The following is a 121,101-nucleotide window of genomic DNA, read 5'->3' on the forward strand; positions in this document are numbered from 1 at the left end:
AATAAAAAATTAACTAAAATTATTTTATAAGAATTTAAAAAAGTTAGTTATAATTTAATAATATTGTATACTATTCAAAGTAACTCACTATAATATACAAGTAGTAGTCATCCAATTTAAATGTTGTTTCTTATAGAAATTGTATTATTATTATTATTATTATTATTTAAGTACTAGTAAATTATGAAATAATATTAAATGACAAATATTTAATTTTAGATTAATTGCTCAAATTTGTCTTTATTTTTTTTTTTTTTTTTTCTATAGTAAATATAATTTATTTTAATATTTTATTTTGTAACATTTATTCATGAGAACAAAATGACACAGTATATATTAATTTAGATATTTGTAATGTATTTAATATACTTAATTAATATATATAACTAACAGGAATTACACCAATTTCAATCAAAAAATTAAAAACCAAGCATATTTTACCTCAATAACAATATTGTATACCATTACAGAAAACTATGTTGTTTGCCTTTCGGTAATAAATTCAAAATTATTTTTTCATAGAAAAGAAAAAAACTAAATAAAAGAAAAATGTAGTACATGCTGTTAATTGTCTTAATTATTCAGAATTCTGCTTTCATTGCTTTTAACTAGAAAATTCACGTATAAATTCTAACATTTTAACTAACATAAATTATGAATAGAACAACCCATTTGATCAGTTTGTATAAGTATCTACTGTTAAACAAATATTTACAAAATAGTGTATCTAGCAAAGTAACAACAAGCTTTTAAACAGTTCTAATAGACTATATAAAGTTAAAAGTAAAAAATCGCTGCTTAAAAGAGTAAAAATCAAATTGGTATCATAAACTATTGGATACTTTTAGAATTTTGGTGATAAAGAAACTATTACTTTAAAAAAATCAAGAAATTAAGATATTTTAACTTCAAAGGAATACATAGACAGTAAATAATAATAATTTTTTAACCAGCCTTAACATACGAAACTAAACTATTGATGTCAACAACAAAAGCAATCATTACATTCTGTCTTATAAATTTAACAATATAAAATCAAAGGGGTCTGCAGATGACATTTTTGAATAGCCCTGGCTTAATTAATATAATTCATATTCAAAAACAATTTTACCTTACTCTGTATCATATAAGTTGCGCTCATACACAAAGAGGTATATTGATTTAGTTTAAATAATTTATATTTTTATAATCATGTATTAGACAAAATTGACAATAATATAAGCAAAATTCATATCCTCAAAATAATCAAAATTCACTAATATTATTTAATGAAAACATTGGACTTCAATCTGATGATGATCAAATTGTATGTTGTTTGCCAGATTCTGAACCCCAGAAATTGAATAGTGTGATAAATCTATTAGTAAGGAAAGTTTATTTGAAGAATTTTATCATACTTTATGTATGTCTTTTGATACATCAAACCATAAACATGATATTTCAAATATTTTTTTTTCTATTTTACAAAATTCATCTAGTTTGGAACAAGACATTGTTATTTATAAGCAAAATTGTACAGATGTATTTTATAAAATAGAAAATGCTGATTTTGATTTATTATTAATTAAAAAAAAATGTGTTGAGTTTAAAACATCCAGTATATGTTATTCTAAAAAGTATTGAGGTATAATACTATAATTCTAAGTACTATATCTAATTATTATCTTATGTTCTAGAAGATAATTTAACTAGATAATAAAAAAATTAAAAAGTAAACCACAATTTAAATGATGAAATTATTGCGCATTGTGCAACATCAATTATTATTGTGGATATATATCAACACTTTATTATTTGAAATAGTATTAACTTAACGTAAGAACTTCGCAATTCGCATGTACGTAATACTATACAAGACTACAAAGCACTAACTATAATAATATTATTGTTAGTAAAAGTTTTTACCTGATTAAAGTTGATATTTTCGTTGTAGTGTATACTAACTAGTAACTATATAGATTATGTAAAACCATGCTGAGTGCACGCGAATAGTGTACAACTGTACAAGTTGCAAACGAATTCCTAATTTCGGTACTCGAGTCGGTACGCTACCTATTCGAGTTCACCGTGTTGGATGTTATACCTATTCAGTGGTTATTATACGGTGTCATCGGTTATTGTGATCGGCGGGGTTGAGAGGACGCCCGACTCGCAACTGCCACAGAGTACAGACACACGTGCAGACGTACCGTAAAGAAACAACGGTCAACGAGTGCATCACGGTCCGCGGAGGAACACTCGTCAACGATGGTTTTGGTGATGAACAAAGGGGTGAACAAGAGCGTTCGACTTGTAGATAAACAAATAACAAAATAATATATTATGATAGGTTTGTTCGTTTTGAAAACTTATGTTAACACTATAGTGTGGTAAAAGTGTTGGGTGTGGACGGTGTGGTGTGTGGTGTGCCAATTCAAAAACAAACGTGGGAATTCGTTTAAATCAGAAATGAATACATTAATGTCGGCATGTAGCGAGTGATAAGGAAATATATTTATGATAACTGGCTCCACACCGAAAATCCAATACGACACCTGTACTTTAGTTGGTATGGAATGTATGGATAGTGTACGCACTAAACCCACACTTTTCCAAAACAAACGCTTCAGTGTACACTTTTATTGAAAAAGTGTACACTTTTTGTCAAAATGAACAAAGCTATTATATTATATTTTAATATTTCAATGATTTCTCCTAGTATAATATTATATAATATCAAAATGTTGAAATAAAATATACTAGTTTCCTCGTGCTCTACGTATATTATACAGGGGGAGGGGGGTGAAGTCTCGCACGGCACTCTGTTCTGTCATCTAACAGTTCTAACTTCTATGTTTCACGCTATCAGACATCAATTATAATATATATAACACCTTATTTGACTTTGTTAACTCATTAACCCCGAGAACTCACATATACTAACCCACCCATTTGAAGTGAAGCGATCGCTTCACGTCACATATGAGTTCGGCGCCACTGATCTAAGCATACAGAATACTGAGAATATTATACATGCAAATCCGAAAAACAGTACATTTAGTTAACTATAGCCGTCGATTCCCAAGCACTTTCATACAGAGTTATTAATAGGTTAGTAAATAGTAGGTGAATAAGTATTCACATTATTGTTTGTAGTATCTTTGAAATTGTGTTTTTGTTTTTTAAATATTATTATTTTAATTCATCTTTACATTTTCTATTATTAATTTACAACTATTGCTATAAACTACTAACTATAACTACCTTAACTTTTTTGTACAAATTCTATCGTCATCATATGCCATTATTGTTTGAACATGTTTGTAATGAGTTAAAATAATATAATAGACAGGATAATGGTGAATGGTGAGTTAATTTATGAATAAGCTATTACTATAAAAATATTGTTAAATTATTGTTTGAATGATACATAATATATAGCATTAACTAAATTTTAGAAAGAACATGATTTTTAAAGTGTACAATAATTGCGTGGAAATTGGAAAACTGGACGAACATTTTTTATGTGTCGTATGGGTTTTTATAGATGATGTTGTGAGATACCGCCTTTGCTCGTAATCAAGGCACAGATTGCGGCATCTCTCAGAGAATCTGTGTGTTGTATGTGTGACATAATACTATGCTATTGGGTATTTTATTAAGTGTCACGTCATTTCATCGCGGCTAAATGCATCGTGCGTCAATTCACCGTGGTCATTATATCTCAACGTCAATTTATCGCGTTATAAATAAGTCACGCGTCAATTTATCGCGTGTTATCGTTTTTATGATTTATGAACTCAGTTTACATCTTATTGCCTAATAAAAAAGAAAACACCTATAAACGTATGTTTCAAACACTAAAAACAATTGTGTCTGATCTAAGTCCTAAGACAATTATGGTCGACTTTGAAAAGGTGCAATGAATGCAATAAGTTCTGAATTTTCTGAAGCAAAATTGAAAGGTTGTTTCTTTCATTTGTCGCAATGTATTTGGCGACAAATTCAAGCTGCAAGCCTCCAAAAAAAATTTATACAGATGACGTAACTTTTGCGCTACGGGTTCGTAAATTATCAAGCTTAGCTTATGTACCAGAAAATATGGTTATTGAGTCTTATGAAAAATTGTTGGCTACCAAATACTTTATTGAAAATTATGAACTACTATCAGCAGTTCTTAATTATTTTGACGATACTTGGATAGGACGTACTGACAGGTGACAAAAAAGGCGATTGCCTACTTTTAAAATTTCGATTTGGAACTGCTATTCGTTGGTTTATGAAGATTTACCAAGAACAAATAATGCTGTTGAAGGATGACACAATTGTTTTACATCGGTTTCAAATCAATGTCATCCAAGTATATGGAAATTTATATTAGCATTGAAAAAAGAGAAAAACATGAATAAAATAAAAATCGAAAGATATATAGCTGGAATGTTCACCAGCAAAAAAAAATTATCACGATAAAGCTCAACGTCTGAAGCAAATATGCTATGATTTTAAAAATAGATCTATCGACGACTATTTACAAGGAATAGCTCATAATTTTCAATTGCAATTGTAAATTTTGTAAATAATGTATACTATGTAAACGACAAACAATATTTATTGTGATTAATGTTTTTGTGATTTTTTGTGATTATTTAAATAATAAAATTTAGCGATACATTGACGTGCGATGAATTGATGTATATCCACTTTATTATGATTGAATTATAACGATATATTATAATGTATATCATTACATCTACCCCAATTTTTTTTTTCGTGTGTACTCGCATCTATGCTTATTATATATTATGTAATATATAATGTTGAAAAAGAGAAAGATAAAACAATAAGAATATATAGGTACATAGATAGATAGATAGATCAATATATCTATTAATTACAAAGCTACGTTTTAATATAACTAAACTAAATATATGACTTTAACCTATGATTCAACGATTTTGTAAAAGTTAAATTTTGTTTTATTATTTCATTATTATTTGCATGCGACTAAGTTGTAAATTATGTATTTGTTAGATTGATAATCTTTTAATAATTGGATACAGTTTAATTTATTTGTGATGGTTAGTTGTATTGTCTGTGTTGAGTATCTGTATATTTCTAGTTGTATCATGGTTGGAAATCAACAATTTTTGTAACTACTAACTTTACTGTTCTTAGTTTTTCTGTGCTTGTTCTAGTTCTTTTTAGTGCATGCTGTATGCATTATATAATGTGTGATGATACTAAAAATGTTAGCTACTAGTTTTATGCTTCATCCAAAGGTCTGATATAATAAATGTATATTTAAATTAGTATTAATGCATGTCAAAATTATTCACCCTGTAAAAAATATTCCTAGAATACCAGAAATAAATTTAAACCGTGAACCAGTGCCGCGTCTTTTTTAGTTTGTTCTCTGCCAATCTGTTTTTGGTGTTTTCATCAATTAAAGTATCTAATTTTAATCTCTGATCTATAATTGATAAGCCCATGGTTTGTCTTCGCAGATTTTCTTGAGAAGCTTCTCTTTCGTGAGGGAGTAATAGATACTGTTGAAAGGCCTTCATAGGTACTAATGTACTATCATGTATTCATATGTATAAATTCCGGCTGTTATTCGGTGTTCAAAGCTTGTATTAGTCCAGATCAATTATGTTGATGATTTTAGGGTTGGGGTGTTTTTATTTCGTTCATTTTTTATGTAATATTATGAACCAATCTCAATCAAAGTAAAAGGTAGATGGTAATAGGTGATTATTGGTGTTAAGTACATATTGATACAACTAAATTTTAATATATTTAACATAATCTTGTGTTAGATACAATTACAAATAATATATTATTCACGATACAATACATATTTTTAGATAAAGTGAATTTCTTAAAAATTGTTCTACTTAAAATATTCATATATTGATTTGTTTTGCATAAAATATTTATATTACATAGTAACATTTATAATAATGACTATTTAAATATTGTTAGATGATTAGTTTGAATAATACATATAGCATTAACTTAAATTTACAAAGAACATGAGTTTTGAAAGTGTACAATAATTGAGTGAAAACTGGGTGAGCGGCAGAGCCGCTAAGCCACTGAAAAACTGAGTGGTAATTTATATTTATAATGATATATTATAAATTATAATGTATGTCTATAATTTATTTTCTCAAGTCTAAATGTCATCTAATAAGTATGTAATCTATAATGATATATCGTTACGTATTATTATATATAGAGCATGCTGCATTGCCACTACTACATAATAATACATTTTTAATAAAATATTATGTAAAATAATTATTCACTAATTTAGTTCTAGAATAAAAGGAAATTAAAATAAAGTTTAATTATAATAACCATATAAGAAACGGTTAAGACTGATCTCGCAAATCAAATGCACTTGAAACCACGATGTTTACATGAGCCTCTGATATCAAATGTTCTTATGATATTAGTTTTTGTAGGTTATATGTTATAAAAAAACTACCATTTATGTAAAAATAAAATATATTCAATAATATATCTAAACAAACTATTAATTCAAATTGTCAAATAGAATATTGAAAAGTAAACTTCGATGAGTGTACAGTGTAAACATCAATTATATCTAACTCGCGTCATTATCTGCTTTGAATTATTTAAAACCATTTGAACCCGATTGTTATTCATCAGCATGATATTTTAGAACGTAATTAATAACTCTAAAAAATATAGACTGTGGCTAATTTTTAACATAATATTGTCGTTAATTTCATATATTTTTGAAACTTTTTGACCTTTGTTAAGCGAACGCTTGATATACAAGTTATTAGACATAAATATTGTTATCTCTTTCGTTGCCCTATAAAGAATATTAACAACTTATATACATATATTCAATAATACACAATTAAAATAACCGATAATGATAGACTGATAATAGTCTATGTATTTAGATTGCTATAAGAATGTGTTTTCAGTTCTCGACTATTGCTCCAGCATTTCACATTAATATTTAATATTTACATAAATACTGAAAAGTGTATCTCTGACAGTTATTAGTAATTACTGTATTGAATAAAAAGGTTCATTTATTGTTATAATTTTATTTTTTCTAATATGGCGAGTATTGATGCTTGTTTATCAGTTACACAAAAAATACTTAAACAAAAAAAGGTAATCAAATATATTATTATTTGTAATTCATAAATAATTTTTATTAACTTATATAATATGATATATTTAATTTATATATATATTATATTATGAGACTTGTATAATATAATTCATTTTAGTGCACTTATTATAAATTAACTTACTCTAACATATATTTTTAAATATGTAATGTCAGAAAGATACAAATTTCGTCTCGTATATTTGACTTTTTTATTTTAATTATTTACATTTTAACGGAATATATACTTCAAAGATGTTGGTAACTCACGTACCTACTTAAAATATAAATTGATACTTAAAACTTAGATAGCAATCAATTAATGTGCTAAGAAAAATTTTAATTGTTAGCCATTTTTCCCTTAAATGTGGTTTTTAAATAATAAATAAATTATAGTAGACGAATTTTGATGCAATAATTTATCATTAATATTTTTCACATTTCAAACGAAATAACCGTCCAATGACACACATTTATATATGGTCTCAACGTTTAAAGTACTTGCATTAAAATATCGTTAAATAGTGAATACATACTTCCCCGATCCCTACATCATTATTAGGATTAATCTGAATATATATTTCATACATATTTTTAATTTGATGAATATTTTCTTACAGACTTGCAGAAAATTGTATAGTATTCAACATTTGTTGTCTAAAAGAAACCAGTCGTCGGTATCACAAAATGATCTCGAAAAGGTAAATTTTTAAATTAATATCACCTAGATACTTATCATCTAACACTGCTATATATAGCTTAGATAGGTATAACCATAATACCATAATACATTTCATTATCGGTACCATAAATAATTAATAAAAAAATTAGCATAGAAAAGAAAAAAATTGTTTTCTTTACACGTAGCCACATACTCAGTAATGCAGTATGATTATAAAATTAATTTAATTAATTAACCTTCACATTAAATTCTAGATATTACTTCTTCTTGCGTGAAATAAAATATTTTGTTCAATCAAAACCAAAATTTAAAAAAATCATTAAATTGATTAAAAAAACCTAAGATATTTTCTAATTGTGTATATTTTTAATAGTTATTATTATATTTATCTTCCTCTTCTTTATATTCTTAAAAACAGTAAAACTTTGAATTTTAAATTTTAGAGAAAAAATTTTTTTAATGTTTTCTATATTTAATTGTATTACATCCAACATCTAATTTATAAATTATAATTATTTAAAGTCTCCATAAGAGATTATATACATTTCGAATGTTTCCTGATATACTGACTGATTCAAAATAAAAAAAAAATCTACTAATTTTTATAAAAAAAAACCAGTGTCCTGCAAATAAGAAGATATATTCATAATTTTTAATAGTTACCAATAAACTAACAAATCATAAATTATATAACTCAAATTGTAGTTAATTTTCATCATTATCATAATGAATATAGTGTTAATTATTATTCTAATATAATACATTACTTATTTCCCCAGTTTTTGATTGGACACTGCATACACTGTTTGCAATGCTCAGGACCAATAAGAATTATTAAACTATTTGAACTAAATTTAATTTATTCGACTTAATATGGTATTAAAATGTAGACTGTATATTGTCTTACCTTGACAGATTTTATACTTGGCCCTTCATATCATATTATATTTCAATACTTAGCTAATATTAATATTATGATAATTATATTGGTTAAACATTTTGTACGTTTATTTAAATTCAAATTTCAGCGTATGAAGTTGATATTTTTCTATAAATACCCTAAAAACCCATCATTTATAGTATAAATTATAATGGTTAAGTAAAATAATGATTAAATAATAAATGAGAATTATAACACTGTAACCTGAAGTAAGGATTTATGTTTTTTTGAAAAGAAACCAGAATGTATATACCTAATTTTTAAATATCAACAAATATTTAATATTTTAGGCATTTAAACAAATATCGTTTAATATATAGTGTAAATTAAAAATTGATATAATTGATTTAATCATATCATATTATAAATAGAAAAGATATAACTAACTAATGATAAGTTCTTAAAATACTAAAATAAAATCTCTGTACGTACTTAAACAAAAAAAAAAATCTATAATTCATTAAAAATTAAATAAATAATCCCAATTGATGAATGTTTATCAAAAATGAATTATATAAATACTTACTATATTATTATATATTATTTCAGTTAAATGACGTGCATTATTTTTATTAGTGTATTTATTGTTCATTTAAACGTTTTATTTGTTGTAAGTGGAGTTAAAAAGAATTAGCATGTATCCATTATTTTGGATAAAATCTTAGCCGTTTTTTTAAAACAATATTGTGCGATCGAAAATAATCTGCACTAATATTCAGTAAATGATAAAATTACAATTGCTTATTTCAACAGCATATATATCAGTTAGGTTTAACGAATATAAATGCATTATATATAGAAGCATTTTTATTGCATTGATAATTACATAATTCATATTTCAATGAACTCTAGAAATCAATAATTAAATTAATTATTACAAATATATATATATGTACACAAATGTATGATAATTGTGTATAATGGTACTAAAACAATATGAAATTGATTAACAAATTAAATATACAAATATAAATTAGATTACTAATACTAAATTATACTTTATTGAATCATAATTTAAATATTTTCTGTTATACGTAATAGTATTCTTTTGTTACAAATATATTTTTAAAGCATATGTGCATTATAATTTTATTTTTAGTGCGTGAAACCAGATATCGACATCACATTATGCAAATCCTCGAAGCTTAATGACAATGTCACCAATATTCTAAAAAGTGGCACCCAAATTAAGTTTGGTACTATTTTCACAGACCACATGCTCAAAATACACTACGACAAGCATGCAGGTGGCTGGCAGAAACCATACATCACGCCCATGGAACATCTCCACTTACATCCCGCAGCTAAAGTCCTTCATTATGCCACTGAGGTAAAATATATATTTAAATGAATAAATAAATATGTTTAATCTAAACAACTATAATGATGAATATCCAAAATCCAAACATACGTGCATTACTTGTTTAATAAGGTTTACAGAAACCTATTAAATTAAAGGTCAAAAAAGTAATCTACATGCTAATCAATTCGCTATAATTAGTACTCGCCGTCTACTAGTAACAAAATGGTGAAGTAGAGTTGCACTTGTTTTATTATTATTTCAAATTTTACAAAATCACCGAAATTAAAATAGTGGATATCGTGTTATTAAAATACATAATTACTTTCATCGTAATCAGTATTTGAATATATCTGACATAGCATAATATTATGGATTTGGCAGACAACCGCACTGGTTTTGACCATTATATCTTTTTTTTTAAACTATTTTTATGTACTTTTATTCTTAGTATTAACATTGTAATAACTGAGAAACTATTAATTCAAATTTTGAATTAGGTAAATAATTAGGAACAAAATATTCAAAACAAATTATCTACTCGAAAAAGGAGGGTTCTCGTTTGTAAAACAAAAGTTTGTATCGCCACACTCCTTGAGTAGACAAAAAAATCTCAATATTCAAATATATGGTCTTAAATCTTTAAACATATTAAAAAAAAATACGAAAATCATAATTTTCATTAATTCACTATTAAAAGGTAAATGAGGTTAAATATGCTTGGCAAATTACCCTGTATATAAAAAATTATTTCAAAAACAAAGTAATGCTACAAAGTAACACTTAGCTTCAGAAGTGAATGAATCGATGATACCTATATTAGACTATACACGTATATAGGCACCCACGAAGCTACAAATAGTAAATAAAATAAAATTATATAATAAATAATTATGTATGCTGTAAATATTGATAACATTGTGGTTATTAAATCTGATTTCACATAATTTCCATTTTTTTAAATGATAATAGTACAAAAATATTTTTTCTTCTGCTTGTAAAATTAATTTAAACCCATTCGTCAACGTTATACGTATTTTTATGAATGTCCAATGTTAATGTTTTTAATTCGCTTAGATTGTTTTATAATTCGGCACAATATTCAAGTACACACTAGGGGTAGATAACAATGCGTACACCTATTTATTACACTTATAGGCGCTAAAATTGCGCCGTTTATTAAGGAATACAATAAATAACATCCCATTATATGAGATTTACAATATAGCTTATCAATGACTATAGTCGCCGGACTATTAAATATTATATTATATTTCTTTTTTCCGTAAATATTATTTTAAATATCTTTAGGTATATTTTAATTTTAAATTCTCAATACAACGGTGAAATTCGCATTATTCTATTAATAGCATTCATACTGCATGATTGGTAAACACAAACTATTAGCTACAAAAGTAATATTCGTAGAATTGATTTTATAGTAACTAACAAATTATAATAATATGCATGTTTTAAATTAGTTTAAATAATAATAGTACAGTAATAATTTAGTATAACCTGATGTTGTAAGCCAAGTAAGAAGTTATTTTAAAATTTAATGATAACATAATAATATATACAACGAATATTCTAATCATAATTGAATACATATATAGACATTTAAACAATTGTTTAGGTAGTATAAAAATATATCAGTAGATAACAATCATTAGCAACTAAACATTAAAAATAAAGCACACACGATGAACATGCGTGCTCACTGCTCGCAGTATATAGGTACCTACGTCATATAGTTTTACACAATCAGACGATAAAAAATAAAACGAGCACACACAAACGGTGTAATAGCAAGATATCTGCAGAGTAAAATGTATACTCGATTGTGTATTCGACTTTCGAATTCAAATTCTATAAATTCTAGTACCGTACACTGTACACTACTTATATAATACAACATACAAACATTGTACGAGCATGAGTACGAAAAAATAGAAATCAAACCTATTTTAACATGTTTTATTTACTATAAAAATATCAAAAATAATAACGAGTAAATTCAAAGAATAGCCGAATTATTTATTCTCTGACCTTTGTGTAACATCATTTTCAAAACTCATATAGCGTCATTCTGTAAAAGATTTGTGCAAACCAATGGGTACAAGAGAAATTAATTTTAAAAAATGTCCAATTACTTTTAATTATTATTTTTCTCTTCGTATGGATATATTATAATATAATTATTTCAATTCAAATCTATACTTCATAATAATATGTGTATTTTTAATAAGTTATACGATTTTTATAATGTTTTTTCTGCCTCAATTTAACTTTTTTTCATTAGTTATTCTTGCAATAAGATCTAGCAATTATATCAGTGCAACTATACCACATTTAAACTCCATTGATAATATAAATATGCCCATGGTCACTGCATTATGCAAACATTAAAAAATCGATAACTAATACGTTATAACTTATAAGATACCTCATTATATTAATAACGTATTGTGCAAATAGCAAACATCAATACACCATATCATACTCGGAAATAAAACTTTCAACTTAATTATAGGTAAAATGAGTAATCGCGTTGAAATAAATCTCGTGCACTTTTAGTCTGAAAATTATATTGTTAATTAAGATAATCAATTACCGCATCACCTTGACATCCTTGAAACATTTAAAACTAATATGAGCATTACAATAATTAACGCCCGACAAAAAAGCGTATTCCTATTTTAATATTATGTTGTTTTGTTGGCGTAGGTATTCGAAGGAATGAAGGCATACAGATCAGAACATGGCCACATGAATCTGTTCAGACCAGAACTAAACTTGCAGCGGTTAAACAAATCAGCTAGAAGAGTAGGCCTACCATCAATAGATACTGACGTGTTACTCAAAGGCATTGAACGCCTAGTATCTATCGACAACGAGTGGTTACCTGTGTCGGCGCCGCTCAGTTTATACATTAGACCTAACCTCATAGGCACAGAAGTAAGTACCTGGCTCGTTAGAAAAATAAAATCTTTCCCGGCAAAAGCTAATCAAGTATATCTGATTATAATTTCACAAACAGGCCTAATTGGCAATTATTTATTGCCCTTCACATTGTACTCGAATGGCGTTATTAATTCGTAGTTTGTACCTACTCCTTCCCGTCGCTTTTTAGAAACTTATATTCCTGATATAAACATTCTGTGTGTTATTTTCATTATTAAGTTTATTTATACATATCAAACTCATTTTTAAATACAAATAAGAATCATGCTTAAAATAGTTATTATAAGCGATTTATTATAGACTATAGTTTCCTATAAAATATCGAAATCAACTGAAATAATTTTTCTACAATATTGACAGTGGTTTTGTCAGTAACCACTATTCACAATGAATCCTTTTAAAAACTTACAACACTACAAAAAATCTGCAAAAGATGATAATATAAAAAAAAAGCTTGTATTATATTATAAATTATAATAAAAATATTATTTTAATTACAATTTTAAGCCATACGCAAATAATTATTAATTTGCATAACTATAATGTTGGTGTGTAACTTAGGTGGTTTAAAAATTATTACCAAATAATTTGGCCAAGTACATTTTTGAAATTACTCCTATGTCAATGTATTATCTATCAAAAGTATTCGATAATCATACAACATATTTTATACAGATGTTATACATTTTTAGGGCACACTAGGTGTGGCACAAGCAGATACAGCCCTTCTCTACGTAATAATGTGCACAGTGGGATCATATTTCTCTAATAAATTCAAGTCAGTCCGACTGATGGCCAACCCGAAATTCACTAGAGCATGGCCTGGTGGTTGTGGTGACTTTAAAATAGGCGCTAACTACGCCACCACATTATACCCTCAGGTAAGGGACAAACGCATGCCGACATACGTTTTAATTTCTTAATAGCGTAAATTGATACATTTTTTATAAGATAAGGACAACTATAACATAATTTTATAAAATTATAATGATTCGTACACTAAAAATAATTTATAAATATTAATGTTCATTTTTTTATTAAATATTTAATTTTAATTATTTATATTATAGTTAGCTGACTAGTTTTTCTAAGAAAATATGTTTTATTAATCATTTTGTGAAACCCGTCGTTAAATCAAATAACTTTAATAAAAATATTATAAATTGAATAATGTCGACGATAGTACTTAGATCTAGTTTGTAACGAACAATTCATTTTTAATAACATAAATAGAAAATAATAAATAATTATAATTTATCTACACTAATTTAAAAATAAGTATCAAATAAATTGGAAAAATTTGTTAAAATAGAAACTTGAATCTCAGTGTTCATTTACAATTTGTTTAATATGTTAAGAACCGTGTTTTATAATTATTTAAGAATTTTTTTTTATTTTTTTTTTAGTTTTTCTATTTAACTGCATATAAAATGCAAGTTTCTGAACTTAGAAAATTTAGGTACCTATAATATTTTATGAAACATGATGTAGAGTTATCTATGTACTCACGAATTTATTGTTATTCAATATTAGTATTTTAATTTAAGCACACACACTATTTATTATTTTACACTATTTAGTATATACACTAATAATTTTATTATATTTCATAAATATAAATACACAACGATAAACTATTCACTATCACAATTAAATTTAACAGTTTAGAATATAAAAATGTTTGAACGTTTTAGAACTAATCACATATACTATATCTACTCATTTGAATACCTCCGATTAAAATATTAAATATAATTTAATTAGTTCACATGATACTGATAAAAAATTTACACACAAATCCCGGACATGAATATATTAGTTGATAAAAAAATACAATTATTTTATACTGACGCACTACCATTTAAACATTAATTTATGAATGATGAAATAACTATTTATCAAACAATTATCATATTATTATATCAGTCTTAGTAGATAATATCATTGATTATACATAGTATATAATAAGCTGTTTATAATCAATGGTAATGCCAAACTAATAATTAGGACTATTTCATAAATAATATTAGTTAAAAATGCCAAATCTCACTGATAATTATACTCAATACTCATATATTAGGAAGTAATACTAGCCACTATAGATAATATTGTATAATAAGTTTCTGTTCAAATTTTATACTTGGGTAGTTGGGTATTAACAATATGTACCTAACAATTGAATGTAACTATCATCACAATTCACATGCAATTATACCGAGTAAAATAAAATGTAAAACTAATAAGTATATAATGTATACTTATTTCAAAAACTCAAATCATACTCTCAATATTACATTTATAAATGCACGTTATATATTCAATTTTAAAATAAAATTTTTCAATTTACAAAAAAAAAGATGATGCTGTCCCAAATTTAAGCTTATAGTAGGATACAACTAATTAATTACAGTTAGGTACAATAATAGTTTAAAATATTAATAACGATCACTTTCAAATTTAACATGACATTACACAAGATCTGAGGCTGAACAAATTAGTAGATAATTACCTTAAAATCCAATATGTGTGGATGTGATAGAGCATAGAGATGTCTGTTTTTCCGCTCTTAATTATTAATAAAATCTATTTTCTCTAATGCCATACATACATTTATAAGAACTTAAGCCTTGACTTCTTTATAATATGTCTTAAGAGCCAATATGTTAGTGTATATACGCATATCTAATTTTTGAACCATTAATTCTAGGAATTAGCTTCAAAATTAGGTTGTCACCAAATGCTATGGTTATATGGTGAAGACCGACAAATCACAGAAGTTGGTGCGATGAACGTATTTATTTTTTACAAAAATCAAAATGGCGGTAAATAGACCAAAAATATATTATATTTTAATCCAACCTCAATAATTACTTTGTACATTTATTGAACATTTGTTGGTCATATTATGATACTCACCAATTGTTTATAAATATAATATTATGTTTTGTATGTAACTTACAGAAAAAGTATTAGCTACTCCACCATTAAACGGTATGATATTACCAGGCATCACTAGACAGTCGGTACTGGACTTGACTAAAGAATGGGACGAATTTCGTGTAGAGGAGAGAAACTTCACAATGGATGAATTAATTGAACTGAATAAAAATAACAAAGTAAGCAAATCAGGTTATATTAAAATGTATAGCATTTTGCGAAAAATTGATTTTATTTTTATTGCAAAGGCGGTTCTCACACACATTAATTAAATAAACTACGGAGGTATTTTTAATCAGAAAAAAAATAAGTTCCTTTATACAATAATTATTATGAACAATGTTCGGAATATTATCTTGCAAAAAAAAAAATGTATCTTAATAATATGTATCTAATATATTATGTGGGTACTCTTAGGTAGGCACACATTCGCGATTCTATCTATGTCCGTCGATAATTAATATGACAAATTTTACTACTATTGAAATATATTATATATATTATGTTACTAAATGTTACATTAGAATAGATAGATTGAGTAATTAAATTCAAAAGCATAGGTATTTCTCCAACGAACAAAAGAATGTAGGTACCTATAAGTACCTACTATAACGGTTGTAAAATTTAAATAACTGGCTGCATATTGCCCCTTATTATTCATCGTGTTGGAACATTCAAGCCACGTAGGCGCCTATTTAACATAATTTCTATTATAACGTAATTATCACCAGCTGTGTATTTATAATCGAATATGGAGGCATTTACACTTACCTACTTTAAAAACTGTTAACGAAAGTATAAAAGTATTATCTATCGTTCCGTCTTAAACTTTCTTTCGGTCGTTTCAGATACTTGAATTTTTCGGAACTGGTACAGCAGCAGTCATTAGTCCAGTATCGTCCATACTATACGAAGACGCAGACGTGCAATTGCCAACCATGGAACAGTCGAACCCGTTGTACGCGAGGCTGTTCAAAGCGATTACTGACATACAGTACGGCCGGGTAGCGCACCCGTGGACCAGAGTAGTGGACGAAAGACCGCATTTGTACGAATCTCAAAACTACAAATATGCTAACTAACGTCCAATTATTATAATAATATATCGATGGATCGCGCGGCACTCGATAGCGGTCAACAGATAATACAGTAAACGGCAATTATTTAATAGCGTTTGTTTAATTATTTAGTCACCTACGATATAGGCTCAGATTTTTAAGCAAAAAAAAAAATGTTTTTAATATTAATAATGAAATACACTCGTCTACTTCGATACCTAAGTACTTGAATCGGACAAGTAATAATTAGTAGAGCAGCAAAATAATTTTATTCAGTTCACTGTATAGGATATGTACTATGTAGAGCCATTTCATTATTGATGAACATATTCTGTCATCCACTCTACATTATCTATGCATTAAATTCATAAAAACAGTTATATACATATATATATATATATATATGTATAGTACATAAAGAGGAAATGGGAAATGTTTAGAAAATAGAAAAAATCATTTAAAAAAATTATTTCGCGTTACAAATTGTCATATTACCTACTATATAATATTGACCGCTATCTGTCGACGGTATAACTGTTAACTAATGTGAAGTTCGTTGATTTTGTTTTTAAAAAAATATATTTTTATATTTTATATATTTCAATTATTCGTAAAGAATAATTAACTATTAAACCATTAGGTACCTGCAACAACAAAACTATTTGTTCTATGTAACTTTATACACGTTTTTTATCTCAATAAAAATGAATATTTACCATAATTGTATTATTATTGTACACATAAATACGTATTTTTATTCATTAACAACTGTACCTAAACGAACGAGCCAAAATACTTTGTAGGTATATAAGTATTATTAATTGATCAGACCTCCACAAGTTTCAGAGTGAAAGTTAAACATGATTTCTAACCAAAACAGTTGACAATTATCCATAACACCTATCAAAAACTAATACAAAAGGCATTTTTCATCATTATTCATTGCTTTAAAAGTATGTCAACGCTCTGTTTTTTTCCCATCTCTCTATAGGCTCTAGTGACTAGAGTCTAGTCTACGCTTCACAATGTGTTTGAGTTTAGCTATAGAGTATAGTCGACCATTACAAACCTACATACCTAAACCTAACAGAGAATAATATTTGAAGGTATGGCATATCGATTTGTCTAAATATTATTTCAAAACTATTTTATAACCATTTAAATTTAAAAAAATTGTATTATTATTATTTAAGTCAATATAAGATTAATAAAAATATAAAATCAATATGTCAAACCTTCAAAAATTAATCCTTTGTAATTATTGTAAGCAATAGATGATTTTACTCTAAAATTAGATACTTCAGATATTGAACGTAAATCGAAAAAGTGTGGGTAAGTGAATATCGCTTTGGTAGGTATATATCCGGTATTATACGATTGAGATTTTTATTTTTTTATTACCTCAAAAGATGATAACAGTTGAGAGACACAAACAAACAAAAAATACACACACATCATTATAAAATTAATACATTCATCGCTCCGCTTAGATCTATAAAATGATTTGACGTCAATGTGTTTAATCTGTCTGAAAAAGAACACAAATATTGCGCTGACACCACCTTCAAAATGAATTAACTTATATGAAACTAAAATTATTGAAAACTTTTAGTCTTTATTATTGATAATTATATATATATATTAGTATATAAATGTATAGGTAACTATTTTTATATTATTTGCTAGTTGAAAAGTACCCTTTGAAAATCATTCATGGCGGGTGAAAAGTGAAAAATATCAACCCCCCATAGAAATATTAATTCTGCCTAAATGAACTTAATTAAGATACCTAGGTACTTAACTAAAGGAAATTAGTTCAGTTCATTAAACTGGGCAATTTTACCAACCAGCTTTGATATAATAGTTTTTAACGATACACTTGCGATTTGCGACTTGCTTACTGCAGAGTGTTTGATGTGTACAAATTGAATCGAATAACAGAAAAAAAAATTAAAAACTTCAACACAACTGTTATTAATATTAAATATGCATAATAATTACTTTTATAAGTCATCATAGATAATAATCATTTTAATTAAAAATGGATCTTCCATAACGTTACGGTTGTTACCCCAAAAAGCAAGATTCCGCCACTCCGGAACATTAACGAGTTAAAAAAATTAAGAGTTCATAGGCTATATCTACTTTTAACTATGTTACAAAACGATTTACTTTTTGTTAATTTAAATCTAAATTTCACTTTAACGAGTTAAATTTTTCTTCACAATAGCTTTTTCTATATATACCTATATTTTTTTGTAAACACAAAACACCTAAACGTCCAAAACAATTATAAGCTAGTTGACCCTTGAGCGTAGTTCAATACTTGAATGCGGTACTTTTAAATTTCGATAGGAATCAAAATAATGCATAAAAAAAAAATAGTTATATTAAAATATCCATGAAAAATTTCAATCTCATTCAAAAATATTAATTAAAATATCACAACGCAATAACAGTAGGTACTAAATAACCCAGTTGTTCCAAATCAGTGTTTAAACATTTAAAGAGTATTTAGTCCCGTGATATATTCAAAATTAACCTAAATAATTTAGAAATAACAATTAAATAATAAAATTCTATCATTTAAAATATTAGATATGGACCGAGGGCGTGTTTGAAGGGTGGTGGGGCGAAGGGGGCATTCGCTCATATGTTTTTCTATATAATACATTAATTAATTATTAATTTCTTTAAACAATTTTCCGTTTGATAAAGATCGTAAATCGTAATACCATACTTAACACTATAAGAATTTTATGCCTTTATAGATAATCAAATGCAAATTATTTTTAGTTTGTATAGACAAAAAATTAATTCTTCTCCCCCCCCATGGACTCAACTCAAATACGCCCTTGATATAGGCTCACTTTCTGATATTTTTTCAATCAATCACACTAACATAGTAACATGTGTTATTTTTACTATATATCTCTGTTTTTATGTAAACTTATTATCCTATATTTTTATAAAATTTGAATGTTGCACTTTGGAGATTTTGCATAGATTGTAAATAACCAGTTTTAAAAAAAAATTGCAACCGATTTTTAATTCAGCCGTTACTTTTTTTTAATTCAACTTGTAACTTTCTCAAGCTAATAATAAAAATAAATAGTTTTTAGCTCGACAACATTTCTCTACAACAATTATTGACTTAATGTGTTAAAATGATTATTTAACTTGTCCGGCTTGGCCAAAAAATAGATATGTAACCGTAAAATACCCGTGTGTATGCTGTGTCTATATCATACAATCGAAGTTAAATCCAGATAGGTAGGTATGCATTTGTAAATCGGATTAGTCGATATCTCTCGTGGAAAATACAGGAATCAAATTTATTTTTTACCTGCTAAGAATGGTCTAAATCTAAAACCTTAAAGTGTATAAACAGTATCCTGGATACGTACATGATACAAATATTCATAATGCATGCGTTCTTTTTTGTATGAACAATCAATTTACTAATAATGTAAAATTAAAGCCATGCCAAGAGATAATATAATATTAAGGTACTATATAGGTATATCTGTTTTTAGGCTACGTAATAATTGTTAATTAAAATAGGTCTAACGTATAAACACTATAAACATGTCTTTTTTAGCATGCTCTGTAATTATACAATTTAAAATGTTTTTTTCTATGGTAATTTAAATATGGGATAACACAACGAGGTGTGAGAGAAAAAGTACTTAATTTCATATTCTACGTAGTATCACGAGAAAAATGGTTGTAGATAGATAAACGCAAAAAAAAAGTAATAATAAATAAATTAAATAATTTAATTTCTATACCTTCCAGTTAGACTTAATGGAAAATACATCTTATCGTATATTAATTAATTTAAAATTCGATTGCATATTTTATACATTGTAAGTGCCTACGTGTACAGCATACCAACACATTTTAATGAGGAACATTCTTCTAACTCTATATATTGATAATTATTCCTTTTTAAGTTTTAATATACAACACAATAATATTATACCTTACATTAATTGGTTAAAAATTAACGGACTAACAGTAAAGTACCTACCTTACGTCATAACCAAATAATGTACCTAGTACAACAAAATTTATAATCATTTGTTCATAAACTATGAAAATACACATCACTATAGTCTATAATCGATAATATTATATAAATAATAGAATACATTCACTTCGCCAAATTTATTACTGAGCGCAGGTTATCGATAACAAGTGAAATATTTTACCTGTACAATATTACGTACCTATATTAATATAAGTACCAGACCTGTGCGCAAGGGGTCCATGAAGAAATCCTGGGTTCGGAGAACAAATTATTAGTAACATATCTGCTGATATAAAATGTTCTTTATTTTGATTAATTTTTAAGATTTGTATTATAACAAGGCTTAAAAAAAATGTTTCTGTATTTTTAATCATTCTAAATTGCTGTACAACTTAATACCTAATACAACCTAATATTAATTATAATTCAAGCTTTTTGGTCAAATTCCAAATATCTATAAATACCTTAAAATTAGTCTTGATATAACAATATAATTACATTTACTCACACACATTTTCATTAGAAAACCGAAAAAAAAGAATTGTAACTGTTAACTATATATAAATAGGCAACATCATAAAGAGCTAAAATATTTTGATATTTATACCATTACCATATCTAAAAAATGCTGATTATTTATTTTTAAATTACTAATATTTATTCTCCAATCATTTTGAAAAGTACCGAGAACTTTTGATCTTCCAAAAATGTATTCTCCCACATTTTTTTCAGTGGTATGTATATAGGAATTAATATATTATTTTAGAATTTATAGGTATTCAATTATTTTTAATCATGACTTAAATAAGTATTATTAAAACAGATATGTTATAAATTCACACACTGGTTTTAAAATACTTGAACTCAAAATAAAATTTATTATCTATAAAATATATATATAGTCGATTGACTATCTTATTAATAAGGATTGCATTGATATTAACAATAAATTGCATTTGCACAACAAAAATAAGTTATTACAAAATCACAAAAGCTATCTTGCTTTTCTTTTATTAAAATGTATAAAATATTAATATTAATAACAAAATTAATAATTATAAAATAGTTAATGAATAAAAATGTATAAAATAAAAAGCATCTTTCTTTTTAATAAGAAAAAATTAAAAAATAAAACTGGATACACAATGTATTTAATAACAATAATTTATAACTTATAACAGTCTTCGTGCAGGGTAAGGAAATATGCCAGGAGATGAAGTTTGTTGTTCTGTATTTTTATTTTGCCCTGAAAATAAATTTATAATAATATGTTTTTATTATATGTACTGAAATAATGATTAATAATTGATATAATAATATTATTATAATAAAACCAATGGTTATATTTTTTATAAAAGATTTAAGATTATGATACAATTATTTAAAAAATACTCCAAGTGACGACTTCATAGAATCACAAATAAAATACTTCTATAATTTATAATCAGATTTTTTTATTGTAATACTTTAGTAATAAAATTAAAAATACTATGTTAACTATACTTATACCACATTTTTACCTGTTATTTTAATATTCAATGGTGGTGCATTTAGTAAGTCTCTAATATCCTCAACAATATCCTTTTTATAATACTCTGTCCTTAAAACAACATCATCAAGACCTTTTGGATTGAACTCATTAAATTCCTATCAATTATAAGTAAATATTAAAAAAATTATTAATTAAAACAAACAATTCTTTAATTTTATAGAAAACATTTTAATGAAAAAAAAAACAATAATAAACACCAGCAAAACAGATTTCATCCTTCAACAGATAGTAATATGTTAAACAGAACACATTTTTAAAATAAATACTAACCAAAATGTTTAAAATTGAATACTAATAAAATTGTAATAAAATAAATTAATTACAAAACAATATTTAAATATACATTTATGACATGATAATTACTTACAATAGAAAGTGTTGCATTGGGTGTAATAAAATTTTTTTTGAAATGATTTTTGATAATTTGAATTTCATTGTTGGTATTCAATGGTGGCATGTTTTGTAGTTGAACTTTTATGACAAAATCTTGGAACTAAAAATGTCATGAATTTAAAATTAGAATATAAACATAGATAGGTTAGGTTCAAAACAAACCTTTTTATCTATTATAATATAATCAACATAATATAAACAGAGTATTTTAGATTTTTACATACAAACTAAGAATATTATAATAATGAATGGGTGTATAAATCTATTTCAAGTCTTGTAAGAGTGGCATTTTTAAAGACATTAGAATAGTGCCCATTTTAAATTTTAAAACATAATGCAATATTAAATAAATCATGGAATTTTAGTTTCAAATACAGCTACTAATTTGATGTCAATCAATTTTTTAGAATTTCAGATCATGCCCAACAATTGAAAGGTGGACGGGAATAACATCCTATGAAGCAATCTCGATATATTTTAAGAATCAAAAAATTCCCAGAATGTTTTTATCGTACATAATCATTGTGTATAAACTTAGAAACCGGCGATTAGTTAACTATTAAAACGTGTTATGTGCATTAAACGTTTACTATTCACAGTAAGTCAACGTGACACGAGACGTGCGAATATCACTATTGTGTTACCTATTTAACTATGACAAGTTTAAACAATTTATCTAGTAGTGATGTTAACCATCTAAATAAGGTACCTACAAAAAAAAATAAAATAATGGTATAGTATTATAGTCGAATATGTAAAAACGTGCTACGTACGTTCCAGATAACATTAAAAAAAATGTATAATACAGTTTTCATTTTTAGTTGTTCCTGAACATTTACAAATTGCTACATATAACGTTATTCCTGCCCACCTTTCAATTATAGTAATTATAAAATTAAAAATAATAAATTCTTAAATCATTATTTAAATCAAAAATAAATTTTCTCGAGATTTTTTTCCCCCAAACTACAGGATCCAAAATTTATAAAAATCAAGTGACATATTAAAATATAAATTGCTGGATACAACAATTATTATTGTGGTGTATTTCAATAACTAACAACTTAAAAATTTAACAATATATTTACAAGTGCATACCCATAAAAATCCTATATTAGAAAAACTCAAAATAGGTTTTCAATTACAAAAAATTATATAACATACTTAAAACTTTAAAAAAAAAAAAATATATTCCTATAAATTACTTAACTACGTAAATACCTTTTCTAATTCTTCTGGCAAAGCCATTATATCTTCATCACTAACTAGTTCTGTATTTCCATAATCCAGATAAAAAACATTGTATTTGTTATCAATGATGTCGATTATAATAGCACGAGAATGCATTACTACATTTAATAATGACTGTACACATACTTTATCACCAATTTTCAAGTTTTCTTTGGCGATTTCATCATTAGCTAAAAAATTTAATTTATAGACTAAATATTTAAATATATATGCTTAATAAATAAGTTATAATATGAATATACATACCATTTCTATAATATTTTAACATTTTTTTATTAAATGCATTAAAGTTCTCAATAAATTCATATGATGCATCACGAATAAAAATTGAATTGAAGTTTTCAAAATTAGTTATGAAAACAGATGAACCACTTTTAATAGGATGAGATGGTTTTTCCAATGTACTTTCTTTTGGCTCGGGCAGGACTAATATGAAAATAAAATTTATGATTATTACAACTCAATTAAATAAATAGATAATAATAGTAAATGATTACTAATTTTTCTTTCTAATCGTCGCTGTTGAGATATAGGAACAGAAGAAGCATCATCAGAAAATAATTTTTGTATTTCATCATTAATGGACAAATTGCTTTGTATTTCTTTTAACACAACTTCTTGCTTATGCCATTGATCAGATTTCTTATCATATTCCTATAAAAACAAAATAGTTTAAAATTACTAAAAATGTGCCGGTATGGTATGCTATAAAAATTAAAATACCATAATATATGCTTTTCCTTTCAATGAAGATAAATATGGAGTTATCTTAGTATTAAAGATCTTATTTATACCGGCAAGTGTCACTCTACGAACCATATTTGGCACCTGAGAAAATATAATTTTATAAGTAATTAATATATTTAATTACTATAAAACAAATGTAATATTGTTTACAAAATAATGTTAACTTTTTATTTTTACAATCTTGTTTTGTATATTTTACTACACATAATTTACATTTTAATTGTGTGTGACATAAAATTATTTAAGTTTCAGTAAAATAATTGTGTTTTATTTCTCGTTTATTAATTAATTATAAATAAATATAATAACTAAACATTTAAGCATAGTTAATTCGGACAAAAAAAAACAGCATTGAATTTATGTATGTGAATACCATTCACCATTCCACATTGGTATCATAAGAAATGAAAAGGAAGACTTGTGCTGATCGTACTATGAAAACTATTCTAAGTCCAGTAAGTCCTTCAATAAACATACCCACTAATATAAAAGTTCTAATAAAAATAAAAGAATCCTTTTATCTTAGCTAAATCACTGGAAATCTATACCAATATCAAACAAACTTGAAAATATTTTTAAAAACATAGGCATTTCAACTGACGACGAGATATTACAACCACCTCAAAATGGCACTACTCCCTCACACGCTCATATTTAATTGATAAGGAGCCTCAACCAATATACAACATTGCTACAAACTATTAACCATAAAACACATAGTAGAGAAGTATACACCAATACAGCAACACACACCAAATTCACGCATGGGGGGCTAACGAGGCGCACATAGTTGTAGTTGCGCCCAGTCACGGAATGGCGTATTATTCTTGTTTCGACCGTCAAATCATTATCTTAATAATAATATATGATTGTGCAAGTTTGCGTGTGTGTGTGTGTGTGTGTGTGTGTGTGTGTCATCTGATTCACAATCTAATTCTTGACATGCCCAACAGACGAGCTCACATTGCGATCGATGGCAGACAATTTATTACAATTGCAAACAGAACATATTTTGATCGTTTGCGCAAGTCTTCTTATTTGGAACAGAGTATACAATGTAACATACAATTTTTATAAAACACACAATACTTATATTAAATTCAATAACAGGCTAATAACCTCCAATGTTGAAGCTTTAATATTTAAATTTAAAAAAAACTTGACTAACTTAAATTACAATACATCATAATCCACTGCCGTACTCTATAAACCGGTTAACACACACATTTAACAAAAAAAAAAAAGACATTACAATTAACGTAAAGTCAATGAAAAGCGTGTAGCATTGTGATGTGCATTAAGGTATGATTTCCCTGCAATATCTGGGCGTTATAACGTGGTGCTGTTCCACTGTTTGACACTGCAGGGAAACAATACCTTTAAGTCTGATCTTTTCTATTTGAGAATATTGTTAATAGACAGTGTGCTTTTATACAATTAGTTAGTGTTTTACAAGAAACAAAAATCATTCTCATAATTTCATTTGTGAAAATCCTTCAGGAAATCGTTATTAGAAGCAGTTCATTTTATGTTAACAATGTCAGGTAAATTTAATCTGTTAATCATTTTGTACATTTTTTACTCACTTTATTTAATAATACATAGTTGGGCAATGAAAATACATTTTTAGGTGATATCAAATCAATTTGACCAATATCAATCAAAAGACATTTAACCCTATTTGTATCATCAAAACATGGTATGTTGACTTTAGCTCTATAAATCCCATTAAATTTTGTAGAATACACTGCAACAATATCATTAGTCTTTGGGGTTATTGGTTTGTAATTTTTACCTATAAAAAAGAAAAAAATATTAGTATCTATAAGTTTAATTTAATATTAATCTAAAAGTTCATAAGCTGATCAACTAAAAACCAAAGGTTAATATTAGTAAAATGCTAATTTTATAATAACATATCTAATATACAGGACGTAACAGACAGAACTGACTTTTGGAATAACTTTTCTTAATTAATATTTTCAATTTTTTTTTTAATTATCATTAAGATACCCCAACGCTGCATGTATAATTTAATATTTTTTTGATGTTTATTTTTTAGTACTGAAAATAATAAATGAAACTTAAAATTGGATCTTACAATTTTCTTCTTTTAGTTGGTCTAAAACATTCTTAAATTCTTCATATAATTTTATTTTTCTTACAAAAATATTGTCAACATTATTTCCAAATAAAAATTCAACATGATCTCCACTTAAAATTTGCCAATTATTGATATTTGAACCTGAAAATTATTGAAAAATACACTATATTATTTTAAACACATTTGAGGATATGGTATAAACATATTAATTTAAAAATAATTCAAATTTTTTTTTTAAATTAGTAGACTATTATTAATAATTAGCTCAAAACAAAAAATACATGTAGAAAACCAATACACATATAAAATAATCTTAGAAGTCAAAAGTAATAATTACACGTATTACACAAAATTAAAGCTTATAACTTATAAGAAATTATGAATATTATCTTACCATTACTTTTTGTTACTTGAGCCGGTTTAGATTTATTAGACATGTCAGATATACTACACATCTTGATTAAATCATCAACAATATCATGTCCATTACTTTGTTTTATTAAATTTACTTCATTTAAATAATTGAAATTGCCCTCATCATATCTCTGTACAAAAATATAATAATTTCATATTCATAATTATATAAATGACAAGCGGACTAAGAGAAATAACAATTTTTATTTAGAATTAAGATGAACAAAATATCTAAATACATAATTTTTCTATACGAGATAATTAATATTAAAATTAAAATTAAACGTGTACCAACAAGGTAGACATATCACATCATTTTAAAATAAAAATTTATATAATCTTAATATTCATAAGCATGACTTAATCAAGTACATGATATTGACAGAATTTTATTTTTACAAAATCTTACTTCATAAATACACTTACAATACTTTGTGAAAACTTTTAAATAAATTGAATCAAGAATAATATTCATATATATAATTGATCCATTAAAAAAATGGAATGTAACAATATATTATATTTTGGTGATGAGTACAGTTTTTGAAAACATAGAGAAGCAAAGGTTCATGTAAAAGAAATTACAATATTTAAATTGTTGTAACCAACCAAAATTGTAATTGTTTTTTAAATGGATTAGCTGAGAGCAATATAAGTTTGCTTAGATTAAACTTGAAAAAATGAAAATATTACAATGAATAGTTCAAAATTAGAATTTTATAACTATATTTCAAATTAGGAATAATTAAAAAAACCATAATTTAATTATTCAGTATAATTTTAATGCCAATAAAATCCTACACAATCCAATAAGATATTATCAATATTAATGTGATACTATAACTACTAAAATTTATAAAAACTCTTGCAAAGAAAAAAGTATGCAAAAACTATTGTTTTCTGCTTTAACGTTTTAATGAAACATAAACTTTATAGCAATACATTTCAAAAATTAACATTTTCAAATAAATATATTTTTAACTCTATTTTAAACTGAAGAGTTTAGCTCATAATTTTCAACTAAATAACTAATAATATAAATTATTATGGAGTTATCTAACAATTAAAAAATAAAAGTAAATTTCTTCACAGCTCAGCTATTAATTATCAGATGTTTTAAAAGTTGACTTTGAAATAATATTAATTAATTTTTAGACTTAATGTATTACATTACTCAGTGTTCGACTTAGCAAAATTAAAGTAGGAGGACTCTGTTTACTTTTAAAAAAAGAGCATCCCCATTACTTATTTAACGTTATTGAACCTAAATTAAAATAAGATATGGTTAGACCTGTTATATACATTATATTTAAAAATAATAATGAACTTAAAAGGATAATAAAAGTAAATAAATAAAAAAAACATCAATTTTTAACTATTTATTTGTAGAGATGTGGTTTTGAAATAATCTATAAGAAAAATTATTATGGTATTTCGTGAGTTATGATAAGAAAAAAGCAAAATAATGAAGTGTCCCGTGCATTACCCTTAAAAATAATATAAGGAGTACGCTAAAATTTCTGAAAAATTAGCTGGGTTACTCTGCCCCCCTTCCACCCCTCCCAAGTAGAGCACTGACATTACTATATTTCTATGCGATTATGTCTTAAATTAATTTATGGTTTATTACTTTGTACCAGATTTTAGTACTTTAAGGCCAAATGTTAAATAAAATAATTATTAGTACATAAATACTAAAAATATTTTTATTTATTAAAATAAAATGGTTTTGTGGGCTGCTTAATTTATATAAAAATATTATAACCAAAACATAAGCAAATAAAAAAATAGTATATTAGGAACTGTCGAAGCAAATAACAATTAATCAATCAATATTCTATTAAAATGGTTAAAAAAAGAAATTTAGTTACATTCTTAAAAGAACGTTATACCCACGTGTATTATCTGTCTTTCTAACGTATATCATAGCACATTTGCGTTCAATAGAATACATTTTGTGATGTTGGCTTAATATTAGAGTAAATTTACCTATTATTAAATTTAAAGGTGTGAATATTATCCAGGAAATGTCATCCTTTTATTTATATTATCATTATAAAATTATATCAATAAAAGCATATAACATTTTCTAGATAATATTCTTAGCTTTAAATTTAATTATAGGTAAATTAACTCTAATATTAAAGTCAACATCATAAAAGATGTTCTGCTGAACACAAATTTGCTATGATGTGCGTTAGTAAGACAGAGACAACACATTCAGGTATAACGTCATATTAAGTTTTATAAGTATAGTTTTTCCAAGAAAAAAAATAAGATAACTTACTAAAATTAATGGAATTGGATCATTATGCCACAAGTTATAAAAATAATCTTTAACATCTGAAGTAATTATTAAATCTTGTGTTCCTTTAAGACCAACCTTTTGAGCTAAACCAGGAATCTATACATAAATATATTAAATAATAATGTTAATGCATAAATACAAAAAAAAAAACACATTAGCTTTAAAACTAAGGTATTACATTTTTTAAGGTACTTGGAAGTTCAAAGATATCATCAGCAAGCACATTTATATTCTTTCCAATATCCATTAAAAATACAGAATATTTATGTCCACATTTATCAAGTACTTTTGCACGGAAAATTTTCTCTTCAAACTTCACTCTTACTATATCCTTATATTTAAGATTCTTTTTTACAACAATATCTAAAATAAATAAAATATTATTTTATGTTAAGTGTAAACTATTGTTTTACAATATATCTAAACACAATTATAAGTTTACAATACGCAAATTACAACATACTCAATAATATATTTAAATTTAAATTAACTTATACATACAAAATAATCTTTATATTTATTCATAATTTCATATTTAAATTTTAAAAAAAGTAAAAAGATTGACAGGTGGTTACTACTCTAATTTACAAGAAGTAACAAGTGGATCACTATACTATGGCCCACAAGAACGCATTATGTTTCTAATATAAATAGGTACATTATAAAATGAATTAAAAACATTTCGAAAATTAAAATTTTAAAAACTTTTTTTTTAAACTCCACAATATTTGTAGCATCACAACAAATATTATACTAAAATATGATCCACATTTACATCTAGAATATAAAATAACCTTATTAAAATTTGAACTTAAAATACATATAAAACATAATTATGTTTACATAAATTTTACATGTTGAAGTTCCAATATGAATTTAAGAGAAATATTGTCTTTACATTTTCAAATTTGAGCAACAAAAATAAATAAAAATAAAAAAACTTTTTTTACAAAATATTTTAAGTATGTTAATTTCCAGGATTTTCAAATATTTTTGTACAGATACAAGAACAACTTACAAATACATGGGATTTTGTATTGAATATTCAGAAATTTTGACTCAATACATTTTTAATGACATTTATAGAAAAATCAAAAAAATCTCAATTGTCCATTAATAGCTCAGAATTAATATCTTTTAAAAATTATACAATTATAGGAAAATGCAAACATAAACATTTGGAGAAAATTTCTAATATTATGGTTATTCGTTTTTGACAACAAAAAAATAACAAAAATTGAGGAAAAGAGTTATTTTATGGGTGAATACTACAATGTTGTAAAATTTTTGAACTTCAAACACTTGTGAAAAGTTATTAGACTTTTCAGTAGAATCTTTTTTTAATATAAGTTGCAACACTTGTCAAGAACCTTGATTCAATTTTCAATTCTTAGGTTACTAAAAATGTTATGTATTTTTAAATACAAAATATGCTAGTTTTTGTGATTTTGACAAATTTTGTTAAAATTCTAAATTCAAACACTTAAAAGAAATGTTTGTGGATATACACTTAACTTTTTTTTATACCTATTAGAAAATGATAATAAAACACTTTTAAAGTGAAAATTTAAAGTTTCTAGTAATATTCATAGTTAAATTAAAATTAAGGGGCCGCTATACCATCATTTGTTTTCTTTGTCTTACTCCCAAATATTAAAGGAACAAAGATACTCCGTATTTCCACGATTACAACTCTCTGGTTTAATTTAAAGCAAAAAGCACCTATTATCATTTTATAAAAAAAGAGTATTTTCTGTGCATTTACCAGATAGATTTTTAATATTTACATTGTTTATAAATAAGGGTATGTTTTAATTTAAAATAATTTTGATTATTTTTAACCATTAATAATTTATTCAAAATTGTAAATATTAAAAACCTATCTGGAAAATGCACAGGAAATACTCTTCTTTATAAAATATAAAAAAGGTGTTTTAGCCTTAAACTGAACCAGAGTCGTATTTGTGGAAATACGAGTATCTTTATTTCTATAATATATGGGAAATAAACAGAGAAAACCAATGCTGGTGTAGCGGCCCTTTAACATACTAAAAAATAACACTAGTTAAAAACGTGTATTGCATAAAAATTATTATTTTTGACCTTAATCCCTCTCAGTGCCAACTAGATCCAATTTGTTACCAAAAACCACTTCCAAGGTTAAAAATCAAACTATTTTTACTCAAAGGTGATAAATGATAGAAATAAATAAAAATAATAATAACACAAGTCACTGTCAATTATTAAATTTTCATTTGAAATCTTTTGATATATTAGGTTTATTATGCATGCGAATACCAAAAAGGTTAACATTTTAAAAATTGGCTAAGAATACATATTTTAGTATCCTCTATCTTAATCAAAAATTCCCATTTCAATTGAAGGTTATCCAGCTAAAATATTTCATATTTCTAGTTTAACATTTTAATTAAACGTACTGTATATGTGCTTGTATGAATTTTTAAAAAGTACAAATAGTATACCTGACACAAATAGAAAAAGTATTAACCTATATTTATTAATAGATAACTTTAAAATCAACACAATTATTGTCTCCGACACACTCATACATCAATGTAATTAATAGAGTTAAAACTGATACCTCAAAAATAAAGTCCCCCTGTTTAAGTGTGTGTAGACTGTGGAGTATACCTCATCATTGAGTAGGTCACTATGATGGATCCAATATATAATTTGCATACAACAAATGGTACAGAGCAGCAACAAGTTTTGTTAAGGCTCTATTTTAAGGCTATTTAGTAACATAATTCAGAATTTAGAATAACTCACTTAGTTGTTTTTAATTTTAAAATTATCTATACAAATTTAGATAGAAAATACTAATAAACAAATATAATTTCTTACATTAAAATAGATATCTTGTATTATAAATAATTTATATAATTATTACTATTACCTTTTGCCATTTTAGAATCAATCATCATACTATAATTTTCTGGTATAGTATTATTTTTAGAACTTTTACAAAGGTATAGATGGTTAAAATCTTCAAAATGACTACAAAAAACAGTATCACCAGTTCTCAATTCAATATATATGATTTCTGGTTTAGGTGAACTTATTAACAATGTCTCATTTTTAGTATTGTTCTGTTCTTTTTTTATAGATTCTTCTGTAAAAAATATCATAATAAATAGTTAATATATTGACAATAATAATAATTTAAAACCAATAAGGGCTCATAAACACTCTCAGAGTAAGAGAATTTATATACATTTTGATTATAATAAAATATACCCCCAATAATAATTATGATATTATATTGCATAGTATCATATTATAGTTAAATTAAAAATATTCACTTTACTAAAATAGTCAATACATAGAAAGCACATTATAAATGTATTCTGTAGAGCACATTCAGTATAGCTAATTTATTGAAAAGATATTAGAAAATTTAAAAGCACCAATAATACAATATATTAAGGCACAATAATAAATAATAAGACATCTTACCAAAATAAAAAATGTTGTCATGTGTTAAAAATGTGAAATATGATTTAAAAAAAAAAAAATAAGTAGTTAAGCTTAAATAAAATTATAAGTAATTTAATATTAGAGTCGATAAATTGGTTATAAAAATAAGTAAATACTTAATTAATTTAAATAATATTAAGTATTTGTTGTTTAATAAAAATAATAATCAATAAGAAATGATCACCTTTAGTAACCATTGGTTTTCCCAAAATTTTATATAATTCGTCAAAAATATCAGAACCATTTTTTCTTTTTAAATTAGCTTCTTTTAATCCATTCGGGTTTTCTTCATCATATTCCTAAAATTTTAAAACTTATTAATAAACATATAAATTTAAAATTTAATAACTAACAAAATATATGTGTAAATCACATTAAAAGGAATTGTTTAACTAAAAGTATTTATACCAAAAAAAATTGCTTAATATAATCAATTAATTAATTTAAACACATCTGTAATAATAATTATAGATAACTGTATATCACATAAAAAAATTAATATAATACATATTATTTTATTTAAACTTTTTATGTTTTAATATTTTTTATTTAAATAAAATTATGAAAACTATTATAAATGGACAATTATATACATAGATAACAATAAAAGTAAAAATAAAGACTCACAATTTAAATGTATACATAACAAGAGTATTAATAGTAAATAGCAAACAATATGGTCCTTAATTAAAGCTGATAATGAAACAAACTTGGAATATTTTATAGGTTCAGATTGATGAAGATATAATAGGTAGTAGAGTATATAGAATTACACGAGGACAAGTTATACAAAAATATTTAGTCTTTGGTAATAAGAGCATTAAGAATTGGAGGAAATGTAATTAGCAAGATTAGATTAAAATAAAATTGTGACAAACTATATAGTTAAAATTGTGTATTTCTTGTAAAACACGAAAAAAAACAAACATTTGCATTTAACATTTTTAATTAAAAGTTTTTTTAAAAACTCAAGAGGTATTCAACTGTTAGGATTTATCATATAACATATTTTGTTAAAATTTAATATTTTGTTTTAAATCAATGTCATTTAAAAGTACAAATTAGCAAAATTACCAATTGTCTTTATTTAATCAAATTAAAGTTAATTATACAGATAATACTAGATAAATACTTGCTACTCTACAAATATAATATAGGCACCGATTTATGTTATAAATTTTACGAACTGTATTTACATTTTTAAACAAGATTAAAAATAATTTACTTTTTTGATAATAGGTCAAAATTTATTCTAACATTAAAGTTAACAATACAAAATGTCTTGTTTATTTGTACATGTATTGCTTTATTGCATATATTTTATAAGACAATAAAAATACATAAAGAAGTAATGTCTTAAAAATAATATTAAAATATACAAATAGTATTTTTATATACAGTGATTAGTACACATAAAAATAAGGTTTTAATTGATATGAAAAATAGTCTGCAAATAAAATGTTTTTTGGTATTTATTTAGTATGTGACCTACCGAGTGAAAATCGAGTTTAGTATGTGATCTACCAAAACAATTATTTATACCTATTATTATAGGTACGGACAATTGATGATGGACAACTTATGCTTGCTTATCTGTATAATTTTATTATATTAATATTATATAATATAACTATTTAAGTAATTTTTACCAATAGATTTTTCATTTTATCAACTATATTGTCAGTACATGTTCAGACGTTAATCTTAAATCGTGTATATTTAAAATTTAAAATGTTAGCAGTCAAATTGTATGCTATTATTTCTTCTGAAAAAACCGTGTTAGAATTTTTACAAAAAAATAAACTATTACTACAGAATGACAAAATTAATTTATGCCATAAATGTCACAGTGAAACAAAGATTTACATTAGAAAAAAACGATTAGCTACAGGTGAAATTCGAGAAATCAGCACTATACGATGTATTAAAAAAGGATGTCAGACATATAAATCAATACGATCAACAAATGGATTTTATACATATACTGATTTTAATGCAAGATGCAATTCAAATCTCAATTTGGATCAAATACTAGAACTCATTTATTATTGGTCACATGATTTACCCATTTAAACTGATTTAACAGGTCGTTCAAATGCAACTATAGTTGACTGGTTAAATTTGTGTAGACATGTGTTGTTCATTGTTTGAAAAACGTCAAAAAATGGGAGGACAAAATATAGAGGTATAAATTGATGAATCATTATTGAGAGGGAAAAGAAAGTATAACCGAGGAAGACTGTTGCTAGGTGATCGGCGTCATGCACAAGTACAAGATAACTCGGCAGACTCCAATTCTAACAGTGATCAAGAAAATCAAATAAATCTAGTTAATTCGCTTTCATCAAGCAGAAATTATGGTAGCAGACTAGAAGGACCTTGGATATTTGGATTATGTAGTAAAATTGGAGATGATTTGGAATGAAGGTTTTTTGTTAATTATAAATATTTTGTTGACTGATATTGAATGTAATCCGTAATCTGTAATAATAAAATAACTTAATTTTATGATTTTTAATACGACTGTTTTTCAATTATTTATCAATTAATTATCAGTTCGGTAGGTCATGCATACTAAACAAATACCGGTTTTTATATCATTATCACGGATAAATGTTGTACTTCATTTATGTTTACAAAGAACCGGCTATTATTAAAATAAATCTTAAATCCACCACTGATAACAAATATATAAATAATGCTTAAAAATACTTACAATGTATAAAGATTCGTCTTCTAAATCTTCTAAATATTTTGACACTAAATCATTTGATTTTTCAACTAATGGTGATCCTTTAATTCCAATTTTTACAATCAAACCAGGAATCTAAAAAATAAAATAATAATTATATAAATTTAATATACTATTGCCGAGTTACATGAACGTCCGTTAAACGTTTAACAAGCCGTTAGCGCGCTAACAAATGATTAAATTTTATTCATCCATTAAACAATTTTTAAACGTTCAATAATTTTATTGGGCCGTTAAAATATAGGTTACCAGCTCACTAAACTAATGGGCCGATTTCGGCTCTTTAAATTTTAATCATTCGATAAACCTACAGTTATCACGTGTAAGTATCAGTAATACATTGTCACCATAGAACTTAATATAGTACTTTTTCTGTAATAAGCTTAAACTTCTACACAAATCTTGGTATCATGTTTAATACCACTATATTTTTATTGAATGGTTTGTGCAACCCAAACACGTCTGTAAAAATAATTAACGGTTCAATAAAACTATTCATTAAATAAATTTTAAGTTCAGTTTCATGCAACCCGGCATAAATGTATTACTAAAATTATTAAACTTATAATAAACTAATTTTATCAATATAACAACATTAAATTATAAAATATAATAACCTTTTTTAGTTCTTCGGGTAATTCAAAAATTTCATCAGCATGAACTATCTCATCATTTCCAAAATCAATAAAAGAAATATAGAAACGATTATGATCAACTTTTTTAAGTATTTTTGCTCTATACATATTATCAAGAAATATTGCTTTAACAATATCTCCTACTTTAATTTCTATTTGTTTCCTTCTCGCTTTAATTAAAAAAAAAAATAGTTAATAGTTAGTTGATAGATAGATATGAACAATTGTATTATATTTATCTAAATACAATAACTAAGTGTTTACTTTTTATTATAAATTTGAGTAAGTCTAAAAGTGTTGTGTACAAACATATATGAAAAAAAATTAATTATACATTTTAAATTCGAACTTAAATACTAAAATATACATTTCATAGTAATCAAAAAACAATATTTTATAATGTTGAACAATCACAAGGTTGATTAATTTTGAAATCCAAATATCATACACTTTGAATTATACACAAACTTTTAAACATTTACTAATTATTATAGAAAGTAGATAAAAAGAACAAAGATATAAATTAAATATTCTATGTATCAAAGATCCCAAATTTTCAATTGTATGTTGCATAATTTACATAGGTACTATAGTTTTGGTATTATTTTCAAAGTTTTGATAACATTTATACAAATTTGCATTTACAGTCAAATTTATTTTATATTTAGAAGCTACATATAAAAAAAAAAACAAGTAATTGCTCTGCTACACTACAGAAATGTGTCTCATTGAATAGCACTGTAATGGATAATTGAAATGTTAAATTAGATATCATAAGATACAAAAGTTAAGCTTAATCTGAGTTCAAATTATCTTTATTAAATAGTTTATTTTATCATACATTTTCATTAATAAAATATTCATAAAATTAAGAAATATGATTGTTACCTAATCTAAGTATAAAAACTAATAAAAGCAAAATAAATAACTGAATTTTCTAATAAATATTTAACATCCTTATAAATCCTATGATAATTAGTTATTGATACTTACAGTTATCTTCTATTGTTCTTGTAGTTACATCATAAAACAGTTTTAAATGTTCTTCAGAACTTCGAGAAACAAATACAGAAGTTGAATCAAGAAAATACCTTAAATTAACTAAATCTCTATTCTTAAGTGGCCCAAATTTAAAGTCTAGTGACTTTTTTTCTTCTTCAATTTTTAAATCAACATTCTCATCAGCTAAAAATTAAAAAAAGTATTTAATATATTAGTTTTATGATTTAAAATATATTATATTGAGGTTAAGGGACAACCACAATAACCAAATTTTAAAAAACTTTATAATAATACAAAGTAAATAAAAATAGTTGGATAGTAGGACAAAAAATAATTCACTTTTATTTAAATATATATGTACTTTGTATTATATTAATAATATATTATTATACAGGGCGATTCTTTTAAGAACAACACTCTTTATTTCAAAATGTATTGATGTTTTTTTTTAAATATATTTTTAAAGTTTAAATTTATTAATACTTTTTACTGTAATAATTTTTAACTTTTTAACTTTTTTAATTTCATTTTCTGGAACAGAATGTTTTATTAAGTATTTCAGTACACAAAAATCAAAATTTAGACAATTTGTTTGTAAGTATTTGAAGTTATGACTTAAGCTACTCATCTAAATTTCAATTTTTAGGTAACAATTTTTTTTTATTATTATTTATTTAATTTCAAATAAATTCCATATTGTATATTGAACATATCTTATAGAATATAATAGATTACAATGAATAAGAAATACAAAAGATAAATGACAATAAAGTTGTTACAACTCTCCAATAAGCTCAAAAAGCTGGTGGGGTGAAGGGTTTATTTAAAGAGTTCACAAAAATAACAGTAATAATAGTAATAATAGTATAAAATATATAAATAAAAAATAATCAAATACTTGGAAAAAAATTTTGCTTTAAAATATAAAAAATAAAAATATGTTATCATACAAAAAAAAAAATAAAAAACTAAATTTTTTAAAATAGTTAATAGATTTTGAATTGAGTGTTATTCGATAAAAGACGTGCCCCTAGTATATTATTTTGTATTATTATAGAATGTTCTAGGACAATCAAACAAAAATAACCAATTTTTTTTTACTACATCAATATTTTAAATTTTTATTTCAAACCTAAATAAAATAATTAAAAAATTGCAATTTAATATCCCTCATAGTATATTTAATTTAAAATACTGACTTGTACAACTATCCACAGTTTTCTTTAATATTTTAACATTCTCTAAATCATGATTTTTGTCACATTTAGCATCTACAACATGTGTTTTATTAGAATTTTCAAAATTATTAATTGGTATCTTTTCAACAGGTAATAATTTCAATAATTCAGTGTTTACTAATCTACCAGATTTTAATTCTTTTAGAATAATGTTTTCTAAACCATCAATATTTTGTGTTTTGTTTTCCTGGAAAACATTTTTAATTAATAATCAATAATAATAAAAGCTTAAACAGTTAGAAACTTACAATACACAAAACTACACTAGCATTTATTAAATTATCAAAAAAGATTTGAATTTCATTTGTTGTTTTGGCATTTGGGGGAACTTCAATCGCTACTGGAGTTGGTAATTTGGTCTAAGGTAAAATAATTTTAATAAAATTTAATTACATATATATCATAACTTTTTGTTATACTTTTATTTTCAATTCATCTGAAAGTTCAAATATTTCATTTGAACTAACAATCTCTGTATTTCCAAAATCAATATAAGAAACATGGAATTGGTTATTGTCAATATCTAATATTTTAGCTCTATAAAAATCACTGAACAAATGTGAAAATACTTTGACAATATCTCCTATGGCTGGATTTACTTTAGCATTACGATCTAAAAGACATAATATTTTAATATAAATTGTAATAATTAGCAAATCATTATACACATTATTTTTGATACTAAAATAATTTAATTACGTATTAATAAATAGTTCATCCTAATACAAGTAAATTGTATACTTAATTCTTATAATTTTTAATTTTTAATAAACATAAGATTATACAATTTAGAATTAAATAATTAATATATTTGATACAATACATAGATGATTAAACATAACTAACCTTTACTATCCATGGTCTTTAAAATAATAGGCAAATTATGCATTTCATAATCATTTGCTTCATTTTTTACAGCTTTACATAAATAAATATTTTTAAAATCTTTGAAATAAGAAACAATACAATAATCCCCAGTTGTTAATGTAATGTTTTCAAAACTGTTGATAAAGCTTTCACTAGATTTGATTATTGTGTCATTGTTTTCACATTTGTTTGAAATTTCTATTAATAAAAAAAAAAAGGTTAACTTAACACATTTTGAATATTAAAAATTACAATTTTCTTACGATTACAAATTAATTGATTTTTATTTGATTTTAAAAACTCTTCAAAAATATTTTCAGAATTATCTTTTCTCCTTAAAATAATTTCTTGATATCTACTGGAATTTCCTTCTTCAAATTCCTAAAATTTACAAATTAAATTAATATTGTTGATTTTTCCAAATAACCAAGAATAATGTATAATTTTCTGCATTTCTATACATTAAATTGACATCTATACATTTAACAATTAACTGGAAATTCATTAGTTTTTTTACATAATATATCTAAAAAATATGACTTAAAGCTTACTAAATATAATGGAATTCTTTCGATTTTATCTATAAAAGCAGTTAAGTCAGGTGTCTTCTTTATTAAAGGTCCTTTAATTCCAATCTTTATAGCTAATCCAGGAATCTGCCAAAATAATCATATTATTTAAATAACAATACTAGATTCAATATACATAAGCCAATATCTATTAGGTTAAGTCATTAGCTTATCCATCAATTTAATATAATGTAAGTGTTCTTAATCTCTAAACATTTAAAACATAGTTAGATAGTGATAAAGCATAAAGAAATAAAATTATATTTAATGTAGATAACGAAATTAAAGTATTAATTTTTAGTTATAAATATAAAAGAATCGTGCTTTTCAGATAACACAAGAAAATCATATTTTTGAATATTCATAGAAACTATCATATTTTAAGTGTAACACTAAACACAAGATAATATTATTTTTTTTCCATATCATTGTCCTTCATACCTGACTTAATAGTCAGCCATCCTCATACTATACCTCTATAGGGATGTCCCATATATCTACTTTACTCACACCATTATATCATTTATACTATATTATTTTCTATTCTATCCGTCTTCTATTTGATTTTTCTCTTGCCTCTCTTTCTTTCTATATTAATTTCCATAACAACTCTCATTGCCTCCATAGTCACCTCTCATAATATGACCAAACCACCTCAACTTGTGTACTTCCTAATTTTTTCTATAGTAGGTAGCTTTAACCATACTACTCTCTTATTCCATCCTATCTAACACTCTTTCTAATAAACCGTTAACTTTAGCAAAACTCAAAAAATAAAAACATAATCTATAATATATTATATTTTACAAAATGCATTCAATATATGATGAAAACGACACAAAAATCACAGAAAGACCAATTTTAGAAATAATGAATAAGGAAAATGAACCTTAAAATACATCATACTCAATCATTGATAGAATTAAATAATAGAATTAAGTACCTTTAAAAGATAAATAATTGTAAACCTTTAATTTAAAAGTAATTAAATCTATACATAAGTAAAAATGGACAAGACACTGGCCAACAAGTGTCAACAACTATGAATAAATCATATATTATATATAATATGTAACATATATTAACAAAGATAATACAAAATTATAAATACACATATTCATATGTTTAAGAAATGCAATTAATTTTAATATCAAACCTTTAATAAATCATCTGATAGTTCACAAACAGAATTTGCCTCAACAAAATCACAGTATCCAAAATCAATATTTTTAACACAAATCAAATTAACATCAATTTTTTTAATTTTTCCACGATATTGAGATTTTTTAAGCATAATTTTAACAATATCTCCGACAATTAACTCTTTTTTACGGACAGCAGCTAAAAGTCCAAAAAATGGCAATTTCAATCATTTGTAAAATATTTAAGAAATTTTGTCAAAAAATAAACTCACTATTATCAGTCATCATTTTTAAAATCACATCATTTAATTGTTGTACATTCTTTACAATATATACACTATTCATATCTTCAAAATGTTTTAAAAAAACTATATCATTATTTTTTAAATCGCAGAGTTGACTATTATTACTATGAACTATTGAAATACTTTCATCAACTTGTACAGGCATAATTCCTGATTCATAAGACAATAATAAATTAAATACATATTATTATGCAGTTCACAAATAAAATAAAGTATTAATAATAGAGATAATAAGTATCATAATATTACTAGGTTGTATTGATGTGTATTTCATTATATATTTAGAATCAATACATGATCCATTATCTATATCTTTCAATTTCGCATTTTCTAGACAATTTTTAGATCTTTCATCCAACTCCTAAAAAAATAATAAATAACAGTTTAATTTAAAAACTATACTAAATATAAATAAATTATATATAATATTTGGAGATCAATATTTGTATTTTTATAAGTTTCTTACACTAAAAATTATGTAGCATTAATCAGTACAACTCGTTATTTAATGTAAACATAAATATGATTATTGATTATTAAAATTATTGCTATAATTACCTAATCTAAGAAATTATATGTTCTTATTGTTTGATTAATTATAAATATAGAAATATTCAAACATAGAAGAATTTCTAAAACTAATAACCCAATAATATTTAATATACTTATTATACATTACGTACAATCATAAACAGCTTTCCATTGTCACAAAACTGGTTAAACATATTTTTTATTTGTTCAGTAGTTTGAATATTTTTTAAATTACCAAGTCCTATTTTAACAGCTATTCCAGGCTGAAATTTTACACAAATAAGAATACATATAAATATAGATTAAATAATGTATGTATAAATAGTAATTGAATTATAATTTTGACTCTAAAACAGACTTAAAAACTATTTGATAAATATTGGTTCCATAAAAATCAATTATTTGCTTAATAGTTTATTTTTTGATTAAATTGCATTAGATTCTTCACATAAATTAAAGTATACAATCTACAAATTTAACATAATAAAATTAACTGGTTGTGATATCACGTTTATCAAATATTAATATTATATTAATAATTCATCTGAATACTATCTGGTCATTAAAATAGTCTTTGTAGTTTTTATAATTTGAACCAGTTAAATTTGAATTATGATAATGCAGAACACTCATTAAATGAAATGTGCCTGTTTTCCATTTATGCATAACTTATAAGAACACAATGGACAGCACTCAATGATAATGTGCATATTTTTTATGATGAAAATCAAGAAAAGCACATAATTTGAAAAATACTAGTTTTATTTCTGGTATCACATTTGAAATGTATAAAAGCAATAGAATTTTTGATTATAACAAAACCACTTTAATATTTAAAAATAAAATAATCAATTATATGTATAAAATAAATACCTTCTTTAATTCATCAGCCAATTCATAAATAACATTTGATGGGACAGTTTCAATGTTTCCATAATCAATGTAGAAAACATCATAACTTCCATTATAATTATTTTTTAGTATTTTTGCTCTGAATAAACCATCATTTTGAGGCGAAAAAACTTTGACAATATCTCCCACAATAGGATCATACTTAAGTATTTTATCTAATAATCAAAATATATAAATTAGTTAATTGATTTGCAGTTAATTAAAAATAAATAACAGTGAATAAACTTTAAATTAAGTACTTATTGGTTATCTCTAATATCTGTTATTACTATACAACTTAGTTAGTTTCACTACAATTTTGATTATTAACAATGGTGTTAAAGATCAGTGGTGCAAAGAGAAAAACAATTAGGGAGGGGGGTATATTATTAAATATTATATACATAGGTTATTATACTAGGCCTTGGAGAAATTTTGGGACCCCTCCCCCCTGGTTGAGCCACTGTTAAAGATTATACTTAAAAAAACATATTATAAATAATATTGACTGTCACTTTCAGTTATTTTTTAAAAAATCATTAATTTTTAGAACTATATACAACCTAAAAATACTTTCCATGAGAAAAAAAAACAGTATATAGTTGATACAAAAATAGAATTATAGATATAATAATAAATGAATGCATCAATTATTGTAGTTATATTCAATTATAAATTAAAAGTGAGCAGATAATATAGATTTATAAAAAAAAATAAATGTTTGCAATGAAAATTAGTTAGTAGTTGTTTATATAATTTGTAATAATAAAAATAAATAAATAATTAAGTTTATACTTATTCGAACTAAAGAAACAAGATTAAAGAAATGCTATAAAAAATTGTGTAAAACCTTCATCTTCAAACTTAGATTAAATTATGAGTATTACAATTTAAAATCTATAAAACATAAAGAACTAATATCACAGATAATCTTAAAGGATAAAACTATGATAGTCAAAAGTAAACTAATAAGTACCAAAAATAATAAAACTTAATTATTTTCAATTTACAAATTTCAGACATTTTAAAATACTTTGTTTTAATTATAAGACCAGCATGAAATATATTTTAAATATAATTTAATTTAACCTGTACTACAAGCAGTTTCGCATAAAATGTCAAAATCAAAGAAATTATAACTATCATCTGTGTCACTTTTAATAGCTTTTCCGACATATAAACAAGTGAAATCTTCAAAATAAGTCAAAATGCAATAATCCTCATTTTTTAATGGCATACTGTTAAGTTTTTCTTGACTAAAAATGCTACCTTTTCTGGAACTACTAGATAGATATAAGCTGTAGTAAATAAAAAATGTTCTATTAGCATATGAATCAAATATATGAAAATAATATAAATATATAACTATTAAATAGAAAATTATTAACATTTTTACCTCGATTCGCTATTATTGAGAGCATTGTTAATGTCGTGACCATTGCTAATGTTGTGGCCATTGCTCATGTTTTCAACAGTTATAATATTTGGATCATCAAAAGAGCTATTGGTAAAACAAATTTAAAAATTAATAACTAACTACAAAAATTATAATGAAAACAAGCATTATATGAACTTAAAATGAGTTGTAAGTTAAGAACATATTAATTAAATACATAATAGTCATTAAATATGGTGAAATGTCAAAATATCTATTTAAAAATATTACAAAACCAAACACCTCCAAAATTATTTCTATTTTTATATTCCATGTAAACATATATGTTAAACATAAATCTCTATTACTGCTATAAAAATCATGATAGTAAGTGATGTGTTAATTGTTATTATTAGAGCAAACAATTATATACCCTAAAAACCTATTAAAAATATACATGGTATGCCCTAAAAATAACCAAAATTTGCTTAAAAAAAAAAAAATAATATATCCAATACAATAATAATAATTTGTTTAATACTGCAAATGATTTAAATTATTGATAAAAATAAATAATGTAGTGTTATAGTATTTAAATTTATTTTATCTGAAAACAAACAAAAATATTTTGTTATCTATAACAAAATCTATACTTTGTAATCTATAATAAAGGAACATACTCAAATCCAACTTAAGGGGGGCTGCAGCCCTGGACCCTGATATTATATGAGGCCCCCATGGCCACTATTGATTAAATATTAAATTGGCACTGTGAAATTTGATATAATTACTTTTCTTAGACATTTACATAATGTATAATAGTAAATATGAATTAATATTTTTCATTTGTATTGATACTATTAAAACTAATACATAGTCAATAATTATATTTAAATATTATACAAGTATTAAAAATTAATTTATATTCAGTAAATAAAAATTTTGTTCACTAATGCAATTATGTTATTTTAATGTTCACTGTCTTTTTTTAAATTTCATTTAACAAATATTTAAGGCCCCTAAAATTATATTGCCCTGGGCCCATATTTTCTAAATTGGGCTCTGTACTACTATAGTATCAGCTTGCCTGCTAAATACTGATACTTATAAATTTAACATAAACAATAATAATATTAAATCATGATTTTATGATTCTTGATTAGTAAAGTTGAAAGTATTTAAAAATGTATGAAATATTAAAAATATGCACAAAATCTTAATATCCCATAAAAATGCAACAAATTTTTAAAATAAATAAACATTAGGTAACAAATGTTGATATAAGTCAACTATTTTTATCACCAACTGATAAAAATATGCAAATACATATCAAGTCAGCCTGTTATTAGGATATTAATGTGTAACAAAAATTAACCATTTTCTATTCATTTTTGTTTTTAATATACATTTTTAAATGGGAATTATTTACATAGAATGTTATTACTTAGCAACTAATTTAAACAATTAAAAATATTATTCAATTTAAAAGTAGACTAAATAAAACTTTTTTCATTGTTAATGTTATTACAATAATCAAAGAATATTTTTTAGGGATATTTTAACATACCACCACTAGATATAACAAAAAAAATTATTGTTTTACCTCAATTCACTATAATTGTGACCATTACTCATGTTTAGAACACTTATCATTTTTAAATCATCAATAGAGTTAATGCTAAAATAAATCTAAAAAATAATGAACTAAAAAAATCATAATAAAGGAATCATGTGAATTTAAAATAAATTTGTATGTTAAAAATCTTGAAAGCAGTGATAACAGACTATCTTATTTTCAGTAGGCTATATTCATAAAATATGGCCTCCATAACCAAATACAGTAAATTTCCATTACTAAGAATACCAATACAACAAAAAGTTCCGTTATAACAAGTCATAGAAGTCTCCTGCCGAAAAGCAGGACTTATAAAGAGCTTATTCAAATTTTCGTTACAACAAAAAAAAATTCGGTCCCCTAGAGTTCATTGTAACGGAATTTTACTGTATTATAAAAATTTATAAAAATACAGTCGTGTCGAATGAAGGGCAAGCGAAGAACTGCTCCTGACGACATAATTTTCATATTTTAAGAACAAGTCAACATATTTTTAGTACTAATAACCTATTATTTGGAAAATTTGTGTTTTGATCTTGGAGTCTTTAACACTTAATCCGTTACTGATGAAATATATATATTTTAAAACAGTACAGGCTAAAGCCCAATGAAACAAGAAGTTAAGAACTTACAGCTAATAATTTAAAATAGAAAAATAGGGATTCTCATTTGTAAAGCACATAATGATACAAGACCATGAAGAAAAGTGTAACAAAAAATTAGAAGAGGAAAAAACCACATAGAAAGGAAAATTGGTTATTGTTTGACAAGGGGATCTTTATTTTTAAGTTTCCTCAAGTTTAAGTAAGCAGGTTATCTTCAACATGAAATGGTAGATTTAAAGCTTTTTGGATTTTTAGTAAAATTAATTAACTTACTCTTTTTTTGATTTCAATAATTGATTATCTTGAACACCGTTTTCTAACTTTTTATCATTACAGTTAACATCAACAAGAACAATACCTTCATGTAGATTCTATGAATAACAAAATAATAATGATATTAATAAAATAATACAATTAAAACTAATTACTATACATAATATTATCTACAAGTTAAAAATCAATAATTACACTTTCTGACAGAAGAGGTTTTATAAATAACGTTGTTTTCTTCGGAATAAAATTCTTGAACATAATCGGTAAAGCCTATAATATAAAAATTATTAAGCATAGATGAATTAAATGTAAGCCTTTGAGTAACTTTTACTTACTAATGGTTCATACATAAAATAATATGGAAGAACAAACAGATTTTCTAACTTAGTTTGATAAATAGAGCCAATATCAATTAATTCAATTCTGGTATTGTCAGTTTGAAATTCATTGAAACTAATTAATTTACCTCTATACCTAAATAAACACATAACATAAATTATAAGTGCATATTTTGGATTTTATGTTAAGTAGAATTAAAATGAATTATTTCATATTTTATAATAAATAAATTACCATTCGCCTTTAATTTCAACAGCAACTATTTCAAGTACTTTAAATGTTGTAACTTTATCATAAGAGCCACTCTGTAATGAAATCGATTGCATATCTCTCAATCGCTTTTCCATTTTTTCCTTTGTTGTTGCTATATATACATTTTTAAAATCGCTTTGAAGCAAATGAATCTATGAAAATTAAATAAATATTAAAATCTTAAATATTTAAAAAAAATTAATCATTATTATTTGTAGATAAAAAGTATGAAATTTCTGATATTCAGTTCAGCTTTAGTTGTCTCTCACCCTAAGTTAAAACATTTATTTTAATACATATATACATACATGTGCATATAGCTGGTTTCTAGTTATTATGAGATATATTAGGTTTTAGAGCAGTTCAATAATAAACCAATAACTAAAGAACAGCAACCAAAAGAACTCTGATCTTAAAATACATAAAACACAGAATACCACTAATATTATATGTTTGAGCCAAGTTATCTTATAACTGCTACAATTTTTCTTTAACAAATAACAAGTGCAAAGACTGTATATTTGTATAAAAACAAGATATCGAAAATATCCATTATTTTCTACGGATCATCAAACAATACATTTGATTAGGGAAAATATTAATATACTATATAAAATGTTTAAGCTTTGTAAAAATTGTATTTTATATTTTTTATAATATGAAATATGTGGAATATGGCTCTTCAATTATTGAGACCAACTGCACGCCCATTGCACTTGAGAAAATCTGGATCTGCAAGTCACCATTTAAAAACTTAAGCGAGCATTTACATATTGACAATATGATATTGTACATTTACTAGTACTACAAAGTTTTCTTGTATAACGATAATGATAGCACAAAAAATAAGTACATAATGTTAATACCTACCCACTATAATATTATATTAAACATGAAAATCCACGATTATAATTTGTCAACATACCTCAGTCCACGTGTTCAAAGGCAAGAACTCCAAAACTTGTTTGGACGTAAGAGGACTCAAGACCATTTTTATATGCTTGAATACTAATTAAAATCAAAAATAATGATATTTTGAATAAAAGTAACCAGAAAAATCTACAATAATCGAGGAGTTAGATCATTAACAAATCAGCATGGAAAAGATGTAGATAGCCGACAAGTCACTAGTAACTTGTCAAACACAAAATGTCAAATAAACGGTAATTTCAGATACGCCGTTAGCCGTTGACATGACATAGAATAACGCACGCCGCATACCAAACGTAAATAAAGATAACCCTGAAATGTAAAAACCACGATTGACCAATTACCAGAAACCATATAGTTACTAGTTATATGTGCCGAAAAGAAATACTGAAATAACAATTCATTGTCATTATTTTAAGAATCAAAAAATCAAATGCTTTAAATTGTTATCAATAGTGTTACCGTTAACAAGACCACTTATATATATATATACACCTTGATCGCACCATAATAATATAGTTATCATATAGTTCAATGAGTCGCACCTTTAAGCATATATAAACAATAATAAGTCCCGATGAATCTTTCCCATATTAAACTTAACTAAACAAGATGTATTGATATCAATATATATTCTAGTAAGTATTAGGTAAAACTTTACTAAAGCACTAACGCAATGTTAAAAGTTAAGCCATGTAATTAATACTACAGAATAAATGAAATCTTAATTTATTCTATGATATAGAGCCTGCTATATATCCTTAGATCATAAGATACTTAGATGATCTAAGTATACATCTTAATTTTTAGTTCGTGATATCAAGCACGATTTAAGATAGTAATTTATTACTATATATAGTATATATAGTAATTTATTATAGATACTATCTCAAATCGTGATATCAAGTAAGCAAGGTCGTGATAATAATAACGAAGCTCTTGCCGCCATAGATAATAAAAGTTAAGTTAGGTTAGGTTAGGACTTGAATTTAAATTTATCTAAGGTTAACCTTCTTAAATTATCTATGAATATGGCCAACAGGCCAACGATCACGATTAAAGATATATTACAGATATATTAATCGTGGATAAAAGATATACGTGCCCACGATTTAAAATGTACCTAATAATCTGTGCTTATTTAAATATATCTTTAAATGTGATTTCAATTGACAGGTTTAGACTGATAATCAAGAATAGTCAATAACCTGTCAATTATCTGCAATGAAATAATAATAACACAGTTCATAGGTAGTAGTCATAAACTCATAACTATCTCCACCACAAGCTGTATTAACTTACAGGAGGTAGGTAGTAAAGACCTCCTGGGCCGGACCTATAAAATTCTAAGCTGGGCTGGGCCGGACTTAAATGTAGTTGAAGCCGGGCCAGACCGAGCTTCTATGAAAAATGGAAAATTTTTCTTCAAATTTAGTTATAATATATATTATTTAATTTTTTATTATAAATATATTGTTATAACTTATAAGTAAATTATAGTTATTGTTTATGAATACAATATTAAAAAAAAAAAACCATTAAAAATTGACTTATCCGGGCTAAGCTTACTTAAAAAATTACCGGGCTGAAAATTATCGGCCCGTGCAGACCTCTAGACTCTTGTAGGTAGGTAGGTTAATCAAATCTGTTACTAATTATAAAATAGTAGAAATAATAATAATAATATAATCTTTAATTTATGTTTGATTTAAACATCTTAAATAAATAATTATTTTTTTAGATTCTGAATGCAGTAAAGAATGTGTTCATTTTACAATGATATGTTTTTTTTTTGTGTATATCATCACGTTTTGAAGTAGAAATAATGCCTTTTTGGGGGGGGGGGGGCAAAAGACAAAAAATTTCAGTAGTTCAAAAGCGTCAGGTAAAACCCTGAAAAGGTAACGGAAAACAAGAATTTTTATGCATAACCTGCAGTTTTGGACAAATTATATTTTTTTATTTTGTTGTAAGCCTGTAACTCAAAAACTAATCATTGAAAATATTTGAAATGTTTATATTAGCATAAACTATTTACAATTAAATTTTCAATAATATTTTGACTTTTTTTAAGGTTTTTATAGACAATTGAAATTTTTGATTTTTCTAAGTTTTTTTTTTTTTTTGAAATGCCGATAGTTGAAAATTCATAAAATGTTTTTTATTTATACCTAAGGTTAAAAAACCCAACACAAGGTTCTCCATAACTTTTTCTTCAAATAGCTGTGAAAAAAAATCTTTAGCTTCAATATAGAAAAAATGTTATGACTTATGAGCGTATGAAATTTAATTTTTTTACGAAATTGCGTAAAATAACGATGTACGTAATATAATTTAAATATAGGTAGGTAATACTAATAAGTAATAATATAATATATCTTACTAATTATCCTAAACTGACAAATCATCTCTGTTCAGAGTCGTTTTTCGTATACAATGATACGTGTCATTGAGTAATTGCATTCAAATTTAACACATCCATTATAGTGACCTACTCTTCATCTCTACTATATAGCAGAGCGATACCCATTTTCCCACTCTTTTTTTTTATATAAAAATCAAAAATTTTTAAAGAACTTTGTATTAAATTTTTAAATCTTTGTATGAAAAAATATTGAAAATATTTTCGATTTTTTTTTAACTGAAAAATTAACAATTTATGAGGATCTTTTGTATTACATTTTCAAACATTTCCTCCAGTAAATAATTTTTAGTCAACATACTTAAATAAAATTTAAGATTTCTTATGCCTATAAATAGCTCAAAAATCGTCGAAATATTTTTAAAATTTCATTGTAAATAATTACCTATAGTCAAAGTACTTAAAAATGTAATAGTTATAAAGTATAAGGTTTTACATAAGTTTGTCTTATGACAATTTATAACAATTTTCAAACATGATGATAAAACAAAATACAGATATACTATAGAACAGGGGCGGCCAAACGGTCGATTGCTGATAATTTCAAAGTCAATCATGTTAGAATTAATTTTTAAGGCCACGCGCATGAAAATTAATCGAGGTTGTAGTGAACTAATTGTCGATAAGTTTTATCTGTATAATTTATACAATTTATTCAATAATAAAAAAATTGTCTATGGAAGTCAATCCTCAATGGTGAATTAGGTATATTTTTAGTAGATCGTGACCAAAAAAAGTTTGGCCACCCCTGGGTATAGAATGATTTATATTCATTTTAATTTTAGTATACCAGCAGTGCCGGATTAAGTGTTTCGTGGGCCTTGAGCAAATTAATAGACTGGTCTAATTGGTCATATGGAGAGAAAAAAGATGCTAACACTGCTAAATACAAATTAAAAAAATTTTATTTTTTTAAATTTTATTTATGAATATAATTAATAATCATGTCAAACACGTTTTTAAATTATAGTTGAATACTAAAATACATGTATTTTTAATATTTATTATAAAATTATTCACTGTCATCGTTGCAACTGTTCACTTGGTTCTCCTCTTCATCTATACTCTATACATAATTATTTTTTTCTGGAATTTTTTTTTGAAAAAGTTCAAATGACATCATACAAGTCTAGAGATTTTACAAATTCACTCTCGATGCTCAAAATTCCAAAATTATGCTAACTATTTTGTGATAGTGAAGATCGTAATACGGTTTTTAACAATTTTAATCGGGAAAAAGATGTTTCACCAGTACAGTTGCTACACATTAAAGATATAAGCGTAATAATCTTTCAACATTTAGAAAACTCTCAGTCACATTTAAATCAACTATCATTTTATACATAATATACATATTAAGCAAAATATTTTTATTCTTATTTTTGTTCGTAGTAACTAATAATAGACTCTGACGAAAATTTTAAAAACTGTTTGAACTCATTTGTAAAATCGTCCGAGAAATCTTTTTAACAAATTGTTTATTCCTTCTTGTATTTCTTCGATTTCTATATTCATTGAATTTTATGATAATAACTTAAAATTATTTCTCACTTAAGTATAATAAGCGTTAATTCTATATATATAGAAATAAATGTGTGTATAAACTGTATGATTTTGGCAAATTCAATGAAAATTCTGGTGTAGTCTGACCATTTACGTCGGCCAAATTTTGTCCCCAATAATAAACTGATGCCGGTTCTAGTCTGACCATCGACTTAGTGTGCAAATCTACAGATTTTAAATTTTTCAAATAAAAAAAAATTACGGGCCGAATTTTTTCATGAGCCTTAAGCAGTGCTTAATTTGCTTGTAGGTTAATCCGGCACTATATACCAAGTGTAATATTAATTATAAAATATTATAAAATTATTATTAAAATATGATTAAAAAACCCATATATAATTCTAATTTTTTACTTTCTATAGGTTCTTCTTTAGATAGTTTTATATTTTCTAATTTATAGTATTTTTCTATTTATTCTAAATAAAAGGAGATTTACAATAGTGTGTAATATATAAACATATAACATGTAAAATACAAAGCGAACTTAATTTTTTAATACGTTCCTGTCGTATATGTTTTAATTACCAAATACCAACCATCATTGGCGTATCCAAAATTTTTATTAAGGAGGGGGAGCACACACTGTCTAAAATGTTATAAGGCATATTGTAGTATGTATACAAATAAATATAAATCTTTAAAACAAAAAATAGTAAATACGGTCAATGAGGGGTGCATAGGCACTGGGGCCCCTCCCCTGGATACGCCATCACTGCCAACCATAATATTATATGTATGTAAAACTACCGGAAATTATTCGAATACCTAACTATGTTTGAAAATTTCGAATAATTGTGAAATAATCATTCGAATAAAATATTCTTTATAAATAGTTGTCTGATTACAATTTTATTCGAATGACGTTCTACACTTAAGTAAAGCCAGTATAGGTTAAGTAGGGTACAAAACTAGAAAATATGCGCTACTTTAGATTTGTATGACAGTCTATGACAGCAGTGTCGTCGTCCAACTATGACCCAGATTCCCAGAGTACATGCGAAAAATAAGCGCAATTTGAGGGGGCTTGGGAGGCTAACCCCACTCAAAATCAATCATAGCCCCTTCCCCCAAAAATGGTTTGTATATATTCCCTTCCACCTTCAGGGAGAATACACTCAGTACATATATGTAAATTATAATAGCCCCCAAATTTAAAACTCAAATTGCGCCTATGATACAAAGGTTAGGTAAAGCCTTTGAACTATATATCAAATAGTCATATAGGGTAAAACAGGCATAGATAATATATACATTATATATTATCTATAAGCGCAGGCAACCAAGGAAAGTCATGGAAAATTATGTACATTTCAACATTTTCAAAACAGAGAAGAGAATAAGTTACTCGATAGACAATGAGATATTATTTTGCGTTGTTAAATTTTTTTTTTAGTTTCCAACCCGAGTGATGTTTGTATTGATTCTATGATTTGTTTTTTTATAGTATTTAACACGATACCTTAACCTAACTGGCTAACTACCTAAGTGGGCAATTGGCTAAGTAGTCGATACAAATATAGTATATACAATACTTAAGTTATCAATTTGAGAGTAGTTTTAAATTTGGAATAGCAAATTGAATCTTGTTTGTATTTTAAAGAAGTCCAGTATTTTTCAATATAAACAGAAAAATTATAAAAAAATTAAGAGGTTGTCATACCCGTATGTGTTGTCTCCGTCTTATAAGTACGTAACATAGCAAATTTACGCTCAGCGAATCAGGTTTAACGTCATTAGTTAAAAAATTTAAGTAAATCGACCTATTATGAAACTTGATAGTAAGAAAATTATCTGTGTTCGTATGTTGGTTTTTTACGATTGTTCAATTTTTTAGTAATAATATACATATACCATAAACATACTATTTTTAACTGTATTTCACAATAAATGCCTATTTTTATAATAATTCATTATTAAATTGTTTTTTTCATAATATATTATTAGATCATAGAATATAGTGTGATTAATACATTATCTTTAAAATATAAATTATAACATTTTATTAGAAAAATAGGTAAATGTACAAAAAATAATAATTAATTGTATGTGTTAAACTAACATAAATAAACTAAGATACCTATAAGATTAAAAATAAAACAAAATTAATACTAATTTTAATATGAAACATATATCCAACTAAGATTAACCCACTTATAATGATTTTCATTTGGTAGTAATGTAGTACTGCCAGTAGCATTGATTTTATAAAATCAATGGTAGTAGTGTAATAGTTAAAACAGATTATTGTTTTAATCAAGAATATTGATTATAATTAAATATTAAATATATCTTATTTATATATATAATTAGAATATTTTAAGCAAACAAAAGTGACTAAACAATAAAAAAGTAATATGACACTTAATTAAAAGGTATTAAAATTAATAAATGAAAAGTAAAAAAATAAATTGCAGGTTAATATATAAAATATAAATAAAGTTTAGTCTTTAAAATCTATTTGTAACTAATTTAATTTAAATGATTTAGCATTTTTAAAAAGTATTGATTTAATATACTTAGTATATTATGTACTTAGTACTAAGTATATTTAATCAATGAAAAAAATTAAATATAAATAAAAATAATATTTTGAATGCAATAAATTTAACCAACCAATAAAATGTATGTAGGCTCTTCAGTAATATGCAATACATCGTGAATATAGTTATTAAAATGCACGTGTTTATTAATTCTATCTGAAAAAAAGTTAAGCTAATATTCAATTTATTATAGTATTAAATATAAGTAATATCCCTAAATTAATAATTTAATTTAGTGTTTATAGTAGTTATATATGATGTTAATAAAATAAATGTATACCTATAGTTGCAATACGATTCCAAAATGTTTGTTTATATGTCAATAAAATTGTATGACTTTTACTCAAACTATAAACATATCAATTAAATCATCTATAGGATATAAGTAAATCACGCATAGAATTATTAAGATTTTTAGATAATACTTCTTTCGTAGTATATTCAGTTTCAATAACAGTAATTCCTAAATCCCTAAATCCATGAATAAAAACATGTAATTTTCAACAATTTCAATCAAAATGTTATAGCTATTTAACAAAATGTACAAACCTTGATGTTTTTAATTAAATTTTTGGGGTTACAGAAAGACTCCAACATGTATTACTAATTTTTCAAAACTTATAGATTTAATTTCATGTTCATGCCATTTGTGTTTAAAGAGTTCAATTGAAGTATAACCACTAGAATCTCTAAAAGATATTAATGTTTAAAATCATTTTAAATATTAATTATAAATTTATTTTTATATTTATGTACTTTTCATCAATGATTCTCAGCCTTTTTGAGGTCGCGAACCGTTTAGGTTCATTTAGGGTATAATACAGTACCCTTTTAATCACAGACCAGCGGTTGAGAATCACTGCTTTACATGATATTAAATGAAAACTCATAGTATATTTTATGTCTTAAATGTTTAAATAATTAAATTCTTTTTTATTTTAGACAAATTGTTTATATCATATGATATACTTACATTTTAAATTTTGAAAATCATTTATTTAATTAATTATTTAAATAAATATATTATGAATAAAATGTCTTACATAGTTATAGATGAAGCTGTTAGATTGTAATCAATAAAAAATTGTAGGCAATATTTTGAACAACTAATACACTTTGAATATTCAAACTTTTTATTGTAATAATAATAATAGGGTGAATCTGAAAGAAAAGAAGTATGTATAATATATAAATATTTAACTGTAGACTGTAATAGGTATCAATAGAAATTCAAAAGATTAATTTAACCTTTTCCGTTAGTGTCGATTGACACACAACTGTAGAATAATATTTTATTAACAAACTCCAAGCCTTGTACACTAAAAATATCAATAAAATGCAATAAACTATTTATAGCATACTTAGATAATGTCCACATAGACTTCTGAAAATGTCTAAAATAACGCATAACCCTAAAAAAATGTAGGTATTTTAGTGCATGTAAATTATTTTGAAACTTCGACACCTAAAAGTACAGTTTGTTCCAAGAAAAATTTTACTTACTTGAGTACAAATCCACAAGCTAAATCTGCCACAACAATGTAAGGTAGGGTAAATAATTTTGCTAATAGCATTTCTTTAGATTTTAAGAATCCGTTCAAAATGTTATTATGTGAGTCAATATATCTGTCTAAAGTATATGTGATGAAATACGGCATTCCTTGTACTTTAGAAAACTAAAAATATATAATCAACTAATAATATAAAACAATAAGATATACGATATACATTCAATTAAAATATATGTCGGGTTTGATAAAAATATTCACAGCATTATTCCATTTGCAATCAATACATGAGGGGTTGTAGCCAGCCATCTCATAAATATTTTTCTTGGATAATATAAAAGAGTTTCGTCGAATTAAACACATTTTACAGTTAATTAGATTATATTTTTGTAAAAATATCAAAGCGTCATCAAAACCTTGATAACATAATTTAGCAAGCATCTAAAAATGATTTTGCAAGATTAATGAGAATAAAAACAATTTAATATCTACTATGAATTTTCATTATACCTCTGGTTCTGGTGGAAACATTATTCTAGCTACTCGGAAACAATTTGTTTTAGTCACTTCAAAGCTATTATTTGATATCTTTAACTAAAACAAAAATAAATATATTATATATTTTTTTTATAAATTGTACAATGATTATTGATTATTTATTTACCAATTACAAATAAATATATTTATAATATATATATATATATTTATGATTGTTCTTGTTTTTTTGTTTGTCCTTATAGATTAAAAAAATACTGAACTGTTTTCAATAAAAGTTATATCATTAGATTCATTCAGACTCACAAATGTTTAAAGCTTTTTTAAAAACACTTATAACCTGCTATATGTGGCTCACAGTCATGGGCGCCCAGAGAAGGGGAACAAGACGGGGAATTCCCCCCCCTGGAATTCAATAGAATTTTGAACATTTTAACTTTTATTTTGATTTATAAACATTTCATCGATATTTTTACTTTAGTGTGTGGGGTTGGTATTTGATTTCATGTAGTTCTAACACATTTTGTAGTTTACAAGGAATAAACTTTTTTTAATGTATTTTTTGGTGTTTGATTTCTTTATGCCCCACCCTGATAAATTTCCTGCAGGCGCCCATGCTCACAGTATACAAACATTATAATTTAGTTTTAGCACACAAAAGTATATTATTATTACAGATTGCTAATATAATTTATGATATTGATATAGGTAAAAAAAATTGACTTACTAAATACTTTTGAATCGGATTGTCACGAGGACAAATATCAGTAAGACCACTAAATGGTGAAATAGTTATAGTGTTCTTATCAAGTATAGGTAGATTGTCAGTAAATCCACCGTCAATATACCTATATTTACCAACTAAAGGTGGCACAAATCCAGAAAATACTGGAATAAAAGCACTAGCTAATAATACCTGAAAAATAAAATGCATCATTTAAAATATTTTAATTTACAGTTTAAAACTATCTAATTATTCAAATTTAAGACTAAATACATCTATTCTAACTAGCAATGGTAAATGCCATACGGTAATACGTAATAACTAGTAATTGCTAATCACAGTCAATAATAGTAATTTAGCATAGGTTATAGGTAAATAGTTTTTTTGGTTATACTTAGAAATTAAAATAACAATAAATAATAATTTTATTAAGTAGGTAGGTAATACAGTAGTTGTAGTAGGTATTGACAAGTATACACTATGCATAGCACCTTAAAATATAATACATTTTTATTTATTTATTATTAAAGTTTAGAGGAGTGACATAAAATGATATATCTATATGACAGCAGACAGCCTTACTAATCCCTATAATCTAATCTGGACGTTGATTTACTAGGAACTATTTTTGTTTTCACTCTACTTGACAATATTTAAGATACCTATTTGACTATTTATAAATTATGACTAAGTAACTACCTACTTATTAAATGTATTAAAATTCGCAGAAAAAATATCCTGCTTTAATATATGAAATAAAATATTTACACAATCATTCAACAAATAATTTTAAAAATTACAGCTACCTAATATTTGTTTTTATGTAAGACTTCAAATTATAAAAGAAAAAAAAGATTTTACCTAAAAGTATTATAAATCTTACTTAAGCAAACGTTACTTTGACGCCTGATCTAGAACAGAACCTTCTAGTATTTCCCCAATCATTGCAATGGTCACTCAAGGTGTAGTGTCATTTATTGCCGGATAAACCGCCGGTGCAAGCGGTGCATTGTACCGGAGCCCTGACTCTTTGAAATATTAGGGGGGTCCGGGGCCCCGATATTATGTACCTATATCAAATATCAAAGTATAGGTACCATAAAATAAAATAGATACTTTGTGAAATTTGTTTTGTTTTTTTCATATGGTGTATTGGATTTTGGTTTAAAACTATTTTTAATTTATTTCTATCGGATGTCACTACTCTGCAATGGCGTGTGAACAGTCATTTTTTGAGGCAGTTGCCCCAAGGAAAAAATTCGGGATGAATTATTAGGTGTGTCGTGTGCAACTCAGAACCTGTTATACTGTTATATAATCATAATGTTGATGGTTGATGTTTTTTATAAGAATATGGCCTATTTTATCGTATAGATACCTTAAAAAACATATTAATTATTAATATTTATAATTTTTAATAATCAAAAAAAAAAAAATAGCAAAAAAACTGATGGTAGTGGGGTGGGTGGTCAAATTGTATGGTTTGCCTTAAGTTTGAAAAATGTTTTGCACGCCACTGCCCACTGCAACTCTAAATTTATAAATACTTGCAAAATTATTCTAATCACCATATTCAAAATCTACTGTTTATCTTCTTACCAGAAAATCTCCCCTCCCCCCCAGGAGGTTCAACCGATAATGGCCTCATGACCTTCCTCATAGACTCAAGTAAAAAAATAAACCCATCATGTCAAAGTGCCATCACTGGATGATTCTTAGTGTTCTTACACTACGTCTACAACTTATGGATCATAAACCACTATAAATGTAATATCTTATATTTATTGCACTAAAGTGTGTACAAATTGTATAATTCTCTAAATAAAAATAATAAAAAAATAAAAAGTAAAAACGTTAAAACTATTTGATTGTTAGTCGACATAAAGAGCGCCTATTAAATTATAAAATAAATCGTCTTGTAAGTTGTATTAGATCTACCCAAGGAAAATGTAGTAAATTTTAATTTCTTACTTGTATTACTTCTTCCTTGCTAGAAAATTGAGATATGATGACATTTTTTCCATCTGGCACTCTTGTTAGCGATACAAATAATTTGCCACTCACTCGTTTGTGCGCATCATTAGGTAAATCCTACAAAGAAAAAATATATATATTATAATTTACATCTAATTTATTTAATAACAAAATATTTATAAAAAAAGTTATTTAACCTTATTTAGACGATTGTATAAATGTTCTGTTATGTTCATAGATGGGCTAAATGGGCCTAATGCTTTTGATCTTGATTCTTTTACAATATCTAACATTTGACTTGTCATCAATTCTAAAAATAAGAACACTTAACTAAGTACGTAGATTATTATTGGTATTTACATTACCCCAAGGAAGCTTTGCAGAGTGTGTGTATAATATGTGTAAAAATAACCTAACACAAAAAGATCTTAAAAGTACTTGTGTGGCTATGTATCATTTATATTATCTGGATAACAATAACTTATAACAGGGACACCCGCAGAAATGCAGCTCAGGGGGGAGGACAAAAAAAAATTGTAAGTACCTAAATACTTATAGAAAGATTTACCGCTACATTTTTCATAAACTCATATTTTGTAATACTATCATTAATGATTTTTTAAAAATCAAAACTTATTTAAGTTAATATAATATTATACTACAAGGTAGTTCTAATATTTATAAAAAAAAACATAATAAAGTTTAAACAAAAAACAACTTTATTTGATTGAATTTACATCATATTTTATTATTTTATTCAAAAAGTAATTGAAATCTTCTTTTGTTTGAAGTAAATTAATTAATTTAATTAATTACTTTGAGTTTTGACTCGTCCGCGCTAACGGACAAGGTGTATGAACTAGCCAAAAGTGACTCAGCGATTGAAAATAATCGTTATGTCTTTTTTTACGATTAAATATCTCATATATGACTTGTTAGATACAACTGATACAAGGATTGCCGATTAGTCGCTGAATACCTAAGATCAGCTTTATGTGAAAAACTTCCAATTTTGTAAGTGACACGAAAAATCTCAGAGGGGCAATTGCCCTCCCTCCGGGCGTCCCTGACTTATAATAAGATGAATAATTATTAAAATATTCAGTGGTGGCTCACTAGCTGGCTCGAAAGTAGGGATTTAAATATCTCAATGAGCTTCTAACTACTGAGGATTATGGTATAGAACTATAGACTATAGATGGTTGGGGTCCTCCCAACCGTTCTGGTCGTGGTTTAGTCATTAGTAACCACTAACCAGTAATATGTATAATAAATTAATAACTATAATCAATTGCTATTTTAGTTATAAGTATAATTAGGATTTATGAGAATTTTAAACGTCTCACATGAAATTATGTTATAGCTATCTTATTAATCATTTAATGGCGATTGATGCAACTTTTTGACACACTCATTAGTCATTATATTAAATAGATAACATTCGTTTCATCATAATTTAGGAAAATATAGTTAACCCCTACTAATACCAAGCATGTATTTGGACATTTATTACTATAATTCGTTATGAAAGTTGACTCTAAATATTATAAGGACCATGATAATATATTTAATCGCGTGATTTAAATTTAAATAAATTATATTATTACTTAACATATGTATATATCGATATATCTAATAATATAATATATAGGTGATGATTATTCGATTATAACATAAACCAAATAGTAGAACAAATGATTTTACAACGAAGAGAATTTTTTTTATCTAAGTATGTAAGTACACGTTTAAGGGAAAAAAGCTGCTTTTCTAAATTTCAAGGTTAGTAAGGTTAGTTCAGTTAACCTTCTTGTAGCCAATTTGATCTATATACTATACAGTATATAGTATTTTAGTTGACTAGTTATTACTTAAACTAATAATAACGAATAATAATTCAAACAAAAAAGTCATAACTATATACATAGATAATAGATAAATATAAAATACATAATATTTTGTCTGTTTATATTTAACATTTTCGTTGCTTCTATAGTAAAAAAAAAACTAGCTATTATTTATAGCCCATAGGTAATAAAATAAATAATAATATTAAAAAAGTAGGTAGATAATCGCTCTGCTGTTGCTGTATAGTATATTTTATAGGCGTTGAGTGTACCTTGTCATTGAGTAAGTACCTACTACCTAAGTTACTGTTAAAGATATGTTACATTTTAATTCAATTATAAAGTATTGCATACGAACAACATATGTCAGTCTATTAGGTATCAAAAAATAATATACGTCATTTTAAAATCAATACATTTATTGCTCCGCTCAAAATCTAAAATATGATTTTATTTATAATAGCCAATAGGTATCTAATCAAATGAACATACATTATATAGAGGAAGTTTGAAGTATTAAAAAAACAATATCAGAGATATTTTATGGGACAGTTGAAGAAAAGACAGGAGATATAAAAATTGTATATTATAAAATAATAATTATTAATGTAAAATTGTCATAGGTATTAGGTAGTACAATATTAGTATCATATTCACATTTCATAGTTCGTACCATAGTCCATAATATACAGCTTAGTATAATAAGTTCTATCACTGTATCGGTTAGGGACTAAGGTTATAGCCGTTATAGGAAACTAAAAATTAAACTTTTAAGTAAAATAACGAAATATTTAAAAACTTACCAAGAGGTATGTCACAAAGCAGACAGCACGCAGAAATGGCACCTGCAGACGAGCCACAAATGTTATTTTCCAAAAGGTACGGTGCGTAAGTTTTTAAACACGATGCCACCCCTATGTGATATATGCCTAAAAATCCACATCCAGAAAACGATATATTCATATTTTGATTGTTAACAATCACGGATAAATGAATAAATTGTACTAAGAAAGTATGAGAATTTCTTCTATATTGATTTGCAAATCCGTATTGAATATTATGTTATATTATTTAAATTATTTTAAAGTAATAAATTGGACAAGAACTAATACAATTTAATAACTATAAATTTTAAGAATTACAATTAATTATCGACCACAATTTAATATTACTGATTAATGTTTAACGATAGAGATTTTCTGGTTCTTTTTGAAGATCTCATAGATTCAAGATTGTATAATAACAATAGCCAACATTATTATGCCCCTCCCAAATAACTGAAATAACTATAATTAATATAATCATTTTATTTGTATACTGATAATTTATAGGTATATAATATTAATTAATGAGCGATACATTGTCGCAATAATAACACATATATAGTACTCCGGGTACTCGTTTAAATTTATTAAATTTAGTACGTGTGTGTGTGCGCGCGCGCGTTATGTGAGTTTTGGTCATGTGATATTCGTTTATATTACAAGTTATCACAATATTATGTCAATATCTATAAATGTATAATATCTAATGTTTAATTATAATATCATTATTACATTTCATTATAATTTGTAATAGTTTGAACTGCATGGAGCAATTTGAACTATTGTTGTTTTTATGTTACTATTTACTTCATTACCTAGTTAGTAGTTAGTAATAACTTACTATAGTTACTAACCAAATTCTATAAATATAAAAAGACTTATACTAAATCAGTGAAATTTTGAAATACTAATATATTATTGTAGTATATTGTCTATTAAATAGTAAATATACTATAGATATTATTGACTAAATACCTAAATACAACAATTGATTTTTCCACAATCATTATGTAGGACGTAGATGGTAGATATCTACGTATTCTGTGCCTACTGTAGTATAACGTAATAATAATATAATATACTAATATCTGAACTAAACGTTATACTATACATTTGTAATAAAAACTTATGTGTGTTTTTAAATTAACTATAAGGACCATATTCTTAAATATTTCAATTTTATACTATTTAAGAATCAGTGGTGGCTTTAAGGGAGGGGCCCAGGGGGCCATGCCCCCCTCAAAAAAAATCCAAAAAAAAAACAGGCGAATTTAATAATAATATAATATGTATAATATGATACGCTTATATTATTACGGTTTATAATATAATATTATATTAGTTTATTAATTATCATTTAACTGTAAATTATCGTTAGTCGTTATTTTCGCGTAGTACACTAGTATGTAGTATTGTAGTATGAAAATGGTTTTCCAATAGAAACTCTCGGATTTTCTATATATATTTCTAATTTGGTTGATTTCTTATTGTTAATATGTTTGACCGTTTGACGACTGTCGTGTTCAGACGTTCAGATTAATATCGTTTTAAATGTTTTAATTTTTGTAGTTTCATTTTACCTCAGCTATTTTACGCGAGCAGACGACCAAAATAGTTATCATTGTAAAAAATTTAACCTCTGGATTGCAATTTGCATTGTAATGATACGTATTATTTCAGCATATTAAATTTAAAATTATTTGATTTATTTCTTTACTCTAAACTCTTTATTTCATTTCAATAAGTGTTTACTATACTTTAACTTTAGAATTTAGGTTATTAATTTAAAAAAAAAAAAAATGTTTTTATAATTAATGTTTTCAATGATTACAATAAACCATATAGGTTATATACAATAAAAAACGATTGTCAACGGAATGAACAGAGACGGAATTAAGTCTCTATTATTAGTATGGAATTTTGACAAATTTTATAATAATTCTAACTTCAAACGCTAAAAAAATATAGTGCATATTATGTATTTTAAAGTTTTTTAAACTACTTTAGGCCATTTTACCTGCGATCTACAATAATTTTATATGGTAATATAATCGATTATATATATTTTTATTTTTAACATTAGGCATCATATAGTTATATAGATATAAATTTAAGTAAAACACCAATAACTGTAAATGTTTTTAATCTCACTTTAATGAACAATTTTAAAATAGCATCCCAATTCCCAATAGGTATTTTTATATTTTTGGAAGTTTTAGTCAAATTATATCAAACATAATATGGTCATATAAAAATCAATAACAGCAGTAATAACATAAAATCATTAACCATTAAAAAAAAAAATCATAATTTTATCTCAGTTTAGAAAAAATGTTAAAAGCAATAGATAATTATAACCTAACCTAACCTAACCTTGCTCTCATGTACATTCGTCGAGACATATCTATAGATATAAGTTATAGATAGATTTGTTAAAAATAAAAATCGAAAATTAGAATTCGTTTTAAAAAATATAATTATTATATATATATATATATATATATTTATTTATTTTATTTTGTATAATATTTTGCATTAATGATTAATGTGGGTAATATATGGCACTAATTTGAATAAATATATTATAAAATATTTTTAAAAAAATTATGTGATGTTTATGCCTCCCCCCCAGAATCAAACTCTAGAGCCGCCACTGTTAAAAATAAGTGTCTTATATGAGTTATGACGATAAAAACTTCTTTTTTCAAATAAATCAACCTATTTTATAACAAATTGTGAAGATGATTTTTTTTTTTTAAATATTGATGTAGGTATTTAAAAGTAAAAATTCAAAAAAGTAGTTTCAAAGGTTTCTCTTTTATTAAAATGTATATACCAAGGATAATATAGTCTTAAAAATTGTTTAACAAAGGTATTATAAAATACCTATATGTCCTACATAACTACACATGGCTGCATCCGAATTGCATGCAAAAAAAAAAATATGTCCGAATTTCATGCCGTGTATAACCAATGCTTATGAATCATACCATTCCAATTAAATAGCATATTTTACTCTCCAAGTACTAATATTTTTCAATTAGTCGATGTCTTTAAACAAGTACAATGTAATATATGTTTGAAAATGCGTAGTTAAAATTTAAATAATATACATAGAGAAGACGGGAAATATTAGATAAACAAAATTTATTAGCTCAGTGATGATGGAATTTCAAAATATTGAAATAAATAGTATTAAATATGTAGAAAAATTACATGGTGTTTCCGATAGTAAAATAAATAAAATAATACTTTTCCAAATTACTATTATTTGACTTTGAATATTTCAATATAGATGATATTACTATTATATGTATTTTATTATCATTTTTTTTTTTTTTTTTTTTTTGATTAATTATAATATTAAATATTAATATATTATTGTTATTTTATTGTAACGTAATTTTTCAGTGTAAATTAGGCCCCTAAATAATTTTTAACTATTCCTCCTTTAATATTAACTGTTTTACAAAATACTACTAATATTATTATTATATATTTTCCATATTGACATACTTAGGTATTATTATAAACTATCATATTTATTATTTTATTATATATATACTTAATACTTATACTAGTTATTATACTTATACTATATTGTATATTGTCAAAAAAAACATCAAATATTATAATATTATTTATTTGAAATGTCATGTAAAAATGTAAAATACATTCACATTACCTAAAGCTACAAGTACAATCGTTTTAGTTGATATTCACAGTGTCATCCTTCTCCAATTTGGTAAAATGTTACTCGATATACAGAAAAAAAGCCCCGTACCAACTAAATACATTAATCATTATTTTATTATGATTTACATAATTGAATATAATTATTACATTTATCTATATGTAACACTTCTTTAACATAACTAAAATTATAGCTGTAGTCTATGCTTAAGAGGGCGCCACACCCGCATGTGTTGTCTCTGTCTTACAAGTACGTAACATAGCAAATTTACGCTCAGCAGATTACGTTTAGCTCCGTCAGTTTAAAAATTAGAGTGAACCGACCTATTATAGGAAACTTGATGGTAAGAAAATTATCTGTGTTTGTATGTTGGTTTTTTACGATAGTTCAATTTTTTAGCAAGTTATGCGTATATAACATAGCATAAATTAAAAATGCTCATAACTCACTTAAAAACTTAATAATCGTAAAAAACCAACAAACAAACACAGATAATGTTCTTACCTTAAGTTTCATAATAGATCGATTCACTCTAATTTTTAAACTAACGGAGCTAAACATGATCTGCTGAGCATAAATTTGCTGTTACGTACTTGTAAGACGGAGACAATACATTCGGGTTTTGCGGCCTCTTAACATTGTCGATAATTGCCATTTGTCATTTGTACCTACATAATTTAAAAACCTTAAAGGATAAAAAATTAAAATAATTGTCATTTGTATATAATTTAAATAATTGATTTTTAATAATTAATTATTAAAAATTTTAATTTTACATTTTTTAATCTTATAATACAAATGATAAACAATTATTTTAAATTTTTATCCAGTGGCTGATTTAATGGGGAAAAATGGAAATTTGCCGCCTGGGCCCTTACACGAAAAGGCCCCCCGTACCCAAGTCTCAATCCTCAGTCCTCACTTATTTTCATTTTAATAAAAATTGTCAAATATAATTAGTTATTTCTTAAGTTTTTGAAGTTTTGAATTATAACACATCAAGTAATAATTGGGATAACAATAATACTGTGTAATATATTCGTACTCGTATACGTATTACCTATGTACAGTCAAATCCACACACAAGCATCATTATAACTATTTTTATTTATATTGTTTCATTACCTAACTAGTTTAATAGTTTTTTAAGATCTGAAAGAAGGTGGGGGTAAAGTTCTCCACGAGTTAGTATTCACGACAATTCAAAATTATTGGGTACTTTATATAATATGCTGAAGGGCTTTTTTCCTTAAATCCGCCACTGTAATATTATCCTCAAAATTGTTTTAGATTATGTAGATACAAATGACAATATTATCAACAATGTTAAATGCAAATTGCAACAATGTAGATATATACTTATACATGGGCGTAGAGAGAGTGGGGCAGGGGGAGCAAGTGTCCCCTTGCATTTCAAATTAAATTATATTTCTTATACTTTATAAATCAATTTTAATGATTTAAAATTGGCTACCTCCCAGTGGCGCAACTATGGAGGTGCTGAAGCACCCCCAGCTTTACTTTAAGCACCCCCTAGTTCCACGTCATTGTAATTTCAAGTATCTGTAGTTTTTACAATGTAGTTTATTCTATGATTTTATAACATAATAAATTCAAACACAGAGTTCTTAAAAACAGAAATGCATCAAAGAACAGTTTAAAAAACAGATTAGATGACATAAACAAAAAATTCTAAATAAAGAAGTATTTTCAAATTTATACAAATTAATGCAATTTCATTAATCATACCTCTTGTCAGTTCTGCAACATCCAAACGAAGTTTTTCCTCAATGAGGAAGTTAGAAAATTGGTTGCGAAGCAACATGTTACAGCAGTGCTTTTATGTATTTATGTATGTAAATATACGCTAAATATGTATTTTGTTTTTTTTACGTTAAGATTTTTTGTTTTTAGTAAAAATAATATTTAAAATACGGGGAAAAATATGTACAATTTCAATATGATATAATATATTAAGTATATTTACTTCAAGAATTAAAATTTACAACTAGATTTTGAACATTTTGATAGGTTTTCAATTACAAATGAACGACAATTATCAGCCCAACCATACAAAGATCTTTAATTTTTATCAGGTATTTATTTTATATTGGCAATATTTTTATAAGGACATATTTTTCAAGAAATGAATTTTGAAATATACTCAAAGTTTGACATTATCATGAAATATTAATAAAAAAATAACATTAAAATGTAATAAAATGCAATTTTATTTTAAAGTATACATATATTTTAAAAAACTTCAAAATATGCGAAAATATGTACATTCAAAATTAATTTTTAACTCATTAAATTGTGATTTGTTATCTCATTCAGCAACTTTTTAATGCACTCAGTAAAAACATGCAAATGCATGAACTTCCAGGCTCTAATCATAAATATTGAGAGAGACCTCGCAAATGACATTGTTCTTAAAGAAATATTTAACAAATTGACAAATATTGATAGAAAATGATGTTTGACACTTTATTCTGAAGTATGTAATATAATCAAAATAATCAAATACTATAGTAAAAAATTTAATTGTGTCATATTTTTTTCCAAGAATGATATTGCGAATATAATAGGTACAGTATAATCTAAATACTGGGATTATGTTAAGTTGAGGGGATGTGGGGGGCAAAGCCCCCCACGATTTTGTAAGCAATTCATAATTACAGCACCCCCAAGATTTGAACTCTAGTTGCACCACTGCTACCCCCCCCTGATTGAAATTCTAGCTACGCCCATATACTTATAGATATGCTAAAAAAGTGTTATTAAAATAAATGTAATGACTAATGATTATATTTAGTTATGTAAATCAAAATAAATTTTTTTTCCTATGATGGGACTTTATTTCCGGGACTTAATTTTTCTAGATTCGTTTACTCGAATATAAAAATATTTCAATCTAGAAACTAATCAGTTTCTTTAAACAAAAGGATTTTTTTTATTTTAATAAGGAAAGTGTATTCGGCTCGCACTGGATTCTGATTTTTTAATTAACTTTAAAAAAAGTCTTATAAAAATAAATATCAATACCTATATACAGACGTTATTTATTATAACTTTTGAAAAAAGAGTTTTCAAGTTTTCATAATTAGAGTCTAATTTTTTAGTCTAATCGACGTAGAGTTCATCTAAAAAATAATAAAAAAAATTATCAACATCGACAACGTCTAACTATTTCATGAGACGTGAATATTTCATATGAGGCAAGTTCTATCTCGTATTTAAAAAGTGCCAGTTCCAACATCTAACATCAATAAATTATTGCAATCACGACCATTAATTATTGCTTACATCGAAACTCTTTATATCGGGTCATTGGGACACCGAGAAAATAAATTTCATTTTTAAAACCAATATAGTCTATAAATTATGTACATAGGTACTTAATATTGACTCAGTTTTTATAATTGTTGTACTCTTGCACTACGACTCAATTCCTCGGATAACCGCCAAGGAATTAGTACCGGAAAATACTAAAAAATTAAGGTAATACTAAATGGCATAAGGATTGGACATCGAAGAACCCTGCAGATGGACAAAACATTGTTTACCAATCCAACAATCAAGCAACCCGGTTTCGATCTACCAAGAAAAATTTGGGCGACTTTAAATCGCTTGCCCATGGAAGGTATACACAGAACACAGCATAATGCACAAATGAAAATTATATCGATACCTACTACCCCTTTCTGTCAGGGCCTGATTTAGGCATTTTGTGGCTCCTTATTATCAACAGTAGCGTATATAGGCATATAGCCATAGCCCCCCACTCCACAAATGAGTTGTATAAAACAAAATAATAATTTATTACAATTTAGTATTTACCTACTTATACATTTTTACAAACATAATTATAATGTCATACATTTGTTTACCTTTACTGGTTACAGATTTCTTGTACCTATTATTTTCATTTACATTTTACGCTGATAAGGATTAATTATTTTATTTTTTTGAAGTATTATGTTTCTTATATTTATTTTATATGATGAAAGTAGCCCTCTAAAAAAAAAATAAGGTTCATAAAAATCCGAGGCCCTCTAATAATGGAGGCCATAGGCAGTTGCCTTCCTGGCCTAATGGTAAATATGACCCTGCTTCCTGTGACTATATACGAATCAAAATCTTTCAAATTACGCATTCAAAGGCACTTCAAATTTCAAATGATATTTACACTGCTATCTAGTAGGGATGTAGACGATGTAGTTAATTATACAAAACCTGGGCATTAATTTATAGTTCTAAATATCTCCAAGCTATAATAACTAGATACAATTATAGGATATAGATCATGCTAGTCTTTAAATCTTCAATATAATCCTATTAATCCTTATTGTTTACTTAATTTTTTTAATGTTTATTTAATTCATTTTATTCTCGATTTTATTTTATTTTGTTTTTATACTTACTTATTAATATTTATTTGATGGTGAATTTTATTCTATACAATCTGTTTTGTTGTTTTAACTTTAAACTTGTCACACCTACAAAATAAATATAATATCTAAATTCTATATTTTTTTCATTAGTGTACTTACTGATATAGTAATTATCATTGTTCAATGATGAATGATGATACTGATATAATATTTGTATATTTGTTTTTGTTTAATAATTTAATATAGACTACTTTTTTAGCTAAGCTTCTAAAAAATGTTTACAATTTACGTGTTAAGTGTCAACATTCATTACCCGTGACCTCAAACCTATCACATAATAATTATGTCAATACTCAATACTTAAACCAAATACCATACCTACCTATCAGATCTAATCTATATATACCTATAATTTATTAACTAAATGTATTATTTAATATCTATAATTCTTAATGACTAATGTGTATCCATCAACTAAATGTCATATTTTATGGTATACAAATATTTATATAAGGTAAAATTTATGTGTTAATAAGATTATGTATTATTAACTACCTATTGTTTAAATTAAATAAACTACAAGCTACTAGTAAACAAAACATCTATGAATTATGAGACATTTGATATCTTAATGTATTATCGTTATTATGTGTTGTACCTACACTTGTACCTAATTTAAGTAGGTGTAGAAATCTCAGGTTTAATATAAGCAAAAAACAGGGTTTGAATTACCATGTCTCAAGAGACTCAACAATTTGCTAATAGTTATTTGTAAAAAGGGAGTTCAAAAATCTCTGGTTGGTTGGGGCGGATAGTAGGTTTACTCAAGTTGTAGTCAGGGGATAGCGTTGTTACCGCTGTCAGTAATTGTTCCACTCTTCACATAGCTAACAAATATATTAAATTTTAACAAAATTTAAAGTTGGGAAAGGAATGGACATATGGATGTTCTATATACTAAACATGTTTTGATTATTGGTTGATTCTTTTGATGAAATTTCTAGCTAACTATTCGTCAGGTTTAGTATTACTACCAGTATATAAATATTTTTCATAGGTATTTCATATTACATCAGTGCCACTGCCTAAACTGTTCAATAGTAAACCATGTTATTAATTCTTTGTAGGTAATATGTAAACATATATACAATACCCTTTGATCATAGTTGTTTATATAATTTATATATATTTTCTTCAGTCAAATGTCCACTTTCGGTAAAAACAGATTGGTGACAAATGTATGAGTTTCCTATAAAAACTACATAATTATGATGGAACATAAGTTATATAAGAACTTAAAAATAGTATTAATAGTAGGCATGAATAAAATTAATATTCTTCAAATATGTATTATATTGATAAAAAAATTACAACAACACTTTAAACAAAAGATGTTAATTTTTAATTATTGACTTAGACCAGCTTTCTGTATTCTACTAATTATAAATTGTAGTTAAAAATAAATTTATAACTAAGTGTATAATTCTATATTTCATTAAATGTATTGGGATAGGAATACATTTTATTAAGTATCAATAATGGATAAATACTCAAATAAATAAAATAATCTTTGAAATTAAATTGTTAAGGTTTTTCCCAAATTAAACTCTTTAAATAAGATAATTTAGCTTCTGGTTCAGTCATAAACATAGAATTCCATACAGATTTTTTAATCCATATCACTCTATAGCCAAGTATTTCCAAATGTCTTTGCTTCAATTTAGAAAGGCCTTTCATTTCATTATCAGTCTTTCTCAAATCTTTTTCATTTAGAAGAAGTAAAGTCAACCTAGTAGAAAAAGTATTAAGTGTAATAGTCTGAATATATAAAAAATATAATCTTACTTCTCGTTTTTGCTTGCACTGTTTAATTGTTTTGAGTCATTTAGAATTAATTCAAAATCTAATTTGTATCCATATGGAGAAAATGAGTTTGATTTCAGATAACCTTTATTTTTAATTAATTGGTTTATTTTTTTTTCCACGTCCAAATAAAATGAACCAGTGTGTTTAGGAACTAAAAAATATATAGTTAAATAAATTATTATTTGTATATTGATATTGTAATATACTTTTTTGTACCTAATGATTGGATTTCTTCACAATATTTAGTATGAAACCACGGTACATCAAATTCTGGATAATCAATACAAACAGCTCTATTTAATATCATTAATAATTGTCTTATTTTTAATGGATATGTAGCCTAAAAAATATACGATTCAATGAAAGTGATGATTTAGTTATTTAATATAATAAATATTTATAATAAAGTTAACCTTAGCATAACAGTTATTTAATTCATCATCTAATTTTTCTAAAAATTCAACACTAAATAAATAATCTTTAATGGATGTAGATAGACTATAAAAATAACATAAAGCAAGTGAAGCTCTCATGAAATTTAAACCAGACATTTTAAATTTATCCCTAAAAATAAAAATAAATTATTAAATCAAGTGTAAATTAGGTCCTAAATATAAACGTAGTGTTGCTACCTATTAATGATTTCAGTTGCATGAGGTAGAAATTCTATAAATTTTTCACTATTAATTCCGTATAAAAAAAATAGTGTTAATATTTTTTCTACATTTTCAGCTAATAAATATTCGTGATTTTTTATGAAATATTCCAAGCATTTGTCTAAGAGCTCAGCATCATACCAATCAGATGTAACTAAATTGTAAGTAAGTTCTCTTATACTCCTAGATGAAAAATCTTCAGATGTATAGTTTTTATACCTGTAAAATATTTTGTTATTAAACACTTTATAAATATAATGTTATTTAAAAAAATACTTTATTTACCCTTCAAGTATTTTATAAAAAAGTCTCGGTTCTTTAACATTATATCGATGATTATATCCACGATATAAGGAATTTAGTTGACTTATACTTAAATTGGGTTCTTGATTAATTATTTCTAAACATCTTTTGTTAAGTGCAGTACAAAGTCTCACCTTAATAATAGTTTTAAAATTATTAAATTTTATTAAGTATAAATATATAGGTATTATAGTAATTAACATCTGAGCTGTTTATATAAAATATAAGTAATTATGTTTAAAAAAAATAATGTATTCAATTCAGTATTCTAAAGATATTGCAGTATAATTATGTTTGTATATCAGTGTTCAATTTTAAAGGTAACAGGAAATATTTCAAACTCATAACTTTGATTCGAAGTTTTTTTTGTGAACAGCACATATAAATATATCTGTTTTTGATAAATTCTAATTTTTAACAAATTTTATCTGCACATGCGCACTAAAATAAAAATTTCTTAAATAGGAACCACTATTGTTCCTACTGGATTTGGACTGATTTATTTTTTTCTGAGCAACTTTGATCTTTACAGTTTTTTGATATCTTAAAAATTGACAGTTGAAAGTTTAAAATTTGGTAATTTGTAATTATAGGTATTATTATAATAATTTATTTTGATTAAAACTACAAGGTGTATTTATTATTACATCAAATTTATAAAAAAATATGATTGGAATTTATCGATAAATTATACCTACAAATGTATGATTAAGATAGAGCGTTGAAAAATGCGATAATTACAATTTACCTAATTTAAAACTTTCAGCTGTCCTAAAAATATCAATTTTGAAGTTATCAAAAAACTGTAAAGATCAAAGTTGCTAAAAAACATAAATCAATCCAAATCTAGTATCAATAATAGTAGTTCCTATTTAAGAAATTTTTATTTTAGTGCACATGCGCAGATAAAATTTGTTAAAAATTAGAATTTATCAAAAACAGAAGTATTATATGTCCTGTAAGCAGTAAACAACTCTAAATCATACTCAAAGTCATGCTTTTGAAATATGTCCAGTTACCTTTAAAATTGAACTCACAGAATACATATATTAATTAACCTAAAGATATAAATGAACTATCTGAACTGCCTTAAAATATAACAAATAATGTACCAATTGCCCTCAATAAATTATAGGTTAATGTACTAATTAATAATTGCATTTTTTGTAATTTTACTGATTTCTTACAATTCTTGGTTATAATTAATTATATTATAACTGTGGATTGGAATATTAATCATTAAATTTAATAACTTATTGATTTAGTATTTACTATTTAGTTATACCTCATTATATTTTTTAGGAACAATTATTAGTTTAAGTCTTATTTTTTAGAAAAACAATTTTTAGAATACTATTTTTTAGAGTTCAGAAATAATTGAAGCCAAGTATATTTATGTAAGAAAAATTCTGAAATCTAAAGCATTTGGGAAGAAAGGGAATAAATATAAACATTTATTACCTTTGCTTCAAATATTGACAATATCCAATAGTCACCAACAACATATGAAAAACCACATAAGTTAAATATTATGTACCTGAAAGTAGGTAAAAAAAAATTAAATTAATCTTGAATGATACATTATAAAATAGTGCATTACATATTGCACCTATAAGCTATTAATTATTTTAGTATTTTAGTATATTAATTAATTATATAACTTTTGATTCCAAACAGGAAAATTAATAAAGAAAATATATTGAATGCAATTGGTACAAAAGAGGTATTTAATTAATACTACAAATCAAAATAAAATAAATAAATACTACTTACATATTGATCTAAGAACATTGGCAAAGATGTTTTACTCTTTCGGTTTATAAATGCTGTATTTAGACCTCTACTAATAATGTAACAATCATAAATATTATATTGACCAATAGTATCTAATACTTTTTTAACCATTACTTCAGGCATTTCATACCCAATATTTTTATTAGGATAACTTATAAAAAATGAAAATATTTTACTAAATTTGGATGGAATTATTGCTGATATTCCATAATCTAATTCATCATTTAACCAATTGATCATTTGATTTTCAAATTTATAGTATCTGTATGTTCCAGACATATTGTTATGAAAGTTCATGTACCTATATTTATATAAAAAAAATAATTATCAAGTTTTCTAAACTAATAAAATACAAAAACAATAATAATAATATAAATATAATTAATTCCTTTACTCATTTCAATCTATTTATGCCACTAAAGTTGTATATTAAATATATTAACCTGTTACATATTCGTAATAGCTTATGATGTTCACGGATTGAAGGTTTCCCAGATATTAGCCAATCCAATACACTTGACCAATACGCATTGCAAATTTGTAAATCAGATGTTTTAAGATTTCTAATAATATTGAACAGAGGTCCAATACATAATTGAGAAAAACTATTGTTTAACAAAAATTGTTTTCTTAGCAAAGATTCTATATGTTTTCGTTGAGATGCAGATGAAGATGGTACTATACAAGATAATAATCGAAGTAAAGTGATATCAGTATCAATATCTGTTTTAGATAGCCATTTAGATGTTTCGTTGTGTATTTCCTCAAATAATTGATATGGTTCTGATTGTTTCACGATAATCTTAAACAATTAATAATTTCAAAAATAACTAAAAATCAATTTTAGATGGAATGTCTGATCAAAATGTATTCCATACCATTTGTAGTTGTATCATATCATAAAGTGCTATGTGTTTAATAACACCTCGTAAATTGAGCAACAAAGATCTAGTAAGATTAATATTTTGATTAATCCAGTAAGGACTATTTATCAGTCTCAGCACTTTCACTATACATTTAATTTTTTCATCATTTTGAGGTTTGTTCAACAAATTGCGTTCAATTATTGTAACAAAATCATCCATGATAGATTTATTTAAAAACCATGGCAAATTGTACAAACATATAGAAATATGTTTAATATCTTCGTAAGTGTCACATAAATCTACGACAACAAAAAATAAAAGTAATAAGTAAAATTAAAAAACATTTTTTAAAGTTAGTAAATATATATACATATATATATTACTTAATTTTTTTAAAATTTTTGGCCAAATGTCTTTTAGAATATGCAGACCCACAAGGTCTCTATGACTCACAAGTGTTACTGTAAATCTGGATAGTATGCAAGATTCTATTTCTTCAACAGGAATAGTCATTAATATTTTTTGCAGTCTATGCGATAGTTTTGTACTTACTGTACAATTAATATCAACTCCTATTTTATGTAAACACAATAAACTGTAAGATAAACATTGGATGTTCATGAACTCATAATGTTTTTCCATCAAATTCATTAAATTCAAAAAATCATTATTTGTTAAAATGTTTTCAAAACTATCCTCAGAAGTGATATAAGAATTTAAGTTTTTTTCAAACATGCATACTCTGTAATATATTATTTGAAGTTCTCTAACCATGGCTATAGCCATAGAGATATTTTTCCAATTTAATTGATCATTGTTGTTTTGCAACAAATCAAAAATGTCTTGTAAAGATTTACATTCACTTATTTTTATTGCCAGTATATCATTATTATCTTGTAATATAACATTTTTAATATCTCGTTTTTGTTCAATATCTTCAGAATCACTGTCAGTTTCATCTCCTTTAAAGGAACGAAAACAGTATTTTCTTTGAAATTGCTGAAGTGGAAATACTAATTTTAAAGGATTTAATTCATACAATTTAGTATAAATAGCATTATAATTTTTGATTTTATATCTTGTTGTTGTGTGAATAATTTTGGTAGTTATTTTTAAATTTGTACCAAATAGTTTAAATAATGTCATTTTACCTGTTAAAAAAAAAAAAAATTACAATATATATTCAACATTTTACTGTAGGTTACATCTTGATATTTCTGACCGGAATGGCAAAAGGTAAATTTAAAATATAACTGATTTTATTAATACAAATCAATATTTAAAGTGGTTAGGTGTTACAATTTACAAACATGTTTATTCACATTTGTGATTGCAAAATGTATTTTTATACTTAAGAAATTATATTACTAGTTAATCTGTATATTTTGAGACCACAGTTTTCAAAAATTGTTGAAACATATAGCATTATACTAATTATTAAACTTAATAATACAAAAATATCAATACTTACTCATTTATGTATTTTTATAGAGCACATGATAGAAATTAAAATAAAATATAATATTTAATTTCTTTTTACATATATCATTTACGAAGTCTTTATTCTGGTATTACACAATGTCAATATGAAAACTTTAATTATTTTTTAGCTATAGCAATTTTTAATCAATACTCATACTACCTATTTAATTATTTTACCACTTTTACTATTTAAATTTTAAATTAATTTTATTAATTTAAATTTTTATTTTGTGATTATGATGTTGTGACATGTGTTTGATAACAACATTTGATAATGATCAATCGTACCAAATTTTCAATAAAAATTTAAGATACTCTGTTAATTGATGACATCATCATGGTAAACGTCATCTCCGGTCATACTGAATGTATTTAAGATTCAATTTCATCTTATCAACACAAATTATAATTTCTCACTTTCTTAGGTTTCTCTGCTTAATAGTTAATATTATTTATTAGTTAATAATTAGTGTCATAACATTTTACAACTTTTCAATTTCTCAAGGTTTAACATTTTATTAATATAATACAATATAGCAAATAATTATTTATTGCGTCTTTTATAAAGTGTATTTTTGTTTTAAAATTTTCTTACATTGTTACCATTTATATTCATTAACATAATTACAGGTAACAGAAGATCATTAATTATTAAATTGTTATTTGCATGTAGTATAAATTATAATAATACAACATTATACAACATTGTTATAGTTACCATTTTTAAATATCAACATGTCGGAAGCAAAAGTTAACAGTGAAGACATAGAAATTGTATTTCAACGTCTTAGAGCATTGCCAGTCAATAAAGTAAATATTTTAATATTACTAGAAAATAAATAAAACTATATATAATAATATTGAAGGTGGAAAATAAATATTTTATTACTTTACTACCTAATAAAGTTTAGGCACTTTAATGTGTACAATTATAATATGAGTATATAATAAAGTGTGTGCAATACATTAAAAATTGACTGATATTACAATAAAATCTGGTGATTGATTACTGTATGTAATATATATATATATATATATATATATGTATATAAATTTAAATAAAATAATATCAAAATTTACATTTTATGTAATGAAGATGTTATATGAAATTATGTGATTTTCACTAGAAAAATTTGTTTGATTCTATTAGTTTAATTTCAGTAATTGAATAGTTTCATAGATGCTTATGGTTACTGTTTTTATGTAGATTAAAAGTAAAATATTCAACATTTATTTGTATCTATTAGTAATAATCTAATGTGTACCAGTAGATTTATAGTATTGAATGAGAATACTTAATAAATTCAAATATCTTTAAATTAATTGAGTACAATCAATATTCTAATATTAAGTATAAATTTATTGTTATTGTTCTTTAACTTTTAGAGTAAATAATAATTTATACAAATTTCAAGATCAAATTATTTTGAATCTCAGCCACTCTAATGGGAACAAATGTATTGATGAAACAGTCAAAAATATAATTTCATTCACACAATCATCCTTCTTATAATTTTTTCAACAAAGATATTTTAACCTTGATTAATAATTAATGTATTCTTAAATGGCTCCAATAGTGGCTGTCTTAATCCACTATATTGCACAAAATCAAACAAAATATTTATTACTGGCCTTTCCTTCTTGAATTGTCCAGAAAATATCATAATTTCTATACTAAGGATTGGCCATATTAGTCATGCTTAATTCTTCAATGCCTGGAGAGGACATAAAAATATGTATTGTTTGTGGGATCCATGTCGGAATCAAACATATTTTTACTGGGTATCATAATTACGCCAAGAACAGAAAAAAATGTTAAGCTATCGGAATTACTCACTTTATCATTCAATCAAATTCTTAATCACCTCTAATTTACTCAATAAGATATAACCCTCACTGATTTATCATCTAATATTTAAGTAATTTTATTATTATGTTTTATGCATCATTATACTTCTATTATCTATGCATGTAATCTAATATTGTCAATATAACCCATTCATTGTTGCAGATGGTTTATTTTAATAAAAAATTAATATTAATAACTGTTTCAGACATGTTTTGACTGTAATTCAAAAAATCCAACATGGTCAAGTATAACATACGGTGTGTTTATTTGTTTGGATTGTTCTGCGGTACATAGAAGCTTAGGAGTTCATTTGACTTTTGTAAGGTCTACTCAGCTAGACACAAATTGGACATGGTTGCAAATGCGACAAATGCAATTGGGCGGAAATTCAAATGCTGTAATAATTATTTTTATTTTTATTTCTCAATTGATTTTAATATTACAGTGGAACCTCGATAACTTGAATCGGTCTGGGGGAAAACAAATTTGAGTTACACAAAATTCGACTCACAGAGATTCTAGTTATCAAGGTTAACAAGCTTCCACATATACTTATAGCTTCTATATATGTGTGTGTGTGTGTGTGATATTATAGACAGTTTTCTTCAGGCAACATAATTGCATGTCTAAAGATGCACAACAGAAATATAATTCTAGAGCTGCTCAATTATATAGAGATAAACTCTTACAAAGTGCTAAACAAGCAATGAAAACCTATGGAACACAGGTATTTTATATCCTTAAAGAAGTTGTATTAATGTATTGTTATATGTTTATTTTTTATGAAGAAATATTATTAATATCTAATAGTAAATTAGCTATTAAAGTTTAAACTTTAGTTTGATATTTGTACAATAATATTATAATTATTACACTGTAATGTTATATTGTTATATGGTAAATTCTTTATACTTATTTTAAATTTTCAAATATTCTAAATTTTTGTCTGGAATATAGCTACTTTACCTTAATAAATTGGTATTACATATTTTGATTTGCTTAAATTATAAATGCATTTCAATATAATATTTGTATACTAAATATCTGGTATGAGTTATTTTACTAAAAAGACAAATTAAGCAGTATCCATATTCATGAAAAGAATAGCATATACATAACATGTTTGCAAGGGCCTTATCATTAATGTTAATGTTTTGTTTAGTTATTTTTGGACCAATCGCACGAAACAATTGAAGTGAAACCAATAGATTTTTTTGAACAACATACTACTAATGTTAATTCAAGTAATGACAACTTTTTAAGTAACAATTTTATGCCCTTTAAACAAGTATGTGCATTTATAATTTATGATAATAATTTATATTGATAAGTTTTAAAAAATATATTAATTTTAGGACAATGGTGATACAACACTTGAAGGAGGTACTAAAATCTTAAATGATGCAGCACAAAAATCAATAGATCATAAAACTTTATTAGGTGGTCGTCAAGCACATAGTAAAAGATCTGGTGTAAGTAAACAGTATATCTAAGAATTCTCGTATCATCAATTTTTTTCAAAACAAATTTTATATGCAATTTAGTTTTTTTAAATTTTCAAGATAAAATAAAAAAAAAATATTAAAATTGAATAAAAATAGACCAAATTGTATAGATATTAGATAATGTAACGTTGAGTTATTTTATTGATTTTTTCAATTTTATTAAAAATTTAATTTCACCTTCCATTTAATGTTAATAAATAAAATAAGTGAGGTAGATCAAAGAGTAAAATAAATGTTGACTATACTATTAAAATTTTTAGAAGTGTAGTTATATTTCAAAAATTATCTGTATGTTATTGGTGCGTGGAGGCTGGAGTAAACAAATGTGTTCCTTTATAGAATATTACTCATAAACAAAATAAAGCAATAGAAAACCAAATTTGTTCAACAATGGTGGAAAACACATTTACAATTTTATGATTGAGTAGTGAATAGTGAGTACTAAATAGAATATGTCAGGATCCCATATTTAAAGATAAATAAATTTTCTAATGAATCTACTAAAAAAAATTTTACATTCCAATCAATCTTAATTAAATCACTTTTTTTTTTTAAACATGATAATAATTATTAAATAATAATTTTGAAAAATTAAAAAACTAAATTGAATAAAAAAAATTAAATTTATACTATTAAATTGGACCTTTCTTATTAATTGCTGAGATACTAATGGTTATGTCGGAACTCCTGTGACTTACTATACCAAATAAGTAAAGTAAATGATTTATTATTTACTTAATAATCAAGTGTTTTGTAATATTCTAAAGTTTGTTTCTTAAAAAAATGCTGCTAACAGACTCAAGTAAAAAATTTTCTAAGTTACATAACTAATGTATGATAAAAAGTACATAAATTAAATAAAAATATTCTATTTAAAAAAAAATTAAGAGTTAGAAAATTTAAACAAAATGTGTGTAATACTGTTTATTATTCAGCATGTATCACAAAGCACCAATAATTCAAATGCTATTTAAATGTTAGAAACTATTATATCCTCTTAAAGTCTTATACACTGTGTTACAATTTTTTAATATATACATTTTAAAAATGGACTATTATCGAACAATTTTATGGTAAAATAAAATTAATATATTTGATTTCAGTTGGGAGGAAAAAGATTAGGTATGGGTGCTCAGAAAGTACATGCTAATTTTACTGATATAGAAAAAGAAGCAGAATTAGCTGATAAAATGAAATTTAGCGAACCAGAAAAAAAAAATATAGAAAAATCTAATGAAGACCAAGAAACTCAGGTATATAAAACTAAATATATATATATTTAATTTTTATGATAACCAAACTTACAGTTTAAAAAATGGGTTAATGATTAACATAGATGTCATCAATGAGGTTAGCTTATCATGATTTGAGTTTAAAGAAGAGTAAAGAAGAAGAAAAATTAAAACAAGTTGATCCTAAAAAAGCTGCTCAATTAGAAAGACTTGGTATGGGATTTACTTCAAAAAAGTATGTTTGATGTTTTGACTGTAAGTAAATAAGAATTTTGTAAATGTTATCTGTTATTTTTTTATTTATAGTATTGTTAGTCATTCAGCGTTAAATGATATGATGACACTAGATAAAGAAGTAAAAAAACAAATTACATTAGACCATAATGAAGATCAATTTTATGATTGTTTTGATGAAGACAAAACTCCTGAAATGATTTTAAAAATGATGAACAAGTAAGATTTGTATATTTTTGTTGTAATAATAATAATAATAATGTGTTAAAAAAAAAGTAATTTGTACTTTTATTCAGAATCTTAAATATTTAACATTCCATATTATATTAATCGATATTTTATAATTTATTATTTAAAGCTTTAGTTGCAGGTAAATTGTTATTCATTTTTATTGTTCATAATTTTCGTAAAAAAATGATAACTTTATACCAATTCTATTTACTTTTTTTGTAATATATACCTTTGGTAAAAAGAGCACAAAATTGGTTTTAAATTTACAAAAAAGTTCTTGCCAAATAGATTGGTTAGAATTAATTTTTTTTTTTTTTCATTTTATTTGTTTGAACAGAAACCGTCAAATTACCAGTGATGATTTTTTGGACTTTGATGATTCTATTAAAAGTTTAAAATTATCATATACGCCTTCCACTATTGATGTCATAAAAAATGATTGGGATAATATAAAACCAGCAAAAAAAATAAACAAAGAAGCTGAAAATGATAATTGGGACTCTTTTTATGAAAACTCTAATAGAAGACAAGGTAGAAATAATAGATCAACAAATTTAGTCTCAAAACCCGCAGAAAATAATGAAGCTTTTAAAAAATTTGGTGGAGCTAAATCAATATCATCTACTCAATATTTTGGTGATAGTCAAACACAAGTAAGTTAAGTTTATATAACATGTAAGACTGAAGGGAAAATTTTTGAATTGCTTCAGTTTGGTACTAGTAATTTTATCAAAGTAATTGAAGTACAATTTGGTACTATTAATTACAATTAATAGGTATTTGATTGTGTTGTTAATTTTCTATTGTAATAAAAAATAATAAATGTTACAAAAGCAATAGAAGTATTTTATTTGATTTTAAATTACCAATAAAAGTTTTTGGAATGTTATTTCCTCGCCTATGGTAAAATGTTTAAAAAAGGATTCCACTGTCCTTATATTTCACGTAATATAATTAAATTATTTTAATAAGATATAATTTATTAAAATATTTTTTTGGATATTATTTTATGTTATTTAATATAAATACATAAAAACAATTAACAAATACCATGAAGTATTTAGTAATGTACTTCAAATTTATCAATTTAATATTATAATATAATTCATGGTGTTATATTATAGTAAATTCATGCAGTATGAGAAAATATTGTTATGTATATGAAACTATATGTACCTCTATCTATCGAGTATTCATTAAAACAAAATTACTGCAATATTTTTACCATATTTTTTAACTATAATTTATATTTCAATTTTAGGGTGAGAAATCAAATCTTTCACGTTTCGAAGGAAGTGATAGTATTTCATCTGCTGAACTATTTGGCAGAGAAGAAATGACAGGTGTCAATTCTACATACCAACCACCAGATTTAGATGATGTTAAAGAAAGCGTTAAACAAGGTGTAACAAAAGTAGCTGGTAAATTATCATCTTTGGCTAATGGCATGATGTCATCATTTCAGGTAAAGTAATAAACATTCAAATTTAATTGCATGAATATATATAACAACATATACATTTTATTATGCGAATTAATATGTATTTTATTTGCAGGAAAAATATGGAGGTTATTAAAATTGTTGATCCAACGCATACAATAAGATATATCTAATAAATTATATTATAGTATCAGTTTTATATAGAAACATTTTGTAAATAATTATTTCATATTATTGTTTAAGTAATTGAATCAGTTTATTACATTGTTACAGTAAACTATAAAGGTAGTATACTCATGTATAAAATGTGTAAATAAAGTGTTAGAAAGTTAATTTGTTCGAAAATTTGTGACAGCATAATAAAATAGAAATATTAATATAATAACAAGTAATGATATATCAATTTATTATATGAAATAATATGCATATTATTATTTAAAATGTAATATAATTATATTCTAAAAAATACATTCCTGCCATCTAAATTGTTTGGATAAATTTTAATTTCTAACACATTGTTTTCCATTACTTGAATTTCTGAATTCTTACATATATACCCTTGCCAAACATTAATTTTATAGTATTATTTATTTCAAGATTATAATTTATGGACTTCTAAAAAATATACTTTTATTGCAAAATGACAGTTTTTCTTTTATTTATAAAGTACATAAACATCTTTAATTACTAACAAACTAAGTCTTTTTCGACAATTTTTTGTTGAGTATTCTAGTGGCTTAGCCCTTTCTCCATACATAAGTTTATTAAGTAAAATTAATAGTTATTTTTTCTTAGATTCATAAAAAATATATTTCTGCTATTATTATTTATCAAAACCTTTATTATTATAAATGAACATTGCTACCTATTAATAAACATGATAAATATTATAGTAGGTAATTGAAGTTGTAGCTTATAAGCAGTATTAGGAAGTAACTTAATTCTAAGTTTCAAGATATTATAACATTATATAATTACTTATAGTGAGTTATATTATATAAAGGGGTATAGTCGAAGACTAAACAATTCATATAGTTTGTAGCAGGGCTTTGCATCCAAAAATCAAATTAACCCAAATTAATTGCAAAACCTAAACCTGTATTATACAACGTCTGATTGAAAAATAAACACCCAAATTTAATCAAAAACCAGAATTAATATTTTCATTAACCTGAAACCCAAATTATTATTAAAAAAATGAGTGGCATATCAGTAGAAAAATAACTGATTAATCGTAAGTGTATGTTTTTTTTTTATTATATTTGCTTAAAAATCAATTAAAATTACTATATCATATTCATATAGAAAATCTCATGTTAATTGATATGAAACAAGGTTTTTTTAACACCCTAATTAAACATAATTAACCAAAATAAATTTACATTTAACCATAAATAAAAAATTGATTTACCTGAAATGCCCAAATCTAATAAACTAAATTTTCATTTTTACAACTTTCTGTAACTACCGTAAAAACTATAATAGAATAAATATTACTAGGTGTTAGATTTTTTTTTTAATAGCTTTCAATATCTAAGTTAATACAGCTCAACAAAATACTATTGATTATATAATAAAACTTTTTACTATACCTTTAATTTATAATAATGCCTTAAATTAAATTAAAAATGTTGATGCATATAATAAAATTCATAAAAATTTATAATATAATTTTCATTTATGTCTTAAGTTTCCAAAAATAATGTTTTTAAGTTATAATAAGATAACTAACATCATTATTTGTTTAAATAAGTTATTTTGTTTAAATTTGAATTTATTATAAATTTAATTGCTTTTATATAAATTTTAAAATGTTATGGTTTCAGTAGAAACTACTTATGAGGAATCTTTATTAATTTTTCAAAACTGAGATACAAGTATACAATATTCAAATAAAAATTTTTTATGAATTTCTAACTACAAAATAGTTTGATAATTTGAAAGTTTTTGGGATTTTGATGAAATGTGGCCATCATTATTTATTATTTTATTTGTGAATTAGCCATTTTTTACCACTATTATTTTTGTATTTATTATAATTATTATTTAATTGTTTTTATTGACCGTACACCACATAAGTAGCGTGTGTTGTGTAATACATTACAAATGATTACTGGGTATTTAAATCCTTTTTTTATATATATAATTCGAATATAGCCATCTCAACAATACCTACTGATTAAAAAAATATTAATGAATTAATTATGCAGATGCATTATACAAATATGAATATTAAATAAAACTAAGGTAGTCTGTGATAATAGGAAAATGTGCAAATTTTGGTAGTCTTAGATAACAGGATAGTGGTGTTTCACAAAATAACCACGATAGTCTTATATAACGGAGGTAGTCGCGAAAATAGCCGGTAGTCTCGTATAACAGGAAAGTACCAAAACATGTTGAATGTTTATAGCACAGACCTTAGATCGAGGATAATATTATATTATTATTCAAGTATTCAATATCCATACTTTCGAATGATAATTTCGAGTGATGTCTCGATTACTAATGATTTGAATCATTCGATTATGTCCATGGCTAATCCATAGCCACAGTTCGTGTTTAAAACATTTAAAAAAATAGTAGAGATAGAGAGTAGTTCACTATGATGGATGTGTTAAATTTGAATGTAACGACTGTTATCATTGTATAGGAAAAACAATTCTGAACGGAGATGATTTGTCAGTTAATAATAATTAGTTGGATATATTATATTATTACCTATATTTAAATTGTAATATATCGTTATTTTACGCGATTTGGTAAAAAATTAAATTTCATACGCTCATAAATTGTTTTCTATATTGACGTAGGAATATTTTTTTACAGTTACTTGAAGGAAAACTTATGGATAACCTTGTATTGGATTTTTGAAACTAAAGTATAAATCACAAAAACTTTATGAATTTTCAACAAATTCCTTGCAAATTTTCGCGATTTTGATATATTTTGTAATTATTTGAACTTTAAATGCTTATAAACAAAAATTGTGACTAACGATTTTTGATTTTTTTTATTACGATAAGTACAACTTATAATAAACCTTGTATTAAATTTTAAAGATTTTTTTTTGGATAGCCAAATTTTGGATAGCTAAAAATTCCCGTTTTTTCGTCATTTTTTCAGGGTTTTTCTCGATGCTTTTGAAAACTACTGAAAACTTTTGACCCTCCCCCCCCCAAAGTACCAACTAGATGAATTTTCCTTTTCAAAGAGGGGCTGAAGTCAAAAATCGAAGCATTATTACTACTCCAAAACGTGATGACAGACACAAAAAAAAAACACAACATTGTAAAATCAATACATTCATCACGCCATTCAGAATCAAAAAACAGTAAATATTTTTGTTATTTTTATACCTATCTGTCATTGTTTGTTATCATTTCTAAAATCAACGATATCATTGATAACATTACAGTGCATTTGTTATCCGTGATTAAAACGGTCACACTGTACCCGTGATCATCGGTATAACACTAACCTCAAATGTTGAATTTCAATTTTCAACACAACTTTTCTACACAGGATCGTTCTTTTTAGTGCACTAGTATTTACAGTCTACTTGTTGTGTCGATAGTTTGGATCCCGTTCTGCAAAAATGGTTGATGACAAGTGAGTAATATTTTTCATCCATATTAATCCACTTTACGTTAAGCCGTATTCATAATTCGTTTATGAATTCTGAAAAAGTGTTATTTAAACATTTAAAATTTGTCAATTATTGGACACCGAAGACCAATGCAAACGATAATTTCGTCTTTATTATGTCAATAAGAAATATTAATTTTGACGTTAATATTATGTTTACAGTGCTCCAAAAAGGCTTCCGGCGGTGCCGGAGTCTGTACTCAAAAGACGTAAGGCTCGTACAGCGTTCAAACTTAAGTCATTGAAGAAAGCTATTGAGGTATGTAGCAATAACATTAAACTAATTCCAACATTTAAATTGTCAGAATCATCATTGCTTCTAAATCTTAAAATGTTATCCACTGAGGGTATAATAATATTTACTCTATCATAAAATATTTGTCTTTTATTATTTTAACTTATTATGCTTACGTTTATTTATTTTAATATTATACAATTTGAATTGCACCGATTTAATTTGTGATGAAAATACTCAAATGATATACTTAGTTTTACTTAAAATGGATTTTTTTATCATGATTGCTTACAAACTATTATTTTGATCAGAATCTGTTAAATCTCATAAACAATATTTCTGTCTTGAATGTAATAAATATACTCTTTCTTAAATTAATCAAATTTGTACTTAAATGACAAACCTCTTTCTAATTATATCATTTAGATAACTAAACTTGTTTATTATACTTTGTTGGACATATCTAAACTTCTTTTTATACACTGAAACACTCTTTGGTTTTCTTTAATCAAAATAATTTGTTTATATTATACATTCCTGAGAAAGATTAAGTATGGGTAGTAATATATTATTTAGAACTTGTGTATTAATACAATTTTATTCTTACGTTGATTAGGTACACTAAAGAAAGTGTAAATGTTTTATTTCAATAACAAATATTAATTTTATATTACATCTGAGATTCAATTATGTACACTTGTTTTTTGTATTTTTAAGTTAATTGTTATGTAAAATATTTTTTCAATGCCTATTTTATTTAGTTGTATAGATTGACATTTCTAATGTTATTATTTTTTTTTTTCATTAGGAACGTAAAGAACGCGTAAAGAAAACTAAGAAGTATTTTAAACGCGCCGAAGCTTATGTTAAGGAATTTAGAATGAAGGAAAGAGATGAAATCCGTTTAGCAAGAAATGCTAAGAAAGCTGGTGACTTTTATATTCCTCCCGAGCCAAAATTAGCATTCATTATGCGTATTCGTGGGTATGTTTGCATTTAAAATCTGTTGGATTGTATAACATTTCTAATACATTTTTTATAAATATTTTAGTGTGAATCAAGTAGCTCCTAAAGTGAAGAAAGTATTGCAACTGTTCAGATTACGCCAAATCAACAATGGAATTTTCATCAAATTAAACAAAGTAATGATATAATTAAATGTAAATACTATGTATTATTTCTTAACTTTATTATTATTATTTTTAGGCAACATTAAATATGTTGAGAATTTGTGAACCATATGTAACTTGGGGATACCCTAACTTGAAGAGTGTAAGAGAATTGGTCTACAAAAGAGGATTTGCCAAAATTAAGGGCCAACGCATTCCAATCACTAACAATGAAATGATTGAAAAGAAATTGGGAAAATATGGTATCATCTGTACTGAAGATTTAGTTCATTGTATTTATAGAGCTGATCGTCGGTTCAAGTATGCGATGAACTTCCTTTGGCCTTTCAAAGTAAGTGTAGATTTTCAATTACTTGTTGTTAATCGTAATTGACGCATCCATGGTGTGACATCATTTTAGCTGTTGCCCCTTCCAAGTCGTCATATAGCAAATGATGAAGTGATATGTTGTGTTTTTCAATATTTTTATTGTTTAAATAATAAATACCTTTTTCATATAGATAATACGTATTATGAAAAATTAAGTTTAATTTATGTGTTTACATAAAGTAGTAAATATTCTTAAATTGTATACTGAGTACTGACTGAATTTTATTATTTTTCTAGTTAAACACCCCAACTGGAGGCTGGCGTAAGAAGACCAATCACTACGTTGAAGGTGGAGATTTTGGAAACCGTGAAGATACCATTAACAAGCTATTGAGAAAAATGGTTTAAATACATTAAATGTTTTACAAAAGCTTTTTTTTATTTTTTATTTTAATAATATTATACCTGATCCTATTTCATAACAATATTTCTTGTTAACTAAAAGAATATAGTAAGTTGTGATACAATTTAAGACAATAGGTATCTGTTATATACACAATTATGATTATAATGACTGATATTTAAATAAAACATAGGATGTCACATCAACAATTTTGTAATATTACAAATATTTATAATGACAAATAAGATCAATTGTAAAGTTATAATTCTTCATCAACACATTGTTTACGTTCTTGGTAGGACGTGTCTAAGTATATTTGATTATTTAAATAAACACAAGTAAGTAACCACCATAGTAAATTTTGTAAATGAATTAATATTTTATATTCAATATATTGACTAAGTATACTTGTCTATGTTTTAACTACACAATTTTACTTATTTCCATATGTTATGTCTTTTAATGATGTTATTTTTACTTATTAAATTCAATTTCACTACCACAAACTTTTTTATGTGGAGTTAAAACTAAGTGTTTTTGGTATGATAATACATTCAGTTAACACGAAGGCCTACTTAAAATATTTTAAAACTTAATGTCTAGGCTTTTTAAGTGTTAAATGATTTTTTTCATTTAGCCCCCCTCCCCCCTCTAATTTATTTTAGTAATAAAAACAATTCAATAAGTATATATCTATACATATACATATATTTACAAAATACTAAAATTATCTTACTTAAGTTAGATAACTAGGTTAATTCAGCTGTCTAAGACTGGCTAGACTTAATATAAAAGTTTCTTGAGGACCTCATACCCGCATGTGTTGTCTTTGTCTTACAAGCGCAAGACAGCAAATTTGCATTCAGAAAATTCAATTTTATGATGTTAGCTTTAATATTAAAATAAATTTACCTTTTATACTTCAAGTATATAATATTGTGTAGGGCATCTCATAGGTTTTTATCGATATTTTAATTTTTAAGAGAATTACCAGCAGTTTAAAGTTTTAATATTTTACATACCTATAACTTAAAAATTAAGATATCACTAAAAGCCTATGAGATGTTCTAGTTATAGTATTATTACCTTTAAGTTGATAATTGGTAAATTGACTCTTAACAGCGTAAAACTGATTCTGCTGAACGTAAATTTGTTATGTTTAACTAATAACTTCGTAAGACTGAGTTACGGGGATAACTCATGCGGATATGACGTCCTCTCAACATTACATGGACTCAATGATTTTTCTACAGTGTACATTTAACTGTTATGTAACATAGAGGTAGGTTCATAAAACTACTATTCCGAATCTGTGTTCTGAAGAATAGGAACTGTTAATATACACGTCCGCTCCACCTACAGTATCAAATATTACAGTGATAGACACTACATTATAACAGCGGCGAAAAGTTTTCACAAGTCAGCAGCAATCACAATCAAATTACCGGCCAGTGAGGCAAGCGCCTGATTGATATGTATGTACAATATTCCGAGCGCATGCCGACACAAATTAATGAGTTTCGTTTAGTTCGTGACACGATGTCAATATGTCACCACAGTATTTTGATATAGGTGGTCACCACAATGTAATATGTATATATATATATTATAATATGTATATCTCTGTTTATGGGTCTCACAAGCGCAATTTGAGGGGGATAAGCCTCCCAAAATGGTTTGTATATACCCCTTTTCTCCTTTATATATCTCAGGGAGCATACACTCAGTACATATATGCAAATTGTAATAGCCCTCCCAAATTTAAAACTAAAATTGCGCCTATGATGGGTCCATTATATACATTTTACATTTTTACCACATATATGTATAAGTAGAGCGCGGATTTCTATACATTGCGGTTATTAGCATTTAGCAACATAATTATTTACGTTGGATTAAGAGGGCGCAATAGTCAAGGCCATCTTTAACCTTTTTGAGGCCCTGGGCAGTTGTATAATGGGCCTCTACGACTTGGACAGAGTGTACTATTAATTCTTTTTCTTTTATTATTATTATAACTAATAGCGATTATCTTTTGATTTTTCTCGAAATAAGTTTATTTATCAGTAATAAATATCGATTATCAGTTAGTGATCTGGCAGGAGCTAGGGAGCCCTGGGCACGTGCCCAATGGGAAAGAGGTACCTGACAATAGTAAAAGTAAACATATGCAACACTCCGTTACCTATACATATAAATTTACTTTAAAAATCTTGAAACAATATAGGAATAATGGTTTTAGTAGGTATCTAACAATGAGTATAAATTATTTAAATACATTTTGAGGTATAGAGGTATTTTGTATTACTCCTTATACCTCGTTAATTATGAAATATCAATTCAAAAAAATTAACCAATATTATTATGGTTACAATTTATTATATTTCTAATCACTCATCAGATCGAAAAATGTTTACACCACAGGACCCTATAGGAGCATTATTATTCAATAATGCTAATATTAACATCTGTGTATTTAGAAATTAAATTATTTATTTATTATCTAAAAATAGAAGGATTTTGTATTTTGTATATGAAATATACATTTATATATTTTGTATATAACGTATGTCTTATAGAGTTCATCGCATCACAACATGTATCATATAAGTATAAATTATGTATAAGGTAATTTTTTAAACATGCTCACCCTATTTTTATGCTTAAATTATTTTCTCACTCACACCCCACCTGCAACATAGATACTTTCACGTTTCACCTAAAATTATTATGATTTGAGAAGTCTAAGAGTTACACCAATTATTACAAAAATTATAGAGGAAAATATTTTTGAGAGAATGATAAATCGGTTTTATATTTTATATTCGACTTTTTAAAAAAAAAATGTAAGTTTTAAATTACCTATGATGTTTAAATTTGTTTGAGACAATATTTAGACAAAACGATATGTCATACCCTCAAAAATATTATTTTCTTTCGGTTTTGTAATGAGTAATTTTACTCTAAGATTAGGTATACTCAAAAACAAAAAAAACGATTTTGCATCTGTAAATATGCGTTTTGTCTATGTTGCACATGAGCCGAGAGAGAAAACAAACAGTACACTGACATCCTCTTAACAACTTATTAGATATTAACAAAGTAAAAAAATAAAAATAAAATTATAATATTAGGTATATTTTATAAAAATTAAACAATTTTAAATAATTCAATAAATCAAATTTGAATCTAACTTTCCTTTAATAAGTGCGAACGAATTAAAACTTTCTGTATTTTGCGATTGTACCTATATATATTATATAGATCACCAGCAGTATAAAAAAGGATTATATAATATACGTGAACACGTGGTATACAGGGTGATTCTTTTATCAAACAATACTCATTACTTCAAAAAGTATTAATGTTTTTGAAAATATTTTTTTACATAGTTTAAAATTGTTAAAAAAACAACGTTTTTATTAAAAAGTTATATTTTTAAATATTTTTTATCTTTATAATTTTTCAAGTTTTTTACTTTTTTGAATGACAACATAGATTTTTAATTTCACACTCCAAAGCAGAATAATTTCTTGAGTATTTTGATACATAAAAATCGAATTTAGGGCGAGTAGTTTATGAGTTATACGTATTTAAAGTTTAGTTGCGCGGAGTGTAGTGTTACGGGGTTACTCCGCAAAATGTTTGTCCACTACTCCACTACTCAATTTGCCTACTACTATGTCAAAATGACCCGGACACAGGACGCATTGGCAAAATTAAGGGGGCTTAGCCCCCTAAAAATATATTTTAACTTATTGTGTTATCCTTGTCCTTCGAATGTGCTTTTTTTTTAATCTTACTTTTCCTTTTTCTAAAGACTAATTTATTTTGTTGATATTAATATATTTTGTTTTGAATTTTAGTTTAAATAATGTTGTTATAATTGAGCCACATTATTACATTATTCGATTATTACATTATTCAAAATAAAATATGTTTTCTGAGCTCTCGAGTCGCATTTTTTAATTGCTATTGTTTTAAAAAGGCCAATATTTGTATATTTTCTATGTTGTCTTGTATTAGCATTTGTTGTCGATGTCAGATGTAAGATCGATCTCGGCACTTGCCGGCTACCGAAGATACAGAGTGAAAAACACGCATATCAAATTGTAATTACCACAGTCACAGTCAGAATATATAAGTGTATACCATATGGATCTCGTTTACAGTACCGCCGTGCCACCGTAACTAGACGTTGTCACTGCATTCAAAGACATGATTTTGTAGTGTGTTCTAGTATTCCCACATGAGTATATACCACACGATATTTGTTTTTTTCTTTTTGTTGTCTGTTACGATATCTCGTCGAGACGTCCCGACACCGACATCGTATTTTTGGACGATCGCAAAATACCATTTGCGATTTCAGATTTGGATCGGCTGCGCTATCGGTCGTCGTATTATTTTTACGCGTTCCGCCCGTGATACGACGCGTAAACGCCGTACACCTGGACGTTTTTACTCTGACGTGCGTCCACCGCTTTATACGGCAACCCGCTCGACGTTAAACGCTTTAGTACGTTATTTTTAATGTTCTTATCGTCGCTGTCCCGCTTCCTCGCCGGTTGTTCCATCGCCGCCCGCCGACTTTTCTACCATTTGTACGCGCACTGCAGTACAATCTAGCTTTGGTTATACCGTTATCTATGACGTTATGACGTTTCGCGTCCATCAAGCCGTCGGTCGCATTGTTACGTAACGATTAATTGTCGAGCGGTCGTAAATTAGTAACCCGCAGGGGCGGGGATAGGACGGGTCTCGCGATCGATCTCACTATGATAGTGTGATTGGGGTATGGCTTGACGGGCGCCCGGCCGTTTCGGCTCGCGTGCGCAACGATGGTGGACGTTGACGACAACGAACAGCTATACAGCGGTACTGATGCGGGCGACGATCCGGCGCCCGCGGTACCAATACGTACACGTCCGACGACGGCGCGCGACTCCGGCTGCTTGCTATACCGCGGATGACAGACGTGGCCAACTACTGCAGGACACGCCAGTGGCGAGTGGAGAGCTTATTATCAGGACGGCGAACCGTAGCCGGCCGGGTCGCGGTCTCCATCGCTCTTCGAAGAGTCGTCATAACCGATGACCACATATATTTCGCCAAGCACGTTTGTAATTGATTTTGAGTATGTTTGGTACATATATAATTTTACATTTTTACGAAAGAACGTCATTGCAGGGACACAGAGGCGTAGCAATATTATTATGGCGAAGTGTGCCCATGAGAGTAGGATTTTTATTCAATCTTCAAAACGACACTTTTTTTTTATTAGACGTTTTGAAATGTGTATAATTTTGTTTAATTTTACTACGTGACGTACGTGTGAATTTAATGGTGGAATAATTATGAATATACCAAATTGTTTTATCGGTGTTCCATTAACTATCGTAATTATAACGCGTACATTATATACGGTCATTACGTATACATTTGTTAAATTATTTAATCTTTTTTCCAAGACTGCCGGGGGCACTAATGTGTCTTTTTCCACTATACTGCCAAATGCCAATATGTTACATAAGTTTGCCTTACTCAAATGCCTTACTCTCTTAAAAAGACATAAAATTATTTTTTTTAACCGTCAACAGGTGGCGCTTGTAATGAATGATTAAAAAAATAATTGATATCGTATTGTTAGTTACTATAGCTAATAACGCCTGTGTTTAAAGCTAAAATTATCAAATAAATATAAATATAATAGGTAATAATTTGAATTTCAATGCGTTTTCATCTTTTCTTTGGAATATCTTACTCGATTCTTTCCAAGCTACAAATGTATTTCAAGTACTTCTTGTACATTTTTTTCGGCGCATTTTCGAATTTTTAATGCATTTTTATTTTTTTAAGGACATTTTTGATCTATTTCTAATATTAAGACTAAAAACATTGACTTCATTGAAATATAACTTAAAAGTACTTATCACATAGTACTACGTAGTATAAATTATTTTCGTTTTGAACTTAACATCAGGTAATCCGATTTTTCATTTAAGTTTCAAAACATTCAAGAAACTTTTATTGTTCGGTGTAATGCAAATGTAATTTAATTTTTACTCATTTTTTATACTACATATATATTTTTTTACATAATAATTTGAATTTATTTAATAAATAACACATTTTCTGTTATTTTTGGGACATTTTTTAAAGTTTTTAGTTCATAAATGCATTTTTCGGTATTATTAAGTGCTTAGGGCATTTATATCCGAGCGTTATTAATTATACATTATGTGTATCTCATCATTATTTGTATTGTTCGGTGCATTGTACAGACGATTTGATTACACGTATGCGTAGAGCATAGGCGGAGATCAAGGGGGGCTTACGGGGGCTTAGCCCCCCAAAATAAATAATTTAAATTTAAAGCCCCCTTAAAAATATTAAACAAACAATACCGTAATTTTGTACAGTTTGTAGAATTTTTATCATTATTTTATATTCTTATATCCACAATTATATAAATGTACCTAGTACATTACATACGTCATACATATTATTTACCAATTTATTATTTACGGTAACATACCGAACAATTAAGACATTATTATTGGTAATATTGAAGATATTAAAAAGATTATTTCACCTCAAGTATTTCCTAATCTTTATAAAATGATACAACTTGCTTGTTCTGCTACATGTGAAAGAAGTTTTTCTGCTATGAGAAGAATAAAAACATGGCTAAGAACATCTATACATAAAAAAAAACTTTTTAATGAATTTTCAATATAATATATTGAAAAAGATAAGACTAAAGCTTTAAGTAATGAAGCCATTTTAAATACTTTTATCAAAAAATGTAATAGAATAATAAAATTAAGTTAAAAATGATAATAGTATAACGAGAACAATTTTTATGAGTGATTTAATGTAAAAATTAGTTTGTTGAGGGTGTGGGGGCAACGCCCCCGCGGATCTGTTTGGCATCAAATATTTGAGCCTCCCTCAATATTTCACAGGATCTCCGCCTATGGCGTAGAGCAACATATTAATGATAATATATATTATAATGTCATTGAAATGTTTCAACATACTATCTGCAGCTGATTTAACTTGACATTCGGTATAAGTCAGTGGCGTACGCAGGATTTTTTTAAGGGGGGTGTCATATCATAATTATAATGCACAAATTGACCTTTTTTTTAGTCCTTGTTTCATAATTTGAACAGATACTTATTTTTAAGGGGGTGTCATATCTTCCTGACACCGCCCCCATTGCGTACGCCACTGGTATAAGTATATACACCATTAGCCGAGAACATAATAATATATAGCTGAATGGATATTGTTAGTTGAGAGTCTTTTGTAAAAGAATGTTATAGGTTTTAGGCAATTATAATGTTCTTTTTTATTTGAAGATTATAATCGTTTAAAAGTTTTATAAGTATTCGAAAAATGAATGATGTACATTATTACAATTTAGTTAGTGTTGACTGAGTGACGAGTGTATTGGTACACTCAAAGATATATACCGTTTTGATGCGTAAAATTTGTACGATTCACTATTCGTCTTGACGTGTTATTCACATCGCCAACACATATTATAATATTACCTGCAGTGTGGTTCGTGCGTCGAACTCGCGTGTCACCGGCGGCGCATCAGTTTCGTTATGAATATCTTTAAGCCTTATTGTCGGACGACGTGTCCACCGAAATCGTGCGCGCGTTCCCGCCGGTGCAAACGCCGGCCGGTCACCTTGTAATTATTCTTATAAAAATGTATACATTGTCCCGTTGTGCATATATTATTATTGTTATCGATGACGCATTGACGTTAATATAATAATATATACTATACAATATACAGTATTGTCAATATGTGGCCGGTATAGTAATATCGTTGTGAGTGTTGTGACTCGTCTTGGTTATCGGCGCAGGCCATTGACAGACGACAGTTTTTTTTTGTTTTTGGTGATTACGCCACACGGCCTTTATTCACGCGTTTTTGGGCTACCGGGCGCGGGCGGGTGCGGTCGTTGCGTAAGGCGCTGCAGTGTTCACGACGTACAAGACGATTGAGACGTGGATTATACAATATCACTGCGGATGTAGTTCGATATCAGCCCGCGATTGTATAGTCCGTTCGTATAGGCGTGTGATATAAATCGGTGGTACACGAATATCACTGTCTTTGCGTATTATAGCCACGCGTGTCTTAACGAACCGCGATTTAACGGTAGCCAGTGGGTGATACGCAGTAGTTCTCGATTACTAGGTTTATATGCAGCAGTCAATGCGCATTCAGTTGGTCCGAGAGTTGGGTGCATATAAACGCATTTTTAATTCACGTTAAGCTGATGCGCATTTATTATTTGATTCGATTCGTCAAATTGAATTAACTCTGCTTAGTCTGAGATTTAGAAATGCATGTAAACGCTTTAATGCGAATTAATATTTTAGCGAGAATTTTAAAATGTAAAATTATAATTATTTTGGTCATGGAATCCAAAGTATAAAACATTTACTAAAAAGGTAAAAAACATTCGCATTAACTTATAGTTTTATTCGACATCTATAATCTTGACATTTTAGGTGCATATAAACCCGTTCTCTAATGACTCTAATGCGAATTCATTCGAATTAACTGCTGCATATAAATGTAGTAGATACATACACGTCTTTCAGTGGTATTGGTATTCTCACGGGTAAGGCTAGTTAAGGGGTTCATATCCTCCCCCATTTGGACTAATTTTTAGGTTACAATCCTCACTATTCATCCCATCCCTACAGATCTGTGAGAAGTAAAAAATTATTTCATATTAGAGGATATTACCTAACTCCACCTCTTCAAAAAATCTGCACGTCACTGGTGTCATTATAGAAGACGCACTGATATGTAGGTACTTTTGTTTTACTCACATCATTGTGATCCGGTAAATATAATATGTTCCGACATCCAAATCATCCAATACATTCTGTTTAAGCCACTATTAAAGATAAAGTAAAAATGTTCTATTTGAGTCGTATATTTCTTTTTTACAATAATAAAATTATTGTTAGTGGTTCTAACCTGACGATGCGTGTTAAGTTTCAGAATTCAAAAACAAATCCTTCACATCGAAAAATTGCATACGATTATTTTTCAAAAAAGTAGTTTATAGTAGACTTGGTATTAATATCTGGATTTTCGTGATTTTATTGATAAAGAAACACAGGCCGGTAGTCCCTTTAGCACAATGGCACATTTGCGGAACCTTCCCGTATGATCTATACACTTAAAAACACATAAACTAGTTTTTACGGATAAATCGTCAAAAAGTGACGAAGGCTAATAAAATAAAAATATCGAAAATTTCGCAATTTTTCTTCGGTAACCTGTTTCGGCAATACACCTGCGTGTAAAGTTTCGGAGTTCAAAAACAAATCCTTCACACCGAAAACTTGCATACGATTATTTTTCAAAAAAGTGCTTTTTTGTGGATTCAGGTATTAATATTGGGATTTTCAAGATTGTATTGATATAAAGTCATAGGCCGATGGTCCCTTTAGCACGTCAGTACATTTGCGGAAGCTTCCCGTACGATCACTATACGATCTACACACAGGTCGTCATTTGAACCGCGCAGGGTAGATAGGTACATTTGCGTATTTAAAATCCATTATTTTACCCACTTTATAAATTGATTGGTTGAAAATTTGATAGTGGCTTACTGAGTTTAGTGGCCTGCTCTATATACACCACGCGTATTAAAAAAAAAGATTGAAATGACACCACTGTCTACACATCACCTAAAAATACGTAAAACTAGTTTTTACGACGTAATCGTCAAAAAGTGACGAAGGCCAATACAATGAAAAAAAAAAATATCAAATATTATGTATATAAAAACATAAACCGAATATTGCAGTGGATGTTCCTCGGCTGAATATTGCATGCCACAATCGGCAAGCTAGCTTGGTACGACAAGCGGGCGTAGCTGCTGCGGACAGGACTCCGCCGCCGGGATTCCGAGGCGCAGAAATGGTGCAGGTATTCTGCGGACAGCTGCCGGACAGGTCCTGATACCGTGAAACCATCGTCCCGTCGGTAATCTGTCTGTCGCCGCCGATGTCGCGCACCTGCACCGTATACCCGGAAATCGTTTCCTTGCCGACACTGCTGACATTTTTATTCCTGCGAGCAACTCACCCTACACCGTCATCGCTATCGCAGCCATCATCGCTTTATCGGGTCCGAGTCGTGGCCCGCCGCGCGTACCATCGATAATTAACCGCCGTAACGCTGTGTTACGGCACGTCACGCCGCGATAGCGACAGCCACCGTGATATAAATATACAATTCGGTTTCTCTATCGGCGATTGCAGATCTGTTCCGTAAACACGAATTACCGAAGCGTACGTCATCACGAGGTTCGCTCGTGCGCGCTGCCAATAGTATACACGAACGTTCTCTGTTCGGTCCATCCCATCTGCATATGTTTTGCGCAGATTATAAATAAACGATGCGATATGTATATACCTGTACAAGTGTACAATACTATACAATGATAGACAATCGACATAATGCGCGTGGTGGGGCTCGGCCGGACATCTCTCACGGGCACAGTACAATTTGCGTGTACGTCATATTATATATCATTTATATTTTATAGACTTATAGTGCATATATAGTATAATAATGTATTCGTGGAGATCGCGTGCACATTATATTTGTCGAGATTGTGTATACATGATAAAATTAGGTGGGTAGGTAGATAGGTAGGTTACCCCTACGCATATAGGCGCAAATAGAGGGGGGTTTTAGGGGCTAAGCCCCCCCCCCTCAAACACTTCAATACCCCCCTCAAACATTTCCTAATTTTTTTTGAGCTTAATCAGTATTATTATAGTTTATGATGCGAAATTCGTGTTCGTATTTTTAAGATTATGTAAATAAACAAATTTTATTTACCGTGGTATTATTTTTATTATTATTGTACATTGTAGACTTGTAGCCATAAACCATAATACCTACCAAGAACTAAGAATAATAAGCATTCTTATTACGGAGTCTATTGTTACAGCTCATATTGATGTACCATTTGGCTAATATACGTTTTCCTAAAAGTTATGTGATGTATAATGTGTAATGTATATTATATATTATAAATATAATTTTGAAAACTATTATGAAACTAGATGAAATAGCACATTTAAAAAAAATGTTTAGTAAGTTTTATTTTCTATCAACATTGTAATTAAGTAAGCACTATACGATATATACACTATATGTTGTAGTAAAAAATTGTTTAGGTGTTAATTACCTGTTTAAATGCTTCAATGCTTTATACGACTTGTGCCGCTTGTGGCAGAGAAAAATAATAGCTATCGAACTGTAACCATAGGTAACTCAAAACATCAACATTTTAATTTGTGGCGGTCCTGCATCAAAAATGCAAGTATAATATATTCTCGTAAAAATCTCAAATACTTTTTTTAAACAAATGCAAATTAGATATTAAAATTAACTTGATTAATCAACGATTTAAAATATAATACTATGTTAATCTGTAAACAAAATTGTTCAGTTATTACTTATTTTATACACATTTATTTATTAATCATAATTCATAATATGACTGATTTTTATATTTTTTTAATAACCGGAATTGTACATATTAAATACTTTTTTTTAAATTATTAAAATGAACTTGATTGATCAATGATTAAAAATACAATAAATTAATTTATAAAAAAAAATTGTTTAAAAGTGACGCAAATTATAATTTTTGAAGGTACAGAATGACGCAGATCACATTTTACCCTTTCATATAGTTTTATGTGGCACAAATTACTAAAATTAATTTTTAGATGTGGCGTAAATTATATAATATATACATATTTTTTTTTTTTTGGTGGGGGGTTGTGTTTAGTGCATATATTACATACGTCCTCTTCAGTGACGTAGTTATGATTTTGTTCTGGGGGAGGGGGGATATGTAATTTATTGGATAAACATAAAACGGAAGACTTCGCCGTAGATAACTTGCTTATAATTTCCTCTATGTCAATGTGTATGTATTTTTGGATAGCTAACATAGCTTCAATTAATTGATCTTGTTTTATGACAAATAATGGTTATTAATTAATTATTATGAAAATGTAATGACAATCGTTCTATAACAATACATAAAAAGTTGGTTTTTTTTTATTCTTACTATCTTACTTCAGATATGGTATTTCTTAGATACGTCTATTCTTTTTAGTTTTTAGTGATGAAAACATCCGGTCAGGTGTAGACGTATGATGGTAGAGACATAGGCAATGATGTACATACAATTTTGATAATTTTAACTATATTAGTAAATAAATTAGCATCACATTCAGTAAGAGCTTGAAGAGCTGATTTGGAACACTATTAGATGATCTGTTTAGTTTGCACCTTCACAGGTTTAGCTCATCCAGTAAAACGTCGGAAGTTTTCTACATCTGGAGAGCATAAATGTACATGATACTATTATAGGCGATAGATATAATTTGAGATCTAAGGTAAGGACGTGATGGATTATATCCGTGATTATAACGTAATATGGGTAATTGTATAATTAAATAATCTTTTATCGAGTTCGAGAACAAGTTGACGCATTAAACATTAAAAAAAAAATACTCTTGCGGGATCTATCCCCCCCATCGATCCCATCATCACCCACGTAACTACGCCTGACCCTCTTACACACGTGTACAATTCATCTAGCAAATTTTCGTTCATCAGTTTCTATAGTGTGCTGTTGGTCTTGATGTTAGACTTGTCTTATTAGAGTAAATCGACTTATTAATTATTATAAATAATGTTTCAAAAAGATCATAACTTATTTACAAATGTTATAAAAGGTCAATTCACTTTATTAGTCTAATATAAAAATTATTAAGCTAACAGCACACTATCACAGACTATGTGAAAATAGGTAGGTATAGTCATATAGTCTGTGACACTATTGAAACTGTTGAACGAAAATTTACTATGTCGTATGTTAGTAAGACGGAGGAACACATCGAGTATATCTAGTATCTACCTAGTTCATTCTATCTGTCTATGTGCTCGAAATTTAAAATGATAGATAACATTTTGGTTTTTAACACGATTAAAGATATCTTTAATCATGGTTTTTAAGCACGATTTAAGATTTTAAATCGTGTTTTTAAGCCATGATATTATCTTATCTTATCACCTAATACTGTATTTACATTTTACATTCAAAATGATAAGATATATTTAATAACATTATAATTCATATTTCATATTATTTAATATTTTCAATATTTTCAATTTTCATATAGTCATATTATGTTCTGCAAACAGTGCAAACATAACACATTTACGTATTATATAAATATATTACGCCCATCGGTATTCGATAGTCGGTACTGTTAATATAATGTAATATGTAAATGTATTTTAGAATCAGAACAGTAATTTTAAATATTGCTCAAAGAGGAGAAATAATCAACGCCTGCATGTTAATGATCGTGTAGTCATATGGATTCGATGAATTATTAGTGAAATGCATTTTTCGTAATTATACTATAATTATAGCACAAAATGAGTACTTTACATAAAAATTGTCTTGCACAGCCTGGACGTAAAAAAGTTCAAGTAAAGATGATTTTATTTTTTATCCATATAGATGTTATGATGTTTTTAGCTTAACATTCACACAATATTTTTTTCATTTCAACACTAGATTTCATTTGTTATTCGTGATGAAGAAGAACGTAGACATAGAGCTGGAATTAATTCCCTACAGTTGGATTTCAAACAAGGAATATTATATTCTGCCGGTCGAGATGGAATAATACGACAATGGGATGTCCGAGATAATGTTGAAGCTACATATTTACGGTCATTAGAACATCACACTGATTGGGTTAATGATATTGTACTATGTTGCGGAGGAAATTATTGTAAGTTGCTTAATGATTTTTTTTGTATTTAAATGATATAGTAATTTTGTATAAAAAATATATTGTTAGCCGATGTCATTAAAATAAGTGTAAACATCATTACCTGTTGTTATCTTTAAATTTTGCCATAATCTCTTTTAAAAATATACTTATTACCGATGCTATTGTTCTTATGTACAGTGATTTAATTTTAATTTGGTGTTTACAGTAATTTCTGCAAGTTCAGATACCACTGTTAAATTGTGGGGACTTCGAAAAGAAAATACTTGTTTATCGACCTTACGAACACACAAAGATTATGTTCGAGCTTTAGCATATGCTCGTGATAAAGAAGTAGTCGCATCAGCTGGGTTAGACAAAACAATATTCATGTGGGATGTTAATATGTTGACTACTTTAACTACTACTAACAATACTGTTACAAGTATGTTATTAATAAGAAATAACTTAAAAAAAGATTGCTTATTATTAATTGTTATACTATATGTTTAGCGGCTTCCCTACCTGGTAGCAAAAATTCTATTTACAGTTTGGCAATGAACAATAGTGGTACAGTTTTAATTAGTGGAAGTACAGAAAAAATTTTACGAGTATGGGACACAAGGACAAGTGACTGTATGATGAAATTGATTGGTCACACAGACAATGTAAAAGCTTTGGTTGTAAGTCGTGATGGTACACAATGCCTATCGGGTAGCTCAGATGGAACTATTAAATTATGGTCTCTAGGACAACAACAATGCATTCAAACTTTAAGAATTCATAAAGAAGGAGTTTGGGCATTAGCAGTAATGATTAATTAATTTAAATTCAAGTTATTATTTTATAAAATAATTTTTAATTCAAATGATTTTTTTTTATGTTCATAGGCAACTGAAAATTTTTCCCATGTCGTATCTGGTGGTCGTGATAAAAAAATTTATATGACAGATTTAAAAAATCCTAATAGGGTTCAACTTATATGCAATGAGTCTGCTCCGGTTGTAAAAATGGTTACAACGCCTGATATGAGTGCTGTTTGGGTAGCCACATCTGAGTCCTCAATTAATTGCTGGGTGAGCATGTTGTTCAAAAAATGATTGAATGTTAAAAATAAAAAAATTGTTTGTTATGATGTTAATTTAAATGAAAATTGTATAACAATAAATATACAAAAAAATTTTAGCGATTAAGAAAAAGTGATGAAACAGCTGATTTTGAAGATGTTCCAACAGAACCATATAATCAAGAACCATTTAGGACACTTAAAGGAGCTGCTGCTATACGAAAATATCATGTACTGAATGATAAACGAACTATATTGACACAAGACACGGAAAAAAATGTTGCGGTTTATGATGTTCTTAAGGTTATTATTTTAAAAATCAACCTTAATAATACATTGATTTATTTAATTGATATTTTTTTAATTGTGCAGGCTTCTAAACTACAAGATTTAGGTCAAGTTGATTTTGATGAAGAAATAAAAAAACGACACCGTATAATATATATACCAAACTGGTTTAGTGTTGATTTAAAAACAGGGGTATATTTATTTTTTATTGCTTTTCGTTTTTTTATTAATATTAATATTTAATGTAATAAGAACTAAGGAATAATATAATTTAAATATATGGTCATTTCTTAATTTGTATTAGATGTTGACGATTCATTTGGGACAAGATGAAAATGATTGTTTTGCAGCTTGGGTTTCTGCTAAGGAAGCAGGAATTAATGTCACAGATGATAACTTAAGGGGTAATTATAATATTAATTTAATGTAGTTTCTCATAGTTAAGACATATAATTTGTGTTTATTTATTAGTAAATTATGGCAATCGGATGCTGAGATCATTGTTAGAAAATTGGCTCAATCGCATTCAAACAGATCATGGGTCTTCTGATGGAGCCCAGTCTACTGAACTCAATGCTCAGACAAAACTAGATTCGCAATGTTGTAGAATTCCTAAACATACACCACTTATGATAAGTGAAGTTGGTGGTCGGTGTTTGTATAGGATGTTAGTCAGTCAGGCTGGAGATGAAAATGATGTTTCAATTTTAAACGAAACTATTCCTTCTTGGGTTATGAATGTTATTGTTGAAAAAAGTATACCTAAAGCCCTCAAGATATCATTTTATCTTGTGCCACTATCAAATACTTGTATTAGGCCTGTAAAAAAGTATGTTTAAATTTAATACATTTATATTCTTTATTAATAACTTTTAAAATATTAATTATTTATAGCGGTACTCTTCGTCCGAGTCGAGATCGCTTAGTGGCAAATGACTTTATTCAAGTTCAGAAAATAGCTGAGTATATCCATGAAAAATTGTCCGAAAATGATGGAAGTGGTCCATATAATAAAACCTCTGATTGTATAAGTAATCATCTACAGGGAAATACACCAGAGAAAAATTTTGAACTAAGTTGTAATGATCAAATACTTTCTCCTACAATGGATTTAAGGACTTTGAAACATTTCATTTGGAAATCTTCAGCTGATTTAACAATATACTTCAAGGCCAAACATTAAAAAGTAATTTTTATTTCATGGTATATTTTAAATTATTATCTTCTTATTCTTTATTTATTTATTTACTTTTTTAATATATAATAATGTTCAACCAATTTTAATAAATTTGTTGATACATTTTTTGCCATTGTTTGCAAATAAAAAAAATGTGTATTAAATTATGATGATATTGTTATAAGTTATAAAATGTATTCACATCAAAAGTATTAATGATAAACGTTAAATTCATATCACACTCAAAAATAAGTGTATTTTAACTAACCTGTATATAATATAACCAAACATAGATTAAATTATATTATTACCATGTAAAAAATATTAGCATCAAATCAAATTTAATTTGATTATATTATTTTCCTAAGACTTACAAAAATGTTTGAAAAAAAGACTTATTTTTTTTTATATTTTTCTCATTTTAAATTCATTATAATTTTGGTAACATTATGAACACATACAAATTGATACAAATCATTTAAAACCAATTTATTTAAAGTAATACACATTAATTATTATAAAAATAGGCCAGATATTAATTATTTAACAAGCTGAATTGTAAGATATTAAATTACATAAATTATCTTTATTATTTTTTTCTTTCATAAGAATTACTTGTTATATGATTTGTGATATAAATAATATAGGTTATTATTAACTATATATAATATATTATTATATATTTAAATACTTTTAGTTGATAAAATTAATATTATTAATAATTGTTCGTAAATATTTCCTAAAAACGAATCGTCCAGCTTAAACATAATCATTAAACTTAGAATATGTTATGTAATGAATATCCCTGTCACATTGATAACATTTTTTTTCAATTTTTTACGCATATTTTAAGTAAACAATTCAAATTGTGTGAGAATATTTGAATTTTTTCCCTAAGACATGTTGATTTTATAACTAATTAATTACAGCAGATCAGGTTATCAACATTATGTTATTAATTTGTAATTAATAATTCCATTAAAGGTATTAATTATTACCCAGTACTCACAAATAATTTGTGGTTTTTTTTATCATTAAAGTTAACGATTTTAACAAATAGTCAAGTTTATTTACCAATATTATATTGCATGTAGTACACATAATATAATGTTATTATTATCTCTATTTTAGAATCACGTATCTATATAGAGAATTAGACGAGTTATTATAACATTTTAAATACTCTAACTGTTTTTTAGTTTTAATTATATTTAATGCAATATTGTGGTTTTCAATTAATAAATTTATTATTCAAAAACAAATATTTAGTTAATGTACATCATGACTGAAAATTTTCATTATTTAGATAGTAACGTTTAACTATATTATTGTATATTTATTCGTGTATTGCTGAATATTATTAAACTATTTAATAATGATTAAGATTAAAATAGTATGTATATTTAATTTTGTCAAATATACTTAATATTTATTATTTAGTTTTATTGTTGTATAAACATCCATGTAATAATTAATAATCAATATTAAGTATTTAAAATCATATTACCTATATATTATAGTTATATTCATTTTATGTTGATAAGAGGGGGGCATTTTCAAAAATATTACTATACAATAATAAAGATTTTTTTATAAATATTTCCCATAATTCATGTATTTTTGTAAAAAATGTATGAATATTTATTTACTTACTACAGCTGATTAGTGATCACGTAATACACTAATTCAGTAATTGTGCCTAGTTTTTGGAATGTCATAATAAATATATAATCCAACTATTCAATATTATTAATCATCCAAATTAAAAACTATTCTGTTGAGTACAGAAATTGGGTGGTTATTAATGTTATTATTGGTGTTGTAAATTATAATACTGAATATAAAAATAATAATCAATTGTGTTTGCAAATAACATTTGAATGGGGATATATAAATTATATTTTTATATATTTGGTATAATATACAATACACCAAATACAGCTCATTCATTTTACAAATTATAAATTTTATTTAAATTTGTTTTTCTTGAATAGTTTTTTCTTTCCACTTTGAGGATTAGCTATAATCAACAATGGTGTACTTATGGTGAGTGGCCTGGATGGGAATATGTGATGTATTTCCTTTGATATTTTTTTCAAAATTAGTTACGTTTTCAAATAAAATATTCGTTTATAGATGGATATTATTTTTAATAGTTTACAGGAATTTTGGAAGCATATACAATTTATAGAAGTTAATCACATCATTTATTTTTTTCGATATGTAAAAACATTTTTACTTATTGTTATATTTATGATAATTGTGTATATCTATTTACAACTTTTAGAATAATAGCTACCTAACTAAATAAAAACTTCTACAAACCTTAAATCAGTTTTCGACAATATTTTTTTTTTAGATTTTTAGTGAATTGATGAATGTATATTAATTTTATAATAATGTGTGTGTGTATGTTTTGTTGTTCCTTAAGACACTTTATATTAGAAAAAATGCTTCGATTTTCGGTCTTCATATATTTTCTGGTAGAAAAGTGAATTTAGTTGGTACTACGAGGGTCAACAGTAAAAAATTCTCAATTCTTTTCTTGATAATCAAGAATAATAAAAAAACCAAGAAAACGGAAATATTACACAAAATTAGTTTTTTGAATTAGTATTTATTCAAATACAGACCGGAGATGGGAACTTGATATCCTCACCAAAAATTTTTATTATCATTTTTTATACATAGCATAATCTTCAAAATATTTTGATTCTTATAAGCTTACAATTTAAATTTTTATATTTTCTCTATAAATATTATCAAAAAAAAATTTTTTTTGCATCAAAATTCTTGAAAATGTAATAGGAGGTAGGTATAAAATTCTTTATAAATTGTTCAATTACTAATTAAAAAATATCGAAAATTTGTAAATTATTTTATGGTTTGAAATTCATAAATTATTTTCTTTTAATATGTAATACAAAATTTTATAGATTTGAAACTCAAATTTAGACGAAATTAGAAGTTTAAACGTAGTAGAATAATTTTATTTATTTTGTTAATACGTATGATGTTTTTAGAAAAAATTGATTCAATTCACTGAATTTCTAATAGCAGAATTAATTAGTATAATAGCAATATAAATAAATCATACAAATTACTTAAATATTAATATACCTATACATATAAATTGATTGTTGACTGCATATTGTCTTTGCTTATAGAATTGTTTTTCGTATGCAATGATTTATTATTGAATCAAATTTAACACATACATTACAGTGACTTACCGAATGACGAGCTACACTCAAAACTTACTCTACAGCGGAGCATTTACCCGTGTAGATATACGCCTCTTTTTTTTTCAATTAATTACAAAATACCTATAAGGGACACTTTTTTGCATTTTTCTGTCAAAATATTTACTACTATTACTAAGAATACATCCCATTACACAAAACTTTTATATGAATATTTTGGATAATACTTATAAAAAAAAATACCTATTACATTGTAAAAAATTTTTTTTTTAGTGGCTTGAAAAACTTAAGACGACTAAGCCCTATTCCTCGGATTCCCGCTAATGCTGTTTAGCTTAAGTATGAGAGTAATCTAGTTTGGGTAAGAATGAATATATATATAGACTTACATAATGATTTGACGCTGTCTTAAGCTCTGTCTCAAGTACAAAGTACAAGTACTGTATAATCTATAGCTTGCTGACGATTTATAAAATCGACATTTAGTCTAAACTATTAATACTCAATAGTGCTTGCAAGTGCTTTCTCGTTGGTTATCCCACTATAGATATATATAATAAAATAAAATAAATAATAAAAAGTTAATAATAAATTAATACACTTATAAATATTAAACAAATGTATACTTAATCAAAGATGCATCCACATATTTAAAATTAACACTCTGTTTCTTTAAGTAATTTAGTTCACAAATTGCTTGTGAACTGTTGTGGTAAGGATTTTTATTTTTGTATCCCTAATCAAATATAAATAAATAACATTTTTTCATTAATTTATAATATTATTTATCATCCATTTTATTAATTCACCTCTGCAAACGAATAATTTTTAAGGAATTATGTTTATAGATAATTATTTCGTAAAAATAATCATATATGTTAGGTCAGTGGTCAGATATTTGTAAGTATTATGTGGGCGATAAAGAGTCCTAAGGGGTTGTGGTACAATTTATTTTAGCACTCACCAATGTTACATCTAATTTGTTACTGTAATAGCAAAATAGGTACTTATTATATAATATTTTTTTAGCAAAACATTTAACCGCTGGTAGTTAACGGGTTATATTTAATTTTGGCAACGTATTTTATTTTATAATAATGTTATGAAAATATCATTATTTTAAGGCAACTTGGAAAGTGATTGGTTGAAGCCTCCTCGATTTGATGACTTCTGGATACGTAAGTACATACCTTCTTCACCCATAATACGTTATTGATGTTAGATGCTGAAACACTCAATATCTCAACCGAGCAGACAGATTAAAGCCGATCTGAAATATTCGAATCTCCTGAGTGATATTATGTTATTATTTAATTCAGTGGTTCCTACATTCCTAACAGATGGTATCTTTTTTTGGATTAAATTCTCGATACCTACTTTTTGTTGTGAGTATTACAATAAGCATGAATACAAAATGGACATTAGTTGTTTTTATAGGTAATATCATTATCCATTGATAAACAGTTTAAATCGTTTGGTTTGGTAAAAGTATTAAGCATTACTAATGTATTAACCATTGCAAGTACGATAAAGTTGTTTACAAAGGCTTGAAGCCGATCTTGAGAAATTGCCTGTATTCAGACTAGAAATATAATATTTATTGTTAAATGATGAAAAATAGTTGGCCAAAAAGTCTGAACACAATTTTTGATAATCAATTAATCATAAAAGTAGGTAGTCCATTACACAAACTCTTCTTATTATTCCTAAGTTCTTACGGTTTTTAATGCTTCTACTTTCTTCATCTATCTTTATCCACATTCCATGTGTTATCTACTATTGATGTATTTTAGGGATAAATTTGATTGAATCATCTTGAATCCGGTATAACTGACGTTGCATAGAACAACCTTTATAAACTTTATATTTTCTTATTTAACTTTCTAATAAAGAGTTTCTTCAAAAGATCGTTCGATATCCACACAAATCCAGATCACTTGAGTTATTTACTCATAAGTTATAATAAAGCACCGGGTTTTTGTCAAACTTGCTAGAATACTCTACTTTTACTAAAACAATAAGATATTTTTTTTTCGTCTTCCGTAGTGATTTTTATAAAATTCAAATTTAATTTAAAAAATAATTACAATAAATTGTAAATAATATTTTTTAATTTCTCGTATAGACTGAGCGGTTTCCATATTTTACTTGGTTTTTAGATTTTAGTAAAAACGTACCTTCTAGCTAATACTTACTTACTTAACAACTATTTTTTAGTATTATATATTTATATAATAATTAACAAGATTCCTTTATGTCAATCTAAATTTTAAAGACTTGTACCTAAATACCTTATATCTAATATATTTTTATACATCTAATATATCTGCGCTTTGCGGTAAAGACGCTATGTACTAAGGAATAGACAATTATTCATTCATTAAAATTAACTAATAATATTGAATTAAATTAAATGTGGATGTGTCCACTAATAAGCTACTCACTCTCCTAGAAGTCTAGGGTTTTGCTAAACAGTTTGAGAAACGCTAGGTAGGCATTTTAAGACATAACACGCCTGTGCGAACTGGCTACGGAAGACAAAATATAATGTACAGGCGGGCGTAGGTATCGACAGTTAATTATTATTTATTAATCACTAGTTGATGTATTTATACAGTTATACATCAGTAGGTAGTAGGTACCTACATCACTTAAAAATTCAGGGAGAAGTGGAAAATTACTCAACTCAATTACAAAAAATAGTTAAACGTTTTATGTATCTATAATAATAATAAAAGACAATACTAATATAGTAATATAATATTATTTATTGATAGTATGGATCAGCTCAAAATAAAAAATAAAAACGATTTTTTTATGAATTTGTATTAACTTCTGATAGAGTGATTTTACAATGAAGTGTGGGTTTTTCGTGTCTGTCATCGTCTATTTGAGGTAAAAAATGATCTAGTTGGTACTTTTTTGTAAAAAATTCTCAATACTTTTCAAAATATCCAAGAAAAATGTAATTGAGGAACAACGGAAACTTTTACACAGAAATTAATAGATAATTGCAAACTTAAAAGTTTTACTGAATATTCATTTTTGAATTTTATCGCACTTGCTCCATTAACATAAACGTTATATGTAGGTATATCAATCATTTAAAACATTTTAATTAGGTAACTAAAAATTTTTGCATAATATTTTTAAAAGTATTACCTAAGTTTTTTCATTCGAATTATAATAATTTTATGATTCTAAAAGAAAGCGTGTCACTTAATAAAATGTAGTTTTAGAAAGCCTCATAAACTTAATTTATTATTGATTATGTAGTACTTGCTCGAGAATTTGGATTATAAAGCTAAATTCAAAAAAAAACTGTCAAAATAAATTGATTGAACTTAAAGATCTAATTGGTTAGGTTTTAAAATTATGAGTAGCTCTTACCACACTTCACGCTCTATATACCTATTAATTGTATTATTTATTACTTGGATAGCAAAAAAAAAACAATTTAAATTTCAAGTGCTTAATAAGGTAACAACATTATAAGTATCTCGTATCTATGTTGGATGTTGCTAAAGTGGGTTTGGAGTCCATTGTCCACTCCATTTATCGCTGCGTCACTGAGTTTATATCTATTATCTGTCAACAATATGCTATATTTTTATGTTTATAAGAATGACAAAAAAATTAAGAAGAGGGAGATTGTGGGTTGTTGCTTATATTCTAAATTTATTTCCAAATGTTTTTCTACGATGGTTTCTGAAACGTTCCTATTTGTCCATTGGAAAAATATAGTTCTGCACATGCATGTTCAATCCAATTCAGAATTCAAAATGCATCTGAACTCTGGAGTTTATTTCGGTTGTCCTGCCATTATTTTAATGGGTAAACATAATAATATTAGTAGTAACTTTTAAAACTATAGATATCTAGATACTTTTTAACCTTTTCTATACATACCTATTCATGAAAGTAATAGTTGTGTTTAAATTTGTTTCTCAGCGTTGCCATCTAAAATATGACATAGGAAAAGTAAACTATATAATTGGATTTTCTATGACGGAAATGGATAATGGTTTAAAAATCGATCGAATATATACCATTTGACGGTATACATAATTATGCAATTATAATTTACTTTTTTGTGCTATCGATTAAAACTATACATGGTGTATTATATTTTTGTTTGTTGATGGTGCAAGTGAAAATAAAAATAGGAATTTTCGATTTTAGTTATTTACAATTAAATTTAAATAAATCTAGTTATATCTAGTATAATTTTACTATGTACATCAAATTCGTTAATTGGACAATCAAATATCGAACTAAAAATTAATATGTTTACAGTTAATTGCTTAAAAACTAAAATATCGTAAAAGTTCTAAGTACAAACATAAATAATGTTTTACTTTCGAGTTTAATAATAATTGGCCTATTCAGTTTAATATTAAAAAAAATAAAGTTTGGTTAAATAAAATTAATTCAGCTGAACCCAAATTTTCTACGTTGAAGTTTGGGAAACCGTGATGTGGGTGAGGCATTCTCTTTAGCCCCACACAGGCATAGGTAAAAACAGGGGCTTATTAAAAATTTGTTTTTTTTTTGTGCATGTATACAGATATGAGTACCAGTTACCAACTCTATTTGTTAAATGTAAATAATAATTCTATTTTTGATTTTTACCTAATTGGGAGTGTGGAAATGGTATATATTACTTTTGGGAGCTTACTTAAATTATTAATTTTAAAAATAGTGTTGTATGATATTAATAAATTATTGAACTTGTCAAATTGTTTAATACTAATATTTATAAGTTGATATATTTTTATATTAGTTAAAAATTATTTCTATTTAAAATCTTTTTAATTATAAGAAAATGCTTTTTAAATTCATTAAAAATCAGATTTTTTTTTGCTTAATGAAAACCAAAGAATACATTGAATCATATATCTTTAATACACAGTACTCGAATTGGGAAAAATTAGGTAGAGTTTAATTCAACGACTTAAAAATTGCGTTCCAAGTGTACAATTACTTAACAGACTCGTAGGGGGCTTTTGTCCCCAGCCACCTTACTAATATTTTGAATACCACTTTTCAGCTACACAATATTTTAATTCTACCTTCATACTAGTCCACAGAATAGATATGTACAATATATTATAGGCAAAGAACAGTATGATATTATAATTGATTAATAAGCAAATTACAAAAAAAAAATATAGAACCATAGAAGTGGTAATAACAATAAATTAATAAACTATCATCAAAAATAATTTTGATACTGAAAAATGTAAAATTTGTTATATTATAAATTGAAATCCACATTTTAATAAAAATTAGTTTAGACATAAAGTTTGTGCCATTCTCCCGTTCTTGTCAAAAAATAGTTGTGGTACGCAAAAAAATAAATAGTAGGAGAGCTCTGTACCATTGCGCAGCCTTCCCACAATTCGAGCACTGATAATATATTAATACTGAAAAGTATCATTAACTGAAAAAAAACTCATTTTATTTTTCATTATAAATATAATATTGGTTATATGCATCAGAAATATACCTATATAAATATTAAAAATCTATTACCATTATTATACTAAATAATTTTATATAAAAGTTACTTCCACCTTCTTTATAAACTGAAGAATAATGATTAATTAACAACTACTCACTAGAAATTAATTTTTTATTATTATGTGTATTTAATATATATATTTTAATACTTTTAGTTATTTTTATTTATATAATTAAATAATATTCAAACCAAAAATCCTAATGATTAAAGTAACTGATTTTATTAACTTAAGCAATACATATAAATTTGATTACACTAAAAAGCATAATTAATAAAAGTTAAGTTTTTTTATTTGTTAAATTTTTTGATTACACACTCCAAATCAAATTATACCATGAGACAGACTGCACATTCTCGTCCCATCATAAATAATTACTCTTATGTTTTGTCAACATAAATCAACTTGCCATTGTCTGGGGTTATGATATTATTCAATGTACACGAAAAAGGTCTGCTTACTTATTTGGAATAAAGTATAATAATTTTTATTATAACATTATATAAAATTTAATTTTAAGGATCAAATGTTTTCTTTAGAATGCAATTTACACTAATTTAAGCACCACTTGTGAAAAATATTTTTTTCTTCAAATTTTTTAGGTATTCAGAGTAGCTGGAGAAATAAAAATGCATTGATTTTGTTGAAAACCGAGTGTCAAATTGGGTAACTGGTTTAATTGATAGCAAGAAGCAAAAAAAAAAAAATAAATTATAAATGATTGAATAAAAAACATTCAATAATGGAAATGAAAAATATCTCCTCAAATGTAAATATTATTTTACAAAATAACAATATTATCGTGGAAAAGTAGAAGACAGATGTTTAACAGAAAAGGAACTAAATAAATATTATCCTATTCCATCATTAAATTATGCCTATTAATCTTTTATTACAAAAATAGTTGTTAAATTTGTTTGCAAGTCTGTAGCATTAGACTTAGATGTTATATTTTCACACATCAGAAAGTATCAGTAGATCAACACGATACTAAAGAAGAGGAAAAATAATAAGTTAGGCCTACAATCCATATCTTATTATTATTATTTTTTATCATCTGGCCGCAGCTGGAATTCGCATATATGATTTTCTAAACTCCTCCAATTTGTTAACTAATTTTTTTCTCTTAAACCTAAGGGCTTCAGCAATAATGTCATTAACATAGGTCAATTGGATAGACGCTGGACCTTTTAATGTACTCAAACAATGGAATAATGCTGTATAATCTGAAAAGAAAAATGTAAAAAAGCAAAAACATTGTTTTATTAGTAAACAAATATACATATTATTTTTACTATATATATATATATTTATTATTTACTCACAATTTCTCAGAAGGCGAATGACGCCCCATCAAAACATGAATTATACTTACTTTGACCAGGACGTTTAACTTCAATGAATAAAAGTTTCCTAACTTTTGCATTGTGTTGCTTAATGTCTATCAACTCTTGTTTGGATAATTCATCAATTTCTTGATTCATATTAGCAGTTATTGTTAACAAGTGTTGACGAACAGTATTTCCTTCTGGAAGTACTGGAACATGGTTACATAAATCATTTGGCACAATCTCGTCATCATCAATATCATCATCAAAGTTATTTTCATATGGTTCAAGAATGGGTGGAGGTGGTGATGGGCACATAGCCCTAGGGTAACATTCACCATTAACTGGAATTGGAGTTTCTTCATCTAAAATTATAACAAAACAAAACATTATATGATAAAATGTCAATAAATTTAGAAAATATTTAGTTAGTTATAAAGAATAAAATAATTGCATTATATTTATTTTTATCAGGATGTTATTAATAAATATTAATAAGTTATTGATAATAACTTATATATTAAATACATCCAAAAAAGTAAAAAAGTAAAAATAGAAAACACTATACTACTAGCTAGTTCAATATAATATTTTCTGATTGAAATAACAAAACAAAATTATGATATTCATGTCATACCTGTTTCTCCTCCATTAGGTAAAAGTATAGGTGGAGTTTCAACTATTGAATTAATAGGACTGAAAGGGGCAGGTGATGGTGATCTGGGCCGAGGTGATGCACATACATGTCGTGGTAAAGGCCCAGGTTTTCTCCGCGCAGGACTGCTGTCTAATGCTCTTTTTGATCCAGCTCTAGGACTTGATGATCCACTTCCTGCTCCAACTAAGTCAACATCAGCTTCATCTACCATCATTCTCTGTTGAAAAAAAAAATACTCAATTGTAAAATATATAGAACAAAAAATTACACATGTAATACTAACTTTATCAATTTTGAAAGGGTTTCCAAACATGTGTTGTCGAACAGGCATTGATTCAACTTCTCTGAGTGGTGATGTCATACGTTTTAAGTATTCTTGATAGTTTCCCATTTGACTTACAGGCATTGAATGCACCAGATCTAATTATGTATTTTATAATAAAGAATATAAATCAAACCAAATAATTATTTTCATTTTTAATTTACTTACCATCTTCAAAGAATCTGGTTTGAGAAAAATGAGAAAAATTAGTTTGCATGTTTTTGACTACTTCTAAAAGTTTACTTCTTGATATGTCAAATGGATTACGAAAACCAGAACCACCAGTTTTGTTACATTCTACATTTTTTCTTTTAGCTGTACCTACTACATAGTTATTGAAGTCGTTTAATTGTTCTCGCAGATGAATAAATTTATCTAAAATAAATTATAAAAACAAAATTAAACTAAAAATTTATCAAAAATGAATAATAATACAATAAAAAATATTTATTACTTTGTAATTGAGGATTTGTCGTCATATCTTTTTTGAGCAATGATATGTGATTAACGCGGACATAATCGGCCAAATTTAAATTTGTTTTAGCTGTTTGTTTGTTAGTAACTTCCGTGCATAATCTATTATATAAAAAATTATATTGTTAGAATAATAAAGTTTAAATTTTTTTTTAGTTATACAAAAAAAAATACCTATCATATTCTGTTTTGGCTTGGGTTTTAAGACGTTTTAAATAACTTAATACAGAGTAGCTTAATGAAGCATTGTCTGCTGTGTCTGGCACTAATGAAGTCACTACGGTACTAGGCACACCCATTCTTGTTAATGCTCTTCTCAAAGGCTAAAAATTAGATTAATTTTAACACTAAAGAACTAAATAAAAAGTAATACGCTTAAATTATTACAGCATTATAATATCCTGGTGTACTTCTTAAATATGCTTGAAATTGAGCTCGCCATTCAGGTGTTTGTTTTAATCTATGCACTTTGATCAATTCATCGAGAATGGGTAATAGTAGAGGGTAATTATAAGGCAATACAAAAAGATTAACACAAGATAAAGTTGTACTGGCTTTTAGATAACCAAATGGATGCATCACTTCTGGAGTTTTATAACTGTTTGCAACAAAAACCTAAAATATTAAAACAATAAAAGTTGATAAATTTTAAGTATTATAATGTTCGAATTTAATATTGATTACCTGCCAACAAAGTGTAGGTTGTTTCCTCGATAAAATGAACTGCGTTAGTGGACATGGTTCTAATTCATATTTGTCAAAAGGTAAACTTTCTATCACCATAGGTTCTTGATTGACACAGGAAAATTTAACTGTTGGATGAGCACATCTTGGTGGCTATTATAACAACCAAACATTGTATTTATTTAAATATAAAATATAAGTTAAGTAACTATAATATATATTATATATATAATTGGGGTTAATAATAATTACCAAAGAATTCATTGTATTTTCAGGCCAATAAGATTCAGGTATAGGCCAAAATCCCATAGGAAAACCTTTTTGAGCTGATTTTGGAACATGAATGAGTTTACGACAATTATGCCATGCATTGGAAGGAGGTTGAACAATATTGGGAATGCCGTTCACTTTATTCTAAATATAAATTTGATATAAGTCATAAATTAAATATATTATGGTTTATTTGCATTATCATACTCCATTTTGATGATTTATATGATCAGCATTTCCAAAGCCTATTTTTCCAAATTCTTCATAACCAATGTCTATATCCATGCCATTTTCTTTGTCAGTGATTGGTAAAGGTTCTGGACCAATTTTTTCAAAATTTATTACAACACCACTTTGTATTTTTTGCACTAAACTATCAATGCATTGCATTAATACCCTTTGTGAAGTTATACAATACGATCTACCTATAAAAAAAAATATATATATTAACATAAATATTTTTCTGCTTTAAATTTAAATTATAGTATTAAATATAATAATGAATTAAAAAATAAATATGATACCTCCAGTGACTTCACACATAGCGTCAATAGGAGATGTATCATTGGCAACTAGTCCAGTATCGCGATCTACTGTTGGAGTGCCAGACATTCGTAATACTAAAGAAAATAATCTTTGATCCCAACGAAATGGTTCTCTAGTCATTTCCCATCCAGGAATGGGGTTTGTCATGGGTAGGTTAAATTCATCAACTACATTTGATGCATTTGATAAACGCCCACCGTCTGTTATAACTACAATGATGCAAGGTTCCAAAAAAAATGGAGAACGACCCTGACCATAAGTGTCAATACCACTTTGCATACGATTTATATTTAGTATATCGAATACATTTTTAAGTGCTAGGCCCAAAGTGGTCATTTCAGCACAGCGTAAATTTTTCAATTGGTTCATGAATGCACCAATGTTTTCTTTCCAACCAGCCTAAAAAAATAAATAAACAACATAATTATAAGTTTTTATATTACTCATAACTTTTTTTTTTGAAAATCATACAATCTTTTAGCAAGTGATAACAGAAAATTATAATTTATCAAGTAGTCTTGATTAACATTTAAAGAAGCTACCCAACAATGGCTCGTTTAAATCAGCATTGAAATTAAATTAAAAAATTACCAGATATATGTGTTATGTAAAATTAATATTGGATAATGACAATTTAATTTGGTATTATCAATTATTAATTCAATTCAAGATACATTCATAACATTAAAAGTTTTTAATAATTATAAATGATTTAATACAGCTCTTAGAAATGTACATGAATGCTTAAGCAACCTATCCTAGCCAGTTTGTTACCCATTGTTTACGAATTTTTTACAGATTACACCTATAACAATGAGACATTAAGACCGTCAAGGTAGGTATCTTATAAATACCTTAATGTTGGCTGGTGGTTCTTCGAATGTCAACAACATATATCTATCACCTCGGCTCTCTGAAGATCGCTGTCTTACCTATATTATCAGAAAAAAAAAAATTGTAATTAAAACAACCACTTGTGCTTTCGGTTCATCGCGACGCGCCGAGGCGGCAAATGAACCGACGAAAAGGGTGACGCGAGGCGCAGACCTTGACAAAGGATTCGACGGCCCCTTTGGCGATGTCTAAGAGTGTCGGCCGGCCACCCATGTAGGTCCGCTGACACATGGACGCCGAGGTGTCGATGAGGAACACTATGATAGTCATGCCTTAAGAGCGGCGGGATTGCACAACGGAATTTAAAGACGGCAGAAGTGATGTACACCGCCGGAGTTATGCATATTTTGAAATTGAAACAGGCGCGAAGCGCGACGGATAAACGCGACGACGTTATCGCAACCGACACAAACGTAGTGCGGAGCGGGCGAAATCATACGTGAACGGTGACGGCCATTTTTGACTGTCGTCTGGGGGAATTAGGTGCTTGTGTGTTCGGAAAACTGCAAATAGAGCGAGTACAAACCGTCACACAGCAATAGACTTATACCATTGCGTCGTTGTCGGAAATGACTAAATGAGCTCGCCGAGAGAGGTACCTCGATTCCGCGAGAGCGCGCTGCCTCGGCGGCGCGTAACCCGTTCGACCACTGCTGCGGGAAATCAACAAAATTGGTGCGGATAGCGTTGCGGGTGTTGCGGGTTTTGGGTGTGCACTACTAAGTACTAACTACTGTTGTAGTAGTACTGTGCAGTTTTTGTGTGCTCACCGCATGGCCATGCGGGTCGGTGGGAGGGTTAAATTGACGAGTGACAACGTTTCAAAGTTCGAACCGACCGACGAACGGCTCGGCGACAATTTACCAGCGACTTGCGACACACGCGACCATATAAATAATATAAGATAGATGGATAATTTAGTTATTCGTCTATAAAATATTTATCATGTTGCTCGCGACGAATAACGATCGCACGGTGACCATATTATTATCGGTTC

The 121,101-nt window shown here is 26.1% G+C and overlaps 7 protein-coding genes and 1 pseudogene across 13 annotated transcripts; 4 read left to right on the plus strand and 4 right to left on the minus strand.

The window, feature by feature from the left end:
* Positions 1 to 3,773: 3,773 nt before the first annotated feature.
* Positions 3,774 to 4,449, plus strand: LOC113560520 (annotated as a pseudogene).
* Positions 4,450 to 6,941: 2,492 nt separating this feature from the next.
* Positions 6,942 to 17,460, plus strand: LOC113549124 (branched-chain-amino-acid aminotransferase, cytosolic). Its single transcript, XM_026950291.1, has 8 exons — positions 6,942 to 7,137; positions 7,756 to 7,836; positions 9,857 to 10,087; positions 12,785 to 13,015; positions 13,714 to 13,902; positions 15,729 to 15,843; positions 15,983 to 16,137; positions 16,807 to 17,460. Exons 1-8 carry the CDS (start codon positions 7,081 to 7,083, stop codon positions 17,038 to 17,040), a joined length of 1,293 nt encoding a protein of 430 aa, XP_026806092.1. The 5' UTR covers positions 6,942 to 7,080; the 3' UTR covers positions 17,041 to 17,460.
* A 4,687-nt stretch (positions 17,461 to 22,147) lies between these two features.
* Positions 22,148 to 49,308, minus strand: LOC113557019. 3 transcript variants are annotated; one of them, XM_026962301.2, is made up of 35 exons: positions 49,183 to 49,308; positions 47,690 to 47,859; positions 47,452 to 47,590; positions 47,312 to 47,386; positions 47,117 to 47,214; positions 44,645 to 44,749; positions 44,338 to 44,546; positions 43,231 to 43,424; positions 42,510 to 42,620; positions 42,076 to 42,187; positions 41,794 to 41,976; positions 41,536 to 41,720; positions 40,362 to 40,466; positions 40,074 to 40,191; positions 39,790 to 40,008; positions 39,363 to 39,556; positions 39,192 to 39,302; positions 38,905 to 39,130; positions 37,697 to 37,888; positions 36,686 to 36,873; positions 36,033 to 36,143; positions 33,501 to 33,615; positions 32,736 to 32,951; positions 29,997 to 30,181; positions 29,798 to 29,914; positions 27,491 to 27,641; positions 27,094 to 27,237; positions 26,579 to 26,787; positions 24,969 to 25,073; positions 24,743 to 24,899; positions 24,492 to 24,671; positions 24,216 to 24,415; positions 22,969 to 23,094; positions 22,570 to 22,696; positions 22,148 to 22,295 (listed from the first exon to the last, which is right to left on the minus strand). In XM_026962301.2, exons 2-35 carry the CDS (start codon positions 47,800 to 47,802, stop codon positions 22,222 to 22,224), a joined length of 5,094 nt encoding a protein of 1,697 aa, XP_026818102.1. In that variant the 5' UTR covers positions 47,803 to 47,859; positions 49,183 to 49,308; the 3' UTR covers positions 22,148 to 22,221. The 3 variants fall into 3 exon arrangements, with proteins under 3 accessions (XP_026818102.1, XP_026818094.1, XP_026818110.1); XM_026962293.2 differs by lacking the exon at positions 49,183 to 49,308 and adding an exon at positions 48,633 to 49,048; XM_026962309.2 differs by lacking the exons at positions 44,338 to 44,546; positions 47,312 to 47,386; positions 47,452 to 47,590; positions 47,690 to 47,859; positions 49,183 to 49,308.
* A 5,911-nt stretch (positions 49,309 to 55,219) lies between these two features.
* On the minus strand, positions 55,220 to 62,804 carry LOC113548305 (patatin-like phospholipase domain-containing protein 2). 4 transcript variants are annotated; one of them, XM_026949112.1, is made up of 13 exons: positions 62,511 to 62,804; positions 60,061 to 60,173; positions 59,861 to 59,980; positions 57,893 to 58,081; positions 57,181 to 57,264; positions 56,932 to 57,111; positions 56,666 to 56,838; positions 56,524 to 56,574; positions 56,411 to 56,439; positions 56,206 to 56,323; positions 55,712 to 55,851; positions 55,443 to 55,633; positions 55,220 to 55,318 (listed from the first exon to the last, which is right to left on the minus strand). In XM_026949112.1, exons 1-11 carry the CDS (start codon positions 62,668 to 62,670, stop codon positions 55,740 to 55,742), a joined length of 1,329 nt encoding a protein of 442 aa, XP_026804913.1. In that variant the 5' UTR covers positions 62,671 to 62,804; the 3' UTR covers positions 55,220 to 55,318; positions 55,443 to 55,633; positions 55,712 to 55,739. The 4 variants fall into 4 exon arrangements, with proteins under 4 accessions (XP_026804913.1, XP_026804914.1, XP_026804912.1 ...); XM_026949113.1 differs by having other exon boundaries at positions 56,411 to 56,574; positions 62,511 to 62,636; positions 62,713 to 62,748; XM_026949111.1 differs by having other exon boundaries at positions 56,411 to 56,574; positions 62,511 to 62,670.
* A 9,285-nt stretch (positions 62,805 to 72,089) lies between these two features.
* On the minus strand, positions 72,090 to 77,622 carry LOC113561331 (FAST kinase domain-containing protein 1, mitochondrial). The gene is made up of 11 exons (XM_026967675.1): positions 77,576 to 77,622; positions 76,488 to 77,255; positions 76,117 to 76,403; positions 75,682 to 76,040; positions 75,218 to 75,539; positions 73,427 to 73,578; positions 73,118 to 73,360; positions 72,899 to 73,049; positions 72,702 to 72,825; positions 72,465 to 72,636; positions 72,090 to 72,408 (listed from the first exon to the last, which is right to left on the minus strand). Exons 1-11 carry the CDS (start codon positions 77,577 to 77,579, stop codon positions 72,204 to 72,206), a joined length of 2,787 nt encoding a protein of 928 aa, XP_026823476.1. The 5' UTR covers positions 77,580 to 77,622; the 3' UTR covers positions 72,090 to 72,203.
* A 461-nt stretch (positions 77,623 to 78,083) lies between these two features.
* Positions 78,084 to 89,841, plus strand: LOC113560528 (ADP-ribosylation factor GTPase-activating protein 2-like). Its single transcript, XM_026966459.1, has 17 exons — positions 78,084 to 78,216; positions 78,301 to 78,396; positions 79,641 to 79,832; positions 80,031 to 80,162; positions 80,598 to 80,723; positions 80,791 to 80,907; positions 82,044 to 82,193; positions 82,277 to 82,407; positions 82,479 to 82,625; positions 82,975 to 83,290; positions 83,899 to 84,102; positions 87,656 to 87,690; positions 87,889 to 87,985; positions 88,770 to 88,945; positions 89,013 to 89,103; positions 89,168 to 89,422; positions 89,698 to 89,841. The coding sequence occupies exons 2-17, from the start codon at positions 78,322 to 78,324 to the stop codon at positions 89,806 to 89,808; spliced, it is 2,355 nt and encodes a 784-aa protein (XP_026822260.1). The 5' UTR covers positions 78,084 to 78,216; positions 78,301 to 78,321; the 3' UTR covers positions 89,809 to 89,841.
* Positions 89,842 to 103,331: 13,490 nt separating this feature from the next.
* Positions 103,332 to 109,833, plus strand: LOC113560845 (WD repeat-containing protein 48). 2 transcript variants are annotated; one of them, XM_026966952.1, is made up of 11 exons: positions 103,332 to 103,385; positions 103,474 to 103,693; positions 103,902 to 104,117; positions 104,186 to 104,481; positions 104,563 to 104,748; positions 104,859 to 105,041; positions 105,111 to 105,218; positions 105,331 to 105,430; positions 105,498 to 105,855; positions 105,921 to 106,212; positions 109,680 to 109,833. In XM_026966952.1, the coding sequence occupies exons 1-10, from the start codon at positions 103,332 to 103,334 to the stop codon at positions 106,207 to 106,209; spliced, it is 2,010 nt and encodes a 669-aa protein (XP_026822753.1). In that variant the 3' UTR covers positions 106,210 to 106,212; positions 109,680 to 109,833. The 2 variants fall into 2 exon arrangements, with proteins under 2 accessions (XP_026822753.1, XP_026822752.1); XM_026966951.1 differs by lacking the exon at positions 109,680 to 109,833 and having other exon boundaries at positions 105,921 to 106,317.
* A 5,322-nt stretch (positions 109,834 to 115,155) lies between these two features.
* LOC113549485 (integrator complex subunit 6) lies at positions 115,156 to 120,374 on the minus strand. Its single transcript, XM_026950806.1, has 14 exons — positions 120,258 to 120,374; positions 120,065 to 120,142; positions 119,189 to 119,609; positions 118,872 to 119,089; positions 118,647 to 118,808; positions 118,395 to 118,547; positions 118,098 to 118,325; positions 117,885 to 118,033; positions 117,691 to 117,812; positions 117,405 to 117,611; positions 117,198 to 117,334; positions 116,894 to 117,131; positions 116,304 to 116,621; positions 115,156 to 116,154 (listed from the first exon to the last, which is right to left on the minus strand). The coding sequence occupies exons 1-14, from the start codon at positions 120,372 to 120,374 to the stop codon at positions 115,982 to 115,984; spliced, it is 2,721 nt and encodes a 906-aa protein (XP_026806607.1). The 3' UTR covers positions 115,156 to 115,981.
* Positions 120,375 to 121,101: the final 727 nt, after the last annotated feature.

This window comes from Rhopalosiphum maidis, chromosome 1, assembly GCF_003676215.2.
Source record: "Rhopalosiphum maidis isolate BTI-1 chromosome 1, ASM367621v3, whole genome shotgun sequence".
In the NCBI taxonomy this organism is placed as follows: domain Eukaryota; kingdom Metazoa; phylum Arthropoda; class Insecta; order Hemiptera; family Aphididae; genus Rhopalosiphum; species Rhopalosiphum maidis.

Bases quoted from the DNA above. Each gene is read 5' to 3' on its own strand.
- LOC113548305 (XM_026949111.1), bottom strand. From the start codon at position 62,670: ATGAATATATCGTTTTCTGGATGTGGATTTTTAGGCATATATCACATA. The intron at 56,324-56,410 runs GTTAAATTAATC...CTTTTCTTTCAG, and splicing joins AATCGACACTAACGGAAAAG to ATTCACCCTATTATTATTAT. The intron at 55,852-56,205 runs GTAAGACATTTT...AATATCTTTTAG, and splicing joins ACAGCTTCATCTATAACTAT to AGATTCTAGTGGTTATACTT.
- LOC113549124 (XM_026950291.1), top strand. From the start codon at position 7,081: ATGGCGAGTATTGATGCTTGTTTATCAGTTACACAAAAAATACTTAAA. The intron at 7,837-9,856 runs GTAAATTTTTAA...TTTTATTTTTAG, and splicing joins CACAAAATGATCTCGAAAAG to TGCGTGAAACCAGATATCGA. The intron at 13,016-13,713 runs GTAAGTACCTGG...ATACATTTTTAG, and splicing joins CTAACCTCATAGGCACAGAA to GGCACACTAGGTGTGGCACA.
- LOC113560845 (XM_026966952.1), top strand. From the start codon at position 103,332: ATGAGTACTTTACATAAAAATTGTCTTGCACAGCCTGGACGTAAAAAA. The intron at 104,118-104,185 runs GTATGTTATTAA...CTATATGTTTAG, and splicing joins TACTAACAATACTGTTACAA to CGGCTTCCCTACCTGGTAGC. The intron at 104,749-104,858 runs GTGAGCATGTTG...AAAAAATTTTAG, and splicing joins AGTCCTCAATTAATTGCTGG to CGATTAAGAAAAAGTGATGA.
- LOC113561331 (XM_026967675.1), bottom strand. The intron at 76,041-76,116 runs GTATGGAATACA...TAATTGTTTAAG, and splicing joins ATATGATACAACTACAAATG to ATTATCGTGAAACAATCAGA. The intron at 73,050-73,117 runs GTAGCAACACTA...TTTTATTTTTAG, and splicing joins GCAACTGAAATCATTAATAG to GGATAAATTTAAAATGTCTG.
- LOC113557019 (XM_026962293.2), bottom strand. From the start codon at position 48,698: ATGGTCTTGAGTCCTCTTACGTCCAAACAAGTTTTGGAGTTCTTGCCT. The intron at 41,721-41,793 runs GTGAGTTTATTT...TTGGACTTTTAG, and splicing joins AAAAATGATGACTGATAATA to CTGCTGTCCGTAAAAAAGAG. The intron at 40,009-40,073 runs GTAAGAAAATTG...TTTTATTAATAG, and splicing joins AAATCAATTAATTTGTAATC to AAATTTCAAACAAATGTGAA.
- LOC113560528 (XM_026966459.1), top strand. From the start codon at position 78,322: ATGTCGGAAGCAAAAGTTAACAGTGAAGACATAGAAATTGTATTTCAA. The intron at 80,163-80,597 runs GTATTTTATATC...TGTTTTGTTTAG, and splicing joins TGAAAACCTATGGAACACAG to TTATTTTTGGACCAATCGCA. The intron at 89,423-89,697 runs GTAAGTGTAGAT...TTATTTTTCTAG, and splicing joins ACTTCCTTTGGCCTTTCAAA to TTAAACACCCCAACTGGAGG.
- LOC113549485 (XM_026950806.1), bottom strand. From the start codon at position 120,374: ATGACTATCATAGTGTTCCTCATCGACACCTCGGCGTCCATGTGTCAG. The intron at 119,090-119,188 runs GTATCATATTTA...TTTTTTTTATAG, and splicing joins TATGTGTGAAGTCACTGGAG to GTAGATCGTATTGTATAACT. The intron at 117,335-117,404 runs GTAAGTAAATTA...ATACATAATTAG, and splicing joins AACCAGATTCTTTGAAGATG to ATCTGGTGCATTCAATGCCT.